The sequence below is a fragment of the Leuciscus leuciscus genome (assembly GCF_965113295.1).
Source record: "Leuciscus leuciscus genome assembly, chromosome: 18".
Lineage (NCBI taxonomy): Eukaryota > Metazoa > Chordata > Actinopteri > Cypriniformes > Leuciscidae > Leuciscus > Leuciscus leuciscus.
This window is the reverse complement of record NC_138742.1, coordinates 17,491,539-17,618,816: the sequence shown is the minus strand read 5'-3', so window position 1 is coordinate 17,618,816 and position 127,278 is coordinate 17,491,539. Positions and strand designations below refer to the sequence as shown.

Sequence of the window (127,278 nt, the reverse complement as noted above, 5' to 3'; positions counted from 1 at the left end):
GTTGACGCTCAAAACGCCCAAAACGCGACGCCGATGGATTTGACGCTCCTTGCAGCTGAGAGAAGCCAGCTTCCATTGAAAATGAATGACTTCCGGTAACTTTGGAAGCTCAAGTCGGCGGCGGTGTGAACGTACAGTAGGGGTCGCACACCGGACGCTCAGCGCCGCGCCGCGCAACGCCACGTCTTTTAAATTCGAACACATTATTCTCTATGAGAGTACACACACCTGCGGCGCCTTTCGGCGTCTGTCCGCGGCGGCTCAGGACCGTGTTCAAAATCCTGCTGCGCCACAGAGCGCCATTTACGTAGTTTTATATTAAAGGTATAGCGGAGGATCTTTCCAAATTTTAGATAAGACCCGCCCTCTCCACTTTTTGAAAAGTTTGATTGATTCACCAGAATGATTGACAATTAGGAGGACCAATAGTTTAGACTACCCACCAGGAAGTAAAACATCCTCCGCTATACCTTTAAATTTACATTTATGTGTCTCAAATCGTAGTTAATGTATATACGGACTTCACCCTGTGCTGCAAAATACCTTTAGTTTTATATTTATTTACAGAAATCAGAAAATTGCTGATGTTATCGGATTTTCAGGTGAGAGTTGTCCTAGACGTGGCGCGACGCGGCGCTGAGCTGCGCGTCCGGTGTGCGGTCGCCTTTAAATGGAACCAACAGTGTAGCCTACTGGCTTAGCAAAGAACAACAGTTGGCAAAATAGCGGTGGCCACAAATAACCATTGTTTATTTTAATTTTAAGAAACAGAAACACTGTAATAAACAGAAACATTTTACTTTCCTTATTTTGTTATAATGTTAAATTGCAGATTTTGTTGTTTTACCATATCTCATTAGATGTGACATGCTTCAAATATGAAGAAATGTATATATCATCAGTAAACATTGATTTTGTGATCATTCACTTAAAAAAAAAAACTCTCTGGTTTTATTTGGTTCGAAAAATCACGACTGAATCCACCCTTCTGATGGGATCAGGATAATCCTGTTTTTTTGGATCAAATAGATCCCAAACCGAGTTCAAAGTTCTGAAAAACCCAAAGGGCAGGTTTGATCCAGATCAAATTTAAGATCGGATTACATGATCTGATCTTAGTTCAGAATCCCTCTTTTGCTTTTGAAAAACCCATTTCCAAGATTTGATCCAATCCGTGATCCGAAATCCCACTGGATTACTTTTGAAAAACTGGGCCCAGGAGGACCAGCCTAGATCACACCGGTGTGATCATGACTTTAGGAGCCATACAGGCCTGGGAGTGAGCACCCTCTGCTGGCCTGACTAAAGCAACTTCCAATAAAATCTGAGTTTTTTTTTTACAAAGGTCTCTCTTCCATGTCACAGCCTGGCTCGAGCCCACTTAGCTTCGGTAGTGAACCAGGCTTTGAGCATGGGACGCTACAGCTGCACTGCTTCACGCTGCCTTAAAGGGCACCTATTATGCCCCTTTTCACAAGATGTAAAATAAGTCTCTGATGTCCCCAGAGTGTGTATGTTAAGTTTTAACTCAAAATACCCAACAGATAATTTTTTACAGCATGTTTCAATTGTCATTTTCTGGGGCTCAGAAAAACGCGCTGTTTTAGTGTGTATCCCTTTAAATGCAAATTAACCGCTGCTGCCGGCAAAGGGGGCGGAGCCTCACGAGCTAATGCACAGAGCCAGGACAATCTCATCTGATGATATCAAAACAGAAACTCTCAGTAGCGGTGTTCATTTCTACTCGGAGTCGGACAATAATGCCCACAGAGCCAGAGAATATACGTATCCTGTATGGAGATAGAACAGGAATAGTTTAGTTTAATTACGGTTATTTGTCATCTGCTTTTATCCACTATTAATACAAGCCTGCTGTAGCAGACCCCGTCCGAATGATGACCAAAATATACTGATGAGTTCAGTGAAGTTTATTGTACCACACACAAAAGATGAAGCTTTAGTTTTACTCCAGAAAATCACTGCAAGAGCTGAATAAACACAGTATATAAGTGCGCCTTAAAGTCTTATCCATAAACTCTCTCTCTCTCTCCCTTTCATTATCATGGAACATACACAGCGAAGTACACAAAACACTCGTTACAACTAACAGTAAACAAATATATAAACACCTTTTCAGTGGGTGCTTAATCAACTGGTAAACTGTATATCCACGACTGGATGAGCTGTCATAAAGAGCGCGCTCTCACTTTCATTTCTGCCGTGATCAGTAACGTTACACTGATAAAAATGATTTTGTGGTAAAGTAAATACTACAGAAAAAAACTATGTAATTTACATGAAAAAGTTAGTTCAGGCAAGAGTTAAAAAAAATTAAGTAAATTCTATATTAGTACTCAATTCAAGCGTGTAGAAATGAAAGCATAAATATCAACGTTATAAAATTAAGTAAAATTACTTTTCTGATACTGGTGTTCCCATCATGCACTGGGCCTTGAATAATTAATGAGGTTGATTTTTCACTGTTTTCAAACTGTATTTACACTGTTTCATCATTGCTTTTGTTGTTAGGATTAGTAACGTGCCATTTTATGACATTTGGAGTTCATTTTCTACTCAAAATGACACATTCACACACAAAAACGATCCATCAAATGTTACCGTCATTGTGTATTGTCTACCAAGTATTGAGGTCTCTGCGTTCACATGATGCTTACCATCTGATATGTAGATATGCTGTTATACACAATATCTATTGTATTATTACTTATGTATTTAAAAGTAAAGCTTATACTTAACTCAAAATTATATTGTTTGAGTGAAATGTATTGCAAAGGAAACTTCAACTAAATAAATATTACTCAACCTTTAACTAGCCCTCATAAGGTCTTCGTTTCCTTTTACAAATCTGGTCTTTGGGGTCTATATGACCCCAACAATTGATAGAGAAATTGTACAAAAAATATACATTTTTAATTATACAAATAATATATGTTTTTTTTTGTTTACTTCTCATCTATTCATTAATGCTGTGTTTTGGGGGATATGAAGTACTTTTTTACCTATTTACTGCAAAATTCCTCAACTACACCCTTAGCATACATATGAAATATAATTTTTTTATGAAAAAAACACATTAATGATGATCAAATTTAACAATGAGTTGTTTCTGGATATTGATCTAGGTGTTAGATGCATAATTCTGCCATCTGCTGGTTAGATGTTTTTTTGTAGCTAATATAGTTTTAGCCACAAAGTGTAATTACCATATACTTCCAGCAGAGGCCCCATAGAGATCCATTCATTTTTCTGGATGTGACTTAATGTTCTTATAATAGCTTTTTAATGAATTACATATTTAAACATTTTAAAATACATTAAATCAGTATTTTGTCAAAGTTTAGAAATGTTTTTTGTTGTTGTTTGAGGTCTTTTGAAGTGTCTTGTTATTGCAATAATGCTATATAAATTTGCAATAATATCTTTATTGTTTGTTTGTGTTTGTCTCTCTGTGTGTATTTGATCTGTGTGTAGTCATGTTCTTTCCACGTTGCATTTGTGCTCTCATACCATACCTTCAATTATGTGTGAAATTTTTTAGATTTATGCAGAAATTATTGATTTTATTTCACAATTTCAGTAAAAATGCTCTCTATTGCAGTCACACCCTTTCTCTGTCTATGTGTGTATTTTTGTCTGTGTCTGTGTGGGCGCATATGTGTCTGTGATAATGTTCATTCCACATTACATTAGTGCTCTAGTACCAGGCCTTCATTTATGTGTGAGAATTTTCAGATTTATGCTGGAATTATTGATTTTATTTGTCAATTTCTATAAAAATGCTTTCTTTTGGAGTCAGACCTGTGTGTGTGTTTGTGTGCGCGAACATGTGTGTGTGCAAGTGGTCATGTTTGTTCCACATTTCATTTGTGCTCTAGTACCAGGACTTCATTGTGGTATTAAAATTTTCAGATTTATTCTGGATTTATAGATTTTTTTTGACAAATAAAAAAAAAAAAAAAAAATTTCTTCGATTTTCCCATTCATTTCAATGTGGGGTCATATTGACCCCAAGGGACAGATTTGTAAAAAAAATTTTTACATACCTTTAGAACGACCGAATCAAGCCCAGTTTTTTTCTGTGTGTATAGATAGGTAATGTAGAAAAAGTGACAAAATTTAATTCCACTGAGATGAAGGGAACCATTTTTTTTTATTAAAGAAAAGTCGCTTGGGGTCATATAGACCCCAAGGCCCAATTGAGGGCTAGCCAAGTTAAAATTACTTATTTTCTTTGTTACTTTCACTTAACTTAGTTAAGAAGAGTTTGCTTAATTCCATATGTGAAATTTACTTAAAAAATATGCGTGTGAAATTTACTTAAAAAATATTTGTGCAAAAACTTGCCAAAGACAAATTGAGTAAATTTTACTTATTGTTTTTTTCAGTGTAGGAGACCGTAAGCTGGATCACGAACAGTACAGATCCATCCTCGAGTAACAACGAGAGTAAATGAAGACTGCTAAGTTCATTCTTACATCCAACAACAAAACACCTCAATCGCTTAGGAGACATTCTTGTCTACAGTTGCTCCAGTGTGGAAACAATGGCGGACTGTGTCCCGCCATAGACAGTATATAAACATGACACACCCCACTGGATTCAACGGAGACAAGTGAAGTCAATTAGAAGCTCTCACTTCCTGATGGCTGAGCGTACTGCGCAGACTCAAACTGAGCTTGACGACGTAGATGTGACGTGAGCAACCCGTCTGTCTTCTAGTAGCTGTGCCAAGAGAAATCTGAATCATTCCCTTCCGAAACTACCAGAGACGGAGATCGTGAGTAGGAGGTGTCCATGAGCTAGGAGCAGGATAAACTTTTGCTAAGTATTCTGATTAATTACTTTGTCATTTTGCCTCCACATCCCCCCGATTGCGCGCGAGCTTCTCCTCCAGTCCATACGGTAATTCTCTACTGTGCGACAGAGAGTCGAGTGGTTATGACGCAATCGTTAGCCTATTTTTACAAAAACTGCTTCTACGGGGCCATAACGTAAGATACAAGGTAATGGAGCCTTTTATACATTTTCGAGTTTCTTTAGAAATAAATAAAGGACAAATGGAGTCTTTAAACGCCTCAGATGTAAAGTTATTAGCTGTCAAAGTGACGCCAAAATGAATGGGAGTCAACGGAATGCTAACAGCAGGTGTTGGTCCGCTAATCAATGGCGGCGCCCGGGGAAGCTTCAATGTTTTATGAAACCCTGCCCCCCTGTGTCCCGCTCACTCAGGGCGGGTCTTTGCTCACACTGCAGTGTCAATCAACAGTCGTGGGAGGGGCCTGTGCAAAGTGACGTCACATTGCCCCGAATCTGAGAACAGCTTGTTCTGAGACAGTGCTTATGATTTATGGGGATTTAAAAAAAAAGCACTTGGTGGATTTTTATCATTATAGGGTGGTTGTGTACACACACTGCCAACACACATTTGTGACCCTGGATCACAAAAGCAGTCACATGTCGCACGGGTATATTTGTGGCAATAGCCAACAATACATTGTATGTGTCAAAATTATAGATTTTTCTTTTATGCCAAAAATCATTAGGATATTAAGTAAAGATCATGTTCCATGAAGATATTTAGTACATTTCCTACCGTAAATAAATAAAACATTTATTTTTGTGAGTGAATGCAGCACAATCACGAACATAAATGAACAACTTTAAAGGCGATTTTCTCAATGTTTAGATTTTTTTGCACCCTCAGATTCCAGATTTTCAAATAATTGTATCTCGGCCAAATATTTTCCTAGCCTAACAAACCATACGTCAACGGAAAGCTTATTTATTCAACTTTCAGATGATGTATAAATCTAAATGTAAAAAAAATTTACCCATGTGACTGGTTTTGTGGTCCAGGGTCACATTTATGTTCAAAGACCATGTAAAAGTGAATTTTGCATAATAGGTGCCCTTTAATAAAACGGGTCCAATGGAGGGGCAGCGCATCCTGAGTGGCTCAAAATGTACTGTATTGCAATACAGTATAGTCACACTATAGCAATGCTCTCCCAAATATTCTGCTACTCTAACTGCGCATATTTCCTCCATTGGTCTCAGCAGCAAAGGGTGGTAATAAGAAATGTACACTTGTACACCATCTTGCTAATTACGTTTCTTTAGTAATTTAGCAATCCTACAACCACTGTAGTGAAACCAACCTTACCAGAATTTGCTATTTGCTAATTTTCCTTAATTAATGAGGTCAAATTAATCATTAAAGTGGCAATTAACGACCACAGTAAGTCAGGACCTCGGTTAAATAACCTATTAAGACGAATAGAGTAAATGTGCAAATAGTGTTCTGCATGATCCATTAACAGCATTTTACTTTAAATATTAATATAATAATTTCAACAAAAATTTTTTTTTTTAAACAATGCATCAAACAAAAAAGAAAAGTTAAAGGTAAAATTAAAAATACATTTGTAAAATATATAAACTGATGAACAGAATGGATGTGTAAAGACAGGAGTGTGGCTTTAAAGGAGGAGATCTTTAGATTATGACGTGCTAGCCTGCAGTTGGCCGAGAGGATGCTGAGAAGTTACGGGTTCTTTTAAAGATTAAAGCATGGCTGGTGAGTGGCTGGTAAGCTCTAGTTGTGTCTGTTTTCAGCTTTAATGGAATTCCACTTTAAGTGTTTGGTTTGTTTGTCTGTTTGTTTGTTTAAGAAAAACAAGTCTCTGTGTGAATAGACGTATCATTTGGGAGATATACAATGTGGAAGGAGGAGTAAACTCTGTGGTAAAGGAGTAAACCTTGTGGTAAGACATTTTATCATTTATGCTACATGAGAATATTATATCTTACAGTAAAAAATATATTAGAATCAATGTTTTGAGTAGTACACACTATGCTGTTTTATTGTTTCATCATGCTCATAGAAAATGTTACAATTATCAGTGTTTTTGTTTTTTTTACGATTCTGTTTAAGATTCAATACATAAATTGTAGATACAGTATATATTGATGTGACTATCTTATATGTGAAGTTCAGAAGATTGCATCTGTGAAACTGTCCTTTCTCTTTAAGCCTGCCAGAGAAGGAGACCACCAGACTGCAAAGATGAAAGTGAAATGGACGAAGTTGGGCATGGTCTTCTTTCTGCTTCTCTCTTTTGTAATGACAGGCTGCTTTCTTTGGCAGTACAGGCTTCCTAAAGCAACACCAGGTAAAAATGGCCCAAATTAAAAATGGCTACTACGCTGTAGAGAGATCCAGCAAGTGATCAAACATCAGTGAATGGATGGCGAATGCTTATACAGAAGAAATTATGCATTTTGCTCCCACAAATAGAAAATCAAGTTTTTTTAATTATTATTTTTTACTTATAATGGGTAGAAGTGGCCAGAAAGCATTTACATAATTGGGGAACAACCTTACATTTGACTTTTCGATCTCCTTTTGCTTAATTAATCGTTTGCAGGAGATGGCAATGGATTACCCAGAGCTCGACATAGTGGCTTACTGTGTGCTGTAAAGCCTGATTATCACTTGGGGGAAGGGAAAAAGAACTTTGTGTAAAATACATGATTATGGACCAAACACCCACCCCCATCCTCCATTACATGTTACATTTATATTATATAATGATAAGATATGAGTGACGGCATTATGTTATTTCATATATCATATTTGTTGTGTTATACGTTATATGTGGGTCACTAAAAGTTCTATATTTATCCTATATTTGACAGCCTACATGATCTTTTTACTTTACAGTGGATATAAGAGCTGCAGAAGAAGTGAAAGAGGAGAAGATGTGCCCAGGTTTCCCTGAGCCTGTCCCGTTAAAGCACCCGATACCTGTCCTCATGGAAGCTTTGGACAAGGTCAGAATGCTGAAGTCAAATGATGAGTAAAAATCAAAGCACTTTCTGTGTAAATTCCTAGACCACTCTGATTGGAATATTAGTTCTTTTCTTTTAATAAATAGGCTATTGATAACCAGTTTGATAACTATTACAATATGTTGTGCTACAGGTGGATGTGCTTTTGAGGACCAGCCTTGATTCCACAAAACTGCCGGCCGTTTCTGCCATTGTAATATTTAATGATTCTGTATTGTGGAATGGTAATTTTGGCAGAAAGAATGGAAGTGACCCAAAGTCTCCCCCAATAAATGAGTACACAGTTTACAGGTGGGTAACAGTAGCTTTGCACACATACATGCTTCGGTTCTTGGGGGCGTTTCACAACTAATTTAAGCTTAAGGAGAAATTTAACTGTCTATTCTTTTTGTGTGTGTATATGTATCTTATATATATATATATATATATATATATATATATATACCTTTCAAATGTTTCCTGCATTTATTTAATCTAAAATACAGTAAAAACAGTATTATTGTGAAATATTATTACAAATTAAAATAACTTAATTTTCTATTTGAGTATATTTATTCATCTTTGATGAATAGAAAGTTCAATGAACAGCATTTATTTGGATTTATTAAATGTATTTATTTATTAAAGCATTTATAAAATAAAAATCTTATGTAACGGTGGCCACCCAACAATAAAATTAAAATGTCTTCACTGTCACTTTTGATCAATTTAATACATTATTAAATTATTTTAATGCAATATCAATTTCTCTCTTTTTTTAATCTTATCACAAATGTTTGAATGGCATCATTGCTTTCATAAAAATGTGAAGCAGCAAAAACAATTGTTTTAAAATAATATTTCAGAATAGCGTGAGTTGTGCAAAATGGACGTTCACTGACAATGAATTCCATTGACCTGGAAAAGTTGATGCCCACCCTTTTAAAACTCAAATTTTTATAATACATAAAAAATATTTATTGTAAATACATAGCTGTGTGCTTTTTTGTAATTTGTTTCTTTGTTGGTTATTGTTATACTACAAAAGAATTGCAAGCCTCTCAAAAATCTTCCCCACCTTGATGCTGTATAAACTTTGGGAGGATGGAAAAGTGGATTCACTGGATGACCCTCTGGGAAAGTATGTAAAGAACTTCACCATGAAAAACCCTCTGGGGAAAAGATGGGTTCATGACCTCAAGCCCATCTCTGAAGGCATGAGCAGTAAAGAGGCTCAAGCTCACATCTCTTCAGTTACCTTGAGAAGGATGGCCAGTCAGCTTTCAGGTGAGGACCACAGTATCTGTCACTGACCTCACTGATAGATGATTATCATGTATAAAAATAGCACATTCCACTGTCCCATGTGCTGTAAAAATAAAGAAGGTGAAAAAGATCAACTGTTTTTAGACTAGGAGTTTTCACGGCTATCCTAATCAGCTCTGTTACCTGCCATGGTTAAGTGGGTTTGCCACACGATTAGACCGGAAGGAATGGCTCTAACACGTACTGTCCCCAAGCTGATGTTTATATAATGTGTCAGATATACTGGTGATGATTATTTTGGTACACTTAATTGCATTCAGAAATAACCGTTAAAGCCACAATATGTAACTTTTTTGCTTTAAAAATAGCAAAAATCACTATATCTATGTTATATATATTTTTTAGTTGTGTACTTACATTATCCCGACTGTTTCCAACAACTTTCAAACCAGGAGAAATTTGTAATTTAATTCGAGAAACGTCCCGTTTCTTTATTTCCGTTTTGTCGCCGTCAATGGCGTCATATCCGCGTTGTCCCTGGTTTCCGCTCGTACTGCCATGGCAACCAGAGCTATGAACCAGAGCCCTCTGATAGTAACCAAAGCGACTGACGGTAGTTCGCAATGTCTATTTGCACGCTGTTGTTGTTTCGTTCAAACATTATGGACCATGGCAAGCAGACTTTGGATACAAAAGGAGAACTAAAACGAGAATCAATATCAGCGCGGTGTTTTCGAGATGCCTAGAGCTCCCATAGACAGTATATAAACAAGAGCTCCACGTCCGAGACTTCGACCGCTTCTACATGTACTTTATTAAACAGGTGAGCACATTTACATAAAACTAATCAATGTTATATAGCTCAACATGATGAAATGTTAGAATATGTTCTGTATGTTATTCTTAGATGTTAGACCAAGTGAAACAACGCTGCGTTACCTCACAAGTTTAATTTGTCTAATAAACTGACCTGTGACTGTGAGTAGTAATTCTGCACTCGCGTGTAACGTTAGTTCGGTAGAATGAAATGTCCATATTCCTTATATGATAGCTGATAGCTGTCTCTTAGCAATCCCGAACTGCTTCATATCACAGTCATGATAAAAGCATCGATGTATTCAGTCATCCATAAACATTATTAGATCCATAGATTAGATCGGTCGGCTTGACGTTGACGACAAGATCCATAATTCTTAGCAAATGTTGCGTCATCAAACTACGCCTTTGTTATTGTAAATAGGTTAGCGACCCCTAGTGGCGAAAAATTCCATACTGTACGTTTAAGTTTTTTGACAAGAAATCTACAATGGAATATTCCATCACTCATCATAAAACTGTTTATAATGAAAGACCATTTCTGCCTTAGAGTAAAACAATACAAAGATAACTCTGCCTGTATTCCCCATAATTGTGAGTTTATTTTGAAATGTATCTTACAATTGTTTTATTATTATTTTTTGCCATCATTTTTAGGATGTACAAATTGCACAATACAGCAGCATCAAATCAGTTATCATCTGATATTAGAGATCTTTTTATTTGTTTTTATTATTCAGTATTAGACCGATGTTTTATATTTTATTGTCAATGCTCATTTTCTATATTTTTCATTTACATTACGTATGCTGTCATTTAACCTTCAATTAAAGTTAATCTTTAAAAACATTAAGAACCTAATTGTAATCTTTAAAAAAAATCTCAAAATGAATCCATTTTTCATAATGCACATTATAATGTTGCGATTGATTTCAGTTTTTAGTGTTTGCATCTGCATTCCCAATAATTTTACTTTCAAATTGCAAACAGAATGTTAAAATATCTTTGATAACTAATTTTTGAAATGGCTGATAAGGTAAACAACATATCACATGAATGAAAATATGAAATACTGGATATTTTGGATTCATTACTAACTACAGGTTTACCAAGGCGGCTCAGGGCGACTACTTTACTCTGGAAAGGCAACACTCAGGCTGCTGTGGATTTATTACAAGATGATGTTCTCGTGGCTGACCCTGGAACAAAGTAAGAATGAGAGGAGGTGTAAATAATTGACATTAGTAGATGCAGTCATGCACTTGTGGATTCTCTAAGTAATTCTAGTCCTCTGCTGTCCTCAGATGCCACTACAGCAACTTGGCCTTCTCCCTGCTGGCCCACGTGATGGCGGAGAAGGTAGCAGGGATGGATTATCAGCGATGGGTGTCTGAAAATATCTTGCAACCACTGGGAATGGAGGACACCGGATTTGAAATCACCCCACAGATTGAGGACCAGATGGCAATAGGCGTTTACTCAAGTGGGCGGCCTGCACCCCTGTATGACCTTGGCTGGTATAGACCATCAGGGCAAATGTACTCCACACCTGCTGACATGGCCAAACTGGTGATGATGCTGCTGGGCGCATACTACCATCAGGTTCTCCAGCCCGAAACCCTCAAAACCATGTTGACTCCTCTGTTTCGCTGTGAAAACAGTTACTTTGCAGAACAAACAGGCACACCTTGGGAGGTAAATGAACAGTTAGGCTATCACGTCATACGCAAAGATGGAGATCTAGATGGTTATTCAGCCTCGATCTCCCTGGTTCCTCGCTTGAAGCTCGGGTTGGTCATTTTAATGGCTGGAACCAAACCTGAAGATGAGGATCTCGTGGCCAAGGCCTACAGTTATCTCATCCCTGCCATGGAAAGTGCCTTCAGAAATGCACCTCGTGTTCTCATCCCTCCACCGGACCCTGCTCCCTACATAGGCTACTTTACTTATAGCAACATAACGTTCTATGAGATCAAAGCAGACACAGATGGAGTGCTGTCTCTGGAGCAGTTCGGACCTCAAGTAGACACCATGGTTCCTATGAAGTACAGAAGTTTGAAACTGAGTTATCTGCAGGATAGGGTGTTCAGGGTGGTGTTTGAGAAGGAGTACCCATGTCAGCTGAAAGTTAACGCTGCCTCTGTGTCTCTTGAATCTCAGGACGGGCAGCTCTTTAACTTTTACACCTTCAACAAAAAGGGGCAGTCACCAGGTTTTGATGTCCCAGGGTTAAACACTTATAAAGTCGCACGGATAACCCGCAAACCCATTTTCAGCAGTTGAAGAAATCATTTGATCATGCTTTTGATCATCTGAAATCATTTGATCATGAATTGTTAAGTAAGGTGCTCCTTTTGATGAAAGTGTCAAACTCAGAGGAACTTCAACCTTTGCTTGTGTTCAATTTAATAAATATTTGCCTCAAGATAAGAGCTGAAAGTATAGAATACTTTGTTTCTTATATTTTATTGTGACCATTTTGAAAATGAACATTTTTATGTAGGCTATAGTGTCTCTTACCGTATGATCGTTTGTCCCTTTTCTTAGAGGAATATTAGTAAACAATCAACAACCATCCATTCATTTGTGTGTTTCTGAAAAGCTTGAACTGCATGTCTTAATTAAAAGTAAAGTGTGTGCCTTTCCTAAGCATTTGCACCTGTGCACCAGTTTCCAAAGTACCCAATGTTGAGTTTTTAAATGAGTTTAGAATTTACTTTTCTTTAAATGCAGTGTAAATGGGCCACACCAAGGACGATAACTATAAGCGTTCTAACTCTATGAGAATGATCATATTGACACAGAGGAACGATATCATTAGAATCACTTTCAGAATTATGTTTTCCAGCTGATGAATGATAAAAAACATTGACAACCAATCAGAATTCCACCGCAGTGCACGCTTATTATAAACAGAATGTTCTTGTGCGTTAGTTTGGACGCTAAAAAGTTATTGCTATGGTTATATTTATATTATTGTTCTTAGTGTAAACAGTCCTCGTTTTATCCCCTTAATTGTTATTGATAATGTAAATGTCAATTTTTTAAAGAAAAAAAATCTATACACTGTATATGCAGGCTACTAAACAAATAAAATAAAATAATAAAAAAGTGTGTTAAATTGGTTTTAATTTATACAAATAAAAAATATATTTTGTTTCATCCCAATTTGTTTCCCCATTCATCCATTTGAAATTTGTCCGATTTCAAATATCTTACTTTTTACTCCACTACAATTCTGTCAAGGTCCTTGAGAAGAAAATCTCCAGTCAGGGGATTATTTTGGTTGCAAGGGTTGCATTTGGTTGGAAATAACAAGTAGTTAATTCTGTACTTTTACTTAAGTAAAAATCGGTCTTTACAACTTTAACTTGTAACAGAGTAATATTTGACCAGGAGCAGGCCTATCTGTACTTTCACTCAAATAATGACGTTGTCTACTTTGTCCACCTCTGCCTACTAATAAATAAATAGGCTAGGCCTACTATTGATTGCGATGGAGCTCACATTCTCTATGATGTTCCTTTTATAGAAAGATAACATATGTGTATTTAATTATAAGAGAGCTTTTTTTTATTACTAGCCTTTATACTGATTATTATTATATATCAAAAATCTCCGAAAATTTCGCAGATTTCGTGGGCTGAAATGCGTGTTCAGCTTTGGACGCAAGATGTCACTGTAACATCACAAATCGGGCCAAACCGCTCCATAAACATGGAAAGGATTGCATATTTTATATAGGTATAAATTACAGAGATGGCATTCAAAATGCAAGTTTAATCTAAAGTCATTCTTTTTGGCAGTTACATCGTTTATAATGATCTCATTGGCTCACATCCAAGTAGGTTATGACTTCCGTATACACTCGTTGCTAATTCCACTCTCCGAAGTTTCACGAAAACACCCGAAGTGAACGAACAGTCGGTCCTGTAGGACTACTGGAGGCGGCCGCAGCGCCATGTTGAACGGAATCATCACACTCCGTGGAGATACTCTCGTCAAAGAGCAGTTGTAAACAAGGTGTTATTTATTTCCCAAAAGGGGCACACCTATCAAGATCGCCCTGGCAAGAAGAGGCAAACTAGATCCTCGGAAACCCCGGCCGGGGAGGGGGAACAGCCCCCAACCTTCAGCAATGAAGATAAACCACAATAAGCGCTAGCTGGCTAACTTCAGCCTGCTATTCTCTCAATAAGCTAGCTAGCCTGTTAGCTCCAGCTTTTCTATCGGCTCAGACACCGGCAAACTGCTCCTGCAAGGCCAGGTGTTGACGTAACTCTCCAGCAATATTTTTTTTACGTGCACTGTTTAGCCGCTAGCTAATTTATTTGTAAATATCTGTAAAGCCGTGCGTTTTTTTATTTGTTTTATTTGCGATGAGTTTGCCGCCGAAAGCGGTGTCGAAACCAGCCGCCGCTGGAACTGGACCTGGAACCGGAACCGGGCCGTCACCCTCGAGCCAGCTGCGGGCCACCCTGACCACAGTACCGCTACCGCCGGGGACACCGGTGGCACAACAGCCTCCGCCAGTGCCGCAGCCACAGTATCCTTCTCTGAAAGCATCTGGCTCCATCACAAATATGTGTTTTTCCCCCTCCAAAACCTAGTGAGCTCAGCTGCCTGCTTGGACAGCATTTCTAAACATCTTAGGGATTCGATTTGATGCGCATATAATGCCAGAAACTGCTGTCTAGGCAGGTGGGTCACTCACTAGGGTTTGACAGCGCTAGAGTGTGTTGTACTGTGTGCCCGCTAGTATTTGCACAGTTTGCTGCAAGACTAAATGTTTGGTTTGGTTGTGATTTAAGTCCGGTTTTGTTTCTTGTACATGGAGGTACTAGTGCAGTAGTAACAGTGTTTATGTGACTGTCAAAAGCCGAGCTGTCAACACTTATTTTTCCATGTCATTTTAAAAATAAGATACCGCATTTAAATTATATTTAGATTATTATGTCGTGATTTACTCACTTTTTATGTTGTTACAAACCCTTATGACTGAGTAGGGCTGACATTTGCGAAATACATAAGAAATGTTGTCACCATTCACTTTCATTTCATGTTTTTCCATACAATGAATGGTGACTAAGGTTGTGATTCTGATATGAGAGTCACGAGAGCGAGTAAATAATTCATTTTTTTGCTTGAACTCTCCATTTAAGGCAAGACACCAGGTGAATGGGGTAAAAACAAACAAAAAAACTAATAGATATCACCATATTTCCCCTGTTTATTAACGGATTGTACATATTTTGTTTTACAAGTTTGCAAACATATTTATAACAATATCCACTCAATCATTTTGCATACAGAACAGAAATCTGAACATTGTTAAGCCAGGTTCAAAATTCTTGTTTCATTATGTTGACAGTAAAAATATTTACAGATGGGGTTTTCGATATCTCTTTTCACTTAATAAATCAGAAAATACTGTCAACAGTCAGAAAAAACTTGTCTTTAAAGATATGAATTGTAATTTAAATCTATAGATGCAAATATATAAAGTGTAATAAAAGAAACAACTATGGAAGCGAAATAGCCCAATATCTAAAAATTGACCAATGTGTAAATAACCCAATTGTTTTGCCTGTAGTGTCTTCTAATAAGATTGATCTGGCTGCCCACATATACTACTGATATCTGTTCCTTACAGTAAGGTAGGGTGAACTAAGCAGTGTGATATGTTTTCCCATAGAGAGAAACTGTTTTGCTTGCCCTCAACATCTTGTTTATATTTCTTTATGGCTCTAACAGTCAACTCCCTTCTGTTGTAACTGTCCATGTCCTTCTGTCAGCATCTTATTTGCTGGGCAGTCAAGTTGCTTTTTGATTATGGGTTTATACTAAGGGTAGTTTTATTGTATATCTAGCTTAATATAATATAACTTCTACTTTTCTTTTCAGCATAAGAAAGTAAATATGCTGATCTGGCATTTGCTATTTGTTTTTGGGAGATAAAATAAAAGTGTTATATATATATATATATATATATATATATATATATATATATATGAAGAGAGAGATAGACTATATGAGAGAGAGAGAGAGAGTAGGGATGGGATGGGACGATTACCGGTTTCACTATAAACCACGATGAAATGTACTGACGGTTAGTATTATCGTTCAAAATTTAATTATCATTAAAACCGTGTTTGATTATCGCGATTTTAATAACTCACTGTAAATCCTGTCCAGCCAGCAACAGTCTTGACGCAGGCGCAGCGCGCAATGTTGTTTTTTATTCGAGAAGGAATGGCGAAAGGCAGTGGCCGTGCTCGGGAGATTTTTCAGCCTTTTAAGAGGACCAAATCTGAGGTGTGGTCATATTTAGTCTTTTACAAAAGTCTTGAGTGAAACTTAATCGAGGATGGTCACTACAAAATGGGGAAACACTTCAAATCTGCCGAGTCCTCTTGTGTGACCATCACCCACTGTTTATAGCGAACGCAAGGCAAGTTAACTTACCAAAAACTACGTCTGGGAAATAATTGAGCACAAAATGTTATTTTGAGTTGAAATATTTTATCTCACTCACTTGAAATAAACGTGAAGCTTCCGCGAATAAAAGTTCGCAGCAAGTGGCTTTGAGCCAAAGACGAGCGAACAAGTTCAAACAAGACTGTCATTGTACACTTATTACACCGATTTTTTTTTTTTTTTACCACACAATTAGGGGGACATATTGAATTGAGATTAATGTTTTAAATCTTACCTGTTTATAAATCCATTTTGTACAGCGTACAAAACAATCGCCCAAGAACGGAGACGCAAGACGGCAAGTTGTATTTGAATGAAACGAGAGAGCGCGTGCGCGTGCGCGTCTCTTGCTATACATGGATGTGCGCTGTCCGCTGTGTTATGATGCGTTGCTATTGACGACGGTCATTATAAGGAAGGAAATGCCACAGAATATAGCCTAATCTTGCTTGAAAAGGTGCATAGAGCTGCTTGTTTTATGTTGTTTGTTGATTTTCAAATATTAAACTGTTTTTAGTGTGAGCATCAGTTATTTTTGAACACTTTCATCTCGTTTTAACAAAACCGTGATAATATTGATAATCACGATAATTTTGGTCACTATAATCGTGATATGAAATTTTCATACCGTCCCATTCGAGAGAGAGACAATCATGGGTTTCTCTTGGGTTGTATTTATATTTATTTTTTTATAATCGTGGGAGATTCCCCAAACGCATTTACAGTTAATATTTGTGTTTCTTTTTTTTGACTATAAAAAATGCATCCTCAATGCACTGGTTTCATTTACGAGTTAGCTGTCAGGAAATCTACTTGCAAACATTTGCTTGTTGAGAATTATCTGCTATAAACTCTAACATAAGATATAAGAGATCAAGCAAATCAGTAGCTGATCTCTTATATAACTAATGTCAGTCAATATTTGCATTTATTGTTTCTCATATAGCACTCTGATTTAAGCAGGAGTTTATTTAGACAATGTCAGCATTGCAGAGGAAACCTGTGGAGTATCTAAAGCAATTGAGGATGATTAAGAAGTGAAACAGAGAGAAAACGAGACATTGTTACTGTAGCACTAAAAATAATCTGTAACCTACAAACCGGTTGAAACTGTGGCTGTAAAAGGGTGACGTGGTTGTTGAGCATGATGGGAATACTGTGAAAGTGTCTTGGCAGCGTGCCAAGGGAAAGTTAAAATGAGTAACTAACAGCTGTTGTTTCAGTAAACTGTACATTATCTCTTTTTGAACTCTCTCGGTGTGTATGTGCCTGTGGTGCAGTGGAGGAGGAAGGGCTTCCCCACCCTCATAAGTTAACAATAGCCTGGTTGTACAGACAGAACTGAGGCAGCACGGATCTGCTGCTGGGCTGGAGATGGAAGACGCATCTCCGTCCTCTGTTCTACAGCGGCATGTTAATACACAATCAGCTTCTTGTGTAGGACAGTTTTGCTGCACCTTTTTGCAGCACGGATGATGATGTTCATTTGTGCGAGAACCTCATTTCTTAGAGGAATCGCACGGAATGACTCCATCATTCAAAATACACTGTTTATTCAGTAATGTGGAGTATGGTTGATTATGGAAGAGTTTCAAGTACTATTTATGTGAATTTTGCATCGTTTTCTGGCGTGGCTGGAGGTTGTGAGCTCATAGAGGAGCAAGGAAACACTGAAAAATGAGTTGGAGAAAAAGAAATACATGTTTCCTTTAAAACATTCCCTTGTTTTTTTAAGACAAATGTGGAAAAGAGAGCAGGGATTTACACTAGCTGTTTAACAGTGCAAATGTGAGAGAGTTTCAGGTCATTTGATGCATATTGGGCCCAGAACTGTGTTGTCATTATGTTTGGTGATTGTTCACATGTTTTTCAAGCCTTGCAAATCTAAACATTTACATTTCTGTGATGCACTGAATATTGTTTTTAGCATATTTAAAAGGTACATATTTTGTTGGTATAATAACCGATGACATTGGTGTTGCTAGCACCATGGTCTGCTGTTTGAGCTACAGAAATGTCAATTCAATGTGTCACTTTTAAATAATAACTCATTTATTTTGATTAAATGATTAAATCAGAGTTAAAAATCATTTAATCAAAAATCATTGTTTATTAATGTGAATTATTTATCTTATTTGAAAAGCATGTTTTAATAAATAAATCAGCATAAACATTCCCAAGTTCTGGATAAATGATTTGTGATCATCTATCATTTAGAATGTTTGAAAGTAATACAGTAATTTATGACATTTTTTATGAGAGTTTATAGTTATGGTGGAGGTTCTGCATATTATAGCTATTTCTAGCTATTAATGTTTTATAAATAAATTGATATGGATCATGTATATTTAAAGATATAATTATATATTTCTTTCTGACATGTACACTACCTTTCGGAAGTTTGGAAAAAATTATACTTAATACTTTTATTCAGCAAGGCTGCATAAAATTGACCAAGCCTGGCAGTAAAAACGTTTACATTATTAGCCAAAAATAATATTCTATGAATTACATCTCTCTCTCTATATATATATATATATCAAAAAGAAAACAGTTATTTTTATGTTGTAATATTATTTCACAATATTCTGATTTTACAGTTTTTTATCAAATAAATGCAGCCTTGGTGTGCATAAGAGACTTCTTTAAAAGAACATGTTAAAAAATCTTACAGAGTCCCCAAGCATTTGAACTGTAGTGCGTGCTGCTAAAAAAAATTTTTTTTTAATAGGCCCGGTGAAAAATTGGCAGGGCAAGCAGAAGAAAAAAATAAGGAGAAGAAAAAAATAAGGAGAAGATGAATAATACGGATCTGTCATGCAGAACAGTTCTAGGTTATATAACTTTGGAAAAACAAGCTAATTAGCTAATTTGCATGTGGATAAATGTGATCGGCTTGACTCTGTCACCTCTTTTCTTTCTGATGTTACTGCGCTTGAACAGTTTCCTTCATGCATCATGTGTGTTCTCCCACCTTGTTGCTGTGTTTGGCCTTAAGTACTTTCTTCCCCAGAGTTTTCCTTAATATCCCCCCTAGGTTTCCAAGAGTGCCGCCTCCCCTGGACGAGCGAATCTTCCCCACTGCTGTCTACAGTGTGAGTTGAACGATCCATTCCCCATCTTTACATCTAAACCTGTCATCGGGCGGCTTTATCTTAGATGATCTGAAGCCTGTACCCCTATTTGCTGCAGTCATTTCTAAAGATATGACAGGTTCTTTAAAGTATGCTTTATAGAAATGAAGCCATGTCCGCACGTTGTTTGATTGCTTGGAGTCCAAGGGCCGTGACACACCAAGCCGTCGGGTCTTCGATGAATGTCTGTCAGGCTAGTTTTTGCAGTGGCCACATGTCGGTTCTAGTCTGGTTCACGTCGGTGTCTGTCCGCGTGCTGAATCGGCGTCTGGGCCGTCAGTGAGAGAGATCGCTCTGATTGGCTGTTCAGTTTAGCGAACGAGAATGAAAGCGAGAAAAGAAGTCAAGACGGCACACACAGAAGGCTGCACTAATTTTACGTCATTTTACAAGAGCACGCCAGTATGTAAATATTTTCATAACAACATGAGCCTACTGGAATGAAGAAAGTGATCAGCATGATTGATATTGAAAATGGTAAGCAAGCACAGCTTTGTTTGCGGTTTGTATATCTGCAGTCTAAGTTTCGGTTTCCCTTTTTGAATGACGAATACAGACTATTGATACCTGCTGATATTGACAGTTATTCCTTACATACAGGCGCAGAACGTACTTATTAGTTGAAAGTCGGCTATAGTCCTTTTGGTGTGTTCAAGTGGAGCTTTTTGGCCCAGACGCAGCTGACGCAAGGCAACAACACAGTCGGCTTTCGTCGCCACTAGTTCTTTGACGTCGACTTGGTGTGTCATGGCCTTAACTTGGGTTCAGACCAAGTTACCCTGCCTCTGCAGATGTCCTGTAACAATGTATTATTTGACTCCTAACTGCACTACCACAGTACATTTGAGTCATCAACATGTGGACCACCATGTGTACTGGTGGAAGCTTTTTACCATAGCTATAGCTAAGTAGGTAATGATATGGGAGGGCTCCAAAAATGGAAAGTCCTATTACTTTATCTCTTTTAATGTTTCCACTCATTTTGAAAATTGATTGACAATTGTCCAATTTTGTTTTTGTTTTTTCAACTTCCAGAAATTTGCTTAACTCACAAATTTGGCTGAAATTGCTTTCTTATTAGTTAAGAGTCCAATGAACCATAATACAGATACTGTCTCTATGTGGTCTTTGTGTACACACACACACACACACACACACTCTAACTACTGTTCAAAAGTCTCAGCATTTATTTGAAATAGAAATCTTTGGTAACATTATAAATGTATTTACTTTCACTTTTAAACAGTGTAATGCATCTTTGTTGAATAAAAATATAACTTTTCTTTAAGAAAAAAATCTTACTGACCTCAGACTTTTTAACAGTAGTGTATACATCCAGGGGAAGTGGGAAAATAAATATGACATTGATCACATTTAGATATTTTAATGAAATTTGAGAGCACTAATATACAGTGTTTATATAAAATGAAGGTCGCAAATTTATTGTAAAAAAATTCACAAAGTCAAAAATTATCCATAGTTACAATAGTTTAATAGTTACAAAAAGTTTAATTTATTTTATTATATTTTATTCTTGGCTTATATAGTATGGCTTTAAAGTATTTGACATAAATGGAGGGCATGCAGATTTTTTTATATCTTAGGAAAAAAAACTCTCATATAAAGTAAAAATGTGGCTGCAAAATCAATTCCACAGTGCAAAAATTGCCCTTTAATAGGAAAATGGATTTCTGACAGCTGGCTGGAGTGACGTGAGGTTGAGAGAGCAGGACTGATGATGTTTGAACACTATTGAGGGAAGTGAATGGGTGGGGTGCTTTTTTCTGCTGAGCTGGTCTTTCTCCTGTTCCTGCTTCCTGTGTTGGGTCAGAAAGCCCCTCATTCTGGGAGCCACAGGGCTGTGTGTGTGGTTTCACCCACCCCTCCTTAGTACAGCAGCACCCCACCCTGGAAAAGCCCAGCTGCTGGGTAAGCTGTGTAATCCCTGCAAATAACTGGGTCATTCTCCACCTGCTGATGTTGCCTGGGAAAGCAGGAAAGCCAGTCGTGTGAAGTTCCAGGTGTTTAGTTCAGAACTGACTGATTGTCATTGGATATGTGGTGTACGACCAAGGTGGAGATGTTTGTTTTACCGCAATCTCCTTCCAGAGGAACACGTCTGGCTCGCAGATGGCCGTATTTCAGCCCTCAGAGTGGGTCAAAACTGTGCACTCTCTGTTTGAAGCCTTTGATCTGCAAGGAAGACGACTGCATGTTTCCCGTTTTCTTTAATGAGTTATGGAGTTGCTCCTGCTGCAACCCCTCACTGTGCAACCAGCAAGATAATCAGTTTCTGGCCCACATTTACAATTTATAATTACAGCAGCAACTTTGAAAATCCAGGGAGAACTGACAATGACACTCACTCTCTCCAATGCCTGTGATGGAGCTGCTGCTGTAATGAGTGTTTCATGTGGTGACTACAAGATCTAGTCTACAGTACACAGGAATATGGGTTTTGTTCATAGTTAATTAATCAGTGACCATGAGGAAAGCAAAATCAGTTTGAAGCTCAAAAAAGGGCATCCATCCATCCATCCATCATAAAAGAACTCCACACGGCTCCGGGGGGGTTAATAAAGGCCTTCTGGAGCAAAGCGATGAGTTTGTGTAAGAAAAATATTCATATTTAACACGTTACAAAGTAAAGTTCTAGCTTCCGGCCAAACGGCAATACGCAGTCTACTAGCGTCTAAAGCGCAACTTATGATGTTGGAAGTAGCGTAGTGTGTCATGGCGTAGCGTAAATATCAGAAGTACGTCGCATTACTCGCATAAGTTGCGCTTTAGACTTAAGTCGAATCCGTATGTTTGTTTGGCCAGAAGCTAATTATTTTACTTTATAAAGTTTTAAATATGAATATTTTTCATACACAAACTCATCGCTTTGCTCCAGAAGGCCTTTATTAACCCCCCGGAGCCGTGTGGAGTTCTTTTATGATGGATGGATGCACTTTTTTAAGCTTCCAAGCTTTATAATGGCAGTGAATTGCAACCATCAGTTTGAAGCTTAAAAAAGTGCATCCATCCATCATAAAAGAACACACGGCTTCGGGTGCTCAGAGTGTTTATTAATATTTATTAATATTATCTCCGATTGTATTCGTCTGAAAGAAGAAAGTCATATACACCTAGAATGGCTTGAGGGTGAGTAAATCGTGGGGTAATTTTCATTTTAAATAGAACTACTCCTTTAATATAGTACAGAAAGACAGTGCACTTGTATTAAGCGAGCAATATGGCGGAATAAGTACCGTCTTCTAAAGAAAAGAGCCGATAGCTGATTGATAAAGTCATTGCGTCACTGCAGCTGCTGTTAGAGCTGTTCTGAAACACGTGTTACGCTGGTCCAGCCTGATAAATAAACTATTTTAATGCTATTTTAACAAGAAACCACATTTATGAGAAAACTGTTGTCAGATTTCATTGGTGATTTCAAATATGAAATTTAATCGTAAGCTTTGTGAACAGCTGTGGAGAATTTGATGTTTCCCCATTCAAAGAGATAGGAGCTACACTTGCATAACTGAAATAGCTTCCTGAGACGAGTTTCAAAGATGGCCGGCGAGTGAAATTACTTGTCTTAAAGGACTTTGCGTTGCAATGCTGTTAAGGGTGAACTTTGACCTTCAGACTTCCCGGTCACAAAGCCTCCTAAAATATGGGGTTTCAGGAGAGAACTAATCCTCTAAACTAGGTTCTCAACCTGTCATGTTACTGAAGTGAAATGAGTTTACGAATGTCATTTCATGTTGACTTCAAAAACAGTGATGCTTGTTTTGACTGACTCTTCAGTGTTGACCTTTTTTTTTAAATTTTTTTATCAGGTACAGAGACCCCCATATGCAGCACATGAAATCAACAAGGGACGCCCTAATCTAGAGGCCACACCGCCGGGTCACGCCTCCTCCCCTGGACTCTCTCAGGTATCAGTTTCAGCAGTATCCACTCCGCATCTGTATGGTCACCCTAAAGGATGGGAGGCAGGAGGAGGGGTGAGTGCACCCACCTGAGTGTTTGTATGCTTGGTAGGGCTGGGCAATATATTGAATTATTTGTAATGTTAATAAAATATAAATAAAAGTAAGCAACATTCTGAATACTGCAAAGACTTTATTGCAGTTTTAATTTGACTTTTAAAGGAGAGTTCACTCAAAAATGAAAATTCTGTCATTTCATCCTCATGTTGACTTTGATTCATCTTCGAAACAGATGTGAAACTGTTTTTATTAAAAGTCCATTCCACCAAAACTTTGACACATCAAACATAATAATAAAAAAAAAAATCATATGACTTGAGCTCTTTAATCCAAGTATTCTAAAGAGACATGATCGTTTTATATGATTTGAGCAAGTACGGTTGAGCTTCTGTTGATCATATTTGATGTGTTCTATGTATTTGTGTTGATCAGTGTTTATACATAATTGAAAGCCTAAATAAAATCTGTTCATCATATATTCAAATCGATGACAGAATTTTTGGTTAACTAACCCTCTAAGTTTAAATATTAGTGGGTACTACTTGTGTCCTGCAAGTGTTTGCAAAACATTTTGAATCTACTTTGAATTATTACAGTCATTTGCCATTCAAATTGATGGGTCCTTTGATTTAAAAAGAAACCACTATTTAAGCCAGTTTGAAGCAAATACATAAATATTGTGATAACGAATGCTGTCAAAAAATTAAATTTGAGCTGTTTTGCCCAGCCCTAATGCCTTCCGCCATTATTCAACACATCACTGTTTGGTTGTCTTTTTCTTACAGACACATTACACACAGATAAAAAAAATCTTTAGAGGTCAGTAGGAAGGTATTTCAGATAATTGGATGCAGATGTCGAAGATTTCCTACGAAACGTGATACATCACTGATTACCGTGGTTAATCATTCCTGATCTATAAAAACACTGATTTCTTAGACAGAACTTAAAGCCTAGCGTTTCCTTGGGTTAAGGCGAATTTGATCGCTTTTCTGCACTCAGCGAAAATCTGTTTGAGACCTGACTGCAGATAGGATTGTAAGTTTACATAATCTTTGGGAACCTGCTGTGCTGGCTGTCAAACAGAAAGCAGTGCGTCTTACTGTGATGATTAAATAAAGCTGGCGAATTAATAAGATGCTTGACATATAGTCATTGCTAGACTCCTCTCTCTGCTGTGATGTTTGTCTGTATTGTTGATACTTGATTGGGAACCAGCTTATCTGGGTATGCCGCATGTTCTCTATCATAATTAGCCTGCGGGGAAGTTATTACTTGTTTGTCATGGTGTAAGTATGCACATTACCGGTGTGTAGAGGTCCACCAAACTCGCGCCCTGTCACGCAAACACACACAGCCAACATTCACGCTGTGCCCGGTGGACTCTGCCACAGGAATAGAAAGTCTGTCAGGGTGACTCAGCTGTTCTCAAGCTTATCTGTCTAAGACCAGCGCTCACATTCCCACTCCACTCCTGCACCGCACTGCCGGCACGACTGCCTATTAATAGGCTAAGAGTGCTCCAAAGGCTAAACCTTAATCACCCATCTACTCTTTCCTCGATCAAAACATGTGCATGTGAATGCAGAGGAAGAATCGGTGTGGTTTGTGGATGTCAGAGGTGAATAGAGGATTTTGGCTGGTATCTAGGAGTTCGAGCCGATTTATTGTTTACCAGTAGATTTTGTGACTTGTGGGTATCGAACATGGTTTTTCTACCATGTGGGCGGCACTGTTTCTAGAGTGCAAGAATGCTGTACTCAAAAAGTAGAATAATAGCAATCACATCTCGACTCCCTGTGGAGGTTTGTTGTGACGTGGCAGAACAGAGTCTGACACTTATAATTGAAGCTAATAACATCGACAGAGAGACGCTAAGCATTAAATATTTTCATGATACAGTCAATGAACCATTGAATACAATAAAAATTGTTCTGGTTACTTGGAACATGTTAAATTCTAGATTAAAGTTCTAGTTTCCTTATAGTAAAAATATTTATAGATGTATTATTACAGATTGATCATCATCATAGTCTAATAACTGTTCTTTCTGATTTCAAATTTTGAAAAAAATATTGGTGTAAAATAAATGTTTGTTTACTTAATTTACTTTTGCATAAATCTTATTTGCTGGACTTACGTTTGCTAAATAAATATATGTATCTGCATCAGCCATTAAAAAAACAGTTGACCACTGTTTAAAATAGTGTCATATTAGATACCTGAAATAACAAAACTTTATATACATAATATATAAATAGCTGTCAGCCAGCCTATCATCTTTGGATCCTTTCAGGAAAACCGAAAAGTTTTAGATTGAAACCTCACTCTGGATAACCCACGTGATGTGTCATCACCGTTCTGCCCTTGAGCAAGGTAGACTGATAGCAAAATAAATGTTCCTTAAGTTGATTTGAACGAAAGCCTCTAAAGCTCTGTTCTGCCATCCTGTATAGTTCAATATAGTCTGAACCCAGTGACACACAAACGCTCTGTTTGCACCCACTCATGTCTACTCAGGACTACGCCTCTATTTCTCTCTCTCTTTCTCTGCCTTGAAGGCAGCGTTGAGGAGATGGCAGATTTGTCAGTGTCAGCAGACCGCAGTGTTTGCAGCGGCAGGGAGTGGACACATTCACTCTGTCACCCACATTTACGCAGCACGCGCTCACTCAGCTGTAGGGATTTTATCAGAGAAGGTAACACTCACATCCATCCTAACTGCTGTTTCTCCTCCTCCGCCGGTGGTTGTTCCACCTCGGCCTGTTTGGGACCCCGTGACTCTGCAGTCTCCGTACACACTGGGGCAGAATGCCGGCACGACCCCTCTGGTCTACTCTTCGCCAAACCAACCAATGAACGCACAGCCTCAGAGCCGCCTGGTGAGTGTCCGTGACTTCATCATGATAACATAATCTTTTCAAATTAGACTTCTGTTAGAAATGCTTCCTCTCTGCTAAGCGCTATGCTTGTTTATAGTGTGATGTTTGATGATCAGGTGGTGCTGTGTGTATATGGTACATATAACATGCCTTGCATCATTACTTCCTCTCTGGAAGTACACAGCATATGCCATGCACAGCTTGTGGTTTATGTGTTTGTCTGTGGGTGATCATTATTACCTCTCGCTTCTTTTTTTCTCTCTGATTCTCTCCCTCTGCCATGCCACTCTTTGCCTTCAATCAGTTTGCCACTGGGCCTCGTCCTACCCATCACCAGGTAATGTACGCATATGCATGGCCATCTTTCACACATCTCATAAGCTTTATTGTGTTTCTTAGACTAAATTAACACATTGATCCGGTTCGTTGCGATTATTCAGAGAGATTGTTTACAGCTCCAGTACATTCATGACTGAAAACTGGAAATTTGTCACAGGCCCTTTGACAATGGGGCCTTGGTAATGTTTGCTATGGCAGTGGTCACTGGTTCCCAGCATTGTTGACTTCAAGCTGATACCCCTGGAAATAAAAGTGTTGTACATCTTTATTTTTAGTGCATTTTAATTAAGATTGTTAATATAACTACATTGAAATAATTTGTAGACATTTATGGAGCCCCCTTAGAAGCTTCCTGAGGCCTGTAAGTTTAATAGCAAACAAACATTACAAAACGGAATTTAACCTGCGCTCATTTAAAGTGATATTCACCCAAAAAGAAAAATTGTCATTGTTTACTCACCCTCATTTTTTCCAATGGGGTCCAAAGCTCCTCAAAATTGTGTTTTGTAATAGGAAGGAATTTAAACAGGTTTGAAACGACATGAAGTTGATTAAATAATGACAAAATGGAACTTTTTAATGATCCATCATGGTCGTGCATTGTGACTTTGCAGAATTTAAAACTTTGTCATTGATTCTGCCAAGTGATTTTTGGCAGTATCTTGCAATCCAGTTAGTCAGACAGCGATTTGTTTGAGGCAGATAAAGCAGCAAGACAGATGTGGCAATCTATCGTAGAAGAAAGTCATATAGGTTTGAAACAATATGAGAATGAATAAATGATGGTGAGCTACCTTTATACCATCAAATGGGAACAAACTTCGGTCTTGTAGTGTGCTTAGTGTATTAGAGGATGTCTTTACTACTCTGAGCTTAGGCTATAGATCAAACGTGTGATCCTTTTGTTCAGAAGGAATAGCCAGGTGTAGAGAGTATATCTAGTCTGTAGTAGTCCATTGTAAGCTTGACTAGATACATGATCTACTACATTCAGGGTTCACCCTCTCTGGCTCTTGGAGCAGTTCGGACACACACTGACAGAAACACACATTCAAAAATAAACGTCTGGGAACACACTGTTCAGCAACATATGCAGTTGCAGTTATATGCAGTTCAGATCACTGGGAAATATTAGATGTATAATTCTGCCTGAAATGTGACCGTTTAAAAATGATCAAAAGTTGACACAGTAAGGACCTTTAAATTGGCATCTGAACTTTAAGGCCTTGTAAATATATAGTTACGGTCAGAATTTAAGGCTGAACAAGTGAACGTTCACTGTGTAATACATGGACCCCCTGTGTTTTTTAAAATAATAGTTCATCCAAAAATGAAAATTCATGTCATTCCAATCCTGTATGCTTTCTTCCATGAAACAATTAAGGAGAAGTTTTGGAGTATGTTCGTGCCGCTTTCTTCCATACAAATTAGATGGCGACCAAAAGCTCCAAAAAAAGAAAAAAAAGAAATAAGGAACATTAAAGGGATAGTTCGCCCAAAAATTATATTTAGCCCATGATTTACTCACCCTCAAGCCGTTCGAGATGTATATGTCAATCTTTTATAAATATACATATTTAAAACTTTATAAACGAAAATAACTGGCTTCCGGTCGCGGTCGACGCGCGTTCACGGAGATGGATGCTGGCATATGACGTAGGACGTAGCGTAGGAAGCGTCGTGACGTAGAACGAACGTAGAGTTTTGTTTTGCTCTGCTCTCTGGCTGCGCTGTCACGTTCGTACTACGTCACGACGCTTCTATCTCCATGAACGCGCGCCGACCGCCACCGGAAGCCAGTTATTTTCGTTTATAAAGTTTTAAATATGTATATTTTTAAGACAAAACCGCACGGATTACCCTCGGAAGGCCTTCGTTTATCCCCCTGGAGCCAGATGGATTACTTTTGTGAAGGATGCATGCTCATTTGCGGACTTCAACGAGCTGGACCCCATTGCTTCACATTCTAACCACTGAAAGATCTAAGACATTTTCTAAAATAACTGAAAATGTGTTCGTCTGAAAAAAGATTGACATATACATCTCGAACGGCTTGAGGGTGAGTAAATCATGGCTTAAATATCATTTTTGGGCGAACTATCCCTTTAAGGCATCATTTGAGCAGTTAATACAACTTTTTTCACTGTAATCCAAGTCATATGCTAACTTGATGTCTGCTTGAAATATCTCCTTTTATGTTTAATAGATGAAAGAATGATCTTTTTGTGTGAAATTTTTCCTGTTTAAGTAATGCTAACCTAAGTATGAGTTACGCAACTACTTGTGAAAAATTTCTATTGCTGTTTTTACTAGTATATATTTATTTTGGTAACACTTCATTTTACAGTGTCCTTCCTTGTTACACGTTACATGTGGTCACCATAGTAATAATTATAAATGATGTATAATCACATGCAGTTAATGCTAAACCAATCCCTTGTCCTAACCCTAAAATAAAGTGTAACCTCTTTTTTTTTTAAATATACATTTTTATTTAATTCTGCATTTATATTTTGAACATAATCATCATCATTTGCATTTAACATTATCACTATGTGTCTTCATCTGGTGTGTGTTTTATTATCCTGTGATTCATCTCACCTACAGTGAGCTTTGAACGTCTCTTATAGTCAAAGAAACTCGTTTCTGTACAAGACTTTCTGGTCCATCTCTATTTTTCAGTTCGTTGTGAGCATCTGTGAGGGTTAGCGGATTTCAGGTCCTGTTTCTTGTGTGTTGCCACATAAAGATGATGTCACTTGGCTACCTAAAAAGCAGAGCATAGTGCCCTCTTGTTTTGTAAATGGCTTTCCCTGAAGGAAAGGCTCTTTGCATGCTCTGTACTGCAGATCTCTCATTAAGTGTGTGTGTTAGTCTCTCTCTCTCCCTCCATACCAATTAGTGTATTATCCCATGAGCTTCTTCTCTCTCTTTCCTGCTTCAATATTCAAGGGAGGATTCAGACCCATTCAGGTAATTTGCAGTCTTGAGGAAAATGCATGGCATAAACTTCTCTGTTTCTCTCTCAACCTCATCTTCCTGCTTCCCTGCCCAGCCAACTGCACTGCAGCTACCCACCCCAAAGACAGCAGAATCCTCCATTTCAGTTTACCCCTCCTCTGTATATGTACATGTTGGTCTGATTGACTTTTTGAAAGTGCTTGCTGTATTTTTGTTTTGTTAGGTTTGCATGTAGAACGGTTTCTTTCAATATGCATTGATTGCTCCCTGTTGGAGCTGCTTGTCGACGGGTGGATTCCCTTCTCTGCAATGTTGTAATGCTTCAGGAAACATTACTGCTAAAATGCAGACATTGAGAATCTGTGTGTCTGTTATTTGAGGATTTTCATGCTGTTTTTCAGCTGTTAGACATTGATTTCTAACAGCTTTAGTGACATGCTTATTGACCTAAGGATTTTTTATTGCACCAATGGTCATGAACACTAGTCAAAAAAGATGCTATTAAATTGTTTTAATTAAAAAATGGTTGCACTGCACTCAAACAGTAAAAACATTTAGAACAATTGAATCAGCTTGTTGAGGATTGATCTGCTTGTCTGGAAGATCTGAACACTGGTGAACTGAATTATTTGCTCTGATAGCAGGTTAATTTGCAACATATACACAATTTTAAAAAATACGTTTTTTTAAGGAAGCCTCTTATGCACACAATGGCTGCATTTATTTGATCAAACAGCAAAATACAGTTACAGTTGTAAGATTGGAAAAACTGGAAGAGAGGGCAACTCTGAGAAAACAAAGGAAATTAACATTTGAATTCTCTCTTGTGCGGTTAGCATCACCATTTGAGACGCAAGTCTCACCTCTGAATACATCTCTTTCCCTTTTCCCCCACTCCTTCTCTCTCATGCTGAGATCACCAAAATTCACCCAAACATCTATATGGTTTAATGTGAATAATTATCATACAGTATTATACATATTTGGTATCATTTGAAATGTCTCAGTGCGACTGGTACAAATGTCTCATTACCAAAGAAGAAAACCAAGAGATAACTTGCACACAGAGGAGGGTGTGTCTTCCAGGCAAATGGCATCTGGCTTCCAAAAAGTGTAAACTCTTGAATGCAAATTCCCATTGTTAGCAAATGTTTTCATGTGAAAGAAGTTTCTGTCTATATAAAGAAATGCAGCAAGAGCCTCAGGGCGATTTGTAACTCAAATTAGCCCATGATGCGGAGTATATGCAAAACACTTAGCATCATGTATTTTATAATGTCAGGTTCGCATCTTCTCTCTTTATTCCAGAGCATTTGATGTTTTTTATTTATTATCTTTGAACTGATTTTGAAATTGGCATGATACGTTTATCTGACATAATAAATTGTTACATTTGATTTTATTCCGACTGACTCTGAAATTGTTTTCCCAATTGTATGCAATTCCATGGGGGCTATACCAAAGTATCTTTGATTGTATAAGCGTGAATGCGACTGATATCAGGTATATAGCAATTACCTCTGTTTGGTGACCAAAGCTGGCGAGCTTGTGATCGAGAGACCCCCGTTAAACAAGGCGTGAGGATAAATGTATTGCTAAACTATTACATAATTGACCAATAACCAATTGGCAATCTAACCTAAATTCGAGGTCGTGATAAAATGGAGTTAGATATAAAATGGAGTCAGATAAAAGCTTAAATGGAATTAAATTACTTTGCCACGCAGATTGACAGTAACACGCAAATACCTTCACCCGTTCTATCAGATGCCGACATTTGGTTTTAATATATTAAAAAATGTAATTTATTGCTTTGATGGCAAAGCTGAATTTTCAGCATCATTACTTCAGTCTTCAGTGTCACATGACCCTTCAGAAATTATTCTAATATGCTGATTTGGTGCTGAAGAAACATTTCTCATTGTTATCAATGCTGAAAACAGTTGTACTGGTCAAATTTGTGTAAAGCATGACAATTGGATTCTTTGATGAATAGAAAGTTCAAAACAACAGTATTAATATATTTTATTACTGACCACAAACTTTTAAATGGTAGTATACATTAAAACGGCAAATGTGTAACTCAAGTTTTCATAATGCAGTGGTTCCAAATCCTGGTACTGGAAAAACCCCAGAACTACGCAGTATATCGCTATGTCTTCACTAATCCGAAACATTTGAAAACGCATCCGTTTCTCTACGTTTTGGCCTTCTGTCCACACTGAGAAGGCATTTTTGTCCTGCGAAAACAGAGCTTTTTGAAGATGCTCTCCCAAGTAAATACATTTGAAAACATAGTTTTTGTTTTAAAGTGTGGACTGTGAAAACTGAGGTGTTTGAAAACTATGATGTAAGTTTAAACAATGTGACAAATTGTTCAGGTAGATATATGTTAATACCGGCATGTGCCTCCCATGTGCTGTCATAGTTTGCTAAATATGTTACTTTGTTTAATCTTCATATTACATTCCTACAAAGATGACATAAAATTTGATCGGAATTGCTGTGCTGTGGCAAAACATGAGGGCATTTGGGTTTTAGACCACACTTGGAGTGGCGATTGAGTGCAACCTGAACACACCAGTTAAATGGTGAGAGATTTTGCTAATAAAGTGATTGTGCCAGAAGACCAGCGTGAGAACTTTATGATTTCTGGTCTCTCGATATCATTTCAGTGAGCTTTTATTAAATTTTACGCATACGCTGTAAAACTATTTAAGCGACAAGTAACGTTTAGAAAATCCTTGAAAACAATAGTGTGGATGGGGAGAGAGTTTTGAAACAACAACATTTTTAAATGTATCCGAATAAGTGTAGACGTTGCACAGTTTAATGATCTACTGCAAAATAAAGCGAGCTTTGTTGAGGACTAAACAAATATTTAATTACTACAATAGTAATTTCTGTCTAGAAATGACATCTGTAGTGTAAAATGTTGATCAAAATCGACCAGCAACTTTTAGACGCCATCTTTTTTTTTTCTAGCTCAACTTTCACCGAATGGAATGCACAGAATTGTGGTTATCAAAGGCAGTGAAAGGACATGCATCTATGCTGCATTCAAAATCAATCAGATGAAGGTATCTCGGGAGACAGGAATAGAAGCTAATGGCTTGATGCCTTCCTACCTTGGAATGCGTCCTCTGAAAGCAGCATTTTTAAGTTTTCGGATGCAGCCGCATCCTAAATGTCTCGCTAATTAAGCACACCTGATAATACACTCATAAACTCATTAGTAGAGACTCCCAAGACCTCAAATAAGTGTGTTAGATAAGATTTTTGGAAAGTTTTGGCGTTACTCCTGGACCAGGACTAAGAACCACTGTCATATTTAAGTCGATGCATTTTATGTTTTTTTTCTTTTTTCTTTTAATTGTTTGATATGTTTAAAATTTCACAATTTTGGTTTAGTTTGGTCAGTTGCTTTTTGGTCATTTTGCACATTGTCATAAAGTGAATGTAATTTTTATAATTTTTCAAAAACAAAATAAATTGGCACTAAACATATTGAGAAAAAAGCACCTGCTTTCAGATCACCAGTGCGGAAGAAGCAATTAATCCTTTCACATGGCCAAGTATCTCCACAAATCAATGTCAAAAAACTATGAGTACTTATTTTGTCAATGGGAAAGAGAGGACGCTCACTGTCTTCATGTTCTCCAGTACATGTGAAACGTTACAGTAGTTCTGCTTTTGACTTATTGCTCTGTAGATCCTGAAGTTGACGCTTTAGTGTTAGTAGGTATTATTTGTGAACCATAAACTGTTGTTACACTCATGACCAAATAACCAAAGTTTCATTAACCATATTCTAGCAATAAAGGAATAAATTATAAAGTAATTCAGTGATGTCGTGAAAGAGTATAACATTAATGCATTGTTGTTGTTGTCTAAAACTGGATCGTATAATTTGATTAAAACAGCTTTCAGTCTTATCATTAAAAGCATCATTGTATCTGTAAATGATAGAACAGTCAGACTGGGTGAAGAAGATCTGCTCCACTTGTCCTTACAATTTATGTTTAAAAAAATAAGCCGCTTAGCAGAGTGATATTAAAATAATCTCTAGGCTTGTAATGTTAACTTAATAATGTGATGTGGCATCGAGACTATCAGGAACTCATTCTGTTGAATAAAATGGAAAGACCACAATGCTCTGGACTGCAGAATTACTATGTTAAAAATAATTTCAGAGATTTGCATTTTCACATTTTTCTTTGAATAGACTATATATATATTTGACATTTCTCTGGGTTTATCTGTCATCTTGGATGGAAATATCTCATTGAGCTTGTCACAGTGCGTTATGGAATTGCCTTCTCTTTAGAGCATGTGATATTTGGCCAAAAGAAAGTATCCTAAAAGGCATAATCATGATGCCTACCTGTTTGCAACTGCATTTGCATTGGAAGTGTTCATCAATGATGCCTTAAAATGCTGCCTCTGTTGGTTTTGGGACAGAGCTGCTGGTTCCTAATCATCGGTGCCAGTTAGAGTAATAATAAATCTGCAGATAGTACAGCTACTGTGTTCAAATAGCAACATGCTGACTGTCCTTAAGGAAACTCTGCTGTATTGGCCACACCCTCAGTGTCGAATTGCTGTGTACTTTTGGTTTACTGTCAGCATCAGTGACTGGCTTCTCCTACTTGCTCATCATTGTAATTAACTGTAGTTTAGGGTAGGCTGATTCAAACATTGTAAATGTTTGGTATCTTTTTTCATTACGTCAATCCCAAGTGAATTGACTTCATATGAACTATGTTTATTTACATTTAGTCATTTGCAAATGCTGTTATCTTATATGCCAATATATTATATAGCATGATAATCATATGGCAACAATTTGGCTCACAACTGCAAATATATTATGGTCTGATGGTTGTTATTAAACCAGATTTTGTTACGAATTTTTTTTTTTTTTTAAAGAAGTCTCTATTTTCACCAAAGCTGCATGTATACAGTAAAATATTATGATATTATTACAGTTTTAAAAATGACTTTTATGATTTTAATATATTTTAAAATGTAATTTATTTCTGTGATGGCAAAGCTGATTTTTCAGCATCATTACTCCAGACTTCAGGTTCACACGATCCTTCAGAAATCATTCTAATATTCTGATTTGGTGCTCAAGTAATATTTCTTATTATTATTATCAATGTTGAAAACAGTTGTGCTGATTGATCGTTTTTGAAATATGAATTCTTTGATGAATAGAAAGTTCAAAAGAACAGCATTTATTCACGAAAGAAATCTTTACTGTCACATTTGATCAATTAAATGTGTCCTTGCTGAATAAAAGTATTAATTTCTTAAAATCTTACTGACCCCAGACTTTTGAAAGGTGTTTTTTATCAGAAATATCTAAAACGGGTTAAACTTACACTTATTGTACAAAGTGCAACCAAATTGCATTTGCATAACTAAGCACACAGAATAGGAGTCAAGTCACCTTTATTTATATAGCGCTTTATACAAAACAGATTGTTTCAAAGCAGCTTTAAAGTGATTACAGGAAAATTATGCATTTCGGCTGTTGTTCAGCTGAGGTCAGTTCCGTTGTAAAGATCATCAATTATTAAATTAGTTCCTTTCATCTATAAAGCAGTTTAATATGCAAAAAATGATGTCATCATCCAGCTCAGTTCAGTTCTTATACAACAGCGTCAGTACAGTCAGATCAATAATACTGTTGAATATTAAGTATGGAGTGACACCCGTATTTAGCCGCAGTGTGTACGTGGCCCTTATGACCTTTTAACACATTTATACAACATTTAGTACACTGCGGAACTGGGAAACTTTGTTGTCAGTTTGGACGAAAATTGATGATTCACTGTTGATGTTTGGCATTTGTATATACATAGTCACAAGTGTGAGATTCTCGGGTCAACAGGTCTATTTGAGGAATTTATTAATAGAAAGTTGTGTTTGGAGTTGAAAAGAAAAAGCATAAAATCTCTACTGTGATTCATACATACATGATATATTATGAAACCACAGTACCAACTATATCATCAGATAGTATTCACAGTGTGTGTATGTATGTATGTATGTATATATACCTCTATATTGCATGTTACTTAGGATAATGTGTTTTGTCTTTGTTTCTTGCATGCGTTTACATAAATAGTTGTACAAAAAGGTGTTTACTTATTCAGCGGACTTCATCAGATGCCATCTTAGATGTACTAACGTTACACGTATCAGTTTGCCAAAGGTGAGCCACATTACTGATCTCTCCTGTCTATCTCTCCTCACAGTTTTTCCAGAGGACGCAGATGCAAACGGCCCGGCCCACCATTCCAAGCAATAACCCTTCCATTCGGCCCACATCTCAGAACCCCACGGCAGCGGTCTATCCCCCCAATCAGCACATCATGATGACCATGGCTCCCATGTCCTTCCATTCCCCACAGACAGCGCAGTACTACATCCCTCAGGTCAGACACAAGAGAATGCAGACAGGAATCACATTACACTTACTATATCTGGACCAAGTGTTTACATCAGGTTATTTTAATGTGTTAGACTGTATTTGTTGTGTTGTTTATTTAAAAATTAGATTACAGATTATCAGTTTGTCTTAGGTTGATATTAGGGATGTATATCAAGATATCGCGATAGAAAAATGCGACAATATGTATCGTTGATGTAAACGATATGATTCACGATATAGTTTTATCCAAGGCTCAGCTTACTATATTGGCTCAGCTTACTATGTATAATTCACCCAAAAATGTAAATTCTGCCATCATGTACTCACCCTCATGTCTTTTCAAACCTGTACATTTTTGTTCAACTTCCAAACACACCTGAATATATTTTTATATGAAACCTGAGAGATTTCTGTCCCTCCATTTAAAGTCCATTCCTCTAAAACTTAAAAGATCCAAAAAAATAAGGCATTGTAAAAAATAATCGAGTGGTCTAATCTAAATCCAAGTCTTCTGAAGAGACACGATGGCTTTATATGATGAACAGATTTACGACGACGCGCATACTGTAGTTAACACGGACATTCAAATGCTTCCGTGATGCGTGAAAACAACATGAGTTAAGGAAATGCAAAATTTAGCTTACTACATTAAACTACTGTAGCCACGCAGCATGTCATGTGACTCCGTGAGGATCTTCTCAAGATCATTGCTTCATGTTATGTTGTGTGTGGACTCGTTTGAATCGAGACAACCTGCTATAAATAAAGATGCCTGATTTACTACGGTATACTAATGTTTTGCGAAGTTAAAAAGCAGAACATCTGTATACATGCACGTCGGTGGCAACTTTTTACTGTTTTACGTCATCAAATTATGATTGGTTCATAAGATCGGTCAAATTTAGTGACTACCGATTGAGTCATGGAATGTGATTATCGGCCCGATCCATCGGAGCATCCCTAGTTGATGTCTTGTTTGCAATGATACGTGTTGAATTTTCACTAATTTGTTTGTCATGTGTGATTCTACAGTACCGTCACAGTGCTCCTCAGTATGTAGGGCCTCCTCAACAGTACTCAGTCCAGCCCACTGGACCCAGTCCCTTCTATGCTGGACCCAGTCCAGGGGACTTCCCTGCACCTTATGGTGAGTTTTCCTCCCTGTCTGCCAGCGCACAAATACCTGTGGATCGCTGTTGACTTTCTCATGCAGTCTGCTGACTGTTTTAATTTTTTAAGTGTGAATTTTTTGAATAAAAACACATTTTTAAGATGAATCATCATTATGGGATGGTTTGTCATTAATTTAGTTTTGGTTAATTAGTTCAGTCGCGAAACAATTTATTAATTGACATTTGCTTGTTAGCAGTTTTAATACGGAAAATTGCTTGTGAATATTGTACACTTCTTGTTTACTCTAGGGCTGCAAAAACTAATTGATAGTGACAAAAGAGTCAATTTCAAACATTTTTGGATTTTAGACATTTTTATAAAAAGTTATATAATTGTTATTAAGATTTTATGAATATTATTATATAGTAGTTTTTATATTAATTATATTTTTATATATTTTTTGCGCAAAATGCGTAACATTGCCTACACTAATACATATTGGATTCATAGCCTTCAATTGGCATATTGTTTGGAGGAGAAAATTGGGCAGGATTTCATTATCTGTTTTTTTGTTTGTTTTATACATTTTAAAATGTTTTATACATTTATACAAAATAAAATGTATTTTTTATGCCATTAATCGATTTAAGAAGTATTCGATTAATCGATTAAAGAAGTAATCAACAGAATAATTTAGTTTGCAGACATAGTTTAGTTGCATCAAATCTGTTCTGAACGATTCTTTAATATGGAACTTATTGTCTTGTACGATTTGTGAGCAGCAGGACATCCCTACTATCCTGGGCAGCAAATGTACACACCATCTCCATCCATCATAGTGCCTACACCACAACAACCTCCACCGACTAAGAGGGAAAAGAAAACAGTGAGTGCACATGAGCTGTTTGTTCTGCGTCATCTTTATAGCAGTATGTAAACTGGAATGTCCCCATAATGCTTTGAGGACATTTGTATTGAAAAACTTAATTGGTTCAAGTTTAATTCATAGATAATTAATCAGGCTTGAGTAATTGCGAACAGGAATTAGATTGTACATGATGCTTCTGATTCTTTATCAGTTCATTTTGTCTAAACATTTTCCTCCAAGATCCGCATCCGAGACCCCAACCAGGGTGGCAAGGATGTCACAGACGAAATATTATCAGGGGTGGGCGGGAGTCGGAACCCAACCCCACCTGTGGGACGACCCTCCTCCGCTCCTACACCTCCACAGGTAAGACAGCCAATCACCTCAAATCAAACACCAAAATCCCTATGTACACATACAGATTAAGCCTGATATTGTCCCCTTTCTAATCTCTGCACCTTAGGGGTGGGCTCTTTTAACTTGAGCCAGTAAGCAAACACCCAGAAAACCCTTGTAACTGCATAGAAACATGCAAAAATCAAGTCAGAACACCATAGCAACCCCACATATTGACTTTGTAGCCACACTGCCAGAGTTTCCATTCCTTCATAATCAGGAGTTTATCTTCTTATCTAAAGCCACAGCTTATGTCCTTAGGTCAGCTCCTTTGCTGAGGGGTTTATTACTTAACAATTTGATCTTTTACCCACAAGCCACCAATTTTACGCACTTTTAATGAAGAACTCTGAATGTAGCCTTGAAACATTAGCCGCTTTTCCACCATCGGGCCGAACGGTTCTAAGAACGATAAGGAATGAATGGATCGGCACGGAATGGAACGGTTAAGCTATGAGAATGGTTTGGCCCGACAATGGAAAAATGGAAATTGTTTTTCCTGTAGAAGTAATTGTGCTAGTCTATAAATGTTATTTAGAAGGTTCAAAAATGTTTCAATCTTGCATATTGTCACGTGTTGTAGTTCTGCCTCATGACTGTTTGTGCCATCCTGATCCCTGTGTGTTCCCTTTACAGTGACTTCTCATCTACTCACTCTAGTAGAATATCTCCAATCCTCAGTGTGCATAATCTAAAACAGGGCTTTTCAAACTGGGGTCCACAGACTGCATGTATATGGAGTTATTTACATTTTAAAATAGAAAACAGCTATTATTCATATATTGTAATAATAATTCACAATATAAAAGTTTTTACTATATTTTTGATCAAATAAATGGCGCCTTGGAGGCATAAGATACTTCTATCAAAAAAATTAAACAATTCTACTGACTCCTGACTTTTTTACAGTAGTGTATGTTCAAGAATAATTTTTTTTTGTGTTGTGTATTTATAGGGAGTTTTTTCTTATAATTGTCACCTTTAGCTTGCTCATGCAAAACCCTATACAAATACATTTAATTTGTAGATGTCTCTCTTTTAGTCTAACAGTGAGGATAAGGAAAGAAAGATATGGTGTTAATTTAATACATAAGTAAATAGTTTATGAATAATAACCAGTCATTTCTTTTGGCTGTAGTAAAAGTAAAAAAAAAAAATAAAAAAAATAATAATAGTTGCATTTAATTTTAGAAACAACATATTGTTGTCTTAATAATATTACACACTTCACATGTGGTATAAATTAGTCTGAATACAAGAAAATCTATATCCTTTTATAGTCACCGAGACAAAAACCTTTTGTCTGATTCTAAATATTTTAGGATGTGGATCATATTTTGGCGGTGGGGGTATAAAATGGTTTAAAAATCCCTGTTCTAAGGCACAATGTAGATGGAGCACTCACTATGTTTTGACTCTTCCTCTGTCTTCTCTCCCTGAACGTTAATAGTGTTCGTCTCTCCTCTGCTCTCTTTCCCCTTTTCCCCATGTTTCGTCCATTTCTGCCCCTCTCTCTCCTCTCCATTCTCTGTGTTTCTGTTTTTCCCGCTCTGTCTGTGCTGCATATGTGCGTGTGCCTTGTGTCTCTCTGTTGCTAGTTTTTATGTCTGTACCCTCATTATCCTCACATTTTCTACCTCAAATCCCAGCAGCTGAACACCCAGGTAGCAGATCATGGGCACGTAATGTATAATGCGGACAGCCCCCAGATCCCTCCTGCACCCATCAACTTGAAAGCAGGTCAGAAATTGCCACCTTCTCCCCGCAGGTTCAGAGCAGTGGTCCTTTACTGGTGGGTCTTGACCCAACAATGGGTCACAGGTCTAAGAGACATTGACATCAGGGAAAAAACAATCCTAAATGTAAATAACAAAATGCACCTACCCACATATAATCTTGCCTTATTGAGACAAAATAAGCAAAATAAATAAGATTATCAGCTTTTAGGAGGAAGAGACAATACATCACATATCTTTTATTGTTGATGTCAAAGGCTGTATTGTATCTATATTGTATTTTTTCATCCATCACTAGAAGTTCACCAAATTAGGCTGATGCCAGCCTGGACAGGTTTTCCATCTGTCATGGCCTCTTGTTTTCAAAACCATGAACAAATCAATGCAAGCTATCGTTTTTGTAGGTCCAATGTAAAATGTGGGCCCTGAAACAAAACCATTTGAGAACCACTGCTCTGTTTTTTCCCCATGATCTTAATTTTACATTGCCAACAAAATCATTGCAATTACATTGTATGTTATGTATGTATGTTATGTATTCTACTATTAATTTTTAATTATTTAACTAAAAAATTAAAAAAGCTAAAGATCACCACTTTCATGATGTTGCTTAATTTTTTTGCCAAAAAAACATCACTGCAAATACTATACAAATGTTTAAAGGGGTCATGAACTGCATTGTTTTATTGTTTTATAATGTTTCCTGGCGTGCATACATCAAATACATACAAAATTGTCATAATTTAGAAATAAAATGCATTTTCCCTACCCTGATTATAGCCCTCTGATTTGAACGCTCTGTTTGAAGGGGCTTGTCTGCTGTGAGACTTCAGTGTAAACTGTAAACGCCCACTGCTGTGATTGGCTAACAGCTTTGCATATGAAATAGCTAGTATTACATGTGGAACTCTCTCGAAAACTTTTAGCATGTTTTTACCATTACAGCTCTCAAGGTTAACTAATCATGAAAAGTGTTGATTATTCCATTATATTTAGATCTATGGTATTATATTTAGATCTATAGCATTATATGTAGATTGTGGCATGAAAGATTGCAGTGATGAGCATTGTAGCCGATCACAGACATGTTGAGCACATGAATGCAGTGATCTCGTCATTGAAACTAGATGTCTGCACACTAAGAAATGCTTTCATCATAACTAACAGTGCAAGCACAATGTAAAAAATAGATTCGTTGATTATAACCAAAGACTATAGATAAAAGGGACTTTGTTAAAACAGGAGTTTTGGCGAAAGTCCAGAACTCAGTCACTGATAAACTTGCGCTGTTCTTTGATCGCTTTCTACATGTAATTTAATCAGTGTAAATAAAAACTGAACATTTTCATCCTACTAAGAGAAACAATGTGAAGTTGACCGTTTAGTCACTGGCTTGATTTACTGACACAGAGACAAAGAACATCTGACTGTACATGAATCATTATATATCAGAAATCACTGGTCACAGATCAACACAATTACTTACATGTTGTGGCAATACTGTCGAGTCCATATCGTAAAAATCTGTTTGAAAATCCTCCGCCAAAATTGCGACTGACTTACCAAAGAATCCACAGTGAAATGGACTGAATACAAGCAAATAATGCTCATCTGAGACATTCACATGGTTGCAAATAAATAACCATATTCCTAATATTAGGATCCTTTGGAAGGTAATGTTATTGCCAGAGGGCAGGGCCAAAGTTGCAATGATGAAGTAGGCGTTGATTTTCTTCTGCAGAGGCGGTCTTAGATAGGCACACATTCCACAAGAAGTCGTTTGATAACAATAAAAGTTGTTTTTGGACTAACAAGGAAGTTTTCAGTTTTGACACTTACAGGATATTCTTATAGTATGATGACCTCTTATATGTCAAAAGATCAAGGAAAATTTGATTTCTCAGTTTGTGACCCCTTTAATATATCACATTATTTGTTTTTTACCCTAATCTGTCAGTTTATATACTGTACCTCTGATGCATTTCCTTGTTTAATTTATGACTCTAGATGACAAGCCAAAACTAGAGTTTGCCTCACAAAGATCTGCATCTCCTGGACTGCGGCAGCCAGAGGCTCCGTTGGAGAGAAGTGATCCTAGCAGCCCAGTCCAAGAGCAGTCTCCCTTACAGAAAACTGAGCTTCCCCCCTCCGGTCCAGAAACAGCCTCAAGTGTAGCTACAGCCCCCACTCCTTCCATACCTGCCTCAACAGTGGAGTCAGCTGACGCCCAGAGCCCATCAGCTGAGCCCAGCCCCACTAAAGCTGTCACACCAGAACCTGAGAGTTCTGAGCCAGAGAAATCCTCCTCCTCAGAGCAACCCTCACCTCAGAGCCTGTCTACATCCCCGGCCCAGCCCAAAAAGACCATTAATGGGCTGACGGACACCGATGCTGCTCCTTTGAGTGAAGACTTGGAATCCCAACCGAGGGAAGTCTCTCCGTTGCTGCCTACTTCCAGTGTGCCCCAGTCCCCCAGCCCGGAGCCCAGGCCCATCACACCGGCACTGGACGCTGAGTCTACGGTGGTAAAAACGGATAGTCCCTCACCTCCTGCTGAGGACAGTGCTGGTTTTCCTGACGCCCCATTCCTCTTCATCTCCACTACTGCTGCTATCTCCAACACAACTGCTCCTCCTCCAGGACTTGTGCACCCAAGTCAGGTTTTTGCAGGGTCAGCCAGGAGACCATCTACAGGAGCAGAGCTCAAAGAAACAGGGAAGGAGACCGAGGCCTTGTCAGACAAGAGAGGCGAGCCTTTCTTGCAGTCCATAAAAAGCTCAAGTCAAGGTAAGCAGTCGGAAGATACAGCTGAGATGAATGTTGTGAGGGTCATTTAAATAACACAAGCCTTTTCTCTGTACAGCTACATCTAGTGCACCAAAGACCTGGAAGAACCCAAAAAAGAACATGCCTGTAGGGCAAGATCAGTGCGCAGACAAAGAGGTAAAATAATTTTGCATGTTTTTTTATGCATCAATTGATGCATCTGGCTTTTATTCTAATCACAACAAACAGGTATTTTTCATTGAATTTAACATTTGTGTAGCATTTCTAATGGCTTAATTATATTTTTGTTCATAAAGGAAACTTTTAGTCATGTTTTGTGGTAGTCGAGAGTTTCACTGCCAACAAGGGATAAAACCAAGTTATAAATAAATTATGCCCTTGGATTATAATTGCCTATACATATATTTTATACATCAGACTTATTATTATAATTGTATGTATGTAAATGATAGATAGATAGATAGATAGATAGATAGATAGATAGATAGGTCAGGCTGCATATATAAATAATTACATATAAATACGACTTCCCTCTCTAAGTACAAATTACTAACATTTTTATTTTATTTAATAAATAAGTAAATAAGTAATACAATTTTGTTATTATTGTTTTGGGCATAATACCTCATGAAATGCATTATTATGTTTACTGTAATAATTTGTATTATTACACTCATATGTGTCACTTTGTAGTGTTTCAGGAATTTGAATGATTTGGCAAACCCTGTTGCTTATATTCAAATGAGTAAGGTAGGCTTTAAGTGGCTATGTTTGTTTGTGTTTGTGTTTGGTAGGAGGACATGGATCAGTCCTCTATGGAGTCTGCAGCAGAGAGCCCCAGTCCTCCTCCTGTGGAGGTGGAGAGAAGGCCATCAGTTGGAGTTGTGCTCGAGGAGAACGGAGAACAAGAAGTAGATCCTCAGAGAAACGGAGCTGAACACGCCTCTGAAAATGAAAACAGTGACAACATCCACTCGCCTGCAGACAAAGAGCCGCTGATCAAAGCAGTGCCACGTAAGGCCATCTCTCTTCAATGTTCTCTAGTTTCCCACATGTGTATCTGCCAGGTTTTACCACTGAAAGCGTTACTGCTCTTCTGCAGAGCCTGCAGAGAAGAATGGAAAGAAGCAGTACGACAGAGACTTCCTGTTGGGCTTCCAGTTCATGCCTGCATGTGTGCAGAAACCAGAGGGGCTTCCTCCCATTTCTGATGTTGTTCTAGATAAGGTCAGACTGTTTAATTAAAAATTTTTAATACAATAGCGTTATACTAGTACTAAATGTATAGTATAGAGTTCTGGTCCAACTCTTCGGCTTTAACGAGCCGAAGAGGGCACACGTCACTCCTCTCCTCACAAAATTGCACTGGTTGGCAGTTGCCGCTCGCATCAAATTCAAGTCGCTGACGTTTGTCTACAGAACAACCATTGGCTCTGCTCCCTTTTACCTAAACTCATTACTTCAGACTTATGTGCCATCCAGAAACTTGCGCTCTGCAAGTGAACGTCGTCTTGTGGTGCCATCTCAAAGAGGCACAAAATCTCTTTCTACATGTACTGCGTTAGATTGAACTGGGAAGGGTCATAGCACTTGCATATTGTTGTCCTGTTGTTAGTTTAACTGCTTCTATTGTTCTCATTTGTAAGTCGTCTGCTAAATGAATAAATGTAAATGTAAGTGAACATGTTAAATTTACAGCCCTATTTTGAACATATAGAATGGTAGATTAAAGTTAATCATTTAAAATTATTAACACAAACATTGTGTTGGACCAGAATTAATGTGCACCACACCATTAAATGGAGTACTATGGGAATAAAGGGATATTGTAACCTGATTATGGCCCTCTTTTAAATCCCTATAAAACTCGTTACTGCTCTTGTACAGAGTAGTAAGTGGTTCTTTAAGAGAAGCCTAATGTGTTTCTGCCTCACTGAACAGATTAACCAAAATAAGCTGCCCATGCGGCCGGTAGACCCACGTGTGATCAGAGGCCCAGACTTCACGCCAGCATTTGCGGATTTCGGCCGACAGCTTCAGGGAGCCAGGGGAGAACCGGTTTGTCCCATTACCCGTTCCATTACATATTCTCACAGTCATACTGAAAATAATATGGAGCTTTGTCTTAATAACTACAATAAGTCAATTATTATGCTCTCTAGACCCTTTGTCTTTAATATGATTGAATGTTTTATACTTAACCCATGAATAAAAGTATTTTCAATCGACATTACCTTAGATACACTCATTGAAACACTTATCCCTGTCTGTACTATATGATTATGTCTGTTCCTTCAGCTGCTGAATGTTGGCCTGCGGCGACCATCTGGACGCAAGATCATCACAAACGTGTCTGTGAACGATGAGGTGCAGCTTAAGACAACAGAGAATGCTTGGAAGCCTGGTGGTCTGAAGCGGGAGAGTGCCATTGAAGATCCAGATGCCCAGAAAACTCAGGTCCTCCTTTACTTTCACTCCGTCCTTAACCAAATACACATTTCAGATGGCCTTATGTAGCTTATTTTGCAGTACAAAAAAGTATGTTGCGGTATCCAGATGTTCAGCTATGATTGAATAGTTTATTACCTCATTACTTTCTCTAATACAAAGAGGAAATGGAGCTTGGGATTGATTGTTGCCTTGGAAGACATTAAGTAATATGCTCATTAATGTTTTTTTGCAGGAGCTTTTCCGAAAAGTACGTAGTATTCTCAACAAACTGACGCCGCAGATGTTCAGCCAGCTGATGAAGCAGGTGACTGACCTCACCATTGACACGGAGGAGCGGCTCAAGGGTGTCATAGACCTGGTCTTTGAGAAAGCCATCGATGAACCCAGCTTCTCTGTGGCCTATGGCAATATGTGCAGCTGTCTGGCCACGGTGAGTCAGACTTTCCATTAAAACTGGAGCCAGTTAAAATTTAGCACTAGCAGATAAGTTCAGTAGATCACTGATTAATAAATTACATGTTTATTTGTGATTTTGGAAGCAAATAGAGATTCAAACTAAATGTTTAGCTTGGAATGTTTAACATGTAGTTAAGTCACGTACATGTGCTGTGTTTGTAGTTAAAAGTGCCTATGACGGATAAGCCCAGTACCACTGTGAATTTTCGGAAGCTGCTTCTGAACCGCTGTCAGAAAGAGTTTGAGAAGGACAAGGTAGATGACGATGCCTTCGAGAAGAAACACAGGGAGCTGGAGGCGGCTACCTCGGTAAGTGCTTCAGCGCCGAACGCATCTCTAAAACTGTTCTTAAATGGTTCACAGGTCATTCAAATTTCCTAGATGTTGTTAATTTTCGTACTACTGATACAGTAAATCTTTAAAAAAGAAAAGTCACTAATAATTATTGTACTTGCATCCAGATCCAATATTGTGCATAAGAACAGATACAAAAATGAATGGTACATGAGCCTTAACTAAAGTTAGGAGTAAAATTATTTATTAATACATTATTTTTTATATGTATTATACTGTATATACATTATTTACTTTATATGCATATGAATAGTTAGGCAGTTACACATTACTGTCATCTACTCACCTTCATATTAATATGAAGACTGAACTGCTGACACAAAAGGAGACATTTAGCGTTATTCATGCTCTTTCCCATAAAATAAAAGTAATGTAAACAGTGAAAGAAAAAAGTAGTCCATATACCATAATCAATATGATTATTTGAAGTCAAATAAAACCAATCTGATAGCTTTGTATGAAGTTGTGATTTATTAAAAGTATATCCTAGTATAAATGTCGCATAATATCTATTTTCTAAATTAATGTTTATTGATTTCATTGTGAATGATTCATCCATGCATTTAGTTTTTTTGACCTCATTATTTTTATTAAAATGTCATATCTTGATCTTCCAGTGAAATTACACTTCTCTGTAATGATGCACCAAAATTTCGGCAACCGAAAATATTAGACCGAAACAGCAAAGAAAAAAGATACTTTCCACTAAAAGTTTTTAAATAACAATTTTTTTTATTTTTTTTTATACTTAATACTAGAGCTTAGTAGAGCTTGAATAGAACTTTATACTAAGAGCTTGTTGTGACTAAACATTGTAACTCCATTTAAAATAGATTTTTGTAAAATTATAATAATGTAACCTGACCATACATAAAGCCAAAATACTAACCTTGACCACCGGTGTTTAATTATTGAAAAAATAAAGTTTTTAAAAAGAAATTTTCCGTTTTTTGTTTTCATTCCTTGAACCGGTTCAGAGCCCTGGTTAAAAGTTACAATAAAGGCCTTTGAAAATAATCTCCAGTTGTAGTCTAGGTAATTCTGTTCGCTAACTGCTTTTGGTGCAGCGGGCCCACAATGATCCTTTCTGACATGTCTTCCTCTCTCTCTTATTCTCACTCTCAGACTAGCGAGCGGGAGAGACTGCAGGAAGAGCTGGAAGATGCGAAAGATAAAGCCCGCAGACGCTCCATTGGCAACATCAAGTTCATCGGCGAGCTCTTTAAGCTGCGAATGCTGACAGAGGCCATCATGCACGACTGTGTGGTGAAATTGCTGAAAAACCATGATGCAGAGTCACTGGAGTGCCTGTGCAGGCTTCTCACCACTATCGGCAAGGATCTGGACTTCGAGAAAGCTAAGGTCAGCCAGGTTGATCCTAATAGGGATAGTAGATCTCTATAATAATGGGCATTAAAAAATAACCATCCTCCTAAATCTTTTAATTGCTTCTGCAACCCATGGAAATGCACAGAGACTGTTGCTTATTTCAATGTAATTATGCAAAGAAATCTGTGTTGGCCACTCCAGGGTTCCCGCGGGGTCTTAAAAAGTCTAAAATTCTGAACTTTAAATATAAGGCCTTAAAATGTCTTAAAAACAGCCAGATTTTCATCCGTGGTCTTAAATTTCATTTAGTCAGGTCTAAAAAAGGTCTCGCCAACAGGCCGTTCACATATCGCATCTTTTGCGCGCTCAAGTTCGTTCAAATGTAGGCGCGCGCGTGCTCATAATTGAAGCGACGCAATCGTTTTTTTCCAGGCGCAGCGAGATAAAAAAAAGATCTCAACTCTTCAGAATGCCGCCAACGCACCGCAGGTCATGTGACAAGAACCAACCAATCAGCTTCGCCCCTTTCCGTAACAACATTGAAAGCTCACTCAACTGGAAGGATGCGGGTGCACCCAAACACTACGGGTGTTTTTCTCTTCTCCGGAAATAAATCTTGTGGCAGAGCTACAGCAAGCGTTTCTCGCCGGTGGAAATCCATTAGCCACTAAAACTTCTTTGTCATTGTGGAGAGCGCAGTGCACGGTTGCATAGCAACGACAGACGCCACGGGAAAATCCGACCGAATTTTACTATTAATAATAAAAGATAAGCTAAAGTGCATTGTGAATGTCAGTAATTTTTTTTTATAAAAAATGATTTAAAGTCTGAAATATGTGAGGTTTATCTTTTTATAAAGAAACTTTTTTGCCAAAACTTTATTTGAACTTGTACATGTTAGTATATAACATGTTGCAAGACACTTTTAATCATTTTTAATGGTATTATTTGAATGTTTATGTTAAAAAAAAGTGCATATTGATGCTAATTTTATTTGTTATTTGCTGGTTTTCGACATTAAGTAGTATTAGTACTTTTTGAACAGGATTCTGTGATAACCGTGGTCATTTTTGTCACAATAATCATTGAAATGAAATGTTCATGCCATTTCATCTCTAGTTATGATCAACTATGATCAACTAAAATCAACTAATTATGTGTTTTTTACAGTATAATATGCATAGTACAATTTTCTTTAAAAAAGATATATATATCTGATTCTGACACACGTTGTTGGGTGTGGAAGGTTACTAATGTGATTGTTTTATCTGTAAATTAAATTAATGTTTTTTCAATTACTTAATTCATTGAAATAAAATGAATTCTTTGATTTGAATTTTTTTTTTTGGCAATGCGTCGTGTAGGTCTTAAATTTCAAACTTTATGGTCTTAAAATGTCATAAAAAGGTCTTAAATTTGACTTGCTGAAACCCTGCAAATTTGAATAAACCCCTGCTGGTCCGTACAGCTCTCCAGAACATATTGCTACAATTCAGAGCCTACATGTTAGCTTGGAAATGTTGTCCCAAATGAGTCATTTTAATGTGCTCCGGTTTCGACATGACTGTGAGGTGGTGTCTGATGCACTCTAATGGATGGTTTACCCACAAATTTGTATTCTCTCATTATTAACTCACCCTCAATTGTTTTTTTTACTTTAAATAAAGGCAAACATCAATTCTTGGGCTTTGTCAGCAGATAACAGTCCATTATATTGTAAATGGGGGTCTGTTTATGTTTTCAGGTCTTTTTTGAAGCTTGTGCATTTTACAAATGGTTCTTGTTCCTTTTAGCCTCGAATGGATCAGTACTTTAACCAGATGGAGAAGATAGTAAAAGAGAGAAAGACTTCATCACGCATTCGGTTCATGCTGCAGGACGTTATTGACCTGCGATTGGTGAGTCGGGTTTTTTTTTTTGGTTTTTTTTTTTCAAGTGGTGATCAAGAGAGGATTTTTTAGCAACCTGGGTTCCAGAAGTAAACTGAAAAGGAAAAGACAAGGGTACAAGATTGTTTTCTTAACATTCTGTATGAGTGAATAAATTAACTACTCGTTTCATAAAGCATTCAGGTGATGTAATCCCATCATTCGGGCGTTTTGTGTTTGTTTAATGTATTTTCCTATGGACCCTTTTCACATTTGCCGGGCTCTCAGAAGCAGAATAGTTGTAGTTGGGTAAACTTCTATTGCAGTGAACGAGAGACGACAGTAAATATAATTTCTGTATTTCTATTTGATCCAATAGCAAAAAAAATTATCTGTGATACTTTCCACAACTTTCCAAAAGAGGGAAAACATATAGAGAGATTGATTACGTTGGTCAGAAGAGAAAAAGATGTCACATTTGCCGCCACTCTCTCAGCCCTTGCAGCAGCATAATTTTTTCTTTTTTTTTGTCATTTACTGATAAGGAAATATAACACAATATATGGTCTTATAAATGTGTATTACATATTTTTACATGAAAAATTGAAAAACTCATGCTGTGTGCTCACCAAGGCAGCATTTATTTGATTAGAATACAGTAAAAACAGTAATATTGTGAAATATTATTACAATTAAAAATAAACGTTTTCGGATTTTTTCCTGTGTTAGCAAAACTGAATTTTCAGCATCATTACTCCAGTCTTCAGAGTAACATGATCCTTCAGAAATCATTCTAATATGCTGATTTGATGCTCAGGAAAAACATTTCTTAATGTTGAAAACAGTTGAGATGCTTAATATTTTTGTGGAAATCTTCATGCCTTTTTTTCAGTATTCTTTGATGAATAGAAAGTTCAAAAGAACATTTACTTGAAATTAAAATATTTTTTAATTGTCTTTTACTGTCACTTTTGATCAGTTTAAAGGAATATTTCACCCATTTGCTATTAATTTACATCCTTTTTTTTCTTCAGTATGACAGTAAAGAAGATATTAAGATGAAACTAGTCCTTTGTGATTTATATAATGCGAGTCAATGGTTACCGTCACTCTGAGAGTAAAAAAAACACACAGGCAAAACAAAGTTAATACCCGTGGCTCCTGGCGATGCATTGTGGTCTTATGAAGTGAAACGGTCGGTCTGTGCAAGAAATGAACATTATTTACAACATTATTACCTGTAATCCACAGCCTCAGCAAACAGTCCTGAGCGCATTGACGACAGTCTGGAGCACAAGCTTCCTACCAGCCGCATAATCCCTTTAATGTGTCCTTGCTGAATAAAATGAATTTCTTTAAAAAAGAATTGGATTTACTTACTGACCCCAAACTTTTGAACAGTAGTGTACATAGTACAATTCAATATTTACTCAATTCACAAAGGGATTGAAAGCAAAAAGTGGTTATCTATTGATAAAGGTGTTGGTATATTTTTAAAAGTGACGTGTAACCCTTTTATTAATCGGCCTGTACACTTTTTTTCTTCTAATTTCTGTTCATTTAAATAATATTTTTTATTTAAAGGTGTAAATATTAAAGGGATACTTCAGGATTTAGCATTAAGCTTTGTATTAGTAGAAAACCTCTAGTATTTTCCAATTACCGTGCTTTCCACCCTCATATCCCCCTGAGACAAGAGATTTATGAATTTTTTGTCCGGAAAAAATCCTCCGATGATGCAAAAATCGTCGGGCTAGAAAAGGCTAGAAACTACAGCCAGTAGTAGGGGCTGTCCCGCATGTTTTCAACCCGCCCATAGAGGGTGGGATCTCACTCACAGAATGTACACATAGTGTCAGCCATCTTTTTTAGGAAGCTAAGCTAGCAGGCTCTTGTTCTGTGGAGAAAGCTGAGTAGTAGGGGTTACCATCCTCTTTTTCCCGGACATGTCCGGCCGTCGAGATCTTCCAAAATGTCCGGGATTCGGCTTTTGCTTTCTGCAGTCACCATTCATTGTTTACATGCACACCTTTTGTTTCAATCTAACTGAATTCATTCCGATTGGTGAATCTGAATGACGTGTTTACATGAACGCTAAACAAGTGATCGGTTGATGTGCGTTTTAACATTACTAAGAAAATTCCTGCTCCTCCGTGAGAGATACGAGACCGGTGCGTCTCACAGGTGCCGCTCATCAGTAATCACGCCACTGGCCTCGCGCCGTTCTCCCGCGCCCCTCAGCCTCGTCCTGCTCGACACAGTAAACATGATGAATGGCGACTGTAGAACGCAAAAGCCGAATCCCGGACATTTTGGGTGATCTCGAAATCCCAGGCAGACTCGTCGTCACGGAGACAGTGGCCTAGCCTGCGCTCTCTTACCGGTAGGCGTGGCTTGGGAGTGGCCTCCTAGGGCAGCGAAGCAAGTGCATGCTGGGAGTTGTTGTCTTTCATCCACATAAGCTAAAAATACATTTTCTCAGTCTAGAAAGCTCCAAATAAAAATAAAAAATCACATTTCTTCTACATAAATGACCCATTTTAAATACACATTCATCTTTCCAGTGGTGAAGTATCCCTTTAAATAAAAGTAAATATTAAAGATATTTATTTGAACTTTTTTTGCTTTCTGAATCCTATTGTTGAGCTTTATAGAGTGAGGAACTTTCTTGTATTGTTTGGCAGTCATTCTGGTATTTTCAGGTCATTATTTGTGTTCTTTACTCATCTCAGCACAATTGGGTGTCTCGGAGAGTTGACATGGGCCCCAAGACCATCGAGCAGATCCATAAAGAGGCGAAGTTGGAGGAACAGGAGGAACAGAGAAAGGTCCACCAGCAATTGCTGTCCAAGGACAACAAGAGGAGACCAGGTCAGAAAGAGACTTCTGCTATAGGCTAATCCTCTTTACAGCTTACTCAGTCCTGTGGGCCTCCTTTCTGTTTTCACTCGCTGATGAAGCAACTGTACTCTGTTCCAACCGTTCTTTCGCTTCATGTTGCAGCGGTGCCGAGAGAGGAGACCTGGAGCACTGTGCCTACGACCAAGAACAGCAGAACAATAGATCCCACTAAGATTCCCAAGATCTCCAAGGTAGAGTTCAAACAAAGACACATTTTCTTTTTGGTCACATCTATTGATTGCCAGCATAGCTGTGTTTTCACATTCCCTGATGATCTTCTTGAAAGGGAGGAAGCTGCATTTTTAGGTAAACAATTGATCTCATGATCTGAATCATACTTATGGAGGTTGTGTGAACTACACCATGCAACGTCATTGATGGTGTTTTTTTGCAGCACTTTAACTTAAAGCCATTTCACTCAAAACATATATTTAAATATATATATATATATTGTCTATTGTCTATATTTTCCAGTCAAATAAAATGTAAAATTAATTTTTCATTCTGAATGTGGCAAACAACATTTCCATATTTTGTGAAGGACGATTAAACTAACTGGTCATAACTGGAAGCCCTGTATAAAAAGGCTTTTACCATGCAAACTGTCTGACAGGCAAAGCACAGCATAAGAACAGTTAAAGCACCACCCCAAAATATCAAAACTATTATCAAAACTAACAACAACAACAAAAGATCTGGATGACCTTTCCAACCCAATTAGCAAATCTGTTGTTATAAGCATACTTTTCGTGAGGCTTAATGGTGTTAAAAAAAATTTTTGTAGAAAACAAGACAAAGATATTGATTGAGAAAATGATTTTTTGCAGTGTTTGTATATAAGCGAATTGTCTATTTGACTCAGCAGCCCCACCTGATGGTTGTTCTGTTTGCTTGTAGTAGCATCTTAGTATCTCATTGATTCTTAATTGTGATTCTGGGGATCCACAGTACACACTTTTTATACCTTTTCTTACACACCAAGTTTAGTTCATGAAGCTTTCTGCTAATGAGCTGCTGATTTGAATTAAGTGCATTAAATAAGGGAGACACACAAAGTGTGTAGTGATGATTGGCCCTGTCCCAAATTGCACCCTAAACACTTGCAGTCTTCCTACGAGTCCAGCTTAACACCACTTTGACTGTCGGGAAGAAGTCTGCTGCAGAGCTCGCTTCAGTACGGGCTCTGCAAAAGTGCGCATCGAGGGCGCATATTGACTACAAAGGGGACACTCACGTGAACCCTTCTGAAACCTAAAATGCTGAGTGGGACACCCTACAGTCTCGTGGACTTCACAGTCACGTCCACTAGACCGTAACTGCGTATCAAGTGTGCTATATGGGACGGGGCCATTAAGAACCACTGATCTATATGAATACATGAGAAACTGTAATATGATCTTACTGAGATCATTGTTTTCCTTCTTCAGCCAACAATAGATGAGAAGATTCAGCTGGGACCAAGAGCTCAGCTGAACTGGATAAAGGGCAGCAGTGGAGGGGCTGGAGCCAAGGCCAGTGAGTCAGGTAAAGAAAGAGTGGTGTAGTCAAACATGGGCTGTTGGCTCGGTCAATTCCAGCTGTTTTATAGTTTAGCAGGATTTTCTGGCTCTATACTAAAATATCTGTTTTCTTCCTGTTTTGCAACCTTTTTCTTTTAGATGTCTCTCGCCCCAGTGCCAGTTTGAACCGTTACTCACCCCTGCAACCAACCCCAACGTCCTCTTTACCCTCTACATCCCCAGATTTTGATGCCAGGAGAGTTCTCAGCAGGTACTGTACACATGTAAAATATAGTAATTGTGATGTGGAAGCTTCCTTTTCGTTCTTACATTTCGTCTGTGGTGTTTATCAATATTTGATATATGTAAATATTTGTTGGATGTACTTGTAGGATGTATTTATTATTATACCCATATTATTATTATAAGCATATTAATATTATTATTAAGCATATTGAATGGGTCCTAACTCATTCTTTACTGCCTTATTTGTTTATTTATTATAAGCATAATATTATTAGCAAATTATAAGTATTTATACTTTAGATTTATATCATTAAATAATTATTGAATTGTATAATACATTGAAATTATACGATAAAATTATGATAAATTTAATTAAACAATAAATAAACTTTAAATTAGTTCTTTATTATTTTATAATTAGCATTTTATTTTAGCAAGTATTTAAATGAAAATATTGTTTCATTTGTAATGAATTGAAGGAAAACACTTTTACATTTGGAGATTCATGAATGTATGTTTTTGGTATGTTTGTGAATTTCTCAGTCGTGGAAGCTCAGGGCGGGAGCGCAATGACAAGCCATTAAGTGTGGGTCCCACCCGGACAGGGCCCATCTCGATGGGTAGCAGCAATAAGGATGTTCCCGAGGAGTCGGTCCAGGAAGTGTTCCGCAGAGACTCTAATGCCTCAGACACACCCAAGCTGGCCGCCAGCACTGCAGACAAGAGCAGACTGGAGCATAGCCAATCCAGGGAGTCTGGTGAGCCGCACGGAGACCCTCACACACATTATGATGATGTACAAAATGCGTTGTTGGTTACAGTAACATGAAATGCATGGGAAGAAAACTAAATACTGTCTCATATTGCAGCTGTTAAACTTGAAGTACTGTCAGGAGGACCCTCTCCAGATAAGCCTGCATTAACAGAAGAGGACATGGAGAGGCGGTCCAAGTCCATTATTGATGAGTTTTTGCACATTAATGATTATAAGGTTTGTACCAATTTTTTTTTTTTTATCACCTAAAATTACATTTTATATTTGACTATTGACTATGGCAATTGAGGTTTTTCTAATCATTGCATACTTGTGATGCAGGAGGCAGTGCAGTGTGTGGAGGAACTAGAGCAACCTGCCATGCTCTATGTGTTTGTGCGGGTGGGTGTGGAGTCCACACTGGAGAGGAGTCAGATCACGCGAGACCATATGGGTCAGCTGCTCTATCAGCTCCTGCAGGCTGGAATCCTCCTCAAACTTCAGTTTTTTAAAGGGTGAGATTGCAGCACTTTTAACTTTTTGAGTTCTGTTCCAAAACATAGTTAGCAGCCTCACTATCTACTGTCTACTAAGGTCACATGAAGTAACTAATGTAATGACTAATCATTTAAAATTATTATAATCGATAATGAAAAAAATCACTAAAATATATACAATTGAAATTTTGTTAATTTGATTTACTTTCTGCTTCAAAACAAGAACATTTTTGCCATTAGCATGTTGCTAAGCTAATGTATATATGTCTAACTCTTTCCCCGTCAACATTTTTTTTTTAAGTTGCCAGCCACCGCCAGCGTTTTTGATCACTTAAAAAAAAAAAAAATCATGGCCCCTTGAATATTTTGTTGTATGAATTTCTGAACATGCAATACATCAAGAACAGAGCCTCTGCTTTTAAACAAAAAAAGTTTTATTCTAGCTTCATGCATACTTTTTTTATCAACACTTGAATGTGGGTAAGTTTCATAAAAAAGCAACATTTTGAACAAAAAGCTGAGGAAATATGCTGTTTTTGTTTAGTTTTTTTTCTTCAAAGAATACAACGTGCATAAGCAATGCTTTTATCGCTTGTGTCTGCTGCTTTTTTGCCTGTGTTTTGATCTGGAGATTCTCTACTCTTTCAGAAGATGCGTAATAGCGCACCCTTCCGTGTTACAGTGAAAACACGGAAAGCCGGAAAATTCCGTCAATGGCGGGGAATCGCTGTCTAATAAATAACGGAAAATTCCGTCAATGGCGGGGAAAGAGTTAAGTGACATAAAATGACGTATAAAAGACTGTTTCCAGCCATTTATGAGCACTATTGATTTATAGCACACCATTTAGCTTAGCTTTTAAAAACTTGCGTGTACACTAAAGTCTTTCGGCAACTGAGATTTTGATAAGTAGATAAAGTTTAGATCATGATTTTTCAGTTGGACCACAGCACACTGCGAGTGTATATTAGCACCGTTTGTTGTTTGCTTTTGGGATTTGATGGAGCGATTGGACCCAGAAACGGTGATGCGTGACATTTGACTTAAGCAGATACTTTAAAGCCCAAAGTATACTTCGGTTTTTATGTGTACACTACTACAGGATTTAACACAGAGTACCAGCTCACTACCAGTTACAAAAGACACTGTAACAGTCTGTCACAGGCAATTCTAGTTGCATTTTTTATCAATTAATTTCTTAAATTATCCTTTGACTATGTTCTGGCCCGTCATCTAGTGGCAAATAATTTTTTGGCCCGATGCCAAACTTACTTGCCGACCCCTGCTCTAAACCATCAAAAGTATAAAATAGACTGACACACACACAGAGGCAGAGTGAGATCAAAGGATAAGTTGGAGACTGTTTACCAGTTAGTTGAGCCATAAAATTCAACATTTTAAATTGTGACAGAAAGTAGTCTTTGATCGTCTAAATATATATCCAAATGCAATAGCTAATAAAAGTAATTAATTATGTCTGAAAACACTGTTCTCATCAACAAGGCTTCCCTCAACCCTGTTTAAAATAGGCCTATGCTGCCATCTAGTGGTTATACTATGTAGATTTCTTTTCACCAGATAGCATGAAATCTGCATATTTTTAACTTGCCACATAATACATTAATTGTAAAAAAGAATAAAATGTGTTTTGTATTTGTATTATTTTATTTAGAAATAAATGGTGTATTATTTAGAAGATATGAGACTCTTCCAGTTTCCCTTTTTGTCAGTACTTTAATCTCTTGCCATGGCAATACCATTCAAGATATCCAATACCTGTTCGTAATTTAGCGTCTTCTATATATTGGCATCAACTTTCTCTATCATGTTGAGAAAGTTTGGTGTCAATCGAATGAAGCCCTTTTGAGCAGTAGTTAAAAATTCAGTGCTTGATTAAAAAAATCCACATTCAAACAAAAATAGCTGACTTCCTGTTGGTCAGAACTAATGACTGATAATTAATAAGTTGTAGCTCGATGAGAACAATATATGTACAGAGTTTGGTGACCCCCCCTGTTTTACCTTAGGAAAACAATAGGGCCCTTCGCCCCTTAGGGCTTGGGCCCTAAATATAGACAGCAACAATAGACGGTTGCATTGGCGAGCATTTTTGAGGTGGTTGAGAGATACCTACAAACTAGTTAGTGTACAATGAAATTTTTTTTGGTCGGAACTTCTGGAATAGCGCAAACAATGGACAATGATGAAATTTTCTAGTGTGCATGTATCAGGCGCCTGTATTAGTGCACACTATGGAGTATATTTGAAAGGCTATGCAGTCAGCTGTTTGCATAAACTAAAGTGCTTTCATCAAAATTGAAGTATACTTTCAGTTTATGTCAGATATTGCATGAAATTCTGTATTTTTTGATTGAATAGGGCTGTTTTCTATCAATACATTGAACACTGAAAAAAAGTAAACACCTTCAAAAACAACTCAAGTTGCCAACTTAGGGGAAAAAAAACTAAACAATTCTATTCTGGGATTTTAATGCATTTATTTCGTCCCCACAGGTTTTCTGAAACTCTTGAATTAGCAGATGATATGGCCATTGATATTCCGCATATATGGCTGTACCTTGCGGAGCTGGTGACCCCTGTGCTTCGAGAGGGGGGAATCTCTATGAGAGAATTATTTAGGTGAGTTTTTACCGCAGTGCTATTGGATTCATCGGCTTTAGTAATTGCCTGTACACAAGTTTCGTTTCATTCGCTTATTTTGTTTCCGCAGTGAATTTAGCAAACCATTACTCCCTGTGGGAAGAGCTGGGATATTATTTTCTGAAATATTGCACCTTCTATGCAAACAAATGGTAAGCTAAAACACTTGAAGCAAACATTTTATTTGTTCGTGTTGCCATATTTTTATTCTAAGTGTGAAGATGGTGGAAATAAATGGATTGTGTATGATTCAGAGCCATAGGAAAGTGGGATCATTATGGAGGGACTCTGAGTTGAGCTGGGCAGATTTTATACCTGAAACAGAGGATGTGCACAGCTTCATCACAGAACATGTGAGACTCATTTACATTTACACTTCATTTAGTCTAATATGTGCTAATTATCAAAACATTCACTTATTAAGCAGCTGTTCCATACTGAATGAGTTACATCTGTAATTTGACCTTCGACAGAAACTAGACTTCACTCTGTCTGACGGCTCAAACCTGACCGAGGCTGTCTCTAAGAGAACACTCTCGCCTGAGGAACTGAACAAGCAACTTGAAAAACTACTACTTGAGGACCTGGCTGGCGATGAACAAATCTTCGACTGGGTTGAGGTAGATTTACAGCTGGCTCTTCAGGCTCATTTCATTGAAGGATGTAAAACTCTGTGAATGATCTTCTCATTGACGTGTGATCATTTATTACAGGCCAATCTAGATGAATCAGAAATGAGTTCACCTCCTTTCCTCAGAGCTTTAATGACTTCTGTGTGCAAGGCAGCAGTAAAAAGTAAGTGGCTCAGTATTTCTTTTACACAATAACAACAGAGAACAGTTCTGGGTAGTGAAACTCATAAAACCGAGCTGGAATTAATCCCAAAATTTTATTATATCAAGGATCATTTAAACCCCCCCAAAATACATCAGGGGTTTGGGTTTTCAACAGCCAGTAATTGCTTGATGTCCAACAAATTTTTCAGAAAAATCAAAAAATCGTACTTTCCCACATTAAGGCGAGACACGGCAGGCAAAAATTTTGAGATTTTTGGATATTTGTCTTCAATAACATGTCTTCTTTCAGACTTGTGGTGAAAAAAAGTCCGAAATACACATTTAGGTCTTTATTTTACTACACTTTGTCTGTTTGCGTCTGTAGATTTCTCATCAATTCAACAAAAGTTGGCGTTCTTAACACGCTGCTCCGCGATCGCTGTCTGCTCCCTGTCATCACATGCACCGTTAGAAAGCTCTCTCTCTCCTGTACAATCCTGTCGGATCCAAATTTGGTCATTTCCTTTTTATCAGCAACCAATCGTTAAAGTAAAAGGGCTGAATGCGCAATCTCATTGGCTGATGATAAATCTTTAAAGCCCGTTTTCTCAAAATGATTTTTCTCTTTCCAGTCTTGTACCTAGTTATATTATGAATACATTTACAGAGGGATTTGTAAATATATTATTCCTAGCCTGATTTATATAACATTTTATTCCAAAAAAAGGCGAAAATCATTTTTTTAAGGCTATTGACAGTATATTCTGATTTACAGGATAACAAAAATAGATATCCATAAATCCCTCTGTAATTTTTTCCCCCCCATCTAATATGTGAACACAATGAAAAAATAATTTTTAACCTGGCTTTATCCAATACTCAGATTTCGTTTTTTAAAATATATGCAAATTAGTGCATATTTAATTAGATATTGCCTAATTTGCATATTTAAACATTAAATTACAGAAAACTTGAAATGCATCTTTTTTCTCATCTTAATGTAGGTAATCAACTGGGAAAGTTTCATGGTGATATCTGCTAGTTAAAATGTTTACCCTATTCACCTGTAGTGTCTCGCCTTAAGTGAAATTAAAATGTAATGTAAATAAATCAGTTTAACTGGCCACTTTATTGGGTACACCTTGCTAGGACCGGGTTGGACCCCCTTCGAACTGCCTTAATTCTTCGTGGCACAGATTAAAAAATGTGCTGGAAACATTCCTCAGAGATTTTGGTCTATATTGACATGATAGCAGCCCACAGTTGCTGCAGATTTGTCGGTTGCACATCCATGATGAGAATCTCCCATTCCACCACATCCCAGAGGCGCTCTATTGGATTGAGATATGGTAACTGTGGAGGCCATTTGAGTATAGTGAACTCATGTTCACATGTTCAAGAAACCAGTTTGAGAAGATTTGAGCTTAATGACAAGCTGTGTTATCCTGCTGGAGGTAGCCATGGAAACACTGTGGTCATAAAGGGATGGATATGGTCCGCAACAATACTCAGGTAGGCTGTGGCGTTTAAACAATGCTCAGTTGGTACTAAGGGGCCAAAAGTGTGCCAAGAAAACACCTTTGGCATCAACCATTTTCGCTCACAGAACTGCCGCTGATGGATATTTTTGATTCTGTAATTTTCTGTAAACCCTAGAGATGGTTGTACGTGAAAATCCCAGTAGATTCCAGCCGCTTCTAAAATACTCAGCTCAGCCCGTCTGGCACAAACAACCGTCACGTTCAAAGTCACTTAAATCACCTTTCTTCCCCTTTCTGATGCTCACCTGAATGTCTTGACCATGACCACATGCCTAAATGCATTGAGTTGTGTGTGTGCATATTATATATATATATATATATATATATATATAAATGTGTGTGTGCACTGCATATTATACATAAAAAAAAAATGGAGGGGGAATTGCTTAGTAATATATTTCATGAGATATTTCACCCAATGCTAATTGTTGTAACTATTTAATATTGTAGATTGTTATAAGGATTTTAGCACTTTGGCGTTGCACAGGAATGCTGATATTAGTGGGCAGCATCTTGTGTTTGCTTTTTATGTGGTACAGTTTCTAATGTCATCACGTCAAACGCTCAAATCTTGTCTTCTGCCTGCAGCCGATGGCTCCTCAAGCAAAGTGGACTTGACCATAATCCAGAGGAGGTTGCCTGTATTACACAAGTACCTTAACTCAGACACAGAGAGACAGTTGCAAGCACTTTACGCACTTCAAGCTTTGATAGTAAAACTGGACCAGCCTGCTAGTGAGTAAAGCCTTTCACATTCCCACTTAAACTCACACCAAATGCAATACTTGTTATATAATGGATGATTTGTTTTTTCATTTTTATTTATACATATTTTTATCTATGAGCTTCCAGTATAAAAACCAACTGATAAATACGTTTTTTTCCATTTAATTTATTTAAATCTTTTTTTTTGTTGGATTTTTTTTTGTTTAATTTTTATATTTTGAGTGATTAAACTAACTTATAATAAAAATGTGTTTATTTTTTTACAGATTTGCTCCGGATGTTCTTTGACTGTTTGTACGATGAGGATGTGATATCTGAAGACGCTTTCAATAAGTGGGAGGTCAGTAAAGACCCTGCAGAACAGCAAGGCAAGGGTGTTGCCCTGAAGTCAGTCACAGCCTTCTTCACGTGGCTGCGCGAGGCAGAGGAGGAGTCAGAGGACAATTGACGAGGGGACAAACGGACACTTTTGCCAACTAGTGCTGAAGAGACAATAGTCACTGAAACAATAACTGCATCAAATTAAAATGTAACATAACAAGCAAAATATTATGCATCAGGATGGATGGAGTGCAGCAAGATTTCGAATGGTACGGTTCACTGACATGCAGCGACCCTATGACGACTTACATTTGCTGGAGCACTAAAAACATGTATTATTTATAGAAATGTTGCATTTAATTTTTTTCTTTTGTTACTTTTAAAGAGGACATTAATAATACAAACATGCAACAATGAAACGAAACGCAAGTTCAGACTCGTAATTTATTTTTTTTAAGAACAGCATACACAAAAGGGTATTTAAAATTTGCAGATAGTCACAGGCTGTGACTCACAGCAAGCAGTTATTGGTGGATAGAGAAATAATGTTAATAATAGTTTTATTATTAATATAATGACAATAACAATTATTAAACTACTTCCGTGATTTTCCAGTTGAGCACAGACAAGACAAGACCTGGTCTGAGTTTAGTACATCAGTTAAGTGTTTAGTACATGTTTAAGGTTATCTCAATAACCATTCCAAATGTTCCTCTGCTTTAGCTTGCTCTTTGTGAAACGTTTAATCCGGCAGGAACTATGCATTCAGGGGACTGCTGGGATCACACAACGAGAGCTCAAAATGGACGTCAATGAGCAGATGGTGACGTGTACAAAACACTAAGGAGATGTCGCTGAACCCAAAGTGCTTGTTTTTCTTCATACTTAGAGCCAATTTAAAGCTTGTAAATAAATTAAAGACAAAAAAGATTCATAAAAGTACAAAACTGGGGTGATGGTGTGCATTTTCTACAGTGTTGCCGGTGAGTACTTCGCTGATTTCGTGTGACAATGGTCCCATGGCTCTTTATTTAGTCAGCAGGTACAGTACCATTCAAAAGTTTGAGGTCTGTAAGATTTTTTTTTTAATGGTTTTGAATTTGTTTTGTTTCTTATGCCACCAAAGATGCATTTATTTGATCAAAAATACAGTAAAATTGTGAAATATTGTTACAATTACTAAAATAACTTTTCTATATCAATACATTTTAAAATGTAACAAGGGGTCTTCCAAATGCTAATGCTTTACAATAAAGGCCAATTTACACCAACAAACAAGTTGGCTGTTGGATTTAGACATTTATGAAAAAATAACTGTCATGTTCACACTGCCCCAACAGACACCGACAAACTTAAGCACAATTCACACAAGACAAACGCAAACGAACTTCGAGTCAGAGAGAGTCAAGTCTGATGGGGGGAAAAAATGAATCCTGCTGTAACCAATCATAAGCGTCGATCACGAGATAATCTCCATTCATTTTAACCCAAAAAAAAAAAAAAATTGCAGCTTTCAGACACGACTTTCTTCTCGTTTTTATAGTTCATTTGAGGCAGTTTCTATGGCGTTAACTGACTGTCGCTCGCAGGTGGATTTCCTTCAGTCTCGAGCACACAACTTACTGACGCGCGCTTTCAAATATGGCTCTGCTCTCGCTCAGGTTTTAGGGTTTTACGCGTGCACGCTCAAAACTTTGTCCAGTGTGCTGAATATCTACTTGCTCTTTCTCTTAAATTGTCCAGAAACCTGCCATTTTCACAACAAGGATCATTTACGCTCACAACCTACACGCAAGCAAGGGACTTGCCTCGTGTGATCAGTAGTATAGCACAGGGAGTCTTTGTCCCCATGTCTGTTATTCTTATGAACTCTTCTTCAGACCGACCTTTTGACCTTGGTGATCCAGGGCCTGTCTATCTTTCTGTCTGTAGTTCTGTCTATCTGCAGTTCTATCTATCTGTACTTATTGTATTATTTCAGTTTAATTACGTTTATAATAATTACCTTCCAATTTCCCATCATTTGTCAATTTTATTTGTATTATTTGTGCCATGCTGCGAACAGCGATGCTAATGGAAGCTTTAAAAAAAAAAAAAACGACTTGATGCACAAAGAAAAACATCAAAGTAAGTTTTATCCACTTGACATTTCGGAGTTGAAATAAACAAACGTTCGTCCACTTGCTCTGTGATATGAGGGTCCGTAAGGTTTTGATTCTTTGGAAAAACAATCATGACAAATTCAATGTTTTCTCAGTTTTATTTTCAAATATAAAACAGAATCGGAGACTTGCTTTCAATAAATACAGAAATTTGATCAACTGATGAATGTAAAAATACAGACAAGCTGCACTAGCTTTCCAAACATGAGTGCACTCATTGACGGTTGGGATAAAGCGATTTATGAAAAATGATCGCAGTTCATCAGATCATACCAAAGATGGGTTCAGAACTAATGTAAAGTGGTATTGACAGCAGTCCTTAAACCTGAATGCTTGGAAATTAGTCTTAAAAATACGGTTTTCACTTGAACTAAAAGCGTGATGTGCGTTTAATCTTTGGGATATTTAGAAAATATTAGGCACATCTTGGAGAGTCAAAGTTTTCATTTCCATTATACCTGTGAATTAGTGTCAAAAATGCCACATTTGAGTACAAAAATCTGATGAAATATCATTTGAACTGAGGAATATCCTGTGAGATGAAGAAACCTGAACAGTTTACGATCTACAAATGATGGCACACTGCAAGGCTAAAGGTACAAAACTTTTCTTGGCTAACCAAACATCACAAGTTGCTGTGAAAGTGAGAACCAGAACTATCACTTTATGACAGACAAATCACAAGTCCAGTACAAAACAGAAAATATACTGTAAACCTGTTCGCATGCTACCATACGATGAACATTTGTTTGCACAAATGGCAAAGTACTTGTGCTTGTCTTCTTGACATGATGGATTGTCGCCCCCCTCCCAGGACTGGCACAGCTGAATACACAAGACATTTGTAATCAAGTCACGCCATCATGCTTTAGGGATGAAATCGTTCAACTGATGAGAACTGTACACAAGTTTGTGGTTTTGAGGAGCAGCAATCCCCAGGACCCAAAGCCACAATGGGATGAGGAAACCAGTGCAGAGGTGTTAGGGTGTCCTTTCCAAACCAGATGAGGCTGTGGGAAAGGCTACGAGTCCTTGAGCATACTGATGTGGGCAAAGATTTTCAGTGCGGGACCAAGTTTGATGTTCATGGTGCTCATGAGATGATCCTCTTTGAGGAGCATTAAGGCCTGGCCATCGATCTCCTGAGAGCGAAACTCTTCTGCGATCTCTTGGCAGCCTGGCGCAAAAGAGAAGATTTTTGATTGACTGATTTGTGACCCAAAAAGCAACAGAATATGATGATAGCTACCTGGCAGAGAGCAGATGAATTCATAAACGTCCTCGACGTTCCACTTGGCGGGGTCGCTGGCCAGGAAGTGCTGCGAGAGGAGAGGGAGATCTCTACTGTGATCGAATCTTTCCTTGTTCGGAAGCCTTTGGGTTCCATAGCTCGAGTTGGACAGTGGCGAAATAGGCTCTTCGTAGCTGGACATGTCTGAGCACTGGCTGGAATCACCATGACATGGATGAGAGGAGTGCGGGGACAACAGAGACCCTCCCATGGCTGTTCGAGCCCTTGGATTCTATGAGAAAACACAAGTGAAACAATTAAGCACATTTCTGCAAAGACAAACCAAATAGGCCACTGCAATGAGAGAGAGAAAGAAAGGAGAATTACCCGTTTCCTGATATCCGTGCTGCTGTTTTGATGATTGGCGTTGGAGGCTTTCGGTTTCTTTGGGCTCTCCGAGGTTGATTTTCCTGGGAAAAGTCCCATTCGTTTTGTGCATCCAACATTGTACCTGATAGAGAAGAAAACCAGTAAACCAACCACTCAATCAAGTGTTTACATGTGCAACAATATAAAATCTAAAATTATTTGTGGGCTTCAGAAGGATCCACATACCTCTTTGCACACACTGTAGAACAAAACCGCTTGGATCTTTTGAAGTTAAATGCGAAGTCTAGATTCCCACAGAATTCACATGCCAGCACTGGCTCGGCGATCTGATTATTCAGCAGCTCTATAAAAAGAGTTTACATTATGGCTGATTGGACAACAGTCTGAGCATCAGTGATCCATCAGGTGTCTGACTAAAGGCTGGAATACACAACACGACTTTTCAAATCTGAACCGATTTTAAAACACTAGGCATCATACACTTGCCGACTTTGTAAATGGTTACAGAGAAAAACTGGACATCCTACACTAAAAAACTGAGGATCACACACTACCAGACTTTCAAGTCGATCCAAACGCAACAAACTCACACAGAAACGTACCTCGTTGCTAGGAGATGCATGACAAATGTAAACGATGTGTTCTAAAATCGACTCCAAATATCATACTTGTCCAGACTGTTAATCAGGCAAAAGTCGTGTAGTGTGTTGCTGCATTAAAGTAACTCTTTACCTTGCTGTGAAAGGTCCTCCATCTCAGAGTCTGCATTGTGAAAGGTCTGAGACTGCTTATGCTTCTTTAAATTCTCGATCAGCAAGGACGGACGTTCAACCTGGATAGATCCACAAGGTGTTGCATAAAAAATTAAACATTTACTAGTACACAAGGACATATAATCCATACTCAAATGTACTTGTATATGGGATATGTGCTTGCTCACTATTAAAACTTCTACCAAAGTATGTGGATACAAGTTAGAACTGTGGTCTACATTGTCCACTAGAGGGAAGTGTGCCTCTTAATAAACAATAATAGCAATGACTTAAAATGTATTTAATATTTTAAAGACTTGTTTCTATATATTCTGTATTTTTGAATAATCTTTTGTATGCATACTGGTTTAATATGGCATGAGTGTGAGTAAATATGCGGTCGACTTAAGTTGATAGCTGACATACATGGTAGCTGCATGTTTAAATTATTATTTTATTTTTTAGACAGACAACTTAATTTCAACAGTTGAGGGAACAGTTGTCCCTTTTTGAAACATCTCATATTTTAATAAATAAAAATAGTGTCTTACATCATTATGATGTTGACAAACAAATATAAACAGAATACAAAAACATTAGTATTTCCTATGCAATACCGTTGCACAATCCAAATACAACAAAAGCAGCTTGTTCATTTATCATTCTTTAAATGGTTTCATATAGTTTCAGTGCATTATTTTAAATAGTTTCTTTAACTTAAGTGTCCCACATATTTGTAGTTCCTCATGACAGCTACAGAAAATGTACAACACTAACGACAATATTTAGGCTTTTGCTACTTCAGCAGATTTAGTTATAGTTTCTATGAGAGACAAGTTAGTTTTACAACAGGCATCTGTCTAAACATAATACAAGCAACCTTCTCGTTTTATATGTAACAGTTAGTTAAAACACTATTGTTTATCAAGTACAAACTAAGATACATTATTATGAGGGAAACCGAAACAAGTACAGCAGACGAGATGGACTGAAATAAGCAGCACTCACGGGAAAAGGCTCAGCTCCCTCCTGAATCACGAATCCCTCGATGACATGCGTGAGGATTTGGGGCTTTACTACAGCCTGTGGCGGCGGTTTACTCTCGCCATTTTGCGGAGCGCTGCCGGTCACCGTGGGCGCATTGTTCCCGCTGCCCGAGGTCATGGCTAGAGGTGAACCCACACCTGCCTTCACATTCACTCTGCCTGCTGAACATGAGCACAACAGTATCCATCAGGAACACTATAATACTGATAACAAATCCTAGATGTTTCGCGAATCGGTTCTTTAGAACAGCTCATTCCAGAGTTCCGAATCAGTGATCTTTTTACGTCATCGCGTGCACACTGCACAGTGACATTCTAACTGTTTTAAAAGCCATAAGTAGATACACTGCGGTTTAGTTTACTACATTATTTGCGTTTTAATAACATTTGTGTTTATAGAAATTTCATAAATACAGGTCGTTTATTAAACTATGGTCAAATGAAATTCCATTTCTTGGATGAATAAAGTTTCTGCACGTTTTAATGAAATGTATTAAAACTCAGTTTCGTACGTGTTGATAAAACTATCATACCGCGTAATAAACCCATTTACAGTATCCTTTATCTACAGCATTTCTAATAATCGTTATTGATTTTTGGAGAATCGTTCAGAACGGTTTTATGAACCGGTGCTCTGACGATTCATGGCAAAGACTAGACAAAAAAAAAAAAAAAGATTCATTCATGCTATTCCATAACACTCTAATAAGTCTCCTAGTGTTTTCATAAACCGCATGAAAGATTAGAGATCAGGCACTGTATCATTATACATGTTAAATGTATAGACTACTCTCGCATTATTTGTTCACATGTAGTTGTTGGACTATATGCATGCATGTGAATAAAACAGTCACTCCACCTGCAACCACTTGCTTATTTCTAACTGACCAGTAATGTCTGGTTTAAAGCAAACAACAAAACTGATTTATGAAAAGATATGCGTCTATTACTAACATATGAAAAATGTTCAGGTAAAAGTCAGAAGTTTTTTTTATTACTACCCGTTTTGAAAAACTGCCAAATTTACGCATACTGTAGCAGCATTACTCCCATGCTTCTTCGAAACGGTTCAAAACACTCGCATGCAAACAACACTCCGACACCTAAACGAACCAATAGGTCGCACCCCACTGTCCCAGAACAAGTAGTGAGCAACTTTGTAACTTTATATCCCGAACATTTGGCAGGGTTTCACACTGCAGACAAACGCTCACGCACAGGCGTCCTGGTGATTGTCAACAGCACACGCCTTTGTTCCGCTCACGCACTCTTTACTTACACTTTCAAGCGCCAAAAGAGGAAAACACTAAAGTGAACTTAGCATTCCAACGCTCCCGAGTACACTTCCATAATCCACTGGTGTTATACACAAAGCAGTCCGACAAATTAACCGATCCAAACTTTTTTGTGTGCGTGGATTTGTTTGTTCTAACCGATTCCCTCAATGTGAGCAACGGGGCCGCACTCTCTAATCCCCTTTGTATGGAGGAACTGAATAGGAAACATTGCGCCGCTCCGATTGGTCCCACACGCTTGGAATTATGTCCAATAGCAGGTCATATTTAGCACAGAGGCCTTCCGTGATTGGTTAAAACTCGCGAGCGGCTACATGACAGGCGCACGTAGGCAGAGAAAGAGCATCTACTACACCATGGCTATCTTTGGAATTGCATACTACTATTTTTGTAGCATGGAATGCCACATTGCAGTACGCTGGACTTAACGGTCTCATTTCTAATGTGATGAATGAACAAGAAGCTACAATCTACAATTATTTTTAATTAAAATCTCTTTCCTTGTCAAAAGTTTTGATAAAACTAAGGTTTACATAAAATAAGACTGAAAAAGGAAAAACAACCACATTTATTTCTAAGATAACTCGTTCAATATTATGTAATTCGACAAAGTGTACCATACTACTGTTTCTTATAGTAGGCAATATACATAGGCTATATACAGTGAAGACAAGCCAACTTTATTCTATTGCGCTTTATACAATACAATTGTTTCAACCAGCTTCACAGTAATAAACAGGAAAGTAACAATCAATGATGCAAGCTTCATCAAATATAAGACAAACTGAAGTGATACTAGTAACCCAATGATTTAGCCAGGTCTAGATCAAATTTTGCATTCAAGATTGGTTTAATCAGACAGGGTCCTAAACTTATACCAGTTCTTTGTACCCTCAAAATAATTGTACACTAATAACATTGACCAAAAAGAATGTGATGTATTTATAGGACTAAGTCTGCATGAATTAAAATGGACTTTATTTACTTTGTTAGCGAACATTACTGGTCTTGTGGTTAACAGTTAATCCATGCAAGCCAATCCACAGGGGGAAAAAAATGTGTTTGTCTTCCTAATGTTTAGTCAAAGTCTGCTTCCACTCTGAAATAACATTTCTTCTCTGTTGACTTCATTCTGCTGCAAGCTAGAGATTGTGAAGAGGTACACTAAAATTAAGCTATTTCTTTCAGATTTAATATTTGACACAATACTGAAGTAAAGTGGACTGTTCATGTGGACTTAAAAGTGTTAAAGTATAATTCTCTTTAAAGTCCATCTGAACTGGAAGTTTCGACCAAATTATGAATGCAAAAAGAAAACATGAATTACTCCAATACAACTGGGAAAAACAATATTTAGCTCTTTTTTTAAAGCTCTACCCTGCATTAACTGCAAGAGTATCTCGTATTGAGAGCAGACACAAACGTTTCGATAAGAGGGTCTTGGGTTCCTCTGGGACAAAGGGAGACTCAGGGTAACACAGGGGGCATGTATAGTGAGTCTATCGCTCGTAAGATATACAACACCACTCATGTCCCACACTCAGCAGCTGGGAGTCGAAACACAATGGAGTATAAGTATCGTAAGCTAAATCCAAGCTTGTCTCGCACTGCAGTGTCAACGTCTGAAGCAATTACATCTATTGCAAGCTATTGAAACATAATAATTAATCAGGCATAACCAGTGATTTTGTTGTTTGCTTTAAAAAGATGAGTTACTTGATCTGAACTTGAACTTACTCAATTCTGTGAGACTCACCTATATGTTAACATGAAAATGGCCAATTAAAGTGTATGCTTTTTAATCTCACTCATAAAAAAACACTAAATTTGTTTAATCTAAAACAAAATCCGCTTTAAAACTTTTATGAATGCACCATGATCATATCACGCAAAATTATCAGCATGATACAATAAAATATGACATGATTTATGATTCAAGTGCTCTGATGCCTCAAGCCATTTACGCTCATAAAAGAGCAGTTTATCATCATTCATAATTTAACGTCTGTGATGTTAGGCCTCCAGCACACCTGCCAGACAGCCAGAGTGTGTCCACCTTTATTCCCACGTCCCACCAAGAACAACGGCTCAGACCATCGCCCCTAATTATAGCAGAAGCTGCCTGTCACACTCTCGCAAGTGCTTCGACTGGACAATAGACACTAGGGGTGTGACAGATCTACTCTTCCGCTTGAGGGGAGAGCTCGCGTAGTTGGCCTTTGTGTTTTTGTGACTGGCAAACCTACAGATGGTGGTGACGTAGCAGCCACTCTGCGTCTGGCTAGACCAAGATTGCTGCAGCAGTCTTTCCTCTTGCTTTTGCAGCCAGTATAGCTAGATGTGACCAAAATAGTTTAATATTCCATGTCTTTTTTCAATTTTTTTGTTTTATCATATTGTGTTTGACAGTGTGATATATTTGTGATATGGAAATCTATAATAAATGAAGTGTGTAAGGTGACACTATTTAATGGTTGATGAGACATTCTCGTTTCAGTTTCAGAGAAACACACAGTATGATATATCAGCGACACTATAGTATACACTATAGTGCATAATAAATAACTACATAATATCTGCATCTATATGATTGTTTTTTTAATCATGCTTTTAACAACAACTGCTGGTTGTTTTTGAATTTTCACTTGTTTTATATTTGTCTTATTTCCTATATATATATATATAAGACCAAAAGCTTGATTTTTTACTGCAGAAGCTGTTTTTATTGCAGCTTTGATGCACTAAATATAATATATATATATCCAAGTTACTGATTATGTTCAGACTATTAGGATAAAAGTAGAGGGAGACATATATATTTGTGTAAATCAAAACACAATGCATGGAGATATTGCTAATTTGAAAGGAAAATTTTTTTTTGCAACCTTTACCCTTTTTGAACCAACAAAATAAATAAATGAAAGTCATGGAAATGAAACAAATAATAAATTAATCAGTACCTTCTATGTTTTCTGTCACTTGACTTTGATGAGACTGTTTGACTGATAGGGATTGTTCTGTCCGGGTTGGCACTTGTGTTGTTATGGACAGCAGCTGCGGTTCGAGAGGATCAGGGTCGTCCTTATCGGACACATCCTGTGTGGCTACTTCCAGCTGGAATTAAAGTCAGAACAGGACAAGGTCAGAATAGAAGGGAATAAGTGAAACTAATACAATTAGAATACATTGAAACAAAGACACAAACAAATACATAATGTTCAATTCACTTACTTGAGTTTGAACTGGCTGGATCTGGACATTAACTGCAGTAAGCTGTAGAGGTTCTGCTTTGCTGTGGCTCATCATGGGCGGCTGTCCATTCTGGGCAAGTTCCTGCTGACTCACAGTAGTAGAATGGAAGATGGTGGCTTGTTGGCAGGTAACAGGCACCTTGGGCAGCAAAGGGATAGGGCACTGCTGAGGCTGAGCTGGCAGGGCAGGCTGAATGGCCACAGCTTGCACTGTGTGAGGATGAATGGTGGCAGCTTCTAAGAGCTGAGCTTGACTTCTCTGCAGTAACTGAGGCTGCTGCTGTATCACAAACTGATGCTTGTGCTGCTGGAGCAGCTGATGGGTCTGAATTTGGGTATATGCTGGAATAAATATAACAAAAGACAACTATATTTAATGGTTGATGTGACACTCATTTCACAGTATGATAAATCAGCTACACTATAGAGCATAGATATGGTAGCCTGGCAAACCAAACCTACATCAAGATGTTAGGTCTTGCAACTCAACATTGGCACGGCTCAACATTGGCACGAGGGGCGGGATAAACGATTGTCTTTCAAATTCCCTCTGCACGCAATAGGATAGCGCTACAACCAACCAGAGCGTTTTTCCCAACAGCGGAGCTAGTTGATAGATTAAACTTTTGCCGTATCTGGTCGGCAACACTACGAACACATCTTCCTCTTTTAAGAATGACTTAAGTGCCGTTCTTTGTTCTTTTCTCAAACAAAAGCTTAACTCCAAGTCCTCCAGAATCACGACCAACACCGATTCGAAAGACCGCTGTTCGCCAGCAGCAGCTCTTCTTTGTTTTCAAGTAGCAGGGAATTCACACAGAACCGAACAGAATATATTAGATTATTTATATTTATAAAACTATATTACCATATACTTCAGTAGCCAAGAGCACATACATAATACAATTACGCCATGTTGACTAACTGTCGACTATAGCGCTACATACTGAATCTGATGCCGTGAGATTCCCGGAGGAAGCAGGTTTGTCTTTCTAACTTGAGGTTAATGGGTTAATTTGGCTGAGTTCAGCTTTCTTATCTGGAATGTCAACTGTAAGGTGTATAAAGCATAGCTCTACTCATCCACTCGTGAAGCGCCATATGACCTTGATTAATCAGATGGCTCTAAGTAACCTTCAGTTACACATACTCTGACAGCCTCTGCTGTGTAACTCTAAGGAATGCCAGCCTAATTTGTGCAGGACCTTTAAATGTGCTGTGAGTCATGTTCATACTTTCTGTTCTAACATGCTGAACAATGAAGGACCAGTTTTACTTGGACTTAAGCTATTCACACTCTATATTACATGATAACGTGTTACAGAGTACTGTTGAGATTGATGAGCGTTACTACTCAAGAAAATGTAATTATCATGCCATGTTTTCTCTCAGAAAAGAAACAACTTGTGATAAGACAAGCGATCAAACGCCATGCTCTTGATATCAAATCCCTCCAAGCAAACAGAGAGTCTGTTCAGAGGTTGTGGGAGTGTGTTTTTTATCATTTATGTGGTGTTCTGTGTTCAAAATGAACACAATATTAGATAGTGTGCCATATTTACACACCCTCCCCAATAGCCTGCTAAGTTCAAAGCATTTATAGAATAGCAACACCTGATGCAGGGTTTTCTTTAAGCATTGAAGACCACATTCTGATTCAAGTTCCACCTGTGTTGATAAATAATTAACTGCTGCCCTTTCTCAGCACAGTTCAATATGACAAAAAAAGAAAAGAAAAAGAAAACGTCTGCAAAACTTCCTGGTCTTTGAGGGATAAGTGCTGAAGGATAACATTTACCCAGCTTCAATACTGAGTGCTACTTCAAACACTAGTAAAAACAAAAAGAATTCCATTTACGTTTTTCCTGACATACAGTATCGAAATGATGACCAAACTAACATAGTATTTTCCTTAACTTCACTAATGTATACAGAAATATGAGATATGTAGGGACACAGAAAAGGGACACTTTTGTGATAAACCCCCCCGCAAGCTGCAGAGGAGTATCAAAGAACCTTGAAGTTTTGGGGGTCAGTTCACACAGAAAGCGTTTTTCATTCCAATGTCCCATGTCTTGCACTCTGTGTGAAAACGCACAGCGTCATTGTAACAAAGTTCGTTAACAAGAGAAAGAACGCGGCGGGAACCGGAAAACTTTGAACGCAACTTTAATCACAAAATAAACAGAACAACAAAGCGAAAGTAAAGCGGCACCCCCTCACGGACGACTGCTGCATATACAAAAACAAACACAACATAAAGTCCAGGCCTGATCCTCTCTCATCCTTCACTGTCATCACTCCTCCTTTCATCCTTCAGGAGCTCCTCCATGAGAATCGCTCCGTTCCCATGGCTCTTGGCCCCACCCAGCTGGCCACAGTCGTTTTCACACAGAACTTTTCCACTGCTCTACTTTTTAATAGTTTTTATGTAAATATACGCTAGACTAGCATCTTTATTGTTTTCAGTGTCTCTGATGTGTTTCTTTTTAAGACACTGAATATTGAAAATAATTGAAACTAGGCTAAGTAAAATTATCAAGACGCATTTTACTGCACGCTGTATTTTTAAACACAAGAAGACGTTCTGTGTGAACTTGACATAGCCCCTTAAAATCACTGCCAAAGTCGAATGACGCGACACCACAACCATAAAAAACGTCAGTCTAGGGCAGGGTTCCAAGAATCCAAACACTGATCAAACTCACCTGCCTGTAATTTTCTAGTAACTCTGAAGTGTCCAAATCTGCCCCTATACCCTTAAATATGGCACTATTTGAGGGGACAGACATTTGTATTGGTGTCCGAAACCATAATGGACGCTATCGAGGGCACTCATTCAATCCCACAATGCACCGCAATAACGATTGTACAACAGATGTATGCTCAACGGCCATAGAATACCCATAATGCACCGTGACGGTCGCGCCGAGTGAATTACCGTGTCTGGACAGAAGATGGTGCACGCGGTTAGATGTTATGGGAAGAAGGAGGCGGGAACCGGCGAACGTTCAAATACTTTAATAACGTAAAATAAACAAATACAAAACGAAAGTAAGAGACACGTAAAAGCCTCTCACGGACGACTGCTGTCACATATAATAAAAAATAAAACCAAGCGGCAACCTCCCTGTCTCTCTCTTGAAACCAACACGGAAGTGAATTAAACGGCAATTCATCAACTGGCCGCTTGAGGCTGGCTGCAAAAGTGAGTCAAATCTGCATCTCCCCCATATTGAAATGTCCAACTTTACAGCAGAAAAAAACATGTTTACAGGCTGGAGCAAAAAGTGGCTTTGGTCTATACAGCTAATTTTGCCCTTCATGACAACTGTGAGGGTGGTGAATTCTTTTATAACTCATCCGTTTAAATTATATTAAGCCTTAAATTTCCGCATAATTAAGGGTGTGTCCACTTTTGAGTGACAGGTGGATTCCCGCTGCTGTGGTCATTAGTCATCATTAGCCGTTTGTCTGCAGTCTGTTAGCCGTCACGTTACCTCAGCTCATTGTCTGACTGTAAAAATAAATAAATTCGGGAGTGACGCGCTGCCAAGATGGCGACAGTCGGCTACGCCCACTTTAGGCTTCAAAAATAGTCTTCAGAAACCTACGGGTGACGTCACGGACACCACGTCCATATTTTTTTTTACAGTCTATGCATAAAACACAACACAAATCCAGGCCTGGCCTCTCTCGTTCTTCACTGTCATCGCTCCTCCTTTACGCGTCCGCTCCTCCGTGAGAGACACGAGACCAGTGCATCGCACAGGTGTCACTCATCATTAATCACGCCACCGGCCTCGCGCCGTTTTCTCCCGGCCCTCGGCCTCGCTCTGCTCGCCACAGGCTGTTTACACAACAAAGTTTTCAACTAAAAACGTAAAACTTTGTATGCATTTTGCCCATTCTTTTATATGACAATGGCGTTTTGGGTGCCTGAAAACACAAACTTTTGAAAACGGGTTTCAAAGTGCACGTTTTTGAAAATGGTCTCTGTTAAAAAAACAAAACAAAAAAACAAACGCGAATCTCTGGAAACGATGACGTCATCGCCATCTAATGGCCACGCAGCAGAATACAGAATACATGTTCAAATAAGTATGCACTGTTGAACTATGCTGATTAATTTAATTAAAAATCTCTAATACGTAACTGACAAGGCACCAATATATCGTGCATCCATATATAATGACTCAATTATTGCTTACCATTAACATATAACGTACAGTAGCCTACTGAGAATGCAATTCAGTAATGTTAATAAATTGTTAATGTCTCCGTGTAAACAAAACAAAAACGCGAATCTCTGAAAACGATGGCGTCATGCACATGCGTTTTACGTGTTTCATCGCCATCTATGGCCAGGGAGCAGAATACAGCGTTTTAAGTCGTTTTCGCAGATCAGTGTGAATGGGGATTGTTTTGACAATGGCGTCGTCTGTACACGGAAAAACTCAAAGGAAAAACTTCTCCGTTTTAAGCATATCGTTGTGGTGTAAACGTACCCTAATTCAGCTGTGCATTGGCCCTCTATGGCAAGATTTGAGGAATCCTGGTCTAGGACATTTCCACCTAAACAGTTTAAAAAAAGCGCAGAAGCTTTTTTCCTCTGACTGACAATTGATTACAGTCCCAAAGTGAAGGGGGTGGTCTCTGCTCATGTACAGACGTTATTGGTCTCAAAAGGAAAAACTCTCCTAACCATTGTTCATTACAGCTGATCAAAGAATATGTGGGTCCACAATCTCAACCTTGATCAAAACACTTCATTGAGGCCCAACACTTCAATTCTGCAGTGGTCACTCCAAAAAAGGTCTGGTCTTTCTTAGGATTCTCTCCAGTTGTGGTCCAAATACTTTGAGTTTCATGCTCCTGGCTATGTGCTTTTCTTGTCTAATGAATTCCTTATGAAGAAAACATGGCCAATGCAAGAGTGAGCCATTCAACACACCATTTATTTACCAATTGGTCTCTTTATAGATTTTTCCTCTCTAAATTTAGTATATCCACCAAGATTTACCATAATCATAGGTCTTCATTTAGGAGCTACTGGAACTGGGTGATGTTTAAACTGCTATTTGTAGGTTCATGAAACTCTGTTAAGCAATGAATGCGTAAAGAAAAACATACTGATGGATGGTGTTGCCAGTAAGTACTGACCCTTCTCACTGCTCCAGTGGTTTCTTTGGCGTTGTCTCTAGCTGTTATGTGTGTATATTGATGCTTGAACCCTCTCTGTCAAGCTTTCATGACAGGAAATGGTCAGGACCTTACCACATACATAGAAACCCACGCCCACAAATAACACATTAGCCCACTCGTGGTTTCCATTTGTATCAGATTGAAGTGGTCTACTGAAGGCTTACACAGGACATATTCTTGTGTTCGAAAAGAGAATGAAACAGAGCAGTGTTTTTTTAAGATGTGTTTTTACAGGTGTAACTGATTGATCTCAGTGTTTTTTTAATTTAGTGTTTTTAAAGATTAACTTAAGTGAGTGTTAGATGACGGCAAAGGTAATCTTAATGTAAAACTAGGAAAAATAAGCATGTTCAAATAAGTATCCACTGTTGAACTATGCTGATTAATTTAATATGTAACTGACATGGCACCAATATATTGTGCATACATAGGTATAATGACTCAATAATTGCTTACTATTAACATATAACATACAGTAGCCAACTGAGAATGCAATTCAGTAATGTTAATTTTAAATGTTAAAATTGTTAATGTAGCCTATATTACTAAATGAATGGCAGATATTCAGGGATCACATTACCAGCATATCACTTTACTAGCATGTGGGGTAAATTGTGTCGTTGAACCAAAAAAGCTGTCTCAGTGATAAGAATATCGTTTCAGAGAAGCCTGGCTTTGGAGGGCTCAAACAAATAGAGAATCCCACCAGCCACATATGCACACAAAGCTTATGTGCTATCGTGAAACACTGCTCAAGACTGCTGCCACAGCAACCCGACACCCCTGTTTAATGCTCAAGGCCAGATGTCCCTCTCACTTGAGCTTTTCTTGTTGCTTTGCTTTCACTCCTCCATTATTGAGACAATCTAGACGGTACACACTTTCACTGGATCCTCCCCTCGTTGCTTGCATGTTAAGACCTGTGTTATTTTAGTATCACTAGCTTATTTCCATCCAAAGTTGCGAATTTAACTTATGCACAAAATTGGAAAATTACATAAAACAATTGTGAATAAAGCAGCGTTTCCATCCCAGGTATAATACAACATTGTCACTTCATCGGTAATTGGCACAAAATATCAGCAATAAAAATGGAAATTGCTGCAATCGGGGAAGAAACTGTGGCTATTTTTTCTTACATCATAAATGACTTGCGTCTCAGAGCGTGCAGACGGAACGCAATAATAGATCTGTCATGTTGTCTCGCGTTCGGAAGCCTGGTTTTTGGGAACGCAATCATGTGAGACGCTTCAGGGAGGGAATTAAACCAAATCATTTTGAAGACAGACTTTGGCTCTGGCATTTCAGATGATCAATCCAACATTTGAGATGAAATTGGTCCGTAGGTTTGTCCAATCACAAACACTGGCAAAGTCATGTGAGGTTTTTGTAGTGCATCGAGGGATTTGTTGGATAAATGTGTTTCCATCATAGTTTATGAGCATGTCTTATTGGATACATACAAATGCGCATACATTTTTACAGCATTTTAGAATTTATGCGCATCTTGGCATTTCCATCTAGAGTTTTTTGTGTTTTTATGCAATATTATGTGCGTATAAAAGATGAATACTATTACAGTTTTTAATAATACTTTGAATCAGTTTTTAGATTTTCTGTTTTCAGTTTAATTTTAAAGTTTTTAGTAATTTTGTTGTGTGTTTTTGTCATTTATATACATTTTTTAAAATGTTGCATTTAAAATGTAAATGTTCTTTATTTTAGCTTTAGTTATCTTAGTAGATCAAGTTGTCAAGAAATGTTGTCTTCCGAGCAGAAATAAAATATGTTTATATATATATATATATATAATTTATTTAAGTTAAAATTCACAAGTAACAAAAGTGTTTTTAATGGCTTAATGGCAGTTTTCGTTAACTATAAACCCTGGTTGAGACACACAGCATCCGGACAGTGATGGCCTACCTGTGCTGATGAGAGGATGGCCCGCCACTGAGGTCACATTGGGACACAAGTTCATCTCCCGTGTTGTGAGGTCACTGGTTTTGTCGTTTTTTCCCACAGTCTCTAAGGGCGTCTCTGCAGGACAGCCCTTTGCAGCAGCTCCCTGAGGGTTCGGATCCGCTCCAGGACACTTCAGTCGGGCCACCTGCTGGCTAGTCAAAGTAATCTGCGCTGACGCCCCGGGGTACTGTTTCACATTTAGGCTCTGTAACTGAGACTGAGAGAGGGAGGAAGTGAGCACCCCCTGCTGGCCACGGAGAGCCAAGTTCTGCACCTAAGCGGAGAGGGATAAAAGCGATTTTGGTGTGGCAAAAAAAACATGATATTGGTATAGATGTACTTCAAGTCAGGCTGATGTATGTTAGGATTACCTGTCCACTGATGGGCGGCGTATTGATTGACTGAACTGTTGTGACTGAGGCAGTTGGGGTGAAGATAAGCTGAGGGGACAAAGGAACAGCTCGTCCTAGGCTCCTAGCTACTTGCACAAGATTAGTTTGCTGTGCCTGGAAATCACACCAAAAATGGTTGCTTTATCTGAATGTATGAGTCACATTTATATAACGAATACTAGGCTTTCAAATTTGACATCAGAGAAAGCACTTGAGCCATTTTCAGCTGTTTTAGTGCTGAAAGGACTTCATTTCGAATTCTGGCAAATCTCAAACAGCTCATTTACAGCTAATCAGTTCCCAGCCAAAAAGAGAAAATAGTGTTTTAGAGAAAATAGAGTCGATGTGCCAGTGAAAACATAACATTTTGGTCACCATCCTGACTCTTATTGGGTTTTTTGAAAGAGCTGCAGCTGTGCCATATTTAAAATCCAAGGCCAAATGAAAACGATGTTGTAAGTATGAATACAACACACACAAACACACACACACACACACACACACACACACACACACACACACACACACACACACACACACACACACACACACACACACACACACACACACACACACACACACACACACACACACACACATAGGCAATGCCAAAGTGGCAATTCTTTTTTCCATTTCAAGAAAAATACTATTTATTCATGAGGAAATCTTGGAGTAGAATATCCATTAGATGTGCATTTGACTGTGCTTATAACCAACTCTACAGTGAGAGCTGCCATTAGGGAACTGAAATGATCCGATTATACAGTATAGAATTAGAATTGGGACCACTCCACAATTCTACACAAAAACAAATCATGTGGTTACTTAATTAAAGGGTTAGTTCACCCAAAAATGAAAATTATTCCATAATTTGCTCACCCTCAAGTCGTATTCTAGGTGATACGACTTTCTTCTTTCAGCCAAACACAATCAGAGTTATATTAAAAAATATTATTGTTATAGTTATATAGTTATATCCATCATTCTCCAGGAAAGTATGTCATATTGGAGCAAACATTTTATAAAATAAAATAAAACAATTGGTTATGTTTAATCAAATAAAACGGGTTATGTTTAATCTATGCTCATTATAATCAGCATTATGTAAAAACAAGTCAGAGCAAGCTACAAGCTTTAGAAAGCACATTTGTAATTGTGGTTGTGCGTGTGTAAGAGGATTTACCATCTGAGCTCGTAAATACATCTGTGCTTGGCTGGCGGTGAGTGTGGGTGTGGAGGAGTTTCCCAGCAGAACGGTCTGTTGGGCAATGCAGACTGGAACAGAGCTCCCATTCTGGGCTCGACTGATCAAATGAGCTGCCGCTGGGGATGTGGCCAGGTTTATCTGCTTCAACAAAGAAAAAATCTTAATCAACATAATAAATTATATTCTTAACCAAAGCCTTATGAATTATCACATTCAGCCAAAAGTTAAGGAAGCCACTAATATGTACATAAAAAAAGTGGTTACATGTAAGTAATACCCACTGCCATTTATTTCTGTAGCACTGCAGACTTGTTGAGTGAGATATCAATGTCAGCTTTAATAATACTTACAGTGGTTTGGGAGGCCACAGTCTGCTGGGATGTAGTGCCATTCAGATTACAGCTTTGTCTTCCTGCCACTATACTAGCCTATGGGGAATGAGTGAATGCCGGAGAGAAAGAGTGGTAAAAGAGTCAAACCCAGCACTCATTAATCAATAACAACAACACTGAGCAAGAGAGAGAGAGAGCGGCAGGAAACAGATCCCTCGTTCCCACAGCCTGCCACTCAACACTACAACCACACAATACATTCAACTCTACTGTACTCCCCAAAGGAATTTCTATTCTGTGGATATCCAAATTAGGTTAATCTTGTCATTATTAATCTTGTCTATGTCATTATTTGTTAACTGTTCTCAAAATAAATTATTTGAGCAGATGCAGTGTATCTATTCAGAGCACTCTCAGCATGATATCAAAGGTCTTTAGTATTCAGTAAAATAAAATAAAAAATTTAGATTTCACAATATCACAATTAATGTGGGGTGAATTTTAAATCATTTCACTTTTGGTTTGAGCATGTATTGCCATTTTTACAATTTTACTAATTAACTAACATGAAAAAAATGCCAATTTATTAAGAAACATTCCATGTGTTTCTTCTTTTTCTCATTTTCTAGTGTCAATATCACCCATTCTTTAGCAATATTCCTTTATTGCAAACTAGTTTTGTATTGACATCATCCTTCAGGAACTGACATCATTTTGGTGCGAAATTAACAGTATGTATCTCTATGAATTATGAGATGTTTGTGGTAATAATTGGTTTGTTTTAATGATTTATGATAATTCACATAAATCTGTGATATTATCAAAATTTCAAAAGTTGGTTAAAAATATCAAAATTAACTTCAAGTTTAATCCCTCATTTAACCTAACTCTCAATTGCTTACATAGCAACGGTTTAATTTGACTTTAGTTCTTTAATTCACAGCAATAAGCAACTCAAAAAATAATTGAAGCGAAGCTTGACATGGTTTCTTGGTTTCCACAGGGTGTGGCTCTGCCAGAGCAGATGTTTGTTAAAAAACATGCCTCTGGCCATTGCAAGAAATCCCACATCAATACTTGTCACAAGAGATGAATGACCCTGCACAATTCGTAAAGAGACATGTGTGATTTTCATTAGACCTCATTGTGATTTAATCCAATTTCTTTATCTTCACACAGTATTGTATTTTAACCACTACCTGACTATCTTCAGATACAGACAGTAAACCACTATCTGACACAAGCATGCACATTTATGTTGAGAAGTACTTATAGAGAGACAAAAAAAAAAACACGATCAAACATTAAGACAATAATTAGTATGTTAGATGGGAGAATTATTTCACGAAATATAATGTACCAGCATGAGTGATCAATTAATAGAAAAACAATTGTTCATGTTAGTTCACGGTGCATTAACTAATTTTAACAGATACAACAGATATTGATCAATAAGCTTGATCAAGCATTTAAAGGATGCATATGTTGATGTACAGTGAGCTTCAAAAGCCTGATTCAAATTCTAATTTGAACCTGGAAATAAATAGAAAGATTTTGAAAACTATAAGACACATTTTGTGACACTGATCAATTGTACAGATGGTCAACGGAAAATGTTCTTTGCATCATTCTCAAATCATGGCAGAAAACATGCTCATTTGGTTTTAGACAAACTGATGGAGTTCATGCAGCTCAGGTGGTGCTGTTATTAAAGCAAATATTTTGTAATGGCTTTTGGGGCCCACTGTGCATGTCTAAGGCATATATACCCACCTGCTGCACTGCAGCCAGACTCAGGTGCTGTTGCTGTAGTGCTGCGGTCTGAAGCATGAGGTGTTGTTGTTGAGCTGCATACATCTGCTGTAGATACTGAGCTGCCGCTGAGCTGGGCTGCCTGTTCAAGGCCTGCTGGATGACCTGAGTAAGATGAGATGGGATGGGATGATTAAATCAACATGTGAATAATATTCTTCCCCAGTCTTCTAAGTCCTCTAGGGCATATATTATTTAGGATGTATTTTACACCACAGAGGTGTAAAGAAAAACACTTCTCATTGTATCATGTGCAACCAGCAGAAAGAACGACTGTAGCGTCCCGTTTGTAAACACAGAGGGTCACTGGGTGCGCTCCAGCACGGCTGCATGCCTGAGTCATGACATGGCATGTGGGGTCACCGCCATCCATCACAGCAGCCTGACAGCATGACTACATTCCCTTCAGAGCTAAAGTATTCCACCTAACATGATCTGTACACACTGTCTTCAGGGCAATCAATCTGAGAATGAACTCTGGATAAAAGCGGCTGCTAAACAAATAAATGAAACATGGTAAAATTAAGATTAACTAAGATTGATAAATGCTGCAGAAGTATTGTTCACTGTAAGTTCATGTTACTAATGTAGTTAATAGTTCACCCAAAAATGAAAATTCTGTCATCATTTACTCACCCTCATGTTGTTCCAAACCTGTATGAATTTCTTTCTTCTGTTGAACACAAATAAGCTATTGTGAAGAATGTCAGTAACCAAACAGTTGATAGACCCCATTGACTTCCATAGTATTTTTCTTCATACTATGGAAGTCAATGGGGCTCATCAACTGTTTGATTACCCATATTCTTCAAAACATCTTCTTTTGTGTTCAGAAGAAGAAAAATATACAGGTTTGTAACAACTTGAGGGTGAGTAAATGATGACAACATTTTCATTTTGGGATGAACTATCCCTTTAACTATATTAGTTAGCATGAACTTTATTAACCTTATTAATCTTAGTTAATCTTAATTTTAACATTTACTCAAATTTCTAAAATCAAAAGTTGTATCTGTTAAAATTAGTTAATGCACCGTGAACTAACATGAACAATTGTTTTTCTATTAACTAACATTCACAAAAATTAATAAATGCTGTAAAAATATATTGCTCACTGTTAGTTCATGTATATTTATATATACACTGTATATATTATAATAATTTCTGCAGTGTAGTTAAGGGAGGAGCTTAATTTTAACTTGCTCAAGAAGTAAGCACTATGCAGTTTTGTCCCTTAAAACAGATTGGAGATAGATATTCTTAAAACAAATCAAAAAAGAAAAAAGTTTACTTTCTTATTAAAAAAGCAAGCTTACATGTCTCACAGTCTCTTATATAATATCAACATGTTTAACAGTGTATGTACCGCCAAAAGAAAATTGATGTATCCCTATGAGGGACTAAATGTTGAGCTCTCTTAAATCCAGCTCAGTGTGATCAGTGGTACCCATAGACAGGACATCAGAGGTCCTGTTATCTGCAGCCAATCACTGCCGGTCAGCTGTGGACTCACTCTAATGCATAGAGTTCTGCATTATCACTGAGCATATTCAAGTATACCGGAGAATAAGTCTATTATATTGCACTAAAATTGTTATATCTGTTAAAATAATACTGTGTTAATAAAAAAACATCACTAAGTACAGATGTGACAAAAGAAGAGCACCACATTAATGATGAATGAGACCCTCAGGATTGATTGATTATATACGTGGTTGCTGCACAGAGCCTGTAGATGGCGCCAGAGGATAATGCAAATTTATGGGGAATATAAAGTTGCAATAGACTGACTGTGGTTGAGATTTCTTTCTACCTGAACGGTCTGTCTGTCCGTGATTCCTCCATAGACTGATATCTGAGGCACAGCCTGCTGTCTGCCGGAGGAGTTTGATATGGTGGAGGCTGAGGTGGTGCTGGGGATGGTGACACTGGCACTGGAGGCCATGCTGCCCTGCTCCTTCTCCATAAGGAGCCTCCGCCTGCCTGTGTCCGATCCACGGCTACTGTCGATCCTTCACTCTCCCCTCCAGCTGAGAAAGACAGAACAGCAACAATGCTAAAAGCCATTCTTGTAAAACACCCATACTGTACACAGATCTCTCTCTTTATGGATGTAGTTCAACTGTGGACTCTGATCAATATGCCAATGACATATTCATACAGTCAGTGTTTGGGATTGACATCCATATATAATAACAGACAGGGGCGAAGCAGCCATTTTTAAAGTGGGTGGACACAGTTGTCAGTCGATATGACCATCAAGAGCAAAACAATGATACATTCATAAATCAGGGAAAAGCACAGCACTGGTAAAACTCACCATGGTAACAGATATCTAGACAGGCTTAACTATTTTCCAGAGTATAAGAGAGAAGTCAGCCATTTAAAAATTAGGCTAATAAACATTAACATAATGAAATGTGGTCTATCTAACAGTAGCCAAGTATTCAGGATAAAAATACTACAGAAATTGAATAATCAAATGTAAAATCAAGCATAATCTTCACTGTATGAATTAAATATTGATTACCGTAATCATTCTTTCCACAAAAGTCATTCACTCAGGAACAGTGACAGGTTTTCTCTTTTCTTTTGTGGTTTGATTCATATTAAAAAAGATACAAGTATCACAGAATGATCCCATGCAACACGTGTCGTATATCCCACGTTTTCTGGGGGTGTACAATAGAGTTTGTTAAAAAAAGAAAATAGAACAAAAAAGATGCAGTTTAATGTAGCCCATTATTTAGAGAAAATCCTGACCTTGGCCGTTGGTCTTCTGTGCACGGCTGCTTTGGCTTGGCTGATTAACGCTGCAGTTCACTCCGACTCGCCCAGAAAAAGCACATAAGTTGTGAGAAATCAAAATGAATAAAAACACTACATGAAATATAACACCTAGAAATTCCCAAAAAAAGTATCTGTGAACTTTCTTCACTAAGTAGAATATCTCCAGACCGGAAGTCCGGTTGACTGTCAGATTGACAGAAGTGAACGCAATAACTTCTTGTTGAGAGGAACACAACAGATATATTCACCTCAGAGAAGAAAGTAGCCTACATAGATTTCACATTTTCCTTAGTCTTGATTGAAGTTCACAACGTGTGTGCCTTTTCTGAGCGAGTCAGAGTGAACTGCGGCGCTATTAGCATCTTACTGAACGTCACACAGCCGTGCAGAGAAGACCAACGGGTCAGGTCAGGATTTTATTAATAGCCTACATAAAATCTCTTTTTTTTTTTACCCAAAAATACACCCCCCATAACACTTGTAATATACGTCACATGTAACATCAGACTATTCTGTGATACTTTTGCTTCTTTTTAAAAAGGTTTAATGCTGCTCTATTTGATTAACTTATTTGGACGAGTGTGAGCGGAACATTTTTTTAAAAAATCTCCTTTTGTGTTTCGAAAAAGAACAACACCAGGGTGAGTAAATGATGATTGATGACTTAATTTTCATTTTAGAGGTGAACTAACCCCTGACAGCAGCAAGTTTATTAGGCTGCTGTCACTTTAAGACCTAATGCATTATACCAATATTATATTGATTTTCTCCAAACTGTTTAACTGCTCATTTAAGGCACAATAAGCCCAGATGAGAATTTTTGACATAATTGTGTATTTGACCGTTCAAGTGCACTGAATAAAAAATACTGTATAATGATGTGCACAGATACATTTTTTATTTTTTAACACTGCAACATTCTGTAAAAAAAAAAAAGAACGATTTTTTTTTTACATCATTACATCCATCCTCTTTATCAGTCCAACGTGTCAATAACTTTAAGTAGTACTGTTCTGTAATAGATAACAGCCTAGCTTTCCTACACACCAGTTACAGTTGAGAACATAGCAGTAATGAACTATAATGTAAAATTCCCAGCCTGCCAAATAAAAAATGACAACGAATACGAACAAAACAAAGACACTCACTTCTGATAGGCTAAATGTTAGTTCTCGCGATAGCCGCAAATATTTCAAATTTTAATGAACTGTTTTGAATGCAGTTAGAAGTGCAGCATTTGGACCACAATGCTGATGGGAGTAGCTCAGGACAGCGACTGAATCTAAAATCGTCGAATGACACAGATTATATCCCCGTCTCTGTGAGTTATTAAAATCACACATGAAACGCACAACTCTCGCGTGTGCAGCGCAAACTCTCGCAGTAACAAGATAGCTAACGTTAAGCGCGGTTTTAATTTTAAGCGCGGAAATTGCAGTTCTGAGTTTTAAAAGGTAATGTCTCATTTCGATTATAAAATGCAATTGTCACTTTCGTTAATACATTTGTGTGTAAACTGTAGGCTATAGCGCTCTAGGCCTATTCAACCCAAGTACGATACGGCTATATCGGCCGTCCACACAGTAAGTTCTGTTTATTATAAAAACTCTGCAGTGACTGAAAACGTACTCGGTTACTAACGTAACCTCGGTTCTCTCTAGAAGAGGGAACGAGTACTGCGTAAGATATCTTAAAGGCGGCCGCACACCGGACGCGCAGCTCAGCGCCGCGCCGCGCCACGTCTAGGACAACTCTCATCTGAAAATCCGATAACATCAGCAATTTTCTGATTTCTGTAAATAAATATAAAACTAAATGTATATTGCAGCACATGGTTAAGTCCGTATATACATTAACTACGATTTGAGACACATAAATGTAAATTTAATATAAAACTATGCAAATAGCGCTCTGTGGCGCGGCAGGATTTTGAACACAGTCCTGAGCCGCCGCGGACAGACGCCGAAAGGCGCCGCCGGTGTGTGTACTCTCATAGAGAATAGTGTGTTCGAATTTAAAAGACGTGGCGCTGCGCGGCGCGCCGCCGAGCTGCGCGTCCGGTGTGCGACCCCCTTAAGGCGGCCGCACACCGGACGCGCAGCTCAGCGCCGCGCCGCGCCACGTCTAGGACAACTGTCACCTGAAAATCCGATAACATCAGCAATTTTCTGATTTCTGTAAATAAATATAAAACTAAATGTATATTGCAGCACAGGGTGAGGTCCGTATATACATTAACTACGATTTGAGACACATACATGTAAATTTAATATAAAACTATGTAAATGGCGCTCTGTGGCGCGGCAGGATTTTGAACACGGTCCTGAGCCGCCGCGGACAGACGCCGAAAGGCGCCGCCGGTGTGTGTACTCTCATAGAGAATAGTGTGTTCGAATTTAAAAGACGTGGCGCTGCGCGGCGCGCCGCCGAGCTGCGCGTCCGGTGTGCGACCCCCTTCACGCTAGGGGAAAATCCTTTTTCCGCGAGATATTGAAGCCAAAAATTATCCTTAATTTTGTAATAATGCAAAACGCGTTGCGGCAGCATGCAGACATAGGCGAGACAGCTCGCGCGCCTATTGGCTGCTCTGCGGCAACTGCAGCAGCCTATCGAGCGAGGCCTGGCGTGACGCCAGACCCAATCAGGGCACTTCGCGCCCGCTGCGTCACGTCCCGCCGAAATGGGCGTGGTCTAGGCCTATAAATACCGCTCGCAGGCAGCTATTATCTGGTTTTTCATCATCGAAGCAACCAGAGCGTGTGCATGCACGGGAAGATACGCAGTACTCGTTCCCTCTTCTAGAGAGAACCGAGGTTACGTTAGTAACCGAGTACGTTCTCTTACGAGAGGTCTCTCGTACTGCGTAAGATATCTTACGCTAGGGGACCCAATGCAAAACGCCGTGCATGCTGAGATCTGACACCAAAGACCCAAGGGCGAAAGCCCGGGGTACATATAGTGCACAATCACTCAGGGAACTCACAGGGAGTCCGGGAAGAGGGAGGGGCGAAGCCGCACTCTTCCACATATGGCAGCGTCGCTGAGACGCGAATTTCATCATACAGACAGGGCGGGGTACGGCCTGAACTGATGGGGGAATGTGGGTCTTACAAGGTTTGCCCAGGCACATCTCGTGCTGCTACTTTTTTACTGTCGAACATTGAGCTGTGCTCAGTAGACGCAGCATTCTGAGCTGATCGCATCAGGTCAGACAATACTGGTAAACTTAGACCGACAGCAGCCTGGCCTGCAGGGCGGGAACCTCTAGGTTATAAAACCTTATAAATGTAGACGGGGAGGCCCAGCCTGCCGCCATACAAATATCTTGCAAGGCAATCCCACTTGACCAGGCCCACGAAGAGGCCATGCCTCTCGTGGAGTGCGCTCTGACACCCAACGGGCACTGCATGCCCTTGGAGGCGTATGCCAGCGCTATAGCATCAACTATCCATCTGGATAGGCTCTGTTTCGACGCGGCTAGTCCCTTAGAACGTCCGCTAAACGAAAACAAAGAGCTGCTCCGTCTGTCTGAAACCAGACGAGCGAGACACATAAGCTCGTAATGCCCTGACTGGGCAAAGGAGGCTCGCGTCTCTTTCCTCATCAGGGACCGGTAGGGCTGACAGGGAGATAACCTGCGCCCTAAACGGTGTGTTGAGGGATTTCGGAACATAACCGTGCTTAGGTTTGAGTATAACTTTTGAGTCATTAGGCCCAAACTCCATGCACGCCGCGCTCACAGAGAGCGCGTGCAGATCCCCTATGCGCTTCACCGAAGCGAGAGCCAGCAAAAACACCGTCTTGAAAGACAGGTGTTTCAAATCGATTGACTGTAAAGGCTCAAATGGCGCACCTTTCATGGCTTCCAGAACCGTAGAAAGGTCCCATACGGGGACTGAGGGAGGTCTGGGAGGATTCAGTCTCTTAGCCCCTCTAAGGAAGCGGATGACTAAATCGTTCCTTCCTATTGACTGACCAAGCGTTGTTTCTGAGAACGCTGCTATAGCCGCCACATAAACTTTGAGCGTGGAGGGGGCCCTGCCCCCATCCAACAGCTCTTGTAGGAAGGAAAGCACCTCCGCCACACCACAGTCTGTGGGTGACACACCACGGGCTGTGCACCAGCCCGAAAACACTGACCATTTCGAGGAATAGAGTCGTCTCGAGGTGATCGAGTAAAATGGTCGTGTGTTCTATGAGCACTGCGCGAGATTGCGCTAGAATCAGCCAATCGTCCAAATAGTTCAGCACTCGCATGCCTCTCATTCTGAGGGGTGCGAGCGCCGCGTCCATGCACTTCGTAAATGTACGGGGTGCCAGGGACAAACCGAATGGCAGGACTGTGTACTGATATGCCTGGCCCTCGAAGGCGAATCTCAAATATCGCCTGTGACGTGACGCTATCTGTATTTGAAAATACGCGTCTTTCAGATCTATTGACACAAACCAATCTCCTTGGCGAATCTGCACAAGGATTTGTCTGGTCGTGAGCATCCTGAACTGTCGCTTCACAAGCACTTTGTTCAGTTGCCTTAGATCTAGTATGGGTCTGAGACCCCCGTCTTTTTTCGGTACCAGGAAGTATCTGCTGTATAGCCCTCCTTCGCTCTGAACTTGAGAGAGAGGCTCTATGGCCCCTTTGCTCAATAGTTTCGCCACTTCGGCTCGAAGTAAATGTGCTACTTCTGTTTTTACCGTGGTCTCGACGCGCGCCACATAGCGGCGAGGGCGTCGGCGAAACTGCAGCGAATAGCCTCTTTTTATAATGTTCAGCACCCACTTCGAAACCCCGGGCAGCTTTGCCCATGCGTCTGCATGGATAGCTAGGGGTTGAATACGAAGCGCGCTCCGCTCGCTCAGCGATGGAGAAGCTTCGGCGTGCTGCAACACAAGCATCGCGCTCGTGACATTTGAGGCATGGGGCGTGCTGATAACAGCGGGCAGATTGCCCGCGCTCGACTCCTCTGCGGTGGTCAGCCGCGAGGGGGAGGGCTGGGCGGTTCCCGTGGGAACTGTCATGTCTATGTGTGGATGTGGGCGCGGGACAGCGGGCACATTTATCACACCGAAAGCATCGTTCGCTTGCGTGAAGCGAGTGCACGTTGGTTTCGTTTTTACAGAAACCGTGAGACATGCATAACGCGGTGTTAGTGGGCACTGGGTAGTGGGCACATTCACCATGTTTGAAGCGCAACCGATCTGAGTCGGTTTTATGTGCGCGAGCCCTGTGTGACAGGCTGTGCTTGTGTGTAGGGATGGGCACTGGGCAGTGGGCATTCTTACTACACATGAAACACCATCGGCCGTGGCCGGGACACCAGAAAATACACTCTCTTGGGGATTTATCTGGGTAGCCGTGAAAACGGCATTTGTGTGCAGGCAAGCGGGTGACAGAACCGACTTGTTGGCTGCAGAAAACACTGGAACAGTCACATTTGCTGGAACTGGACGAGCGAATAGCTTTGGTGTGAGTCTGGCCGCAGCGGGACTTAAACACCGTCGTTTTCCTAGCTGTGCTAGGACGACTTCGGGGCCTCGGGCTTCACCGTAATCCTAGGTCGCGAGACACGTACAGCGGGGCGGCGACCGGATGAGCGGGAGCGCGGTCTCGCGCTTCGGGCCTGGCGGCGCTGTGAAGTGGAGGCAGTGGACGGTGGCTGTGGCTGTGAGCTCTGAGCAGACGGTTTCGCACGGCCTGCTGCAGAGCTGGAGTGCTTCGGGAGGAAGTGCTTCATAGCCTGTGACGCTTTCTGTACCTCTGCGAATCTCTCCGCGAAATCCTTGACGGAGGATCCAAAGAGGCCTGTGGCGGAAAGCGGGGCGTCGAGGAACGCGGTGCGCTCAGACTCGGCCATTTCCGAGAGCGTCAGCCAAAGATGTCTCTCAGTCACGGTGAGAGAGGCCATATTCCGTCCAATGGCTTGCGCTGCAGACTTAGTAGCACGGAGAGCGAGGTCCGTGTCACTCCTTAAGTCCGGCACGCAGATCGCGTCAGGTCCTTCCTCATCCAGCTTACGGAGGAGATCGGCCTGGAAGATCTGAAGCGTTGCCATGGTGTGCAGCGCTGACGCAGCTTGCCCGGCGGCGGAGAAAGCGCGGCGGAGCAGGCTTGACGTCGTGCGGCAAGCTTTAGAGGGTAGGGCCGACTTAGCACGCCGTCCAGCAGAGGGCGGGCATAAGTGGGCCGCTATTGCCTCTTCGACCGGCGGCAGCGAAAGGTATCCTTTGTTCTTGGCATCGTCAACAGCGGAGAATGCCAAAGAAACAGCAGGACGCACTCTAGCCGAATAGGGGGCGTTCCAGGACTTGGCGACTTCTTCGTGTAACTCAGGAAGAAAAGGCGCCGGTCTGGACGCAGGCGAAGCGCGCTCCCCAGGCAGGAAAAATCCATCCAGCCGGTTGTGAGCGGGCTGCTCAGGCGAAGACCACTCGAGGCCGAGGCTCGCCGCGGCCTGTGCGAGTACTCGCATGAGCTCCGTCTCGATGGACGCTCTCTTGCCTGACGACGTGCGGGCAGGGGGCGCGGGGTCCTCAGAGCCCGCCCAATCCTCACTGCCTGACGCCAGGATAGAGCAGGAATCATCCTCTCCCAGCAGGGCTTCCTCATCCACGATGTCAACGGAAGCGGCGGCAGACGGCGGCCGCTGTCCGTCAGGAAGCGAGGCTGACGAAGCCGGGGAAGCAAGCGGGCGAACCGGCGAGCTTTGGCGGCTGAGGGAGGGTTCCGGGGCCCGCTGGGCACGGCGCTTTTTACGGCGCGACGCCGCGGCGGGCGGGGGAGCAGTCTCGGTGAAGAAGGCTAGGCGAGTCCTCAGAGTCGCCATTGCCATCAGCTCGCAGTGAGGGCAGCCGCCGTCAGCGAGCGCGAGAACTGCATGTTCCTCACCCAGGCAGGAAACGCAAACCACGTGGCGGTCCCCGTCGCTGAGTGTGGCTCTGCACGAGCCGCAGGAAGGCATCTTTAAAAAGACGCTAGCTCTTTTAGAATGTGTGTCGCGGCGGCGACACACACACACAAAAGTACAGTGTAATAAGGAAAGGATATAAGCGCCGGAAAGCGCAGCAGGAAGGCAGGAAGGCGGCGCGGCCAGCGACTTCAGTGACTCGTCCCGCTGAAGGTGCTCTCTCTCAGACGGCGCGGCTTCTTCTCCGGCTCCAGCGATGCGTGTGCTTCGCTTAGCTGCCTGCGAGCGGAATTTATAGGCCTAGACCACGCCCATTTCGGCGGGACGTGACGCAGCGGGCGCGAAGTGCCCTGATTGGGTCTGGCGTCACGCCAGGCCTCGCTCGATAGGCTGCTGCAGTTGCCGCAGAGCAGCCAATAGGCGCGCGAGCTGTCTCGCCTATGTCTGCATGCTGCCGCAACGCGTTTTGCATTATTACAAAATTAAGGATAATTTTTGGCTTCAATATCTCGTGGAAAAAGGATTTTCCCCTAGCGTAAGATATCTTACGCAGTACGAGAGACCTCTCGTAAGAGAACCATATTCTGCTGCTTTGTGAAAGTGGCCTGTATGTGTTTGTGTACACATGTATATGCGTCCATACATTCCGGTCCATGATAATAGTTTAATTAATTTTTTTAAAGGGATGCACAATACTAATCTTATATTTCCCGAAAAGGCGTTAATTATTTTTATCCTATGGCTGATAACTGTTTGATTCTTTTTTGCCAAAATGTATTAAAAATGAAACGCTATAATCTTAAATCAACCAAGTGAATTTAGGCACCACCACATTATAATGTAGAGTATGAGAAATGGGCATTCATTTTGAGATTTGCTAAAGATTACACTTAACAGTATTAAATAAATTTGTGATTTTACAGATTAAGTGAAGTGTTAGATGATGGCAAAGGTCATCTAAATAAAAAAAAAATGGGAAATGAGCATGATCATTTGTTTCACAAGCTACTTTCAAAGCTACGAACAGCTTCACTCAGACTACCTGCAAATAACTCTCCGCTACCCTGAGGGGAGATCGGCGTTGAATCAATCACAGACTCTCACCTGTTTCTAATAAACTTTAGTGGATTGCTGTGTTAAACATCCTGCAATAAATATCCATGTCACTCTCACAGTAAGTCCCATCTGACAGGATCACGATTTAATCCGTGCAGACGGGTCCTTTTCACCACTAAATACTCCTATTTTGAATTCTCACTGAAAGTGACAGCTTATTTGTTGGATGATTTTGCAGTTCTTGGCTGCCTAACTGTAACGCCTCTCAGAATTGCACTCCTCAGTTCTTTTATGATCCACATGCCCACGCCAGCTCCAGTAGCTGTGAAGACTGAATGGCTGGAACAACATAACGCAGTCATGATGTCATCAGCACCAGAGGCAGCTTTGATCCATCTTGGGGATCTCATGGACCATGAGATCCCCAGATGTATCAACAGGCTGATCTCTGCTGAAAGCATAATTAATGCTTTGATTTCCACTCAGGTAAAACTGTTTTTGTGTCTTTGGAATGCATCTGATAACGCCACACTTGAAATTGTGATTTTCTAATTTAGGTGTAGTCAAGCATGTGACAAGCCAGTTATATGCCAAAAGCAAATCTGCACTTGAAATGACAGAAAGATTAAATTCTCTGAACTATGGCCAATGTTCTGTAAAGGTTCTCTCAAAGCTACAGACAAAACATTATTGCAATAAGTCTTTCAGTGTTAACAGGTTAAACAATATTTACATTGTGTTTTAGTGTATGGTTAATGAATGTTGTTCAGTCATAGTAAATGGACCTCCAATCCACCCTTCATATTCACCTTATTTTAATGTATTCAATGCTCTAAATAACTTATGAAAACATTATTTCAGAAAGTTCTGTGAATGTTAAACATTTTGAATAACATTCTTTAACATACCTTAAACATTAAGGAGGAAAAATAATGATCGTTCATAAATAATGTTGTCATAACTTAGGAAATTTTAGGAAAACACTCGCACAGAATGCATTTTGCATTTAAAAACACAAGGCGCAGGGCAGCAGAAAAGAAAAAAGTGCCCCAAGGTCTCTTTTTAAAAAAAGTTGAACTACTTTCATTTTTGGAACGCCATGTCATGCGTGAGTCACCAAAAAGATGTGAGAAACGAGCGCAGCCACCATAGATGTCCGCCTAGAGCATGTTTACATAGACAAACAATGTGAAATCAGCATAGTGCAATGCAAAAATGCGTTTTGTGTGAACCGCCCCCTTTCAACATAGAATTGTTTGCTGAACATTCCACAAACATTTTAACTGCAGCTGATTTATTGACTCGTGGATTTAGATAATACAATTGTTAGGAGGGAACTAAAAAAACAAACAGTAAAAACAGTTCACAAGCCAAAACCGAATCAGTTGCACTGTACTCACTCAGATAGTCTGACAGCTTCCACCATAACTTGTGACAGGATACAACTAGCGGCGAGGAGAATCCAACCTCTGACTCTTCTCTGGACCAGAACTCCTCCCATCACAGATGACTGGGACCCAATAATGTCATTAAACAAACACGCATCAAAGGCTGCTGTAGGGGAAATGAGGTGGGGTTTTCTTTTTGGGGGCTGGGAGGACACTTGTTGGTCAAAATAAACCCGGCCTCACTTCCTTTACTCAGCCGAGGAACAGCTAGACCAATAGCGAGGCTGCTGATACACAACGACCAAATGGGAGATATCCTCTTCTGTAGTGCAATACACCTGCTGGTATACGTCTTACACGTTCAGAAGGCCCTAAAATCTCACATGTAGATTTTTTTACGTTTGTTTGGGTGTACATTAAGAGAAAAAAGTACCACAGCGATATTTTCTATTATGACTCTACTGATGATATAGAAGTCATCAGAATACATTTGTGGAATTTGTTTGATCCCACTTAACCTTCCATTAGATGTGGAATCTTTCAAGGACATATAAAAGCTTAATACACTCCATTCTCCATTACCTTGAAAGAGAGACTCGTCCTCTCTTTGTCATTCTCCCCCCCTCTCCATCTCTTCTCCTCTAATTATTTTACTGGCTAACAGCAAACTACTATTCCACTCAATTTGCTCTCTAGTCTGAATTAGAGCCCTCCTCACCATACACCTCTGCAGCTAACCGAACGTCCAGTGCCATCATCAGCCGAGTAACCAGCCCACAAAACCCTTTCACATCCAGACAGCAAATTGAGTTCCACTCAGTGAAGACAAAAGTGCTTTTGGTGTAGCAACCAGGATGAGATCTGCACAGAGCAATACAATAGGATTAGTACAGGCGAGCCGGAGCTGTAAAAAACGAAAGTTAGTCCGAGGCGTTCAGGTAGAGATGAGATATCAGCACAATGCAGAGGCCACATCAAACAACCAGGGCTAAACCTCAGGGTAAATGACTGCAGGATAAGACACTCAATCTGTGCCTGTCTGGACAGGCCACAGCCAGGTTAAACCAGTCTGCTATGATCACAGCAACGCAGCCATCAAAAGATAAGCTAAAACCAGTTGTGTCTTCTCATGCCATAAAATGACAGCTTGACTGAAGAGAACTGATTAATGGGCGGTCACTGTTCTGAATGCTGCACATTTGTGTGTTCATGTCATGCAGTGTGAGACGTTCTATACTTGTATTTAAAACTGCATTTTGCAATGCATTATGCATGCAGCTTTTATGAACTAATTGAGAGACAAGGTGATTAAAAAACTTTTTTTCTCTCTTACAACTACTCATTTATCCAGTGTAATATTAGTTAATATAAAATTTAATTTCTAAAATATCTATGTATATAGCCTAGATGAATAATTGCTGTAGTTCATTGGTTTTGGCAATTGAGGTTCATTCATGATACCTAATGCATTAAATATATTAACAGATTGAAATGTACAGTGTTACCATTTTTATTGTGTAATATTATTTTTATTATATTGTTTGTAATATTTTGAATTGATAAACCAAAGTGGTAAGATTTATTATTATTCTAATGGTTATTTACATTATAGTCCAAACTGTCTATGTTTTGTAAACATGTGACATTTAATTTAAAATTAGACCTGAAATTAGCATGTCATGCTCACCACACTGCTAGTTAAACTAACAGTCTCTCAGGAGGATATTAGCTTCATCACAGGAGGCTTGCTGTCAGTTTTGACACCTTTGGCCAAATGTGAGTAAACAGTAAAGCAATTAGAAGCTCCTGCCGTTAATAGATATGTCAGACGTAGTGTCCAGATCCGACACTCGGGAGATTCATTCTGTCAGATTCAATGATGAATACTTGCTCTGCAGCACAACAGCGTATATCACTCAGAAAGATTTCACTGCTGCGAAAGACTATGACAAGACATGTTTACTTAACAGTGTGCCTGTTGAGCATATATCAATGCTTGTCGTAAATCAGAGACGGGGAGCGTTGGAAAAGAGAACACACCTCCAGCTCGTGCTAATCAGAAACAAGAAACGTTCAGTAACATCTTCATTTAACTCAAAGACATGCAATGATTCAACAGAGCAGTTCTTCTGTACTTCAACTGAAGTTCTCCTTCTCTTGAGTTGCTCTCCAACCGCAAAATAGTTCAAAGTGAGAAATGTATCTTAACCTTGACAAGCCATTGTTCTGTCCTGCCAGAACTCTCTCTTCTCTGGTATCCATCATTCTCCACACATTAGCACATTCCCTCTTTGTGGCAACAGGAGATTTGTGGCCCTCATTTCCTTAAGATCCACCATAAAACTGCCGGCTTTGTCTGCAAGGGCCACATGAACCGAGAAAGCATGAAATATGACCCCCAGTCGCCTTGGTATCAGTGTGAAGAGCCCGACAGAGGGGGGCTTCTCTGTCTGGCTGCTATCACAAGTGTTTTTTGAGGTTCTGTAGTTTGCATGATATGCGTTGACAATGTCAGAAAGGGATTTGAACATAGAAGCCAGACAGAATTTTGCACATGCAAATGTCCAGGGGGTTAAAACAAATCAGGGTGGCTCCATGTAAATGGAAGTGTAAATGAATATACAGACCGTGTGTTTGCATATTAAAATAGTCTGGTTTAAATATAGAGCAACCTTGTTTTTAGCGACCAAACGGGAATGCCAACTATGTGTAATTTCACAATGAACTGGGATTCTGTGCATTCAAAGCTATCATTTAAAATGGTGCAATTAACATATAAATTAGGTGTTTACAGCGCCAGATAAATTGAAACGGTAGCATGGTTTTGGCCATTTTGCTGTCGCTTTATTCAGCCGACTGCTCACAAACTGGATGTGTATCATTTCTGATTATCAGGTGGAGTCCAAGCGTGAAATAACCTAAATTTGAACATCAGTAAAGCATTTCCAAAGCATACAATCATTTGCACCATCTCATTATTGTCTCAATCAAAATTATAATACCTTCAGTGGCACAAAACCACTTTAAAACGTTTAAACAGCACTCTTGGGAGGCATGTGCTGTTCCTTAGGAATCTGAAAATAAGAAGTCTAATAGCTGACTGAAGCCCATTAAATTCTGGCTTTTCCTAGGATTGTGAGGTGACAGTTTAATCAGTGTAAAAATATAAAAATGCTGCTGATACTGAAATGAACAAAAGTGTTGTCTTTGAAAGGGATAGTTCACAGAGAAATGAAAATTCTGTCATTATTTAGTCTTCATGTTGTTCAATCTCCAAAAAGAACAAAAAGCACCATAAAAGTTTCATAAAATTAGTCCATAAAATTGGTATGCTATGTATCTGTATCTATGTATCCTTTAATAGATTTGAGAGAGGAATTTAATACATTTTACTCAAAATAGTGCCTTAAAATGATTAACTATGGTCACCATTCACTTTTAGTGTATGAAAAAAAAAATCATACAAAATTCTAAAGACATGAGGGTGAGTAAATGAGATAGAATTTTTATTTTGGGGGTATGAACTATTCCTTTTACTTGTCTAAAATAGGTCACTAGTCCAGCTCAAAGATGCTCTCACACTGGGACTATAAATTACCTTCTTCCTGCCAAAAGAGTGAGAGCTTTTTGGGCTGTATTCATCTCCTTTGTCTCAGCATAAATAGACTGCAGCCAGCAGCACACGTGGCCCTCTCTATGCAAACTCCGAGAGCCGTAAAACTACATTTCCACAGGGAAGGAATCAGATACACGGATGCCCCAGAGTCCACTCAGTTTACAAAGCACCTCTAAGCCTTCCAGCCTATGAGTTATTACTGACAGAACCTGAAGAACACAGGTGAAAATCAGTTTGCACCTTTCCCCCGAGAAACACAATTTAAAGCCGAAGGGTGTAATTTCTGCTACTAGCGTAACCAAAAAGACAGACAGGTTTCCTGAACATTCCTCCCATCTGCCATATTGTGCAACAATTTGGTTCTTTAAGTAAAAATCCCATTTGTATTCTCCATAGGACAATAGATTTTAATTATAACATAAAAGCCTTTAAAGAAAGACCTACCGTGAGCTACAAGGTTGTTAATCAATGGCATAGGCTTTTGTTGAAGCCATCAGGCTGCGTTATTTTTAAATTATCGTCATCAGAATTCCCAGTGAAAAACGACATTACCCATGAATCTGCAAAAGAACTCCACCAATCAGATAATCGAAATAAGACAATAATGCCAATTTAGCGCCCGCAAATATCATTAAATAAATCTTTTTATATTTATGTAGTTTTTCCAGTTGATTATGTCATTCACAATGCTTTATGGGATTGTAGTTCTTTCCCTCATCAAAGCCATTAAGTACACAGTCTTGTACCTTTGTCTTTTTGTCCAATTTATTCATTTTCTTTCTTTAAATCAAAGGTTGTAATATGGTGATTCACCTCGTAGCTGGTCAGTTTGGTTCAAAGCTCATAACTTTTTAACAAACAAGGCTTGAACACTTTAAAAAATATCCCTAATGAGAAAAATACTTTCGGAACAAAGGCTGCTAAAAGATTTATTGGGTCACTGTTGCACTCTATTGGCCAAACAAACAGATAGCCCAGCCACACACTCATGCCATTGGCTAAGCCAATGCTGCTGTTGTGCTGATCAAATGTATAAATAATCAGCCATTTTTTAAATATATTTTGCATAAAAAATTTGCAGTTTTGTAACATTAGTTTTCCCATATTTGAAACACAACTTAAGACAAAACAGTTTTAGTAGATGTTGTTTCATAGCAAATGGTGACTGGTAGTTGTCAGTTGAACACATAGCTAAAACACCTGAGCAAACCCTGTTCTTGTGAAACACAACCACCTGTCATAGTGACTGTCCTTAAGCGAAAAGCTGTCAGATAGTACTTAGCAAACAGGGAGGAAGAGATGACAGATCCTGCATGTAATTTAAGCCCTCAGATTTAAACTGCCTCTGTGATTTTTGATTTATTTCAGTCCTAAGGTGGAAAGTGTAACACAAGAAATGAAAAGTGACTGTAAATATTGAAAACCTCAGAACTATGAAGCTTTTATGTATCTGTCGCTATAATTTGTCAAATAATATCAAGTGATGTAACAAAAAATCCATAAGACCTTGAGTGTTAAAACCTCCAAATCTGATAAGAACCGACAATGTCAGTTTTAATTAAAAGACACTTGATTGACAAATGTGCCACTTTAGAGTTTTCCTCTTTTGTGTGTCTAAGATTTAACATTCATAGAAAAATGAATAATATGGTATTCCTTATTGAACACCCCTTTAAACATTCCTCTGATTTTTTTGCACCCGATCAGAAAATGTTATTCTAGCAAATTAATATTTTCTGTTATACGATTTATTATAATATGTATATTTTTATATTATTATAATTTCTTGCATTTTTATTATAATGTTGTAAAATACCTTCACCTTTCATGTTTATTTCTCTCTGGAATATTTGATTCTGATTAGTCAGTCACAGCATTCATCATCAATTTTTATATATATATATATATATATATATATATATATATATATATATATATATATATATATATATATGCACGCACGCATGCACACACACACACACACACACACACACACACACACACACACACACACACACACACACACACACACATATGACGACTACATTCTATGTGATTGTTGTCCCAAAAATGTTTTTAAATTACTTAAAATCAAATCAGTATTTTATGTTCATTTTTGTATTTATTTGGTAAGTAGCTGTAGATTAGATGGGATCAGTGTTGAGATGTTATTTTGCGATACTGACCTAATGACTGTTCCATATATCTTACTTTAGATATGCAAAACAGGAAATGTGACCGCATTTTAGGGAAATTCCAAGGTATTTACATCCACGGAAGCGAAATATTTCAATATGAATGCTTTCACATATATAACATTACCAATGTCAGCCAATTAAGTTAAACGGGTTAGAATATGTGCCAAATATCAGACCCTTGATGGTGAGGAACCAAATCATTAATGCCCTAAGCTTTAGGGCATTAAAAAAAAGGAAAGAAAAGGGAGATTTATGTCAAGCAGCTGTGTAGCTGTCGGCTGCTGAGTGAGAGGGAGAGGAGGACGGAGAACACCTGGGCATGGAGCTCAGAGGCAGGCAAGAACCACTTTCATCTGCCCAGGCACAGAGAGAGAGAGAGAGAGAGAGAGAGAGAGAGAGAGAGAGAGAGAGAGAGAGAGAGAGAGAGAGAGAGTTGTCTGCACTCACTTCATACACTCTCAAACAGTTACTACAGGCTGTCAGCAGCTTTCACACATTCTCATTCAGACGCTGGTCTGCTTTACTCTGGAAAAAAAAATCTGTCTGCCAGGAAAGTGAGACCTGTGCACATTGTATACTCGTTATATAACCGTTAGTTCCGGTTCTTGAATTGGATTGGGCTGCGGCCCTTTTCAGCAATTACATTGTTACACCAGTAGGTGTTCTTTATGAATGAGAAATTGAATCATTCATTCAACTGATTCGTTCAAACAGACTTGTTCATTCAGGATCTAAACAAGTGACTGTCGTTATGAGTGAGTCATTGCATCATTCACTCAACCGATTCCTTCAAAGACATTGATTCATTCAGAAATTAAACATGGCTACTGTGTTTTGCTCGATAACAAGCAGAGAATGATCCTTCTTTTACTTTATTTTGAACTATTTTAGGGTACGTTTACACAAAAACGATGTGCTTAAAACGTAAAAGTTTTTCCTTTGAGTTTTCTGCGTACAGACGACACCACAGTCAAAACAATCCCCATTCACAAAACAACTAAAAACTTTGTATTCTTCTGCCTGGCCATTAGATGGCGATGAAACACTATAGACTGAACACGTAACACGCATGTGCATGACATCATCGCTTAAGACATTCACATTTTTGCTGTTTACACAGACACCGTTTTCAAAAACGTGCACTTTGAAACCCGGTTTCAAAAGTTAGCATTTTTTGCAAGTTTGCAAGGCACCCAAAACGCCGTTGTCGTGTAAATGAACGGGCAAAATGCATAAAAAGTCTTCCGTTTTTAGTTGAAAACGGTGTTGTGTAAACAACCCCTTAGTTAGTGGATCAAAAATAGATTAATATTAATATCTTAAATCAAAACTATTTATATTTTCATTTTTTTAATTATTTAAAAAGTTGCACTGTACTTTGTGTTATATTACTTATATTGTGTTATATTATGGCATTAATGAACAAAATCAGGGCATCGTCAACTGCTTGTTGTTGCAAATTTAGTAGTAATGACCCATTGAACTCAAGGACTGATACAGCACTCAGTTTGATTAATCACTTTCGGCGGTTTTTGACTCTTGAACCTGTGCATCGCAAGCATAAACCCATTCTGCAAATATTTCTCTGAGGACAAAACTTGTCATTCTTCAGGAAAGACAGGAGAGAAAAGCTGTGCACATATCTAATCTTCAGATAAGTATCAGAAACTGTCAGAAATGAAAGAGAGAGCCCTGACATACGGTCTGTTTTGAGTTTGTGTTAATGGGTGCGTCACACGAGAGCATCATCAGGCATGACAGAAGAATGTCATGGTGAGCAGTGAGGTGAACGCGTTCGTTCGCTGGGTCTGCGTCTCATCTTCATGAGGGCTCGGACAGCGCTGTATGAAAACATCTTGGCTCATCTGTTACTGGTTCTCACCGCTTTCATCGCTGGAGATGGATCTCACCATTAGATGCCACATAACGCATATTGCATATTGAGTCCTGTATAGCTCATTAGAGATCAAGGGGTCGCTGCATGTGCTCAAACACAGACCTCCTTGCTCAAAAGAACCATCACCAGCATGTGATATATGGCCTAAAATGGGCCCCTGCCTGATAAAAGTGAAAGCAATTGTGTTTAGTGCTCTGTGGGTTGTGCATGAGGGATTTGGTCAACTATAAAATCAGTGGACTTTTCCACTAGAATATCTGTTGTAATATTTCAACTACTAAAGTCACAATGAAATGGAAGTAGCAACAGATATTTTCTTCCATACTGTGTGATCTACATCCAATTATCGAAAAGAAAAAAAGCAGGCGGGGAATTGGTTTCAATCCCTCAGTTGTTGATTAGATTTTGACACATCGGCATTACACTCAAAAATGAATGTGAGCTTGCAGCCGATTTTAAAGACTGGGTTTAAGTGAAACAACAAATAAAAGTCCATCATTATTACCGAAAGATCGAGATATTGATTAAAAATTACAAGGTCAACATTTAAAAAATAAACATATACATGCATGAATTGTTCACAGTGACATCTACTGTTTAACATGCATTAACAAATTAGATTTTCATTTAATGCCAACTTTAAATATGTTTCCTCTGGTGCATTCTCTAAATAATTCCAAAAATCAATGCAAACTGCTGTGACTGTCCATATTTATAGATGTCTTTTTAGGTGGAAAAAAAGTCCAAAATAACTTATAATAATAGAATATGGCATCACTAATTCACTTCTGCCAGTTTTCTGCACAAAAATGTTTGTGTTCAAAGTCAAACATGTGATCTTATTTCGCTTTAATTGACTTTGAAAATAGTTTATGGTCAAAGATAGTCCTTACATTTACTTTTTGGTGATTTTGTGTTGTTGCACTTATATTTAGTTCATTTCAATTTTTATAATCCACCTGTGTGCACTCAACAAGTATCTAATCACTTAGAAACAAAGATTGTTAGGAGATAAATGCATCATTTTGTTTCCTCTGCACAAAATATCAGGCCTTGAGAGAGAATGATAAAGGAAAAACCTTGCATGAGTGTGCTAAGTTCTATCTCTTATGTGCTACTCAATGTGCCCCTCATTTCCTGGAGCTTTAAGGGGAACCGAAGTTGTGTCCCTCCTGTTTGATTGATTATAAGAGTGACCTGAGGGTGAGGGTGAACTACTCAAGCTCATTGTGAGGCCCATGACACAGGAAAGGCAAGTGTAAAACATGAGGGTCTTACCCCAATTACCGCACAGAAGTGACCTGCCCATTGGCGGTTTTAGACCGACAAGCTTTGCATGATTCATTTGCAACAAACTGTAAGTACCTTAGTACTACAAGACACACAACGTGAACTTAAATGGTTAACGAAAAACTAGTGTCTATTTCACTCTACGACACAACTGCATAAGAAACCATGGCATATCATGTAACAACATGCTATAAAACATATCACATTTAAAGCAACCCAGATCAAAAGAGTCCAGATGTTCAGTGTCAAATTCATAAGATGACACTGGCGAGATTACACACAAGCGTCGCCGCCTTGGATTTGTTTACAGAGCGTTGGGTCAAACTAGCATGTACCGAAAGAGTGCAGATGGTCTTGTTATTTGAGAGGCGATAGGTTAAATGAATTGTATCAGCGCTAGCTGTCAGTCAGTCAGTCCACTATAGCGCAACACTCCCCTGTCCGGGAATGTATTGTCTCCGATTGGTCTTGCGAGAGGTCTAAAAGCTTCTTGTATACACGTACACTGAGCAAACTCATCAATAATCCTTAAAACGCATGTCCACATAAATCACTCACCTTCAGCTTTGGCTTGAACTACTATTATCTCATTGATAATACTGAATTATATATTCAGGTTGACTCATTAAAGGGATGATTCACCCAAAAAATCACTCACACTCAAGATATTTTAAAGAGAATGTTTCAATGAAAGTCAATGGGTTCCAAAACAACCCTGGACCCCATTGACTTTCACCTTAATGGACAAAACAACCCAATTATGAAAGGTTTGTAATGACAGGAGGGTGAGTAAAAGATGAAAGAATGTTCATTTTTAGGTGAAGCATAATTTTACCAGAGAGGGTCTTTAGTTCCTCAAGCCCACATAATATCTGTCAATCTCTGTCGCTCTCTCTGATGTTAGTAACCGTACAGAAAGCAGTGGAGACATGTGGTGGAATTCTCCAAAGTAAACTGCTTTCACTGTGACGAGACGTACATGCACAGGCATACACACATTTATGCACACTATTTAACATACAGACCACACATACTGTTGATATAAGACTCTTAGCCTGAAGAGACATATAGAAATATAAGTAGGCTTCCTGCTTAAATGACATTTACAATCACATATGAAGCAATAAACAACTGCACATCTTAATCAAGCTGTACTTACCCTCGGCACAGGCCTTGTCTCAACTTCAATCGCTTGTTCCTTTCCTGATATCCTACACCATGTCTGAAGTCTGCTCTATCCGACAGGCACAGACTACACCAAGCACAGAGGAGAAAAAATACAGCATGAATTAGCATTCCTAAAGCAATCATGTGACTTCAATGCACCAATAAGCCTCCACGGATTCGCTATGATCCACCTCTCGCTCCTCCTTCCCCTTCTCTCTTGTTTCGCTCTCTCATAGAAACCCTTTGACAGGGTTGTGATACATGTGGACTGTTGATGCACCTATTTTTGCTATCAAACTTCTGATATTAAAAATCAGTCCCTCAGTTTACATATCCAAAGTAAATATGTACATAAATAGAAGGATAGTATAATAAAAAGGGTTGTAAATACAGTAATAACATGTCAATGAAATTTGCAAAAATGGTGCCACAAAGAGAGTGTAAATGCATCAAGCTGCAATGCATGTGTCCTATCATAGATGCTGTGAGAAAGCAGATCAGCCTCCGCTGTGATTGGCGGGAGGGAGAATTGTAGTCTAACAACAGCGTGCTAATGTCCTTTCTGCATGTGTGCACTATCCTCCATCTTATTAAAGTCTCTGCGTCTCATTACAGCCAGTGGGGGGTGGAAGCCTACAGCACACCTCTGTTGCTTGACCCTGGTTTTTACGAGCCCACCTCAACAAAGAGCGTTAAACAGCAATCATGGCTGAATGCTGAACACCTAAAGTACGCGATTGCGCCGGTCTCGCTCGAGGGAGACTCAAACATTAGGGTTTTTTTGGGGTTGTGGGGAGAGGCAATAAAGTGGCTGGATGTAGAACAGGATGCTGAGATACTAATAGCCGTTAAGTGATGGGAGGTGTAATAGCCTGGGACACACAGGTGCATGAGCAGCGTTGACATAATTAAACAGGTCAGAGGACAGCCAGGAGAATGAAGGGGGTGATTGTGCTGTTTTCTGCTCTGATAATAAGTTCCTTATGCTTCTGTTATGTCTGCATGTGTGTGTAAGAAAGAGAAGATCATTATCCTGTAATGAGCCTGTACAGTGTTTTATGTTTTAGAATGAGTGAGAGCTATTAAAGCAGGGAAATATATCAGTAGTTTTAACTCCGATAACATGGTCAACATGTTGTTTGCATAATTAAATTATTAGTTCTTATTTGTCATTATTGCCCAAATAAATGAATGAAATATTATCTGGAACATATCTGCTTTCTTAAAGTTTATATTCTTGTTTATTTATGCTATCATCTTACATAAATATAAAAAAAATTCAACCCAATATTGAAATTGAAATATTTTAAATTCTAAGTTATTTGCTTTTACAATTTTACTAACATATTAAGCAGTTTTAATATAAGAGAAAATAAGAGAAAATAGATAAATCTATAAAGGTGACAGTTGCAATTAAAATAGAAACATATATACTTAAAAATTTCGTTTTTATATTTTCCAAATAGCACTCGCTTACCCTGATCCACAGTTGGAAAACCCCTGATTTAGTCCACTTGTGTGACTCTTGATATGAGGTCCAGCCATAGTCCTTGAATTGTATTAGCAACTAGCTAATTATCGCAGGTATTGTGAGCATCCACATGGCTGGGAAAACATTGTAAAGAATCTAAATGGAAAAATGGAAAAGCAGTTCAAAAATGAATGGAGTTCATGGATTAAGAGAAATTCAATCTGGATTGTTTTTTTATAGCTAGATATGCTCTAACTCTACATGTAAATCAGTGTTTTTTGTGGTTAGACATGGCAATAAATTATTTGAGGTTTTCTGACATTTAAATATGAATGTTTTATTTAAATATAATTTGAACATGGCGAGGCAACTGAGTTACCAATGGGAGTCTGTCAGGTGTGGTCACAGTTGTACGTATTATGTATGCATGTCTTACTTGTATATTATGCAATAATCTGTTTTAAAACTTTTGTTTTGATCATGGGCTGTTTTTAGTGAAATGATGATCTCTACATTTTAACTGTGAAAATCAAGTTTACAAAAAGGAAATTCAGTCATTGCTGTTAAAATTGAATTTGTTGTTTGAGTTTAAATGATTTGGTGTTGCTTTATCTATTCAAACTTAGATAAATAAACACATTACTGAAATATAATATTGAAAAGATTTCTTTATTTGAAACCTTGATTTTATTCAGAAGCCCAAACTGAGCAAAACTATATGCATTTTTTTGCAGTTGTTGATAGGCCTATTTATACACCCAAAATGTGAAGTGAAATATTGATAGCTTGTAATGTAAATCAAAGAGATCTTTATAACATTACTGCAGAGTACTCGCATAAAATGCTAATTAAAGTGCCGCAGGATGAACACCTGATGTGTGACTGATTAGCATTAAGCTTGTCATAACATTTTATTCTAGATGTCACTGATGCAATCTTAGGAAATGGGGCTACATAAATCAAGTAAGAATTAAACCCACTTTATATGGCTGATATACTGTATACTAACACAAAAGGCGCTGACGTCAGTGATGCCACCACACTGGTACATTCCTTTTTTTTTAAAAAGACCAAATATATCATGCACACGCACTAATAGATGATTAGTTATTTTTTAATAGGTATTCACCAGACCATCCAAGACAGTGAACTTTCACGACATTGCAAGATTCCCTCAGATGATGTTCTATTTTAGTTGTAAAGGAAAACCGTGAAGGGAGCATAAAATCGAGAAACGGTTGAGTTACACCTCTGTGTATCCAGTTAATGGGCACATCCCATTTCAATTTCCAAAACAGGAAAGACTGACACTGGATTAGCAACCAAGGATCCATCACTCTTTATAAAGCTGTTGCCAGGGGCGAAAAAGAGCTCACCCCCACTGCGCTGTTCCTTATCAGCCGTAAACGCCCCAGTGTCACTGTAATTGCCCCCATATACGAGATGCCCACCCCTTTCCCATCCATGTCCCTTGTGTTGTGCTGTAAATCACTCGCCTCCTCTCAATGGGGGCAGACTGCTGCCTGTTCATACACACATGTAGCACACCGAAGCCTATTTCCGCCACATAAGAAACAGAAAAACACGCTGTAAGCCATATTAATGCATATTAATGATATTTAATTCGAAATGATGACATACTAAATTGAAATTATGACTTAAAAATTGACAGAAATGTCATAGAAAGTCATAATTTTGACTTTGTCATAATTTTGACTTTTTATGTCATAATTATGACATGGTTTGCCATGGCTTTCGAATTGAAGGGAATTTTATTTTGGATCACTAGTTGTATTGAGGTATATGGCCCAGATGACTGTATACAACTGAGGATCATATATGTGGCTTGGCTATGGCACACCATGGAATATGTTACCTTATGGTTAACATTTGGTACCTGCTGTAGTCATATGCGGCAGGTTGGTGGCAGTCCTTGAATTCCTATTGGTGGATTACTAAACATGTTATTGGCAACTATTAAATGCAGTTATTTCCGTTATTTAATTTATTTCCCTCTCTGTTCTCGCTTTACAACAACAGCCTTTGCCCAAGCAAACTCTAATTAGCTTTCAGGTAAGTGCTGTTTTTGTTTTAAAAGTTTTTACTAATAATAAGTATATTATTAAGTAAGTATATTAAAAATAGCCGGTTACTAGAGTAGTCTTTATTTTGAAATGTTGAGGTCATGTAAGGAATAAGGAATGTGTGTAGTGTTGATTTACAATCATTTGTAAAAGGCCTATATGCGCTTGTTTTAATATATTGATTTAAATAATATCTGATGTGTAATACTAACTATATGTTATACTAAAGTCTTTTTTTTTTCTTACAGATAGTGAGTGAGAAAGATTGGTGAGAGATGACACTTCCAGCATTACTACCATCTGCACACATCTTTTATGTTTAAGATGCTATATTGAATATAAAAAAAAATACTGAATCAGTTTTTGTGTTTAAGACTGTTTGATTTACTGTTTAATGAATACATTTTTTTTTTTTAAATGTGTGACACAGATGTGGTTACATAATGGCTTTTGGTCTGTTAGTCACACATGTGGGCCGTGAGCCCTTTACAGAACTCAAACACACAAGAATTACATATAACTATATAAGGACACATATTATGCTTATACCACATATACCTTAAAGGTTCACATATGGGCCACATTCGTTTTTATTATTTGGCTCACTATGGGTGGAGTTATGGCACTGTTTTGGTTTAGTTCTGGCTAAACCAGGTTACGCTGGCTGCACTAGAAAGAAACGTTTCCATCTCCTTTGTCAACACCGCAAAGGTTCAGAGGTCATAATCATGTTTAGATGATATCACGCGCAATTACTGTCACCATGATCCATTATGCAAGACTTTGTCTCTGAAATATTAATGATAAGTAAAGGAATATCCCTGAGGTATTTGCTCTACTTCTTTAGAATAACATTGGATTAATGCATACACTGGAAATGTAGATTGTAGAAAATAAGTGTCGTGAGTAGAATTTACCTGTTGAAAGCTGTTTTAAATGTGGAACGGAGATAAATACAACGAAGAGACATTTCAACCTTACCGTTTCACTGTTGCCATCTACTGGCGATTCACAAAATTTACATCCTCGTACAGCACATACAAGCATGTCTGCAAGGCTTATATGAAAGTTAATTTAAAATGAATATTTTTTTATTTATTTTTTAATTATAGGCTACTGTATGTCCCTTTTAAACTGCTATTGCAAGTTTATTTCAGTGTATGGATGGCCTGAATTATATTTTGTTTTTATTGGGTTTGTTTACGCTCTTAAAAAAAAAAAAAAAAAAAACTGACCCCCAAATACTGTGTGATAGTTGTCTTGAAGGGCTCCCTTATTAAGACAAAGTCAACTATGCATTTATGATTTTTATATATTTTCAGGTTAAATTTACATTTTAACCTATATATAAACTATTATATAAATATTAATGTATATTATTTGTAATATGTAACCCTGGACCACAAAACCAGTCTTATGGGTAATTTTTTTTAAATTTAGATTTATACATCATCTGAAAGCTGAATACATAATCTTTCCATTGATGTATGGTTTGTTAGGATAGGACAATATTTGGCCGAGATACAACTATTTGAAAATCTGGAATCTGAGGGTACAGAAAAATCGAAATATTGAGAAAATCGCCTTTAAAGTTGTCCATTTCTATTGGCGATTGTGCTGCATCCATTCACAAAAATAAATGTTTTATATATTTAAGGTGGGAAATTTACAAAATATCTTCATGGAACATGATCTTTACTTAATATCCTAATGATTTTTGGCATAAAAGAAAAATCTATAATTTTGACCCATACAATGTTTTGTTGGCTATTGCCACAAATATACCCAATAACGTGCAACATAAGACTGGTTTTGTGATCCAGGGTCACATATATAACACATTTATATAAAATATTATAAAAGTTTTGGTTAAGTTGACACATGCATGTTGACATGTCACGTTTCACTGAGAAAACATAAACTTTAAAATGATGTCTGTCAATGAAATTAAATCTTTTGATTTTAGAAAGCAGATTGCAGTATTATTGTAATTAGGTAAATTTTACACTACCATTTTTATATTATTACTAATAGATTTAGTATATTTATAAAGAAATATAAATAATAGTTTTTGTTTTGTTTAACTCAGAATGTATTTGTCATAAAGTATAAGCATTGGACTAGGCAGACGATGAAAATGAATAAAAAATAAACTACATTAAAAAAGAAAGCAAACCATAACCAAACTCAGAACATGCAATAACAAGAACTAACAAAGGAGAACTGAAACAAGGGAACTTATATACACTGACAAACAAGGACAACTAATTAGACCACAGCTGAACTATATGAATAATCAAATGAGTAACTATGGTGACAAATTAATGAACTAACTCAGGTGGGGAGGCTGTGAAAACAGAAAGCATAGACAAAACAAAGTCCAAACACAATGGAACTGTGAAAATATTACTTTGTCAAATCAAACCAGGCCAGTATACACTATACTGTTCAAAAGTCTGAGGTCAGTAAGATTTTTTGTTAATACTTTAAATATATAAAATATTAATACTTAAAAAAAAAGAAAAGAATGCATTAAATAAAATAAACGCTTTTCTTTTTAACTCTCTATTAATTAAAGAATCCTAGAAAAAAACTGTATCACGGTTTCCACAAAATAATATTATGCAGCACAATTGTTTTTAACATTGATAATAAATGTTTCTTGAGCACCAAATCATATTATAATGATTTCTGAAGGATCATGTGATACTGAAGACTGAAGTAATGATGCTAAAAATTCAGCTTTGCATCACGTGAATAAATTACATTCTACATTATATTAAAATAGAAAACAGTTATTTTAAATTGTAATAATATTTCACAATATTTTTATTTTTACTGTATATGTCCCATCAAATAAATGCAGACTTGGTGAACATAAGAGACTTTCAAAACATTTAGAAAATCTTTCTGACTTTTAAATGGCAGTGTAAAGAGAATTTTTGTCATGCAACCTGTGATCAGAATAAGCCGCTAGTAGAACCCTCTGGTGGCTTGATTGCATTAGATCGTACTGTATGTGTATAATAATCTGTATATAATCAGTGAGCCTTTCCACTGCGACGTGTTAAAATAGTGTTCAAAGGCTGATGATATGGATATTTGCTCAGTTGCTGAATGAGGTGTCAGCTGATGAGAAGCGTGTAACTGTGGTGTTTTCATGTATGTGTTGAATGAGATGTGGGCAGTGGCTTGTGTTTTCCTTTGTGGAGGAGGAGCAGACAGCTGCCTTTCATTCTGTGCTTCTGATTCTGTCTTTCTCTCGTCAGCATGACCGCCTCAGACAAGGCCAAACCCAGCGAGACCACCAGCCTGGTGAGCCCGAGTGACAGCAGCAAACAGGTAAGTGTCATTTTCAGCATCCGAACATTTTCACTAAAAGCTAATTCAATTATACAACGTTTTGATTCAAAACTGTGCACACAAAATATTTCTACTTTGTATGTGCTAATGGTTTGTATAGCACATATTATATTTATTTTCTGCAGATTACACACAATGGATTTCTGGCTATAGTTTTACTGTATTTATTGGATTATACAGTGGGCAAAAAAAGCATGTAAACATAAATCTGATTGCATTAGAAAATTAAATCTAAGAAATTGTCCAAACACTGTCTGTATATTTAAAAAAGAATAATAAATCTACATCTAACACACTTTTATTTATTCCTATACATTTTTTTTTGTGTTCATATAAGCCTACTTTTTTTGGACCAAAACTGATGGATAAAAGTATAAACTGATTTTTGGATTTTTATAAACTGACTATTGGACAGTTGTAGTGTTTTTAACTCAGCAGAGAAGCTGCTTTGGGCATGGTTTCCCTTTTCATCTGTGTTGAGAGAGCTGAAGTGGTCTGGACGGAAGTGGTGCTTAATGGTTTAATCAGATAATTAGATGGGACTGCAAGCGCTTTGTTGTTTTTAAATGATACTCCCAGCCCAGTCTGTTATCATAATATTTCCGTGCAATCTGGTTCAATTCTGTGGCTGTACGCTGAGGGGTCTTTGGTTGAAACATGATCAGTGTTTAGCGTCACACATCAGTCGATGTTCACATTTCTATCCCAGATGATCTCAAATCACATGATCCAAACCCTCGCTCTCTAATGTGCAAGAGGAGTGACACTGCAGTTAATGGAATAAACTAATTTGACATGCTTTGCTGTGTAATTCAATCTGGCACAGAAGATACTCTTAATAAAGCATACAGTATAAAAATTTAAAATAAATCTTAGATTAAATCTTACACTATCTTAATCTTAATTTAATGGATAATTTGTCTCAAATCAGAAAATGATGTAAAAATCAATTATTAACATGTAAAGTTCAAAACACTTCTAACTAATGTTTTATTTATTTTTTTAATTAAAGTTAAATAAATGTAAAGGAAGTGTAAAGACAGGCAACATTAATCTCATGTAACATTCAATGGCAATCAATTTAATATAACAAAACCCTATAATAAATTAGAAAATGAAAAAATAGAAATAAGTATAAAGTTAATCATAAATTTCATGTTTTTATAGCAAATTTATTATAGTAAGCAGAAAATTGCTTTAAGGATGACAGTGACTTATAAAGTTTAGAAAATATGTAATAATATAGAAATTTAAATAAAATGTGCAATTATATTACAAAGATTTTATTTTATTTTTTTCAAATGACATGCTTCAGTGTAAGACAAATCAGAACTATTAGTAGTGCAAACACTGCAACAAGTCCTGCAATTAAACCAATGTGCAGTTCGTTTTCATCAGTCTTGAGGAAGCATCTGTTTATGATGGAAAGCAACAGAAAGATCAAGTCAGATTGATGTCAATCATGTCATAATAAGCTGCTTGATTACTTAGTAGCACTTTATTTTACAGTCCTGTTCCGCATCTACAAACTGTACTTATTATAGAAATGATAATAACTGGGTAATAGGTAGGGGAGAGTGGGGTAAAGTGAGACATTTTTTACATTTGTTCCCCTCTAAGCGAGCTAAAATGATATATCAGTCAAATTGACACATTTCCCATTAATTCAGGATGTTTCCTAGCAATGGAAATTATTAGAATGTATTCAGGACGAAGGGCAGTGAAAATATGATTGTTTTTAAAAAAGTGGTCTTGTGTCTTTACCCCAGCTTAGGGGTAAACTGAGACAGACCAGAGAAATCAAGGGGGTAAAGTGAACCAGCTGGGGGTAAACTGATCCACTTACTTTTTCCACTCTGAAACTTCCATAACAACACATGTTGTAACAGTAAGAATCTTGACAGCTAGCTTGACAACCACACATTCCATAACTAATGTCGGACTAGTAACAGAATCATGGAGATTGGTCAATTAAGCACATTTTTTTGATGACCCACCGGTGCGCATCCAAGTGAAGGTGCAACGCCCTTGGCGTGCTAAAGGTGAATGGCACACTGGAGGAAATTCCTCCTAAAAAAAAAAAAGAACTATGTCCAAATTATTGTGATACATTTGGAAAACTCAATGCAGTCAGACCTCCCCTGGCCAGCCCAGGGAGGGTGGCCCGTCCTGAGCCAGATTCGTATTTGTCCGCCACCGCTGGAGCTCCATCTGGAGCAAAGTCGGTCCTAAAACGGACCTTTGGGTCTTTGTGGAGGAGGGACAATGCTCTGCTCGGACAAGGAACATGGACCAGAGAACCGTGCTGGTCAGACCGGGTGGGGAAACAGCCTGACCCACCCCAGGGAAAGTGCACTTTGTGCGGGCGAGACTTCCAGTAAATAGGGTCTGGTTTGGACACCCAGTCCCTTGGTGCCAGGGCGTGCACACCGGTGAACGTGCAACGTCCTGGGTGAGCTAGGGGTGAAAGACACACTGGAGGATATTCCTCCTTGTAAAAATGTCCAAAAATATCTTGTATTTGAAGAAGAGCTCCATGCTCGCAGACCTCCCGGGCCAGCCCCAGGGAGGGTGGGTCATCTCCGGTCAAAGTCAGATCCGTACACCTGCTGGCGCTCCTGCTGGAGCAACCACGGACGCTCGGGGTGTTGTAGAGGAGGGAGACGACACTCTTATCGGACTAGGAAATGGAAAACAGGCACCTCCGGGTTGCCTTGGGCCCAGAGGAGCGCACCCTCTCCTTCGGGCCGTCAAGTCGGGGTGCCCGGTTGATTGGAGCTTCGGACGCGCCTGGGGATGGAGCAGCTTGCTCCTCCCGGATTTGCGTGTTGACCTCGGGAGACTCAGATGGCCCGTCTGAAACGGATGTCCGCAAAGGTGGCCGCGGGCGCGTCGGGAGGCTTGGATTAGTTGGGGCCCCCCTGGCATGTCTTGAGAGCCAAACTTTGCCCTGCGCCTCCCCCCGCTTTGAAAGCACCCTTCCCGGTTACGGCCTCGATCCAGATGCCTCCTGCTCCTGCCCCCGGTGGATGGTTCCACATGCGCCCTATGAGTGGCCGTGTTGTCTCGAGCCTAGGCCCGAGTGGAGCGAGACCCGTGTGTAGGGAGCCTGCGCATCGCGGTTCACCATCCGGGGCTTCTCGGTAGATCCCAAAGGTAAAACGTATGCATGTCGAACAGTCGGTCTGGGTAAACGGCGAAGCGACTCCAGGGGCTTGAGACACCCCTGGAGAAAAAGCGGTGGAGGAAGGTCCTCCTCCGAAAACAAAACGGACAGTGTCCGTGAGGTTGCAGATGGACGAGATTCCCATGCTGACTTTACTCCCTAGCAGGCTCCCAGGGAGAGTGCGGAGCTCCTGTCGGAGCGACCTCGGTCCTAAAACGGACCTTGGGGGTTTTGTCGAGGAGGGGACAAACGCTCCATTCGGACAAGGTGAGACGGAGCAGGTCCACCTCTTTGCCTAAGCTACTGCACCCCAGGCTACTGATTTTACTTCCCCCTTCTTTTTTTTCTTTATGAATCTTGACTTGTCAATATTTCTCTCCCTTGCAGCTGCTCTTATAGACTTCTTTCCTTCCTTGACCTCAGCGGCTGCACTCTCCATCTCCTCGAGGGGTGTTTTGCCCCAGGTTTTCTTCCTGGTGTATTGCCTTGGCATGATGGCTTTTCTACTATGTTTATGACATTAAAAATAAAACAGATGTCATGTAATATTACATTAAAATATGTTTAAGACTAAACTTAACTTGTGCCTCATGTCTCACTTTACCCCACAGCATTTGTCTCACTTTACCCCACCGCCACATTTTAGAAAAAAACGATCTCTCTTAGCAATTCAGGCTTATCTTCAGCTAGCATCATCACATGGTTTTATATGTTGGTAGTTCATCAACATGTATGATATAAGTTTTTTTACCTGAATCAATTTGCTTTGGCACAACAGTTGATTAAGTTGATTTAAGTTGATAAAATTTACTTTTACATGCAAAAAAAATATTTTTGTGAAAAAAACATGCTTACGACAGCACCATGAGGTCCTCTCCTTCATGGCCAAGGGGAAATGGAAGGGGCTTGAAAACATAATGGTCATATGACCACAATTGTGTTCCATTGCCTAGATATAGGGGGTGTCTCACATTACCCGATGTCTCACATTACCCCGTTCTCCCCTACTAACCCCTAACCCAACACACTACCTTGAATTGGCCACTATAGGTAAGTACACTTCAAGTACACGTACTGTAAAATAAAGTGTGATTATTTAAAATAGAGAATTTTTTTAAATAGTGTTTTATAAAGCAATGTTTGTGATCTATTTCTACCCCATGTAAGGAACATCGGTTTTTGAAGACTGCTGTGCTTTATTTGACAAGAGTAGTTGTGTGTGTAGCGTCAGATAACACAATTATCATCTGAATCTGGTATGTTTGGTCATGATTTGGCAGGAGACCTGTTGATATTCCATCTAAGGCTGGCTGTCCATCAACCATCCACTCCACAGTGATATCTTTAGGGTAAAACCCTGTCACCACACAGTTGAGAGAACCAGCACGCTGGCGCCTGATCACAGCTTCAGGGCGAACTATTAGCACAGACAAAACACACTCGATTTAGATAAACTAAAAATACAATAAGCTGAGCACAATATGTTATTGTTAAATGTAAAACCTGTTTATTAACATGGATATAACTTTGTTGGATGCAATACATATAAACAACAGCACTGGATGCATTTAAACATGCACAGAACACTCTTGCCTTGCTGGTCAAGTATTGTTCTACTGTGTTTGTAGAACTTCTTGAGTCGAGGAACACAATCACGATGAATGTATATGAGATTATTGTGATTCCAGAGCTCAGACCTGTCTAGAATGTTCTTAATGTCCAAATCCTGTGGCAAATATGAGTGCCATTTAGGGCTGTCCATGTCCATAGAGAGACCATACTCTCCAATGACTGAAAAAATATACAGTCCACTTGATGTTCCATTTTCTCTCAGTAGGAGTTTTGAAAATACAAAATCATCATTAGAACCATTTTTAGAAACTAATTTCATTCCTACCTACTGCAGTATAACATGGAGAACTGACTAGCTCCAGTATTGTAGAATATTGACACTAGTTTAGTGTCTATTAAAATAGTAAACAAAAGCTTTTGTTACACTAAAAGCAGTAACTCTCTCTCATTACATGGTCAGATTAATTTAATATTTCTAAGTATTAAATCTTCAGCTCTGTGTTCAGAAGCTGATATCCATTATCTGCTAATACTCAATAAATTGGAAACCATTGGGCTTCTTCATAATTCTTCTATATACTGTTTTTTTCATTTAATTTCTGCAAACAAACCCAACTAAAAAGTTTTTAAGCTAATGACTATTAAATATTTTGGATATTGTCTCTTAAAAAATTTTTCTCTTTGATTCATGCATAACAAGTGATGGAGTTTAGTTATTTTGAGTTTGTTCGTACAATCGTAGTGTGAAAATCCTTCTTCAGTATACGTGCCATATTTTTCTCTAGAATTATTTTGTATTTTATTAAAAGAAATTAGTAAAATTGCTTATTTATTCATTAAAAAACATCTTCATACAATACACATTTTAGAAAACGAAATCACGTTAGTCAAACTGTATAAAATTATATTAATATTATTTAGTATAATAAGATTTCATATATTTTGTTTTATAGTTCTAGTGGAGTCGTAGAACCAAAATAAGATTTCGAAGCCTATACCTTTCAGCCCCATGGTTAGATTTGCATTTTCAGAAAACAGGTTGAAATAGCCGGTTTTGAAGTTTGTGCAATCCCTAAGATCTCTCCAGACAGTAGTAAGAGATTCCAGTTGGCCAAAGGGATGTGAAAAATCATCAGAAGTGCTGTCATAAGTAAATACTCAGTAATCATCAAGCATGTAATTTGACATGTATTTCGGCAAATGTCACATATGTGATCAAACTGTGATGACCTGTGTAAAAAGAGAGGGAAGAAAAAAGTGTATTGCTCATGTGACTGGGAGTACACAAATTTGGAGTAATATGAACTTTTGTGAGAGCCACAAGTGATTTTGGTGATAATTAAACCCACTGTGATTGCTATACTGACTGTTCAATATATAATCAAAAGATACAATAAATGTAACATGGACACTTTTACAGAAAGCTTGTTTACACTCTTTTCACAAATACGATGCAATTAGTGAAAGGTTGCAAAGCCATTAAGGAGGACACCAACAAGAACTGTAATAATATTCAAGAAAATATGTCAAGAATATGTAGATATATTCATTCTACTCTGACACAGTAGGTCTTGCAAATTGATCTCCCATCGGCACCTTAGTTTCCAATTAGCTGTATTTTATTACATAGGCCTAGGCCTACCTAATTTGCTGTCCCACTCTGAGTTCTACAGTGATTTGCTGTAACAACTTTTAAAAACAACTTTTTGATCTTATTAACACTTGTAACACTTTAGAATACTGTTCCGTCATTAAAATATTTTTCCAAAAATCCTTGTATTTAGCATAGCAGACAAATTAGATAGAAGTCTGTGCCATGTGCAGTATCTCACTGGAATCTGCAAAAAATATACGTAAAAATACACATGCTTGGGGGTATGTTCAATGAGTGTTCTTGAACAAAGCACATATTAGTTTTGTTTTGGGTCAGTGACTAAATTTCAAGTGTCTTTGGTTACACAAGAAACTGACAAATTCAGTGGTATAAAAATACAGAGATACAAAACAGAAGACAAAATTACTTTTGCATTATTGCACAAAAAGGGAATTTGTGTTTTAGAAGATTTCAAAGCATTCATGTGATTATCGATTTCTATAAATACTTCTCTCTCTAAGTTATTTAGAACCTGAGAATTGAGTCTTCATTTAAAGACTGCAGTTTTATTTTGCAATGAAAAGACTCAAATTTGGACCTTCAACAAATCTTTACTCACTCGAAAACATTTCTTAGCAGTTACACAGTCTAGTTCACTAGAGGTCAGCATTACACCACTCATTCCATTGCTAAATAAGAATCATTACTTAGTTTGTTACAATTTTTTTGAGAAACACTGTCTTGTTGTGACTTAGTTAATCATAGGAAGACTTGCTTAGTCTGTTATAATGTGAATGACAGAGTTTATTTTTACATTTGAGCTTACCAAGAGGAAAAACAATGGCTTGTTGTCCCCAGTTATTCCACAAGCTCATGGGGAGTCCTGGCATCTCAGAGTCCTTTTTTTTTTTTTTTTTTTTGCTTTGTTCTCCATTCCCTCCCCTCAGCAGGGTTCTTATACAAAATATTATTCCTGATAAATAAGAGACTGAAGCTCAGTGGCAAGACCGGAGAGACCCCATCTGTAACAATAGATAGGGAGACATAATTTGTTCCTTGTTGCGTACTTCCCCGTCAAATCAGTCCCACCCAGGGGGAAGAAAAAACAGAAGGGAGAACTTTTTACTTAACATCTTTAAATAATGCAATGAAAATGCACTTCTTCCTCTCATATGTCTTTAAGTTAGTCTTTAAGTGCTTTTTTTTTTATGCATATGCGACCTGCTCCTTAATCTGAAATATTGCATATATTGAATTTATACATTTAAGTGTAAGACTGATGTAAAATAATTGTCTTAACACAGTATATTCAACTACCGACTACTCATAGTGGTGTCATCATAGGCAATTATTCTCCTTCAATTCAAACTCATGATATGTCTTTTGTGGGATGATTTGTATCTTCCCAGTGGACTCTTATGTATAATCAAAAAATGTTGACCAAAATGTCAAATTTGCATCTGAAACGTTGCTAAAATTGTATAATATTTTTGACATTATTAATTTTACATTATGCATTTGGAAGTTTATTTAATTCAAAGTGACTTACATTGCATTCAATCTATCTTTATATCTATATCTTAATGAGATTACTTTTTCAACACTGCAACACTGTATATAGTTACAACCTTTGGTGTGTGATGCAGTTCATTTTTAAGACTCTACTAATTTGATATTTACTGTAATCTTATATTCAGAAGGATTAATGATTTTAACTCTAATCCAAATCCTTCAGTTTAAAGTCCAACACAAGAAGCACTTTCATTTTAGACTTACTATTGGGCCCTCGCAGCTGATCGAGGCCACCAAGACAGATATACAAAGTTGTAGCAGAAGTGGGATTTATGCCTATTGGACAGGGGCTTTTGGTGCTTTGTTGTCCACAAGCTCCCAGTGAATGCTTTGTAAAGGGCTCATTATCTGCTTTTTTTTCTCCAGATTTCTGAGAGCAGACAGGACATGTCTCTAATTGGACCGCTTGAAAAAGAGGGTACATCACTACTCATAGGGAACACAAGGCTACTCACCAATATAGTTGGAATGGGCCTCTCCATTAGCCTGAGTCATAATGTTCCATCATTGTTAGTCTAAAGTTTCCATTTAATCCACAAGAAGGTGCTCTTTCATTCAGTGCCATGAGCCTCAATGACAGTGTCAGTGCAGATAATGAAAATGACAGAGATGAGGACACAAAGAGATGGTGGTGTGGACGCTTGCTTGATCAGATTGGTCAAGCCTCGCTTAGACAATGACTGTCTCCGTTTGAACTTTGTGAACTGACTGACCCAAAACCAGTGCATGTGTCTACCCATATTAGATGCACAATGTTTCAAAGAGCTATTTAAAAATAAATTATCCTCTATTTAAATAAATAACTTGAGTTGCAAGACCTTACAATAAAAAAATACTCATAAGGGCTTTTCACATTTAAAATGATGTGTTCATTCTTAAGTTTAACACTGAGTTTAGGTTTTCTTTTCTATTTTGTTAGCTGGGAAAGCACGTGTGTAATGACGCTGTAGCTGAAAAGATGGCAGGCGAGGTGTATCTATGTGCAAAGGGTTTATTGAAGAAACAAATATAAACAAAAGACAAAAACAAAAGGAACCCTTGAGAGCACAGGGAATAGAACCATCAACACGAGCAGCAAACTTTGACTGACAAAGCAAAAGGGAAACACAAGGGCTATAGGGACAAACAGGCTTAACATGCAATGACGAAACGCACTCAAGACAGGAAGTAACACAAAAGTCCCAAAACCGAGAGCAAATATGACAGAGACCGGGTGGCGGTGCTGAAGTCTACCACAGCAGAAAAGATGGGACTGAAGTACCCCACGGTGGAGCAAATGATCACCACAGAAGATCCCCACGGCAGAGCAGAAGACCACCACAGCAGAGCAGGTGGAGCTGAAGACCACTTATGGGGAGCCGATGAGACTGGAGAACTTAGAATGGCCTCTCTGGCTGAGATGAAACAGGAAGCATGTTTTGTAATAGTTTCAGTGGCCATAACAAGGCAGACAGAGAGTTCTAGGGTGACCACTGCGGTCGTAACTGGACAAGCTGGGAGTTTAAGGGCGACTGCAGTGGTCATAACCAGACAGATAGAATACTAGTGTGACCTCCGTGGTCATGTCAGGGCTGGCAGGAAGTTAAGGGACGACCTCCATGGTCGAGTCAGGGCTGACAGGAACTCCTGCAGGGTCATAGTGGAGCCGTCAGGGGACACAGAAAGATCAGAAATGGCACCCGCATCCATAACAGAGGCATCAGGTAAAACAGGGAGTTTAGAGGTGAATGTTAATGAGGTGGATTTCCTGAGTCTTCGTAAATCAGCGTCACCAGTTAGTACTAGAGAACAAGCAGTGGAGTTATCTGATGACGATTACTCTTCATTACACATTGGAGCATCTGCTGCAAAACCAGAAAAAAAACGCAGTTTACCTGTTTTTTCTCCCCCTTTGAGGCTGACTGTCAGGGTTGAGTGTTGTGAACTCCCAGATCCTCTACAGCGGCGCAGTTCCAACTCTTCCCAACAGTCATCGCCACAATGTCCAAACCGACAACTATGGTCTGAACCCAATGTAGAGTTCTTTCCCCTAGATCAGGGATAGGCAACTCCGGTCCTGGAGGGCCACTGTCCTGCAGAGTTTAGCTCCAACCCTAATTAAACACACCTGAACAAGGCAATCAGTGTTTTCAGGATTACTAGATAGATACAGGCAGGTGAGTTTTTATCAGGGCTGATGCTAAACTCTGCAAGACAGTGGCCCTCCAGGACCGAAGTTGCCTATCCCTGCCCTAGATGATAAAGGTGATGGATACCAGAGCGATCAATCAGATGATAGCTCTCTAAAGTTGCAAAGGATCTCTGAAAATAATTCAAGACTCCACAAAACACAGCTGGCCATTCAAGCTGAACTTAAATTAATTGAGACAGCCAAAAGATGGGCTGATTCAGCTTTTAGAGAGAGCTTGTAGTCTGCAAAAGACTTTATCTACTCCTAACACCCAGTCTAATCATCCATCAGTTAACATTCCACCATACAGCGCATGCGAGTGATGAAGACTAGCCAGAGCCTCCTCCACCAATTGCATTTGTCGGAAATTATGAATCACCATAATGACAAACAAAGGCTGTACAGCAATACTAAAGCCACATCAACACTTAAGCCTAGACTCACTTCAGTGGAGAAGACTATGGATTTTAGCCAGTATGATGCAAGTCAGTATGATGACCAGCTGAGGTATGGCCAGTACCCCGCCCAACAGATAGTTCCTCAGTTTATACATGACCACCCATGGGATTCATCCACACGTCCTTATCCTGGACATCACAGAATAACATCTTATAGTATGTCACCTCCCATGGCATCTATGGATCTGACTGAGAAATATTACCAAAGGTCATGTCCCACTATTCCTTTTTTCTATAACAAAGATCCAAGTTAGTTTGCTCAATTAAAAATGGCCTTAGACAACCTTTTGCCATCTGGTAGTACTTAAATGTAACAAATGTCAAGACCTGTTTGACCATCTGAAATTAGACTATGCTTGTATAATAGTGGACTTCTTGCACTCCCCTACACCTTGCAAAAACACCATGATGGCCTTCAGTGAGCAGTTTGGTCAGCCCCACCAAGTAGCATTAAAGGAACACTCCGACTTTTTGGGACTTTAGCTTATTCACAGTATCCCCCAGAGTTAGATAAGTCCATACATACCTTTTTCATTTCTGTGCGTTCTGTAAGTGTTATTTGACGCACCCACCGCTAGCCTAGCTTAGCACAAAGACTGGATGTAAATGGATAAGGTAGCATACTAATCCCAATAAGTGACAAAATAATGCAAACATTTTCCTATTTACATGTTGTGATCTGTATAGTCACAGCGTGTACAAATAACAAGGCTATATGAGACAGAGACCATTTTTAATCGTATAAATACTGGGAACTATATTCTCACTAGGCGTAGGAGCACAGCTACTTGGGCGGAGTGGCTACTTGGGCGGAGTGATTAGCGCAGCACACGAGACGCCCTGTTGATGGTTCCGTAAACAAAACAAACGAACTCTCTGCTCCTCACCACAGGGCGTCTCGTGTGCTGCGCTAATCACTCCGCCCAAGTAGCCACTCCGCCCAAGTAGCTGTGCTCCTACGCCAAGTGAGAATATAGTTCCCAGTATTTATACGATTAAAAATGATCTCTGTCTCATATAGCCTTGTTATTTGTACACGCTGTGACTATAAAGATCACAACACATAAATAGGAAAATGTTTGCATTATTTTGTCACTTATTGGGATTAGTATGCTACCTTATCCATTTACATCCAGTCTTTGTGCTAAGCTAGGCTAGCGGTGGGTGCGTCAAATAACACTTACAGAACGCACAGAAATGAAAAAGGTATGTATGGACTTATCTAACTCTGGGGGATACTGTGAATAAGCTAAAGTCCCAAAAAGTCGGAGTGTTCCTTTAAGAAAGATTGCTACTTTTCTTGATTCTCCTTTCATAACAAGCTGGGGTGACATACTCATTGATGGATCATTTGCAGACTGGCTAAAATATGAATATGGATGCCAAAGCTACGATGAACAGACAGCAAGGGTTTTGATCAAGCGGTCATGTCAAACCACTGCCACTGTACTATCTGGGTCTGGGAACAGTGCTGAGGTAATAACCACTACATATTCTTCCACCAATGTTAATGATAAAGCTAAGAATGGGCCCACTGTATATTGCTCTTACTGTCAGAACTCGTAGCATGCATTCAGTCAATGCCCCAAAATTCCAACCCTCACTTAAGACCAGCTCTCTGAATGGTACGGAGCCCGGGAAGTCACCTGTGGGACAAAAAAAAAACAATCCGTCCCCTCAGTTTATAAACCGTACTCACGAATTCTCAAACTGTTCCCTCGGTTTAACAAATCGTGCCCACGGATGAATAAACCGTACCCACGAGTTTCTAATCCGCGCTCTCAGATTTGTAAACCGTGCCTTCAGTTTTTGCAATCTGTACCCACAAATTCATAAACCATGCCCACGCTTTCGCTATCCGTTCCCACGGGTTTGTAAACTGTACTCACGGATTTGTGGCTCGCCCTCATTTTAGAAGAACACCAGGAGCTATGTTGTTAAAGAATCTTATTGTAGGCTATATTGTTTTATTGTGTATTCGGTGGAATACATCAAATTGTCTTAACTGCGTCTGATAATCTAAAGCACTTTATGATTATTGTCTAACGTATTATGACTGATATTTGACGAATTGCTTTGTTCCTTTTTGTGCTTTAGATTATCAGACGCAGTTAAAACAGACGCAGTTTTGTGCTTTAGATTATCTTGTGCTTTAGATAATCTAATTATCTTAGATTATCTTAAAACAGACGCAGTTTTGTGCTTTAGATTATCAGACGCAGTTAAGACAATTTGATGTCCGATTGATCCGTGGGCACGATTTGTTAAACCGAGGGAACAGTTTGAGAATTCGTGAGTACGGTTTATAAACTGAGCGGACGGATTGCAAAACCGTCGCCACGGATTGTTTTTTTTCTCCCACAGGTGACTTCCCGGGCTCCGTAGTACGGATACGCACCAATAGGAGATACTGGCGTTATGGCCTTTCTCAACAGGCTGCCCACTGCTGTCTAAATAAACCATGTCCGCTTTGTCAGAGAAAGCATCTCCAAATTCTCCATGGGGTAAATGAGAGGCCTGTCACAGAGGCATCCAAAACAGAGACTTGCCTGGTCAGCTAAGCAACATAGACATTGTACCTGAACAAACCAGTCAGCAGTAATAAAGTCTTACTCAAGGTTGTCAGGGTACTTCTACATCAGACAGATTTGTAATCCTCGATGACGGCTCTGAGCGTACTATGCTAAAAAACCACACACATATTCCATGCTTTTAAGCTACAGTAAAGTCATTAAAAGTCATTAAAGTTCCTGGGTTCTGACCGGCCCACCAGGGCAAGTGTTCCCTATCCAACAGTCCTTAAATAATAAAGACATTACTAACAGGTTAAGTAAACATAATAAATAGGCTAATATAGTGCATATACAAAATGCTTCTCTCTAGAGTTCATTTCTCTGGTGAACTAACCTGCTGTTGACACTAAATGCCTGAGGTAAATGTAATGCTACGTGAGATATTATTCTCAAGCTGTTTTATTATTCAGCAGCTGTTTTAGCTGTTTTATTAGTCAGCAGCCATGTCACCCTGTAGCCCAAGACCGGTTGCCCACTGAAGCTAAGCAGGGCTGAGCCTGGTTAGTACCTGGATGGGAGACCTCCTGAGAAAACCAGGTTGCTGCTGGAAGAGGTGTTAGTGAGGCCAGCAGGGGGTGCTCACCCTGTGGTCTGTGTGGGTCCTAACGCCCCAGTATAGTGATGGGGACACTATACTGTCAAAGAGCACCGTCCTTCGGATGAGACGTAAAACCGAGGTCCTGACTCTCTGTGGTCATTAAAAATCCCAGGATGTCTTTCGAAAGAGTAGGAGTGTAACCCCGTCATCCTGGCCAAATTTGCCCAGTGGCCTCTGTCCATCATGGCCTCCTAATCATCCTCATATACTGATTGGCTTCATCACTGTCTCCTCTCCACCAGTAAGCTGGTGTGTGGTGGGCGTTCTGGCGCAATATGGCTGCCGTCGCATCATCCAAGTGGATGCTGCACATTGGTGGTGGTTGAGGAGATTCCCCCCTTCTATGTAAAGCGCTTTGAGTGCTGAGAAAAGCGCTATATAAATGTAATGAATTATTATTATTATTATTATATCTTTCCGCATCCGCAGTTGAAACCCTGGTTGAGAGATGTAAACATATAGATCATCAATCATCGTCTCTTCTTCTTCTGTGCTTTTTACTGTTAGCAAACAGAGTTGCACTGCCCCCTTCTGGATTGGAGTGTGGATTGCCTGTGACTGAATGTATTCCTCATGCGATTGCATGCACCGAACCGTGACATCCGTACCATACGGACTGCTGGATAGGGAACACTTGCCCTGGTGGGCCGGTCAGAACCCAGGAACTCGTTCAATTACAGTTCTTACCTTTGATGACTTTATATGAAATATAAATAATAAATGAAGTGGCTTTAAATCCATCAAACAGTGCCATCAATATAATAATATATTCATATATTTTACATATATTGAATATATATTTATATAGCTATAGTATAATATAATCAACCTGACTACATTACACGCTAACAAAAGTCATTTTTAGAGGGTCAGGTAGAATTAACATAAGGTAACAATTACAGTAGTGTTAATGGTTGCAATGACATTTTCCTGTGAAGGATGAGTTTAAGGACATGATACTGTAATCCTCTGGTCATGTGACCTCTTGAAGCTGAAACATGGCTGGTGCACTTCTCTCTCTGACTTAACTTCGCTTGACTGGAAATTCACTCAGTACAGTCATATTAATGGCACTGTTTTAACTTAAAGCCACTTCATTTAGTTATTTAAGACAAAGTTATAATCCTGCCAAAAAAAATCTGTTTATGTTACCACATGACACACATTTTAGAATACCTGAGAGCCTTTTTAATAGAAGGTAACTTTTTATCATAATGTATTTGTTTTCAAATCAAACAATATTTAGTATGACTTAGGTGTAGTCCTATTTTGGTAAATGCACAGCATTATAAAATTAGAACCTTTTGAATTGTATTTGACAAACTGCAATATTTCTCTGTTTGCAGTACATTCACTTTGTACATATGAATGGATGACCTTTTCATTTTATCCTTCTCAGATTGCTGTCAAGTGAGAGGTGTTGGCAATTATAGCCATGCAAACAACAATGCTTTCATTGATAAGTCTCCTATTCAGAAATAGACCAGAGATATGTGTGTAGTGGACTGCAGGCAGTAGCTGATTCAAACTCTTATCTGCTCAGTCTTGTGTGGACTTTCTGCTGTATTAAATGCATCTTAGAATTACTGATATTTCCCCCTAATTGTAAACAATCTATCTGGACAAACTTCTTACAATTTACAAAAGAAAATGACATTTGAGGGAATGAATAAGCCATGGCATAGACATATCTTTGATTTACTGAACAATACCAACCTATACAGACACCCTCCAAACCCACCCTGTCTTTGATCCATCGTTTGTCTGTTATTGTTTATAATGCCTATCAAAGAGCATTTATTTAATCCTGCAGAACCAAAGTCAACAGAAACATTCCTTTCTTTTTGAGGAAAAATCCTTTCTTATGAAATGAAGCCAATAA

The 127,278-nt window shown here is 38.6% G+C and overlaps 3 protein-coding genes and 1 pseudogene across 13 annotated transcripts; 2 read left to right on the top strand and 2 right to left on the bottom strand.

The window, feature by feature from the left end:
• Window positions 1–6,758: 6,758 nt before the first annotated feature.
• Window positions 6,759–12,216, top strand: lactbl1a (lactamase, beta-like 1a; the record flags this gene model as incomplete). The annotated part of the gene is made up of 7 exons (XM_082146369.1): window positions 6,759–6,785; window positions 7,055–7,193; window positions 7,745–7,854; window positions 8,006–8,163; window positions 8,900–9,138; window positions 11,037–11,142; window positions 11,238–12,216. Exons 2-7 carry the CDS (start codon window positions 7,088–7,090, stop codon window positions 12,214–12,216), a joined length of 1,698 nt encoding a protein of 565 aa, XP_082002495.1. The 5' UTR covers window positions 6,759–6,785; window positions 7,055–7,087.
• A 1,650-nt stretch (window positions 12,217–13,866) lies between these two features.
• On the top strand, window positions 13,867–62,375 carry eif4g3b (eukaryotic translation initiation factor 4 gamma, 3b). Of its 4 annotated transcripts, none has more exons than XM_082146404.1 (35): window positions 13,867–14,479; window positions 19,424–19,505; window positions 23,372–23,470; window positions 26,314–26,406; window positions 26,711–26,743; window positions 29,698–29,718; window positions 35,973–36,152; window positions 37,181–37,295; window positions 38,044–38,147; window positions 38,370–38,495; window positions 40,175–40,265; window positions 42,269–43,048; window positions 43,125–43,204; window positions 43,843–44,062; window positions 44,151–44,275; window positions 44,990–45,106; window positions 45,347–45,505; window positions 45,732–45,929; window positions 46,118–46,264; window positions 47,435–47,671; window positions 49,432–49,536; window positions 52,239–52,377; window positions 52,510–52,598; window positions 53,835–53,931; window positions 54,066–54,177; window positions 54,696–54,910; window positions 55,022–55,143; window positions 55,249–55,421; window positions 57,918–58,043; window positions 58,135–58,216; window positions 58,319–58,417; window positions 58,538–58,684; window positions 58,778–58,859; window positions 60,970–61,116; window positions 61,374–62,375. In XM_082146404.1, exons 1-35 carry the CDS (start codon window positions 14,313–14,315, stop codon window positions 61,553–61,555), a joined length of 5,091 nt encoding a protein of 1,696 aa, XP_082002530.1. In that variant the 5' UTR covers window positions 13,867–14,312; the 3' UTR covers window positions 61,556–62,375. The 4 variants fall into 4 exon arrangements, with proteins under 4 accessions (XP_082002530.1, XP_082002527.1, XP_082002529.1 ...); XM_082146401.1 differs by having other exon boundaries at window positions 23,372–23,539; XM_082146403.1 differs by lacking the exon at window positions 29,698–29,718 and having other exon boundaries at window positions 19,448–19,505; window positions 23,372–23,539.
• A 1,299-nt stretch (window positions 62,376–63,674) lies between these two features.
• On the bottom strand, window positions 63,675–104,866 carry phc2a (polyhomeotic homolog 2a). 7 transcript variants are annotated; one of them, XM_082146407.1, is made up of 15 exons: window positions 104,768–104,866; window positions 84,282–84,498; window positions 82,430–82,573; window positions 80,675–80,752; window positions 80,301–80,465; window positions 79,097–79,231; window positions 78,687–78,999; window positions 71,536–71,897; window positions 71,265–71,418; window positions 66,972–67,171; window positions 65,944–66,043; window positions 65,437–65,554; window positions 65,209–65,332; window positions 64,840–65,113; window positions 63,675–64,767 (listed from the first exon to the last, which is right to left on the bottom strand). In XM_082146407.1, the coding sequence occupies exons 2-15, from the start codon at window positions 84,432–84,434 to the stop codon at window positions 64,613–64,615; spliced, it is 2,475 nt and encodes an 824-aa protein (XP_082002533.1). In that variant the 5' UTR covers window positions 84,435–84,498; window positions 104,768–104,866; the 3' UTR covers window positions 63,675–64,612. The 7 variants fall into 7 exon arrangements, with proteins under 7 accessions (XP_082002533.1, XP_082002536.1, XP_082002535.1 ...); XM_082146410.1 differs by having other exon boundaries at window positions 66,972–67,168; XM_082146409.1 differs by having other exon boundaries at window positions 80,301–80,462.
• Window positions 104,867–115,710: 10,844 nt separating this feature from the next.
• Window positions 115,711–117,607, bottom strand: LOC309480237 (hereditary hemochromatosis protein-like; annotated as a pseudogene). Its single transcript has 4 exons — window positions 117,430–117,607; window positions 116,447–116,752; window positions 116,017–116,276; window positions 115,711–115,808 (listed from the first exon to the last, which is right to left on the bottom strand). The product of its transcript is annotated as a hereditary hemochromatosis protein-like (transcript).
• Window positions 117,608–127,278: the final 9,671 nt, after the last annotated feature.

Coding starts and splice junctions, on each gene's coding strand:
- phc2a (XM_082146407.1), bottom strand. CDS start 84,434: ATGGAGAAGGAGCAGGGCAGCATGGCCTCCAGTGCCAGTGTCACCATC. Junction 80,466..80,674: donor CTGTGGCCTCCCAAACCACT/GTAAGTATTATT, acceptor TCTTTGTTGAAG/CAGATAAACCTGGCCACATC. Junction 65,555..65,943: donor GGAGGACCTTTCACAGCAAG/GTAAAGAGTTAC, acceptor CTCTTTTTATAG/AGCTGCTGAATAATCAGATC.
- eif4g3b (XM_082146401.1), top strand. CDS start 14,313: ATGAGTTTGCCGCCGAAAGCGGTGTCGAAACCAGCCGCCGCTGGAACT. Junction 45,506..45,731: donor CAGATGCCCAGAAAACTCAG/GTCCTCCTTTAC, acceptor GTTTTTTTGCAG/GAGCTTTTCCGAAAAGTACG. Junction 58,860..60,969: donor GTGCAAGGCAGCAGTAAAAA/GTAAGTGGCTCA, acceptor TTCTGCCTGCAG/CCGATGGCTCCTCAAGCAAA.